At 40.4% G+C, this 144,179-nt stretch overlaps 1 protein-coding gene across 3 annotated transcripts; it reads left to right on the top strand.

The window, feature by feature from the left end:
• The first annotated feature begins 26,341 nt into the window (after positions 1 to 26,341).
• CCDC50 (coiled-coil domain containing 50) lies at positions 26,342 to 98,994 on the top strand. 3 transcript variants are annotated; one of them, XM_010592858.3, is made up of 12 exons: positions 26,342 to 26,804; positions 65,022 to 65,084; positions 66,233 to 66,359; positions 69,565 to 69,655; positions 77,877 to 77,994; positions 82,490 to 83,008; positions 88,688 to 88,803; positions 89,902 to 89,946; positions 90,054 to 90,158; positions 92,083 to 92,162; positions 96,889 to 96,995; positions 98,577 to 98,994. In XM_010592858.3, exons 1-12 carry the CDS (start codon positions 26,756 to 26,758, stop codon positions 98,591 to 98,593), a joined length of 1,437 nt encoding a protein of 478 aa, XP_010591160.2. In that variant the 5' UTR covers positions 26,342 to 26,755; the 3' UTR covers positions 98,594 to 98,994. The 3 variants fall into 3 exon arrangements, with proteins under 3 accessions (XP_010591160.2, XP_064128035.1, XP_064128169.1); XM_064271965.1 differs by lacking the exon at positions 26,342 to 26,804 and adding an exon at positions 26,906 to 34,178; XM_064272099.1 differs by lacking the exons at positions 26,342 to 26,804; positions 82,490 to 83,008 and adding an exon at positions 32,626 to 34,178.
• Positions 98,995 to 144,179: the final 45,185 nt, after the last annotated feature.

The following is a 144,179-nucleotide window of genomic DNA, read 5'->3' as shown; positions in this document are numbered from 1 at the left end:
TTAATTAACTCTTTCTGCCTCTACCATAAATCTTGGAACTTCCAAGCTCTGGGTTTCAGTCTCCCACATGTAAGACAATTATAATTATCAGATAATTATAATCTCAGATAATTTTATCTGAGGTTCTTTGCCCTTCTGTACTGCATTCTATGGCAATACTCTTATGAGCACCTTTTTAGAACATTATGTTGCCTAGTTGTTTCTTTTCTAGTCATTTTTTTTCTTAAAATAAATGGAAATTCAAGATTCTTGTCATACATTTTCACACTTAACACAGTGACTAGCAAAATAGATGCACAGTAGCCTCAAGAAAAACTCATTGATTTAATCACCAAAAAAAAAATCTCTGTGTGTATGTGTACACTCTAGTTTATTTTATTACTTCTTCCTCTTTCATTTATAGAAATGACTTACTCTACTACCCACAATAGGTTACCTTGACTCTTCTTCATTAACTAAACTGTTCTCTTCTTCTTTAGACAGATTTGAGCAGTCTTTCTTCACGGCGTGGACAAATAGATTCAAGGTCTTACATAAGCCTTCCTCAGACCAGAAGGTGAATTTGGTTCATTCTAGCTGGTGGGCTAGAAATTTGAATGGAAGAGGCTAAAGTAGATCAAACATCCTTGGGAATAATTTTCCATTTTACTCAGTCCTAGTTGATTCACAATGCTACCTCACCTTCCACAAATCTCCTTTTTCTTTTCTTCTCATTGCAATGTTTTAAAGCTTTCATTGTGAGAAACTTCCAATGTCTTCAATATACGAGTAAAGATGTAGATCAATACTGAAAAATTTAGATTAGTTTTTTTTTAATTAACTCTTTCTGCCTCTACCATAAATCTTGGAACTTCCAAGCTCTGGGTTTCAGTCTCCCACATGTAAGACAATTATAATTATCAGATAATTATAATCTCAGATAATTTTATCTGAGGTTCTTTGCCCTTCTGATTTGGAATGAAGATGCCGTTATCATAATGAGATTTCCTTCTCTGAACAAAACCATTAGGTGGAGTCAACATTTACGAAGATTTTATCTTGTCTTGTGTGATTTGCCTGGGTGTTTTTTTTTAACACTTTAGCTCCTCGTAAACCCATTAACTACTATAACAGGATTAACTCAGATTTACTGGTACCATTGGGATCTTTGCTAAGTAGTTGAGGCTGTGAAGGAAGGATTCTCTGTTGAGGGTCAGCTTAACTCATAACCTTGGTATGAGACATCTCAATAAGGCTTCTCTTAGATCCCTTGAGCAGACACTCCCTCTGGGAACGAAAATTTAAGGTAAGAATTTGGGTAGTAATACATGGGAGCGCATTCCCTTTTAAAAATTGCATAGTCAATTCGCAAATACTTGTGCAGGGTTGCTATGAGTTGGAATCGACTCAGTGGCAATGGGTTTAGTTTTGGTTGCTTTGTTTTGACTCAACTATGTGATCACTGAAGGAGCCCTGGTAGTGCAATGGATAAGCATCCTGCTGCTAACAGAAAGGTCGGGAATTAGAACCCATCAGCTGCTCCACAGGAGAAAAGACTTGGTGATCTGCTCCCATAAAAATTCCAACCTAGGGAACCTTCTACTCTGTCACATTGAGTCACTATGAGTTGGTATCAATTTGATGGCACACAAGAACATGTGACTATCTGGTGCTATATGATAAGCGCTATGAGGGTAAAAACATTCAAGGAACTGTGAGCTATATTGAAAAAAAAATTCAGTATTAAATTCAATCTGTGCTACACTACTCAAGGATGTTATAATATTTGGTGAGTCCTGATTTCTTTATTTTCTTCCGCCTTGTCCAGTATTCTTCCTAGTATTGTAGGCTCACAGTAAGGTAATTAGTTGTCTATGGAATACCATATACATGCTCTTGACTCAGGCCCATACCGTTCAGGGTTATGGTTTTCTATGTGGCCAGACATAGAATGGGATGTGATACATTTTTTATATCCAGCTTAGAACCAGACCCTTCACTGGAGTACATTATATGAGAGACTAGGCTGATGGCTTTGAAATGAAATCTAGTAGAGCTTCCTGAAGCAGCCTTCAACCAATGACAGACAGGTATTTGGGTAATAAATATGACAGATTCTTTGACCATCATTTGATAACTCTGAAGTGTGTTATTCCTGTCATCCAGAGTTCCCTAGTAGGATTATGCTACAGTTCCCCACGGTGGTAAATTGCTTGGTAACGTACATGATTGGCTTTCTTTCTTTCCTATGCGCACTTGTCCGCTTCTCTTTATTCTCTCCTAGTATTATCTCCCAAATAAACTATTTGCACTTCAATTCTTGTCTGAAGGAGTGCTTCTGCATAACGCAAATTAAGACACCTCTAATACAATGTGAAAAAAATTAACATTGTCAACAATTTCATTCTACCTGAATCAACAATCAACATTCATGGAAGCAGCGTGGATGAAAAAAATCCAGTGATATATTGCATTGGGCAAATCTGCTGCAAAAGACCACTTTAAAGTTTTAAAAAGCAAAGACGTCACTTTGATGACTAAGGTGTACCTGACCCAAGCCATGATCTTTTCAATTGCCTCATATGTGTGGGAAAACTGGATAATAAAAAAGGAAGACAGGAGAATTGATGAGTTTGAATTATGGTGTTGACAAAGAATATTGAATATGCCGTGGGTTGCCAGAAGAATGAACAAGTTGGTCTTAGAAAAAATAGAACCAGAATGTTCCTTAGAAGCAAGAATGGTAAGATTTTGGCTTGCTTACTTTGGAAATGTCATAGGAAGGACCAATAGCTAAAAAAAGGACATCATGTTTGGTAAAGAAAAGGATCAGCAAAAACAAGGGAAATCCTCAAAGAGATGGATTGACACAATAGCCCCATGATGGACTCAAACATACCAACCATCATGAAGATGGCAAAGGATTGGGCAATGTTTTGGTCTGCTATACATAGGACCATCTTGAATCAGAGCTGATGAGACGGCAACTAACAACAATAAATACAATGTGACTATAATAGTCACATCTCTTTTTTAACCTCAACACTCCAGTGTGCAGAAATTTACTAAACACAGATAACTTTATATTGTTATTCTTTTCCTCAACCCTATAGTGTAAATAAAAAACTTCTTTACTGAAAGACATAAAGAGTGCTAATTAACTTCAGAAATACATTTAATTACTCCCTGATTTTATCATCTATAAATTAGGCATAAAGATGATGTAACCCTAGCATATTTTACAATTTGCCAATAATCTACCTATCAAGTATTTTATTGATTTGTGTCTATCTTTGTTTTATTCCCCCAAATTTAACCGGGTTGCAACCAGATTACACGCTAGTTTCAGAAATTACCTAAAGCACCTGTCTTAGTTATCTAGTCCTGCTATAACAGAAATACCACAAGTGGATGTCTTTAACAAAGAGAAGTTTATTTTCTCATAGTAAAGTAGGCTAAAGGTCCAAATTTAGGGCATCAACTCCAGGGGAAGACTTTTCTCGCTGTCGGCCTTCTTATTAAAGTTCCCCCAGTCTAGAAGCTTCTTTGAGCAGGGACCCCGGGTCCAAACCATGTGCTCTGCTCCCAGTATTGCTTTCTTAGTGGTATGAGGTCCCCCTATCTCTCTGCTCACTTCTTTCTTTTATATCTCAAGAGATTGCCTTAAGACACAATCCAATCTTGTAGATTGAGTCCTGCTTCACTAACACAACTGCCACCCATCCTCCCTCATTACCATAATAGAGGCAGGATTTACAACATACAGGAAAATCACAGGATACCGGGAATCATGGCCCAGCCAAACTGATACACACATTTTTGGGAGGACATAATACAATCCATGACAGCACCACAGAGACATTGGTAATGGGACAGAAGACTTGCTTTGGAGCTCTTAACCTGTGTGAGTACTAAACAGTCTTCTCTCGTAAGGAGGGGCAATTTTCATTCCCAAGACACTGTAGCTTTCTCATTAACTAATGCTCTGTAGAAACTTTGGTTCACCTCTGGCAGACCTTTCCTCCCCAGCACATGAAAGATGGGTTACAGGCGACAAGGAGAGTGCAACCCACATAATTATACGAAAGAAAGATTCATAAGAATTAAGTGAAGAGAAAGAATCCACAATCTTTGCTCCCTGCTTTAATTAGCTAATGAATGCCAGGACAGGCACCGAGTCAGTTTATTGATGCAAGGCCCTATTCCTAGCGCTCCATGTGAATACAGAATCATAGACTCTTGGGACCTGAGCTGATTTGAAACTTTAGTTTGACATTGAAGATCCTCCACAATCTAGGCCCTACCGGTCTATATAATCTCCTTGCCTGCCATATTTGCCAGCACACTGTGTCTTAGCCTAAGTCTTTTAGGAAAGAAAGTCTAAGGCAAAATCACATGCTTTATCAGAGAATACAAAGAAGCACAAGTAAGAGAAAAGCGGATAGTAAGGCAAGAAGGAGGGAAAGCAAATACAATGCAATAAGGGTCCCTGCTGACCATCCCTTTCATGAAAACACAGTCAGTTGCTCAGTCCTGCAGGATAAATCTAGACTGTCAACAGGGAACAATGAACCTCAGAACAGTCCATGGTGGATAGGAAAGGGATGAGATACTCTGCTGCGTCCATCTCATCACTTGTATCTTATCAGTCTGCCCCATGAGTGTTAATTCCCTTCCACTTCCCTCCACTTCCAGTCTGTATTATTCCCATCCATGCCCCTAGGCATCCAACTGGGAAGCTAGAACTTAATCAACTTCATTATTCCACCAGTAAGACATTGCGTTGATCTCTACTTGTCCTTGAGTACCTTGTGCAGGGACCCTTTCATTTGTGTTGATGGGACACACAGAGACAGTTGGGCCTTTATCACCATGGAAATGGCAAAAGCTATTGCTAGAACCACTTGGCTTGGAAGCAAGGTTCGTGCCAGGGGCAGGGATAAAGTTACAGCTGAGACACATGGATATGTCCCAAGTGGCAGGACAGCTTGCATAGCAACAGGGGTCTGCTAGAGAAACCTCTCCTGCACAAGCACATATTCAAAACCTGCAGCCCCTAAGTTGCTCAACAAATGGGCCAAGTTGGCATTACAAGTTATTGTAAATATTACCTCAAAAATTCAAAGAGACCCACAATCACTATACCTCTTCTTGTGGCGTAGTACTTGCAAGAGGCAACATCTTTATTATTTTAGTGTAGAGTTTTTCAGTCTTGGCACTACTGACACTCTGGATTGGATAATTATTTTGGAGGGAGGGAGGGATGTCCTGTGCATTAGAGAAATGTTTAGCAGCTTCCATAGCCTTTGCTCTCTTAATGCCACTGGTGCCCACTCCCTGAGAGGTGAGAACCAAAAATATTTCCAGACGTTTCCAAATGTCCTTTGAGGGCAAAATCATCCCTGATGGAGAATCACTGCTTTAGAAAGAATGACTCAGTATGCCATAGATCACTAGACCCCTAAAACCACTATTGATGGATCTTTACAGGGTTTATTTCCACTTTCTGATATATTTGTATCTTACTTACTAGGGTATCAAGAATACTTGACACTTCCTGCTCACCAGACAAAATTAGAATGATTTCATCTACAGAATGGACTAGCACAATAGTCTGCAGAAAGTGAAAATTATCAACATAGTCAAGATACCTCAGGGCTACATTACAAAAGTGAGTAGGGTGGTTATCATGGCAATGTAAAGGTAAACTGCATTTGATTCTTTATACTAAAGGGATCAGTCATTCAATAATAGCATACCAAATGCCAGAGGCTAAGTTCAAGTACAGCTAATATATCTGTTATTGGGGTCAATTTTTAATGGGTATACCACATTTCTGCATATCTTGTAAGCAGGGACACTGACTTACTTCATTCTTGACTATCTTTTCAAGGATGTTTTTATAGCAAACATCCTTGGAAGATAGAGATATTGCTTCCTTTTGGAGCAAATGATAGGTTTATTTGCTGTCCAGTACAGACCTCTAGGAAACCCTCGTGGTGTAGTGGTTAAGAGTTCGGCCACTAACCGAAAGGTTGGCAGTTCAAATCCACCAGGCGCTCCTTGGAAACCATATGGGGCTGCTGTACTCTGTCCTATAGGGTCACTATGAGTCAGATTGACTCAACGCCAATGGGTTTTTTACAGGCCTCTAAGGAGCCTTGGTTGTGCAGTGGTTAAGTGCTCATCTGTTAACCAAAACATTGGCAGTTTGAGCCTACCAGCTGCTCCATGGGAGGAAGATGGCAGTCTGCTTCGATAAAGATGACAGCCATGGAAACCACATGGCCAGTTCTACTCTGTATTATAAGGTCACTATGAGTTGGAATCCACTCGACGGTAATGGGGGTTTGGACAGAGTCTCCATGAGTTGGAATAGACTCAAGGGCACACAGCAACACAGTAAAGATAAGGAGTCCCTGGGTGTTTCAAAAAGTTAAGCACTTGACTTTAGCCAAAAGGTTGGTAGTTATAACCCACTGAAAGGTGCCTTAAAGGACAGTCCTGGTGACCTGCTTTTGAAGAGTCACAGCCTTGAAAACCCACATATGGGGTCACCATAAGTCAGAATTGACTGGACAGCAACTAAAAACAACAACAACTTAGTAAAGTTAATATCTCCTATCAAACGAAAAGTCAAGCAGGCTTACTACACATTCTAGACGTTTCAGGGTCCCTAAGCTTGTGGTTTCTCTCCAATAACACACTCCATTGTATGTGCAGGAATTTCCTGGCTGTCTTTGTGTCACCATATGAATTGGGGCTTCAGGAACTGGTACAAGTGTTGATATTCCGGCTACTACTATTGCTGTGAATAATACACTGTTCTTTCTTTCTGACCCATGGATCTTGTGTTTTCTGCCAGCATCCATGAAACTGCAGTGAGCTAACTTATTAGCTTGCAAGTAGCAGAAAATCTCAGACCCTTCACAGTTTGTGACAGCTGGCATATCAGCAATTATTAACACTACAATTTGGTTAAGTTACAGCAATCTACCATTACTCACCATGGTTCAACTGGCTTTTGCAGAGGTCAGACAGATGGTTTGATCAGGATAATGCTGGTAACTAATTTACCTGCATCTCTTTAAGTCTTTGCTCATGGTTCATATCTCTTCAATTCCTTTGGAATGTGATATTACTCCTTATTTACTATCTTTGGGAGTGAGAGGTACAGTTTCAAGAGCTTCTGGTTGGCACCTTCTTAAGATAATGGATTTTATCCCTAGGTTCAGAGAACGAGTGTGAGCATTCTGTTTGGCTGCCAAGTATATCCATCCTGATTATACAACTATTGACTATGGAAATAGCCATAGAGTAAACCTATAGGCAAGTGGGCCCACTGTGAGACAAACTTGGATCAAAACTCCTTTTAATATCTGGCCTCTATAAGCTCCCACTCTCAATAGAGGTCTCAAATGGTATTTAAGGTCTCTTGATATCAGTCAATTCCTGTTGAGTCGATTCTCGTTCATAATCAGTCAGTTAAGACCTCACATATAATAGTCTTTTAAAAAACACCCAGAGCAAGTTACCTTGTCAAATGCCTGAAGATCTTTGGGGGAGAAAATTTATTGTTTATACTTGCATGGATCCAATCTCCCCTTCAATAGGTCCTAGATCTGTGAACTGACTTAGATATGGAACCTGAAAGAGGGACTGCAATTTTCCTGTGTGGTGTTTGATGTCAGACTTCTGCTTTCCAGCTCTCAGTATATATTTTTTATTACACAGCAATCCGTTTTTTCGCCCCTAGGAAAATCCTGAACTATTAGCAATCGCCATTGTCCCCTGAAGGTCAGTGTTCCTTGATTGTCACTCTAGTTTTTCTACTCATTAACTTGCACTTAGCCTGTGCCATTCCAGATTCCATTTTCTTCATACTTACTAGGCAACTTAGTTCTACAGTAGCATCTCAAATTGATGAAGGCAGCTACCACTGAGCTTCTCAGTTACCAGTACCTTCCACACCTGAACATTTATTATTGCCTTAATAAAGGTAGCATCCTTTGGGCTTTAGGTGATGTTGTTGTATGTCATCGAGTCCATTCTGATTCACAGCGACCCTGTATGACAAAGTAGAACTGCCACATAGGGTTTCCTAGGCCGGAATCTTTATGGGAGCAATAGTGTTCAGGTATTGCATAATAAATCCATTCTAACATTTCCACTTCTCTAAGCCTCTGGCAAATTCCTCAGTAATATACATGGAAGTCCTGGCATCTCCACGTCCTTTACTGTGGGTCATTTCTATTGCCAGGCTTCAAGAAATCACACCACAAATTCTTAAGTGTGTACTTCCTTACTCATGTTGTACTCAAAACTTATTCTGGGTATCAGCCTTTGGAAGCAATGAGAGAAGGTAGGCATGGATCCTGAGGAGAATCAGGGTCATATAGCAAGTCATCTACTTTGGTAAGTTTATTACGTGATCTTTAGGTTTGAACAGGTTGTTTTCCTCTGGCAAGTGGAAAGGCCTGATGCTGCTGGATATGAGAGCTCACAGAATGTAGGAGGTTTGAGATTCTCAAACTCCCAAATATCTTCATCCCAGGTGTCAGTGGCCCATTCTCTTCCTTTGATACAGAAGACTCATTAAGTTTGAACTTATTTACCCTTTGCAGCTCTTCCAACTTTGTAATTAAAAACGTCTCCATAGTGGTGAAGTGTAACAGCCACGCGATCACCTAGTGCCCTTCCTTCTACGTGCACCTCACTCCAGCTAACCAAAGGTGAAAGCTTTGATAATTGTGATTCCCTTATGATGAGGAATTTTTGCCACTCACTTACCGATAGTAATGAAATGAGTCTCCATGGCTTCCAGGTCGTGGATAATCTAACTCCAAAATCCTGTCCTGCCCCTGACACCAAAAGCATAAGCAACAAAAGAAAAAACAGACATATAGGATTTCATCAAAATTAAAACTTCTGTGCATCAAAGGACTTTATCAAGAAACTGAAGAGAATTCACTAATTAGTAGGTAAGAACTACTTTAGGTGAAGGGAAAGACAGCACACAACACAGGGGAGGTCAGCACAGTTGGACTAAACCAAAAGCAAAGAAGTTTCCTGAATAAACTGAATGCTTCAAAGGCCAGTGTAGCAGGGGCAGGGGTGTGGGGACTGTGGTTTCAGGGGACATCTAAGTCAACTGGCATAATAAAAGCTATTAAGAACACATTCTGCATCCCACTTTGAAGACTGGCATCTGGAGTCTTAAACACTAGCAAGCAGCCATCTAAGATGCATCAATTGGTCTCAACCCACCTGGATCAAAGGAGAATGAAGAACACCAAGGACACAAGGCGATTACGAGCCCAAGAGACAGAAAGGGCCACATGAACCAGAGACTACATCATCCTGAAACCAGAAGAACTAGATGGCTACAACTGATGACTGCCATGACAGGGAACACAACAGAGAACCCCTGAGGGAGCAGGAGAGCAGTGTTCTCATAAAACCAGACTTAATCGTCTGAGACTAGAAGGACCCCGGTGGTCATGGTCCCGAGGCCTTCTGTTAGCCCAAGACAGGAACCATTCCCAAAGCCAACTCTTCAGGCATGGATTGAACTGGACAATGAGTTGGAGAAGGATGTTGGTGAGGAGTGAGCTTCTTGGATCAGGTGGACACTTGAGACTATGTTGGCATCTCCTGCCTGGAGGGGAGATGAGAGGGTGGAGGGGGTTAGAAGCTGGCAAAATGGACATGAAAAGAGAGAGTGGAGGGAGAGAGCGGGCTGTCTCATTAGGGGGAGAGTAATTGGTAGTGTGTAGCAAGGTGTATATGGGTTTTTGTGTTAGAGACTGACTTGATATGTAAACTTTCACTTAAAGCACAATAAAAATTATTAAAAAAAAAGAAACTGAAGAGATAATCCACAGAATATGATAAAATATTTGGGAACTGTATATCTGATAACAGTTTCATATCCCAAATATGTACAGCTCAACACCAAAAATACAAGCAGCCCAATAAAAAAGAATGGTCAAAAGGCTTGAATAGACATTTCTCCAAATAAATTATGCAAATGGCCAATAAGCCACAAAAAGATGCTCAACATTACTAGTCATTGTTGAGTCAATGTCAACTAGTCACTGTCAAGTTGGTTCTGACTCCTGGAGACCCTATGTACAACAGAACAGAACATTTCCCAGCCCTGCACCATCCTCAGAGTTGTCGCTATGTTTGAGTCCATGTTTGGGAAATGCAAATCAAACCACAATGAGATACCACCTCACACCAACTAAGATGGCTATCATCAGAAAACCAGAAAAGATCAAGTGTTGGGGAGGAGCGAGGCAATTCAAACCCTCGTTCATTGCTAGTGGGCGTTTATAATGGTACAGCTGCTGTGGAAAACAGTTTGGAAAACTTATCAAGTACAAGAAATTTAACATATAATTACTATATGACCCAGCAGTTCCACTCCTAGGTACATACTCAAAAGACTTAAAAACAGGGACTCAAACAGATATTTGTACACCAATAGCCAAAAAGTGGAAACAACCCATGTGTCCATCAACAGATGAATGGATAAACAGAATGTGATATATCCATAAAATGGAATATTATCCAGTCATGAAGTGAAACGAAGTTCTGATAAATGCTATGACATGGATGAACCTTGAAAACATTATTCTGTATAAAATAAGTCAGGCACGAAAGGAAAAATATTGTATTATTCCACATATAAGAGATATCTAGAATGGGCAAATGCATAGAGACATGTCTACTAGTGGTTAGCAGATGCTGGGAGAAGGATGCTCATGAGGAGTTGCTGCTTAAGGGATGCTCTGTTTCTATTTGGGGTGATGAAAAACATTTGGAGATAGACAGTAGTAATAGTTGTATAACATAGTGAATGTAATTAATTTACTAAATTGTATACTTTAAAATAGTTAAAATGGAAAACTTTTTGTCACATGTATCTTACCACAATAAAAGGAAAAAAACAAAAAACAAAAAACCAGCAATAGAGAAGGGAGGTTGATGTTCCAATTGATAAATGATCTTAAATTATTCTGCGAAGATGCAAGATTAATACTTAAATTATGGAGTTCTGGGGTGATGCAGAGGATTAACTTGCTAACCAAAAGATTGGAGGTTCAACTCCACCCAGTGGCACTTTGGGGAAAAAAAAAAAAAAAAAAGTCCATTGTGGATGAGTCGATTCTGACTCATGGCAACCCTATGTGTTACAGAGTGCATCCGCTCCGTGGGGTTTTCTTGATTATAATCTTTATGGAAGTAGGTCACCAGGCCTTTCTTCCACAGTGCCACAAGGTGGATTCAAACCACCTACCTTTAGGTTAGTAGCTGAGATCAAACCGTTCATGCTATCTAGGGACCTAAAACCTGGTGATTTCAAAGTCAGCCATTGAAAACTCTATGGAGTACATCTCTACTCTGACACACGTGAGATTACCTGAGTTGGCGTCAATGGCAACTGTTTTTTGTTTGTTTGTTTTCTGCTAGTAATTATAAGGAGCCCTGGTGGAGAAATGGTTGAGCACTTGGCTGCTAACCGAAGGGTTGGGAGTTGGAACCCACCCAGAGGCTTAGCAGAAGAAAGACCTGGCAATCTGCTTCTGTAAAGATTACTGCCTAGGAAACCCTGTGAAACAGTTCTACTCTCTCGCATAGGATCACTATGAAATAGAATCGACTTGATGGTGACACCTAACAAGAACAATAGTAGATTATATTGCTCATTTTGTGATTTGAATGAAGCAGTCACGGGGAAATGAAATATGTGAAATTCAAAAACAAAATAAACAAAAAACCAAACCTTTGGCAAAACTTACTACATGCCAGCTCTTTCTTGAGAGGCACAGGGACAGCAGGAGTAAAGAGGAAAGCGATACAAGACAGAAAAGAGTGGACACAAATACATAGTGGGGTGTTCTTTGCTGACCACGTTTTCACAGGAAGTGCAGGATCCCAGGGTAAGTATACATTTAATGTTACAAGCTATCAGTTTTCTAAAATGAAACGGTTTTAACATTTCACACTCCCAGTAGTAATGTGTGAGAGTTTCAGTTGCCTCCAGTTTTTTGTTTTATTATGGTGAAAAAATATATATAACAAAACATATGCCATTCCAACTATGTGTTGCCTTTGTTTTCTGAAAAGACTATCTTTTCCCCCATTGAGTTACTTTGGCATCTTATTGGAAACATCAATTAATTGTGTGTATGTAAGTTTCTTTCTGTATCCCCTATTCTATTTCACTGAACTATTTCCTATGCCAATACTTGTTGTTAGTTGTCTTCAAGTGGATTCCGACTCATGGTGACCTCATGTGTACAGAGTAGAGCTGCTCCGTAGAGTTTTCAGAAGTTGATTGCCAAGCCTGTCTTCCAAGGTGCCTCTGGGTAGGTTCGAACCACCAATCTTTCAGCTAGTAGTCAAATGCTTAACCGTTTTCCCCACCCAGAGACCCCATGCCAATAATGCACTGTCCTTATTACTGTTGGGAAACCTGGTGGAGTAGTGGGTAAGTGCTGCGGCTGATAACCCAAAAGTCGGCAGTTTGAATCCACCAGGCACTTCTGGAAACTTTATGGGGCAGCTCTACTTTGTCCTACAGGGTCGCTGTGAGTCAGAATTGACTCAGTGGCCACAGGTTTGGTTTTGGTTTTTCATTACTGTCACTTTACAGTAGGATTTGACAATATGTAGTGTAAGCCACCAACATTTGTTTTAACTATTCTAGTCATTTGCATTTCTACGTAAGATTTAAAATCAATCTGTCAATTTCTACAAAAAAACCTGCTGTAATTTTAAGTGGAATTGCATTGGATATTCAGATCAATTTTAAGAAAATTGGCCTCTTTAGTCATTCATTATTTTAATCTGTGGACACAGAATAATTCTCCATTTATTCATATTTTCTTCAATTTTTATGAGCAATATTTTGCAGTGTGCAGAGTAGAACTGTTGCATATATTGGTTAAATTTATCCCTAAGAATCTTATATACTTTGATGCTATGGTAAGTAGATTTTAAATTTTTTTATCTCCTAATTCTTGCTAAAGCCCAGTACCTAGTATACAGAAATATAATTAATTTTTATATTGAGCTAGGGAACTCTGTGCTCTAGCTAAATTTATTATTTCTAGGAGTGCTTTGCAGATTCGTTGGGGTTTTTCTACTTAGACAATGATGTCATACAGAAATTAAAGTTTGCTTCTTTTGCAATCTATGTGCACGTGGTTTTTGCTTCTTACCACACTGTTGAATGTTGTATAGTAATATACTGAATGAAAGCGGTGAGAGTTGACATCCTTTCCTAGTTTCCAACCTTAGGAGGAAACTCTTGTGGCACAGCGGTTGAGTGCAATGGCTGCTAACTGAAAGTTGGCAGGTCGAATCTACCAGGCGCTCCTGGGAAACTCTATGGGGCAGTTCTACTTTGTCCTATAGGTTCACTATGAGTCAGAATTGACTCAATGGCAGTGGGTTTGGTTTTTGGTTTATCCAATATGGCTAGGAGGAAATCATCCAGTATTTCACCATTAAGTATGATGATAGCTGGAAGTTGTTTTTTTTTTTTTTTTTTTATCATACTGAGGGTTATTTCCTTGAATTCTTGGTCTGCTGAAAGTTTTTCTTTTCTTGTTTTGTTTTCATCCATGAATTGATGTTGCATTTTGTATATAATTCAACATAAAGTGTTTCTGACAGTATCTACTGAGGTGATTAATAAGTTGAATTACACTGATTTTTAAATGCTAAACTAATTTTGCATTCCTCAGACTAACCCCACTTGGTATTTTATGAATTATTCCATTTATATATTACTGAATTCGATTTGCTAATATACTTTTTATATTGTTTTCTTTTTTCTACATTTTTTATCGTGCTTTAAGTGAAAGTTTACAAATCAAGTCAGTCTCTCAAACAAAAATTTATATACACCTTGCTATATACTCGTAGTTGCTCTCTCCCTAATGACACAGCACACTGTATATATATCGCTTTAAATAATAAATTGTCATTTAGGAAATAAAGAGAAGGGGAAACAGAAATTAGTTTAAAAATTATCCTCACCAGTATTTTACTAGACTTCCAGATGTGTGAAAGAGGTCTCTCCACTCTGAAACTTATTGCCATCAAGTCAATTCTGACTCATAACGATCCTATAGGACAAAGTAGAACTGCCCCATAGGGTTTCCAAAACTGTAACCTTTGCTGAAACAGATTGTCACATCTTCCTCCCCTGGAGCAGTTTGTGGGTTCAATTCACCGACCCTTCAGTGAGCAGCCAAGCACTTAACCACTGCACCACTGGACATCCACATGTAGAAAAATGAAGCAAGATCCATACACCACTCCATACATAAAAACTAATTCAAAATGGATCAAGGACCTAACTGTGAATATAAAACCAAAAAGTTCTTGGAAGAAAATATAGGAGCAAAGCTATGGTATCAAACTTTTTTCAGTGATAGATTATCAAACACAACAACGAATACATGAGCAGCCGAAAACAAAATAGATAACTGGGGCCTCATAAAAGTTAAATACTTATCTTTATCAAAATGCTTTATCAAAAGAGTAAAAAGACAACATACAGGCTGGGAAAAAAATTCAGGAACAATATAACTAATAAGGGTCTAACATCTAAAATATGTATAAAATACCTATAACTTAACAATAAGACAAATAATACAATCAAAAATTAGGCAAAGAACATGAACAGACACCTCATCAAAGAGGATAGTCAAATGGGTAACAATACATGAAAAGATGTTCGATGTCATCAGCCATCAGAGAGATGCAAATCAAAACCACAATGAGATACCATTACACTCCCACTAGGATGGCTAAGACAGAAAACAACGAATGTTGGCAAGGATGTGGAGAAATTGGAACCCTAACTCATTGCTTGTGGGAATGCAAAATGATGCAATTGTTGTGGAAAACAGTATGGTTGTTTATCAAAAATCTAAAAATAGAACTACTATATGGCTCAGCAATTCCACTCCTAGGTATATACCGTAAGGATGTAATAGGAGTCACTCGAACAGACATGCACACCTATGTTCATTGGAGCACTATTCATAATGGCAAAAAGATGGAAACAACCTAAGTGCCCATCAACAGATGCATAGACAAGCAAAATATACATACATATGATGAAATACTACTCAGCCGTAAAGAAAAATGAGTTGCCGCAACATTGTACAATGTGGATGAACCGGAAGGACATCATGCTGAGCGAATAAGTCAATTACAAAAAGACAAATATTGTATGATCTCACTTTTGTGAAATGACATGAATAAGTAAATATACATAGACTAACATTCCTTAGTGCCTACAGGGGTGGGGTGGCAGGGAGAAGGGGAAGCATTCCCTAACTAGTATTCGCTTTATATTTAAGGAGATGGGAAAGGTGGCATCTAACGTGGGTGAAGTTTGCACAGCTTGACGAACGTAATTGATGTCAACAATCTGTACACAAGAAAAATGATGAGTTGACAAATGCTATAGGGACGCTATGAGTAGGAATCGACTTGACGGCAATGGGATTTTTATTTTTTGATTTGGTTATTTTATACATAATTTCGCAACAGTAACAACCAAAAAAGAGAGGGGGAAGGGGACTACAGATGCTGATGCTAATTAGACATAGCCAATCACCTCATGGGATTAGTTCTCTTGGTTTGAGGGCTTACAGCCGTAGTCTTGTGAGACAATCTGTAGATTGGCATAATATAGTTCATAAAGTTTATGTTCTACCTCCCAATATGCCTGAGGTCTTAAAAGCTTATGAGCAGCCATTTAAGATACATCTATTGGTCTCTATTTGTCTGAAACAAAATAGAAAGAAGGAAAGCCAAGAATCAGAGAAGGAAGGACTGATTGACTCCATGAACTGCTGTCTCCTCTACCTTGAAACCAGAAGAACTGGATGGGACCCGGCTACCACCACCAAACATTCTGATGAGGGACACAATAGATGGATCCTGATAAAAAGGGGAAAAACATGGAAAAGAATTTCAAATTCTTAAAGAATCTAGATTTACCTAACCTATTGAGCCTGGAAGAGTCCCAGAGGCTATTACCCCCAAGTTATTCTTTAATCCTTGAATCGAAACTATCCCCTGCAGTCCACCTTTAAACTATGTAATAGTTTAACTCAAAAAGTAAAAACGGTTGCCCTTGAGTATTGTGCTCTTTAAAAAAAATTATCTATATAAGACCAAATGGTCAACAGTGATTCTAAAGCATAGGCAAGAAGGGTGAAGGGCAGAGAGTTTAAGCCAATGGGAGTGAAACAACTAGAACAGAAATAACAAGAATGTTGATACAATGAGAAGAATGTAACCAACGTCATTAATCATCATGTCTAGAAACTGTTGAATGGGAATGGATTTTGCTATGTGTATTTTCACCAAAAATAAAATATTATTAAGGAAAAAATTTTTTAAAAACTCCTTCCATCCATAATTTCTTTAGTAACCTTTGTTTTAAAAATATACACACTAATAAAAAGTACACTAATCTTAATAATACTTGTAACTCATGTATGTTTATCAACACTGCACTTGTGTTCAGTTAAAAATGATAAATGTGCCTTGTGAGAGATAATTCTTGATATACATATGAATCTGTGGAACTTAACCATAATTACTGCAGCATGAAAGGTGTTTGCAGCCCAGAGGTGGGGAAGTTTTTACCATAGCCCACACTCTGCTGAATCTCATTCTAATCTCTGTTAGCTCATGGTCCTTTTCGTGTTACCTCTTTGGTCTAATCAGTCTCTGTGCCAGTATGTTTAACACGCCTGGCTGTGAAAACTGTTGACATCCTGCCCTAGTCACTGTCAAGTCTCTTGGCTGAGACTCCTTTACCCTGGCTCCATGCTTTCGTACCTTCATCATTGTCTTGCCTGCACTCTCATGGATGCATCTCTGATGGCACAGTGGTTGAAGCAATTGAACCATAAGAATTGCCAGTATTTTCAGTCAAAATGGTTCCATATTAACAATTCCATTTCATTAAAACAAACAGATTAAATGAATTCCCTTAAGGAGTAAGAATTGTTATGAAGAAGGAATTGGAGAAATGAAGTGCTGCTTGAGACACCTCAATATTTAAGGTCAGGAAAATGGGGCGGAACCCCTAAAGAAGACTGGGAAAGAGGGTGTGATGTGCTCTGTACTTCCTTCTAATATACTTCAGAATAAACAGTTGCTGTAGAGTTGATTACAACTCAAGGAGACCCCATGTGTATCAGAGTAAAACTGTGTTCCATAGGGTTTTCAATGGCTGATTTTGTGGAAATAAATAACCAGGCCTTTCTTTCAAAGCACCTCAGGGTAGACTCGAGCCTCTAACCTTTCAGTTAGCACTTGAGTGAAATAGGGGCGTGTGTGTGTGTGTGCACTTAGGACACATTCTATGAGTGTTTAGTTGCCTAATTAGGAATATAAACTGCAAGGGTTGTAACCTAGAATTTAATGAATACTAGAAATGGGTTTTGCTAGCCAAAATTGGGGGTATTTAAAATATGTGAATTGGTTGAAATATTTTAAAGCAACTTCTCGCTTTTGTTTGAACATGCTGTAAGAACCAAGAATGCCTTTCAGTTTTTACTTTTTGTAATGGTGCCCAAAGTATGATTTCAAAATAATGTCTGTGTTTGCACAAACGTTTTATATAGCATGTAGTCAGAGTCCATAAAGGAATGAGGCATTGAAACTATCAGATTTTTAGAGCAGGTTTCATGACTGCATTGTACCTATTTGCTAATAAATGTTATATACATATATACTTGCGTGTATATACATATATATTTGTTTTCAGACTTCCTTTCTTTGTAATGTAGTAGATTTTGGAGATATAGTTGCTTGTTTATAACTATCTCTAATATTTTTTTAATAATTAGCAGATATCAACACTTACTGGAGCCCTGGTAACACAGTGATTAAGAACTCGGCTGCCAACCAAAATGTCAGCGGTCCAAACCCGCTAGCAGCTCCCATAGGAGAAAGATGTGGCAGTCTGCTTGCATAAAGATTATCACCTTGGAAGCCCTATGGGGCAGTTCTATTCTGTTCTAGGGGTGCTATGGGCAAGAATCCACTCAGTGGCAATGGGTTTGGTTTTGGCTTAATACGTATTAAAAAAATAAAAAATAAAAGCCCAAAAGTTGAGCGTTCTTCAGTCATTTTTCAACAATGTGGCCAGTGATGGAGAATTATCCCAAGAAATAAAGCAGATAAGAACAAACAACAACAACAAAAAACCCAAAACAAAATAAAAACTAAACAATGCTTCAAAGACAAGGGTAGGATCATTTCTGTCAAAAGTTCCCAGTTAGGAAAATAAGAGAAGGATGGAGAATTCTCTTTTGGATTTGGCAATACGAAGGCCATCATTGACATTAATAAAAGCAGTCTTCTTGGAGTGTTGGGGATAAAAGTATAACCGGAATGGGTTCAAGAAAGAATAGGAGACTAGGAAGTGGCAATTATAGGAAGAGACACATCTTTTAGGAAGGTTTGCTGTAGACAGGAGCAGAAAAATGTGGTAATCACTGAAAGAGGATTTTAGGTAAAGGAAGTTTCTCCGAAGATGGAGGAATTACAGCATGCTTGTACGCTGTCGTAAAGCCTCTAGTAGAAAGGGAAAAAGTATTGGTGCAGCAGAGAGAGAACAGAAACCCTGGTGGCGTAGTGGTTAAGTGCTACAGCTACTAACCAAAAGGCTGGCAGTTTGAATCTACCAGGTGCTCCTTGGAAACTCTATGGGGCAGTTCTACTCTGTCCTAGAGGGTCGCTATGAGCCAGAATCGACTCAATAGCCACAGGTTTTTAGAGAGAGAGCATTTTGGGAGCAACATACTTCAAAATGTGTAAAGATGGGATCTAATTGGTGCTGATATTCATCGGGTAAGCACTATAACAACCACTGGGATTGTTAAAGTATTAATATACTTGAAGGTTGGTTTGTAAATAGCTGCTGTCCTGAACCCCTGAATGCCTCCACCCCCACCTAGACTATTCCTTCTTTTTCTTGCGACTCCCTGGACTTCCTCACCATCCATAAATGAAAGGGTAACACCTGGAACTCAGGAAACTCTGCAATGTACTCTGGTGCCACGTTTGTGCCCCTTCCATTATGGTTATTAAGTGTTTTGAATGTTACCGAAGGATCCAGTGTACAAGTGAAGGTGTTAGTCTTAGAAGAAATAGACAAGTGGGCTGATCGATCTGGGAAAGGGGAGGTTTTCTCAGTAATCTAAGAAGCTAAGACTAAAGGGGGGCAAGGGACTTTAATGGTATGAGAGAAGAAGGTGTGTGATCTGTGTCTCTTGGAATAAGAAAATTAATTAATCAGATTAAGATAGTAGAATTTATGGTAGATTTAACCATGGTTGGATTTTGACAAGCAAGTAGGAAAGAGAAAGACAGAGTCAAGGGAATTGAGAGTATAGAGAAGTGTCTCTGGGTGGTGCAAACAATTTGCCCTTGGCTACTAACCAAAAGGTTAAGGGTTTGAATCTTCCTATTGAAGATCCCATGGAGAGTGACACACATGCATTCACCAGGAGTCAGAATTGACTCATTGGCAATGGACTTGGTTGTTTATGGTTTAGAAAAGAGAGATTGTAAAAATGAGCCATGGACATTAAACCAAGTAAGAAGAAAGTATAAGGTCAAGTGAGAATCGGAGCCAAAGTGGAAGGGCAAGCAGCTTATAGGTTCCGGTGGGGTTGAAGAATTGTTGGAGTAGAAGTACTAGTAGGAGTGAACTGGAGAGATGGAAGTGGTGGTTAGAGAATGGAGTATTTGAGAATGATGAAGAATCACAGTTTTTAATAATGACAAATTGCAGTAAATGACCCTGGAAGTGTTTGGCTGAAATGGGGTGGAATATAAGATCACTAGAAGTAAGGAGGTCAACGAAAGAGAGGTGAGGATACTAGGAGGATTGCCTATATGGACAATAAAATGACCAAGAGTTGTTAGTAGTAGTTATACAAGGGACACAGTGAGAAAGAAGCTATCATTTCTAAGAAATGAGGACTTACCCAGAGATGGGTAGGTAATTGCCATAAGTAGAAGTAATGGTTAGTAGGTTCAAAGAAGCTAGAAATGTAAGAACAAGGGAATAATATACTCTAGAAGAGACAATAAGATAAAAAGATTTCTAGCACCTCCAAGCCCAGGGATGTTAAGATACACAAGAAGATACAGCTATTAATTTAAAGGGCTGCTGGAAAAAGGGCAAAGAAAGGTTCACAAAAGAGAGGGATGACCATGGATTCCACAGTGCAGAGTGAAAGGGCCTGTGCAGCTGAGGAAGATTGAGAACTTAGGTAAGATGGGAACAAACATGGGCTATGAGGGGCCAGGTGATAATGCTTTGAGGCCTGGAGTAAAGAGAGATAAACAGTCTTCAGTTCTAACTACAGCCTCCTGTTAGGTAGATTGTGGTGGTGAAGAAGGGAGCACTGGGTACCAAGAGGGAGGAATTTTTCTAGGAGCCTGGGTTACTGGATGTGTCCTCTTTCTTCTTTTGTCAAGATCTAGTGTTGTTTATTAATTTGACCATTTTACTTTTGTTTAGGTTTCCTTTATTATTCTTAAAATAAAAAAAGATTAAAAAATTTTTTTTTATTATTCTTACTGATCATAAAATTGGATAACAATATCATTTATTTATTCATTTATTCAACAAATATTTATTGAATGCCTATTATGTGCCAAGATCTATTCTAGGTATTAGGGATAAAAGGAAAAACCAAACCCACTGCCACCAAGTCAATTCCAACTCATAGCGATCCTATAGGACAGAGCAGAACTGCCCCCATAAGGTCCCCAAGGCTGTAAATCTTTCCAGAAGCAGACTGCCACATCTTTCTCCCTTGGAGCAGCTGGTGGGTTCAAAGCATTGACCTTTTGGCTAGCAGCTGTGCGCTCTAACGGCTGTAATACCAGGGCTCCTTGTATTCAGGATAGTAGTAAGTAAAACAGATCAAAATTCCTCCCCTCATGGAACTTGCTTTCTAGTAATACTTGAGGTTATCTCTGTGGAATTTTATAGTTTTCCAACTAAAGTTATTTTGACCAGACTCTCCCCTTCCAACCCAGTTTTTCTTTTCTTTTTTTATCCCCAAATTAACCTTCTTAAAGTAGAAAATGTATTATGTAATTCTGTTTTAAAAGTCCATCTGTGGTTCCGTATTGTCTTCTGCGTAAAATCTTTATTACATTCTGTGGCATTCAAGTTGTGATTTAACGCTAAATTACTTGTGTGGGATCTGCCCCAAATTTGGGATTCATACCCTCTCTGAGGTGCCTGCATGGTGCAAATGGTTTGCACACAACTCCTAATGTAAACATTGGAGGTTCGAACCCATTCAGGGGCATCATGAAAGAAAAGCCTGGCGATCTGGTTCCATAAAGATTTCAAGATTATACCCTAGAAAACCTTGTGGAGCAGTTCTACTCTGTAACACCTGGAGTTGCCATGAGTCAGAACTGATTTGATGGCAACCAGTTTGGTTTTTTTTTTTTTGGTTTTGTCCCCTCTTGGAGAATTCTGTCCTTTTTTTTTAATATAAATTGACATTTCAGGACACTGAAAGAAAAAGGGTAGTTGCAGTAATTCACCATGTATTCATTCCCTACTAAATAAATGAAAGTTCCTAAAAAAAAAAAAACACCAAAACCCAGTGCCGTCGAGTCGATTCCGACTCATAGTGACCCCATAGGGCAGAGTAGAACTGCCCCATAGAGTTTCCAAGGAGGGCCTGGTGGATTCAAACTGCCAACCCCTTGGTTAGCAGCCATAGCTCTTAACCACCGCACCACCAGCGTTCCCATGAAAGTCCCTAAGTGGTATAAATGGTTTACTAGCCTAAAAAAGGATGATGATTCAAACTCACCCAGGGTACCATGGAAGAAAAAGGCCTAGTGACCTGCTTCTGTGACGATTACAGCCAAAATGCCCAACGCAGTTAATGTAATTAATATCACAAAGCTATACACCTGAAACAGGTTGAATTGGAAAATGTCATGTTATATATTTTTTTACAAAAAAAAAAAAGCAGCTGCTTGTATGCTGATACTGCCTATATACGACCTCATAGGATTTTTTTTTCTTCCCTTTTGGTTTGGGGGTTTAGGGTCCTGGTTTCATGGAACATTCCAATTAATTGGCCTAATATTGATTTCAATGCTTCTCTTCTACCTCCTAGTTCATTGTGCAGTGCCTGAGGTCTTAAAAGCTTGCGAGCAGTCATTTGCAGTACAACAATTGATCTCTCTTCACCTGGAGCAGCAAGGGAAGAAGGGTCAGGAATTGGTGTAAGAACTGGAATGTGTGTTTAATCACCTCCATGAAAAACTGCCTTCTTTGCCATAAGACCAGAAGAAGTGGGTGGTGCTGGGTTACCATCACTGAACATTTTGATCCAAGATTTGACAGAAAAATCTTGATCAAAAGGGGTGTAAATATAGAACAAAACCAACTAAACTCAGTGCCATTGAGTCGGTCCCGACTCATAGCGTCCCTATAGGGCAGAGTAGAACTGCCCCATCGAGTTTCCAAAGAGTGTCTGGCGGATTTGAACTGCCATCTCTTTGGTTGGCAGCTGTAGCACTTAGCTACTACAGTTTCCCAAATATAGAACACAAGGCTTCCCAAATATAGAACATAATTTCAAAATCTTATGAAATCCAGACTTTCAGGAGCCATTGAGGCCAGATGACCTCCTAGAACCGCTGTCCTTAAACAAGAAGTATCCCCTGAAGTCATCTTTAAACCAAACAATAGTTTAGCTTGATTAGCAAAGAAAGTTTGCCTTGAACATTTTGCTCTTTTAGAGAATTATCTATATGTGATCAGATTGACAACAGGAACTCAGAAGTGTAGGTTAGAAGGTTAGCAGAGCAATGAGTTTGTGTTAATGATGGTGAAATAATTTGGGAAAAAATATTGAGAAATGTGGCACGACTTGAAGAATGCAACCGATGTCAGTGAATTGTAGAGAATATGGAATTGGTATATGTTTTATTGTGAATATTTTCACCAAAAAAAAAAAAAAATTATAGCTAAGAAAGCCCTGTGGAGCAGTGCTAGTCTATATAACACATGCGGTCACCATGAGTTGGAATCAACTTGACTGCAACTAATAACAACACAACAACATTAAATAGTCTAAGATATTTAGCTATTACCTATTATCTTAGTTATCTAGTGCTGCTATAACAGAAATAACACAAGATGATGACTTTAACAAACAGAAATTTATTCTCTCACAGCTTAGGAGGCTAGAAGTCCAAATTCAGGGCACCAGCTAGGCGGAAGTCTTACTCTCTCTGTTGTCTCTGGGGGAAGGTCCTTGTCACCAATCTTCCTCTGGCCCTACAAGTTTCTCAGCATAGGGAACCTGGGTGCAAAGGACGTGCTCTGCTCCTGGCTCTTCATTCTTGGTAGTAGAAGGTCTCTTTCCTCTGCTTGATTTTCTCTTTTATATCCTGTAGATTGCCTCCTGCCTCATTAACATAACTGCCTCTAAACCTGCCTCATTAACATCATAGAGGTTAGGATTTACAACACATAGGAAAATTACATCAGATCACAAAATGGAAGGCACCCACACATTACTGGGAATCACAGCCCAGCCAAGTTGACACACATTTTGGGGGGATACAATTCAATCCATAATACCTATATTGCTTTCAGTCCTCTACTGGAAGGTGCCTGATTCTGTCACCATGAGCTCCAATTGTTTGCTCAGATCGGAGGCAGGTACAAAGGGGCGGTAGAGTTGGAGAAGGCAAGCGTTACTACGCAGGGGATTTCTAGATCATCTGTTCCAGCAACCGAAAGGTGTCTCCTGGTTCCTCCTTATTATCATTTCTGTTGGTGGCATGGATTTGTATATGTCTTTACTCTTCCCCAAGGTAGGAATGTGAATATCTTTAAGGAACACAATGCAGTGATCTTTTGGCATATCTTACTCTATCTGCCAGAGTCTAGGCAGGAAACAGAAGTCAGACTCAAAATGGTTTAACTGAAAATAATGTATTGAAGGGATTATTTACAGAGGTGTGGGCAGGGTGAAAGGAAGTAGCAGCTGCGGGTAGTCATTATCACTCTAGGCCTGAAGGAGCATTGGACGGAAATGGTATTTAGAGACCCGTTTTTTTAAGAGCTGGAGTCATGGGAAAAATCTGCCAGAAAGGGCTTTTAGTCATAGAGGGACAGGACTATGGCTAAAATTCTGGCCTAGCATTGGGGGAACTGTAATATATTCCTCTGATCCTCTGCCAGTTCTTCCCATTGGTTATACCCAACGGGAAGCCAGAGGGCAGAAGGCCCTGGTGATTTGTCCATAGATATCAGCCTTTTAGGGCAGAGTATGGCAGAGAAGTGGAGACAATAGATTTGAGGAGGGAAACAGAAAACACTGCTATTTTTAATATTGTCTAGGACCACAGGAAGTTAAAAAAAATCACTAGGTGTCAGGACAGTTAAAAATCCCCGTAAAACTACTTTTCTAATATTACCTTTTTCTATTCACACATTTAACTCACTGAGTGTTCTTTCTGCCTAAGTATAGGTTAGCAATTTTTTTTTTTTCTGTAATGAGGGAGTAAATATTTTAGGCTAGAGAGGCAAAATTAAAAATACTATTTTTGTTGTACTTATATAGCCATTTAAAATATAACAATTTAAAAAACGTAAAAAGCAATCATTCAGACTCAATGGGCTGGATTTGGCTAGTGGCCTTTAGTGGGTCAGCTCCTGGTCTAGAATGTCTTCTAAATATTTGCTAGCCTGATGTCTACCTATTTTTCAATGTCAAGTGAAAACCTTGTTGATGTGGTTTTAGGGCTCTGAGCTGTGAGGGACAGAAACTTAACTTTTACTAGCTGAAGCAAAATAGAGGGTACATTGAAAGTGCATTAGGAGAGGATCCCAGAATCCAGCAGGAACCACAGCTGCTCCCAGTGTTCTCCTTTGCTATTGTAGCAACATCAGAAAACAAGCTCTTCAGCCCTCTTTCTCTTCGCTTCTCTCTTCAGGTTGCCTTCCTTGTCTACTAATGAGGGCAGGCTTTTCCCACAGGAACTAGAATACTTACTTTCCCTTCTTTGTGTATTAGTCCCAGGAAACTTTTCTGCTTGACCTAACTTGGTCACACACTCACCCCTTAGAGGAATGTGTGTGGGTGGGAGTGGGGAAAGAAAGTAACTGGGATGAGAGAATCTTCTGTGATTGCTCAAGGTTGGGATAGAAGCCCGCCTCTGAGGAGGGGGAAGGGGCAGAATTCCAAAGGGAGGAGAGATACTGTGGCTAGGAGATGAGGACAGGTGAGGGCTGTCTACTGGGAGACAGAAATGTCACAACCACAGTTCAATGTTTGAGAGGAATGATTTGTCTGACATACGTTTTTATCACCCCGTTAGCGTGGAGGAAACCCTGGTGGCATAGTGGGTAAGAGCTACCGCTGCTAACCAAAAGGCCTGCTAGTTCAAATCCACCAAGCCCTACTTGGGAACCCTATGGGGCAGTTCTGTCCTATAGGGTCGCTATGGGTTGGAATCAACTCGAAGGCAACGGGTTTGGGGTTTTTTTTTGGTTTGTTATTACCACGGAGCCCTTGTGGTACAGTGGTTAGAGCTTGGCTGCTAACCAAAAGGTCAGCAGTACCAATCCACCAGTGTTCCTTGGAAACCCTATGGGGCAGTTCTACTCTGTCCTATAGGGTGCTATGAGTTGGAATGGACTCCGCCGCAACGGGTTTGATTTTTAGTAGCCACGGGAGAAAGACCTGAGGATCTGCTTGTATAAAGATTACAGCAAAGAAAACCCTATGATCCAGTTTTCCTCTGTCACATGTGGTCGCTATAAGTTAGAATCTACTTAAAGGCACCTAAAAACAACAGTACCTAACACCACACTGGGTAGACGTCCGTCATTTTTGATGAATGAATAGCTCAGTTTCCTCAGCAATACGTGATCGTTCTCTCTTCTCTAAGCTGGCCAGGAATTTCATCAGTTACTGTACTAGTCTATATGTTATATTAGAGATTTTTCATGCCCCTATGTTCTCTCTCCTGTAATCCTGGGTGCAAAAAGAGGGTCTGAGACAGGGCTAGACACTGTAAGCATCCTGTGGCCATCTCAGTCCCAGAACTGAAGCACAGGATGCTGACAGTAACGAGTATGTTCTGGGTGACCCGTATGGCCTTTTCGTTGAGGCCTTCAGGACACAAAGCCCCCACCTAAAAGCGCGACCCCACGGTGGGGAGGGAGGCAGGGCCCGGGGGCGGGGGCACAGCAGGGCCCCAGCCTCAGGCGCGTCACTGCGCACAAAGGAGACAGCAGGAGGCGGCAGCTGGAGCTGATCTGGGCTCGCCAGCCGCTCTGGCTTGCGGTTACAGACCTGCAGCTCCTCTCTCTTCCCCTCCCTGCCCGGCGGGCCCGCCCACCTTTCTGTCTCCTCTCTCCCGCCGTACCGGACCGCCCGGGCCCATTTCCGGGCTCCGGATATTTGGTATCGGTCCGGGCCGGGGGCGCGGGAGCAGGTGGCTGCGGCGGGGCAGCTGGGGCGCCAGGCTGGTGCGCCGGGGGCTGGCTCCGCCGCCTTTGTCGCCGGCCGGCCCACTCCCTCCTCCGGGCCCGCGCGCGCTGTCGCCTGGACTTTGCGCCGCGGCGGGCGCTGCTGCTGCGCGCGGAGCCCCGGGCGCCGGCGGCTGCGGGGAAGCGGGCGTTGCCGGGCAGCCAGGACCCCGGCCCAACATGGCTGAAGTCAGCATCGACCAGTCCAAGCTGCCCGGAGTCAAGGAAGGTAGGGGCCGGGCGGCGAGGCGCGCGGGGTGTTCGGTGGCCCCGGGCCGGTTCTCTCCGGGCAGGGGCGTCGTCGCGTCAGTCCCCACAGCCCGCGCGCGGTGCCCGCCTTGTGCCGGCCTGGCTGGGGAACTGAATGTCGGCTGTGCGCTGGAACCTTGGGCGAGTCACTTGGGTTCTGAGCCTGGTTCTGCCCGTGTGAAGGAGGGGAGGATAGCACCCCCCTCAGCAAGTGGTTGTGCAAATGCTCCGCTGAGTAAAGGGCAGAGCGCTCAGAGGACGCTGAAGCGATGGGCCGAAGCGGCCGGTTATTGTTCTTTAAATCAAGGCCCAGCCTCGCTGGCTTGAAGGGCTGGGAAGTGCGAAGGGGTTGACGTTCAGTTCCGTGTGGAGCCTTTGTTTTGAAACATGACTCTTTCCCTGCTCTCCTAACGCGGCGGCTGGCTGGCTGACTTCCCCACCATACTCAAGGTTGAAAAGTTTAGTCTTGGCACTGCCCTGAGCGGGGTCAACAGGAGGGCACCGTAAGCATTAAGAAGCACAGAACGAGGGGAGGGGGACACTGGTGACCTTGGTTTTTAATGGTTCCCCGTACTGATGTCCAGGGAAATAAAGATTGATTAGTACTGGCCTGGCTTGGCCAACAGCACGTGGCCCTTTGATTTCCCTTCCCTAGTCTTCATCAGCTGTCCCAGCATCCAGTGTTTTTATTTTTTGAGCCCTTGGGTGCTGGATCGCTGTAAACTTTCCTTATCTTTGGCCCTAGGAAGCGTAGCAGTCCCAGCGCGCTACCTGGACTTGGAAAGGCTGCTGTTGCTGTGGGTGTCATTTCTTTCAACTGAGTAATACGGTCTGAGGTGTCTTGGGAATGTGGAGTTGAAAATAAGAATCGTTGCTTTCTTTGAACTGTGTGCTTCCTTGTCAACTTGATTTGACTCAGACTGCCTTGTGGGGTGCGCTGGCTAATGCAAAAATCCCACAAAAATTAGTGCCTGCTTGACTGTTTTCTTTCCTGGAGTTCCAAACACTAGGAGACCAAGTTAGTGACTTTACTTAGAATCTTTAGCGGAGCTAGGTCTGTCTTCTTGTTCCTGAAGGGTGTTAGAGTTGAAGCCTGTGATCTTAGCTATACTAGTTTTCCAACCTTTCTATTCTTGACCTGGATTTGGTGAAGACTCATGCATCCACATGTAAATATAGTTTTCATAGCACCGTCTAGACTAAGAATTCTGAAAACCAAACCAAAAACCAGACTCATTGCCATTGACTCGGTTTCTTCCCGTAGGAACTTTATAGGACAGAAAGAACTGCCCCGGAGGCTTTCCAAGGCTGTGATCTTTACAGACGCAGACTACCGCATCTTTCTCCTGTGGAGTAACTGGTGGGTTCGAACCACCAACCTTTCAGATAGTAGCCCAGCAAAACAAATCCCCACTTTGAGTGTCCTAGTCTTAGAGATGATCTGTGTGTCCCTTGCCTTTGGGTGTGAGTTTTTTGTGTGTTGTGTGTGTCTATAGAGAATATGTGACACCTGTGTAGTGTGTAGTGCTTTCTTGGAGTGGGTGGTGAGTAGAATGCAAAAGGGGATTCCAATAAAAACTTGTGTGTGAAGTATTTATCACGTAGTGCTGTGATTTTACCCAGTCCCCCATCCATGTCAGTAGCCTGGAACGTCTTAAAACTCGCTTTTTGTGTACATATGCATTTGTATTACCCTTAACTCATCCTTACTAAGACATGGTTTATTCTAGCATATTCTTTCTCCAGGAGTTCTACAAAAACATCCCATCTAAAAATGCAAGATTTTTCCATTCCTGAACTTAGACAAACATTTGAATTGGCTCTCATTCTGCATAATGTGTTTGGCAATCAAGCTTGCATAATCTGGTAAAGTGGTAAGGAGATTTAGTGTGGCTCTTTGATGTACCTTCATTAAGTCAGAATTACATAAATATTCATTGATTTTGAAGGTTGTCAGATATGGCCTAGAATATCATTGTAAGCATTTGACTTTTTTAGTTCCAAGATTGTCAGTGGAAACAATGCCTTGTGCTAGGAACCTACTCATGGTGGTGAAGTTTTTGATCTGGGAAGTATTAACGTCTAACAAACTGCATCTCCTCTAATATAACTCTTAGTTATGGTCCAGTTACTTCCTAACAATCTCTTTGGACCCTACTTAAAAAGAATAAAGGTTGTTGCCCATAACTTGGGTAAAATATGCACAAACATTGAGACTGTCCTTAATTTTGAAAGTTCAACTGAGTTTGAGAAAAAGGTTTAGTAATTCATTTAATATTCTGGCACAGATTTTTAAACTCCATTTAAAAAAATCTCTGTCTTCATCTCTTTTTAATTTATATCTTTGGTAGGTTTATATATAACTTCTGTTTGGGATTATGGGGTAGATTCCAATAGAGATTAAGAACGCAGTGACTGCTCCTTCCCCCTGCCGTTTCTTTAGGAGATGGGGAACTTCATGACCTTTATTGTGAACGTATCAACAAAGGTCATGGGTAGCAGCTGACATCAGGGAAAGGGGATATTTGAAATCTTTCCTAGGTTAAAATCCAATGCTTGCTTACTTAGCTATAAGGAGGTCAAAGACATTCATCATTTGGACAGACTTTGTTTTTTTGGACCATGACCCATTGAGAAATCTGTCTTAAAATGGACAAAGAGAAAGTTTTGTGTCCATATGTAGGTGAAAAGAATTAGGTCAACTAAATGAAATGTCAACCTACATCATTATTTCTGGTTTAAAAGCATATTTGGAACATCTGCATACTTTTTGTCATGGAAAATACTGTTGCCAGTGTTTAGGAAAAACTTCATTCTTCCGAAACTTTTAAGGTCCCATGTAAATCATCGCCAGCCATTTTTATCAATGAGATGCAACATGCAAATCGTGACTGCTAGGCAAAGGAACTGCCGGTTCTAACGATACTCTGGAAGTTCTTAGAGTTGAGAGCTTGGAAGCCACGTTTCTAAAAATGAGCACTTTTAATCAGTTAACCTATCTTAGAATTTTGGTCAATTTTACATTCTTTGCTGAATCTTCTTTCTGACATAGCAGTCAGAATTTCCCACTTTTCTTTTTGCTGTCTCCAGTTTCTGTCCTATAGCAGTACTTCATTTGAAGTAACCCCTTATCACCGTAAGCTTGCCCTGTTTTCCCGTCTAACACAGGTTTCACATGGTTTTGATCACATTTTCACTAAGTTTTGATCTGACAACATTACCCTGTTCATCAAAGTCATTTCTAGCCCATTTTTAACTGTATGAACACCGCTACAGTTTCTTCAGCATTAGGGTTTTCCACTTTCAGCTGTTTAGACTAGTCCAGCCCTCCCATTTTCTCCCAGTACCCACCCCCCTTCTTTCTTTCTTTCGTTATAGCAGCTCCCCAGATCTCGTTTTTCATCATGTTTTCCTAGGGTCCTTCAGACGGTCTACCCTCTCCAAAAAGTTGAGTCGCTTTGTGTGTGTGTTTAATGTCTGAAATCAGTACCCCTAGGTGTGGCTTACTTCTTGAAGTGCAGATAGCTAGCTAATCTGAGAACCATCTTTTTTCTTTAGTGATAGATAAAATTTAGTATGTTTTCAAAAATGTCTACAAGGGGAAATAAACCTAGAAAGCATTGATCCGTTTTTGGTCCGTGACACCCCACCGTTGACTTAATGGTATTCAGAACTTTAAGGGGAAGATAGACATTATGACTGGTGCAGCAATAAATAAGCAGTCTCAGAGAACTAAAACTTCGCACATGCGCATTGAGTATCTGATGTGATTGCCATGTTTGTGAGATGTACAGTATCTGGCTCCAGGGGCAAACCCACTTTCCCTTTTCTTCAGATTCCACAGTAGTTGGTTGTTGTTGTTTTAATAAGATGATGGCTGAATCCTCTCAAACAGGAAGGCTTGTGTCTTATTTATCTTTCTTTACCCTAATCTAGTTTCATGTATTTTACAGCAAATATTCAGTAAATGGAAACCTTGGTGGTGTAGTGGTTAAGTGCTATGGCTGCTAACCAAAGGGTCAGCAGTTCGAATCCACTAGGCGCTCCCTGGAAACTATGTGGCAGTTCTACTTGGTCCTATAAGGTCGCTATGAGTCGGAATCAACTTGACGGCACTGGGTTTTTTGTGTGTGTGTGTTCAGTAAATATTTGAATGCAGGAGTGATGAAGATGTCATTAGATGTTATGTTGGTTTGGAAATCCTGTCTCTGGCGTAATTCATAATCCTTCTCAGAATATGGGAAATGCTGGTAACGCAATGGTTAAGGTTTCAGCTTCTAACCAAAAGGTCAACAGTTCAAATCCAACAGCCACTCCTTGGAAGCCCTATGGGGCAGTTCTACTCTGTTCTGTAAGTTTGTTGTGAGTCGGAATCGACTGGACAGCAACATCATCTTTTTTCCTTCAGAGTATAAACTCTTAAAGGGCTGAGATAATACCTTTTAACTGTGTGTCCCACATATCATAATACCAGCATGAAGTTTATAAAAATTTTTAATCTCTTTGGTTTTTTTCCTAATGTTCACTTTTTCACGGACACCTCTTGTAAATAGAATGCACCCAACATATGTGTGTACAAACATTGAATGTAAAAAAAATAATTCTGTGCCCTCTCTTCTGGCCTTGGAGAGACTCATTATTAAGAATAGAATTTTAGTAAAAACATTTTTTGAAATGCCATTTTGTGGGTGTGACTTTTATTGAGTAATAGGTTTAATTTTTTTATTAAGAGAAAACAAAATCACATAATTTGGGAGCTGGAGGGATTCTTAGATGCAGAGGTAAAGAATTGTTTCTTTGCTGGCTGTCGTGTCTTGCATGAGGGTAGTTCCCTGGTAAAGGCTGTTCTGTAGCGTGTAGAATGGTCTGCACTGTGATGGAGAGGCAGTCATGCGTGGGGCAGATTTACATGTGGTCTATGGCCATGTGGTGTGATTCACACACACACCCAAAATGCCTCTCACATAAGGGAAAAAAAATCTCTCTGTTTTTTGCTGCGTAGAGCTTTACAGTGATTTCTTAAATGAATAGAACTTTTTGTTTCCAAATGGACGTAGCTGTTCTTTGTAAAATAAAAATTCTATTAAAAAATTTCTGAAATCATTCAACTTTTTTTTTTTTTTTAAACTAACAGGTACTTATAGAACAATTTCTCCCATGTAGGAAAGTGGAATTAGTCGATATTTTAAAAAGGGGTCTCATAATAGAAAACACGGATCTAGGTCAACTTCCTCGTTTTCCAGCTGAAAATCTGGGGGCCAGAGAGGAGTGAGTGATACCAAGCTACTGAGGCTAAGTAGTTGGGAGTTGGCACATTGGGGCTTAAAAAAAACCCTATTGCCATTGAGTCAACTCCAACTCAAAGCGACCCTATAGGACAGAGTAGAACTGCCCCGTAGGGTTTCTAAGGAGTAGCTGGTGGATTCCTCTTGGTTAGCAGCTGAGCTCTTAACCACTGTGCCACCAGCGCTCCATATTGGGGCTTAGAAGTAAAAAAAAATTAGAACTTTGAATATTCACACAGTTGAGTCTTCTCTCTTTCCTTCACTCACCTTCCCCTTCTTCCTGTCCCCTCTGCCCCGTTCTCCTCTTTCCTTTAAATGTTTCTGTGGGTGTGTGAGGTCCGTTCCTAGTAAGGCTCCTTAATGCTGCCCTGTGCTTAAAGCAGTAGAATAACAATAATGAATGGCAGAACAGTCTCAGAGGTTTCTGAATTTAGTCGTTCTAGTGATAATGTTTGATGTGGATGCTAGTGATGAACATAGGTTTTATCTTAGTTTTTAAATTAAAAGCAAGTTTTAGCTCTTATTTTTGATCTCATAGATGAATTAATGGATGAGCTATAGGAAGTCACACTCCTGCTTTAGTATCACTGCCTGAAAATCATACAGAAAAAAACCACGTTTCTTCTGTGGTGTACTCAGAGCCTGAAAGGGCTAGTGTTTGAAAGCTTGGACGTTTTAAGCTGAAACGTGTTGGGGAAATACACTCAGAGAAAGCATAGGCCATGGCCTTTCGTCAGCTTCTAGCAAGGATGGAGTCTTTAATTGAGATAAATGAATTTTACCTCACTCGCTCACTCACTTTGTTGTTGTGGCCTGGTGCCAACGCATAGCGACCCTATAGGACAGAGTGGAACTGCCCCGTAGGGTTTCCTAGGTGAACGCTGGTTGCACGATGGTTAAGCACTCGACTACTAACCAAAAGGTCATGGATTCGAACCCACCAGCGGCTCTGCAGGAGAAAAGACCTGGCAATGTGCTCTTGTAAAGAATTACAGCCTAAGAAGCCCGATGAGGCATTTTTACTCTGTCCCACAGAGTCTTTGTGAGTCACAGTCGACTCGGCGGCACACGACAGTAACAATAACGACAATCTTCATGGGAGCAGATCACCATACACTACTTGAAATCCCACTTCTCTTAAGCACAAGAGCCAATTTTAAAATGAACCACCCCGCACCATGGGACTCTTACTACAGCTGTGTTTGCAAATTTCAGAAGTACCCACTGTAAGTGCCATTATTAATGCCTTTGACTGATGACCCATTTAAAGGGGCACTAGACTTCAAGGATGTAAAATTAGGATACCCTAGATCTTGGCTGAGACCTACAAAGGATAATTAATTTTTATATCCAGAAGGACCTTGGGAATTATTTAGACCATTGATTCCCAGATGTTTGAATTTAGAAACCACTGCAGCTTCAAAGGCCCAAAACCACAGGGGGAAGATATGGGTTATTGAATAAAGAGTTCTCAGATATGACTTTAAAAGTAAGGGCATGACAAACACACGGACACAAAGATAAGAACTAATTTCCTTTTGCCATCATTTCATAAAAAAGAGCCCATTAACATTTGCATGCGCAGAGGAGAGCTAGTTCGCCCATCATCTTGTGACAGAAGACAGTGAAAACTTCAATAAGCTAGAAGCTGTTCTACTCCAGCACGCGTGGGGGCGCCATGAGTAGGAGTCCTCTCCGCGGCAACTGGTTTTTGGAGCCCCTGGGTAGTTCATATGGCCAAGCACTTGACTAGTAGCTGAAAGGGTGGTTCAAACCTACCTTAGAGGTGCCTCAAAAGACAGGCCTGGCTATCTGCTGCTGAAAATGCTACGGAGCAGTTTTGCTCTGCACACATGGGGTTGCCATGAGTTGGAATCAACTGGGTGGCAGATCACCAGGCCTGTCTTCTGACGTGCCACTGGGTGGGTTTGAACTGCCAAATCTTTGGACTAGCAGTCAAGCACTTAACCGTCTACGGCACCCAAGGACTCTTTCTTCTAAGATAGGGAACTGTAGACTATGGCCCAGGGGCCAGTGGGGCCCACCCAGCATCTGTTTTTGTACAACAGGTGAGTTAAGAATGGTTTTTAAAATTTTTAAGTGTTGAAAAAAAAAAAAAAACATTTTGTGACACATGAAAATATTATAGTCTGCCCTCCTTATCTGTGGGTTCCCCACCTGCAGATTCAACCAACCGTGGATCAAAAATATTTGGGAGGTGGGGTGGGAATGTTACCTTGTTGCTGATGTGTACTATGTAGTTAGGCCTAGGGTGGTTGCATTTGTACTGAACAGGTACAAACTTTTTTTTCTCATCCTTGTTCCCTCAGCAATACAGTATAACAACTGTTTACATAGTGTTTACATTGTACTAGATATTATAAGTAACCTAGAGATGATTTTTTAGAGATGATTTAAAGTATACAGGAGGGTGTATATCATTTTATTTAAGGGACTTGAGGATCCTTGGGTTTGGTAAGGGGGACGTCTTGGAACCAATCCCCCGAGGATACTAAGGGACAACTGTATATGAAATTCAGATTTCAGTGTCCATAAGTAAAGCTTTATTGGAGCATAGCCGTATTCATTCACTTACATTTTAGCTGTAGCTGCATTTGTGCTATGAAGGCAGAGACAAGTAACCGTGACAGAGACCATATGGCCCGCAAAGCATAAAATTTTACTCTCTGGCTTTTTACAGAACAAGTTTGCTGACTCCCACTCAAAGACCAAAACTATTGGAGCCATTTTGGATAAAACTCTTTTTAAATTAACCCCCCCCTTTTTTTTTTTTTTTTAGTTATTTCAGTCATCAGCATGAACATCAATTATACCTTCGCTTAAATGGTTCCCTCAGAGACTGTTGTTGATTTAACTCTTAATCTAAATGGCAGCATGTTTTATTACTTTTTAATGATTTAAAAATACAGAACTTTTATTCTGAGTTTTTCTTTCTTCCTTTTTTTAATAAGAAGAAACAATTTATACTCCTTATAAATTTCTAGTGATTCAAAATTAGCTATCCGTGGAGGCAGAGAAGGCCTGGTGGTGTGGTGGTGAAGAGCAGTGGCCGCTAACCAAAGGCATCAGCAGTTCACATCCACCAGCTGCACCTTGGAAAGCCTTTGGGGCAGCTCTGCTCTGTCCTGTAGGGTCACTGTGAGGTGGAATCAACTGGATGGCAACAGGTTTGCTTTTTTTTTTTTTTTAATGGAGGTAGAAATTTTCTATAAAGTAAGAGTATGTCATATGCCAGTTCTGAATCTCAGGGACTTTCTTGAGTAAAGTGTGTGGGTATCCAAACAATTCAACTTTGTAAAAAGTTTGCTTTTTTTTTTTTTTAAATTACTGGTTCTTTTCAAAACTTGTTGCTGACAAGTACATGAATGAAGTGTTACTTTGTCTTCTTTGAAGTATCACTTTGTCTCCTTTGAAGTGTCACTTTGTCTTCTTGGAAACTTGTGTCAGAAAAACTTAGGCTAATTTACCAACCTAACTCTCAAGGCTTGCTATGTGATTACCGTTTCCAGTCCTGAAATGTCTCTTCAGTGTCCTAATACCAGGGGAGTCTCCACTGGACTTTTTTGTTTTTCTAATGAGTCATAAAGGCTGAGTCACTTTCCATTAGCTTGACACTCGGACTTTTAACTGCATGTTGTCAAAGTGTAAATAGCTTGTAAGGTTATCTTTTCTGTCTTCACTGCCTCCTTATCACAATAAAATCTGTTTTGTTTGTTGCCTGTAAACCAAAAACCAAACCCACTGCTCTGGAGTCAATTTCCACTCACAGCGACCCTCTATGGGGCTTCCAAGGCTGTAATCTTTACGGAAGCAGATTGCCACATCTTTTTCCTGAGGAGCAGCTGGTGGGTTTGAGCTGCTGACCTTTTGGTTAGCAGCTGAGTGCTTAACCAGTGTGCCACCAGGGCTCCTTTGTTGGTTATAGAGGGATCCATAATTTACATTTATTAAGCATTGCATTCACTAATTTTTGAGTTCCATTTTTTGGCAGTATTTTTTTTTTTTTAATTTTTACTGTGCTTTAAGTGGAAGTTTACAAATCAAGTCTGTCTCTCACACAAAAACCCATATACACCTTGCTACACACTCCCAATTATTCTCCCCCTAATGAGACAGCCTGCTCTCTCCCTCCGTTCTCTCCTTTCGCGTCCTTTTCTTGGCAGTATTTTAAATGCCTCAAAATATTAGCCTTTTCTTTCGACTTATAAGATTCTGTATAACTGTAGAACGATGTTGTTAGCTGCCGGCAGGTAGGCCCCGACTCGTGGTGACCCCGTGCACAATGGAATGAAATCTTGCCTAATCTTATGCCATCCCCATAATCAGTTGGGGATCAGACCCTTGTGATCCATAGGGTTTTTACTCACTGATGTTTGGAGGTAAATTGTTTGGCCTTTCTACCTAGCCTTAGCCTGGAAGCTTTGCTGAAACCTACTGAGCCTCACAGCAACACGCGAGCCTCCACCAACAGACAGGCGGTGGCTGCACGTGAGGTACGTTGGCCAGAAATCCAGCCTGTGCCTCCCGCGTGGAAGGTGAGAGTTCTACCACTGAGCCACCACTGTTGGCAAATACCGTCAAAAACTCCTTGTCTACATGGGAAACCTGAAGGAGAAAGAAAGAAAGACGGGATTCAGTTGAGAACCATATTCCTAGACTGTGTTCTGCCCATCTCGCATCCTGAGTTTGGCCTAACATCTGGGCCAGCAGCTCTTTTGGAAAGTGCTGTTCACACTTGATGTCTGTATTTACTAATCACTTTCTGTTTTTGCCTAGAAGAGTTTTCCTGTCTTGTCCGTGATTGCTGGGTCCCAGCGTGCTGTGTCTGCTTCTGTTCTTTTCCTAGGTTTCCATGGTCAGATGTCATTTTTTCAAGTTGGGCTTTTGTGTATCCACAAACCATGTCTTCTTTTCTTTAGTTTTTATGCTTACCCTCATTAAAGCTCCACAGAGCTAATCTTGAATGATCATTTTGGCTGTATGTGTATGTTGGAGGGGACAGACTGGAGGTGGAGAAAATAATTAGGGCACTATTGACAGACTCCAGTTTACTGTGCCTTTAACCTGCCTGGATGCCAGGAACTTCGTTTCAATGACGCTCAAGCGCCCTGTACTAGAATAACTCCTGGGGCTTAAAGCAGGGTCACCAGTTAATTTACAGGCCAAACTCGGAAACTTCATGAATAAGAAGGGGTGTTACTTACAATTTCACTGGAAAACAGGCATATACTAGTGACCAGCCAACTGAGGAGACATTGCTGAAGTACCTTAGGAAGTTTGAATAGGATGACTGAGCTAAGTCCTCATTACCAAACCCTTTCTGATTATGTAAATGTAAAATTTTCAATGGCATTTAAAACCCGAAGGATAACCGCCTGCCGCAGACTGTCCTGATGTTCTTGAGTCTTGAGTCTCCCAGCCTGTTAAAACAAAAAAAAAACCCAAACCCGTTGCCGTCGAGTTGATTCCGACTCACAGCGACCCTGTAGGACAGAGTAGAACTGCCTCATAGAGTTTCCAAGGAGCGCCTGGTGGATTCAAACTGCCAACCTTTTGTTTAGCAGCTTTAGCACTTAACCGCTATGACACCAGGGTTTCCCCCAGCCTGTTCGGTGAGGTGAAACACTAAAACTAGAACATGGACTTGTTGGATCTATTTTTTAACTTAATTCCTTAAAACTGACCCCTCTCTCTGTTTTTGTTTTGCTTGGTTTTCAAATTCCAACTTAGCCCTTGGCTATCAGTTGGCCTTACAAAGGCATTAGCAGCGGAAGGCTTGGAGCCCCTGTCCCTCCCAAACACAGAAAACGGTTACAAGGCATTCAGGAGGATGGCAAACCCAATGTGGGGTTGAGGGAGAAGCCTTAGTCTGGTTTTTGTAAACTGGCCCTCTCCAGTAGTGACTAAGAGGAGGGGGAGAGGGTGGTAGAGACTAACTTAATTGCATCTAATCCTGAAACTCCCTTTCATTTCCTTCCCTCCCCTCCACTCGCTGTATCCCCAGAGCTGGCTGGCCAAGAGGGTAAGGTGAGTGTTAAGGCCCTCAGATAATTTGTTTTTTATTTCATAATTGTCTACTAAATGAAACCTGAAATCTACTTATAGAATAAAGGAGAAATCATTGAAGTTTCATTTGGTTACTTATATTTGGGTTTATCGAAACTTAGTTTTCTGTTCCAGTTTGTGGGTTCCCCCATGAATTCCCCCAGAGTGTGAGAAACAGATGTTGAGTAGATTCATGCAATTGAAGTGTTTAATAATATAACATTTTCTTCCTGTTAAATAGGACCACCACCACTGACAAATACTTCAGATTAACTCAAGGCCTAATTAGAAGTGTAAGAGGCTACCTTTTTTTTTTTTTTTTCAATTAACTTTTATTGAGCTTCAAGTGAATGTTTACAAATCAAGTCAAACTGTCACATATAAGTTTATATACACCTTACTCCGTACTCCCACTTGCTCTCCCCCTAATGAGTCAGCCCTTCCAGTCTCTCGTGACAGTTTTGCCAGCTTCCAACTCTCTCTATCCTCCCATCCCCGTGCCAGACAGGAGATGCCAACACAGTCTCAAGTGTCCACCTGATACAGATAGCTCACTCTTCATCAGCATCTCTCTCCTACCCCTTGTCCAGTCCCTTTCATGTCTGATGAGTTGTCTTCGGGAATGGTTCCTGTCCTGGACAGACAGAAGGTTTGGGGACCATGACCGCCGGAATTCCTCTAGTCTCAGTCAGACCATTAAGTATGGTCTTTTTATGAGAATTTGGGGTCTGCATCCCACTGATCTCCTGCTCCAAGAGGCTACCTTTTGACCCCATACATTTTTACTATTCATCTTTTCAGTGAGTGGGCTTCTGCTAGAATTAGTTTCCGCAGTATTTGCTGTACTTCAGTGATACATTAAATGTCATCCAAATTGGCATCTAGTTTGAGTTATGTTAATTATGTAAAACTCTGTTAATGTTTATCCATTTTCCAGGAATATAACGTGGTGTCATTTTGTTGTGGTTAATAGAGGATCCAGTTAGTTTCCTAGCTTGGTGTTGGATTCCATTCAGAATTTTTACGTGTCCTATTTTCTCCTTTAGATTTGTTTTTAAATAAAGGGAGGGAGGGACTTATAAAGTTTTAATTGAACAGGTCAAAAAATTTTTTTCTTTAAGCTCTCGGGTATAAGGAGAGATAACTGAAGATTCTGAAAGTTTTGGTTTGGAAACTGAAAGAATGAGCGTAGGGACAGCAAACATGGAATGGTTTATGATGAAAAAGGGGGAAAAATAAGAGCCAGAGAGTCAGCACAAGAGCTTTTGCTTTGGGGTTGGATGGAAATTGTTTCTTAAATAAGAATATAAATTCAGTAGCCATCATTTATAGAACGTTTCTTGTTGGCTATTCAGGGTAAGTTTAGTGTTGGCTGTATACATTACTGTATTTCAGTGCCTAGTACAGCACATTTAAGTGCCCAAACATTTGTGTTGAAAGATCAAATTTATTAGATTCAGTCTTCTTAAGGACTGTATAATTCGCCAAATAAAAATAATTTATTGTTCTCACCCAGTGCAACTTTTTCTTTGGGTTTAATTCCTAGTTATTTTAGAATAACTTTCTAAATTCGGGGACTCGAGTATCTTTCAGTTTCGTGTGATGTATTAACACTGCTTTTAAAGCATGTAATGCTGGTTCGAACCCACCAGCCGTCTGTGAGACAAAGATGTGGCAGTCTGCTTCCATAAAGATTTACAACCTTGAAAACCCTAAGGGACAACCCTACTCTGTCCTGTGGGGCTGCTGTGAGTTGAAATCATCTCAGCGGTGATGAATGTGGGCTTTTGGTTGGTATGTGGATATTATTTTTTTAAATGACTAAAATAATTTTTGGCTCTTTGAAAAGCAACAGATGTTAGTGAATCCTCTAGAGCAGAAAGGTTTGGACAGCCTGTCTTCCTGTGCACAGGTGCAGTTTGCCTCGGATTTTCTTTCACTTCCTCTGCAGGGGAACTGCATGATAATCAAACGTGCTGTAGAGTGTCCTGAAGCCAGTTTCCATAGTAATGCATTGAGAAGGTGGACATTTGGAACACACTCTGGTTGAACCTAAACACTTGGTGATTCTTCAGGGAGCCTTCTGAACATGAGAGGTCTTCTCTTTTCCAGACTGTACTCTGATCCTCTGGCCCCCGGGGAAGCCTTTTAGTAAATGGCACAACCCACAGTTGTATTCATTGAACAGTTAGTAACTGATAATATGGTCTCATTTTACATCGATACTGAGGGTTCTGTGAGAGCTGCTAGTTGAAACAGGAAGAGCCTACGTTTTTATAGGACACCAGATTGAATGAAAGGTTATTTTAAGATTTACTGGTGGTTAAAGCTACTACCCAGATGGATAAAAGCAGATGTTTGCCATTTTGTGTGGTCGAAATAGCGAAACCAGCAGCAACAACAAAGAAAGCAGTATTTGGTGCAGGAAAAAATTAACATATCAGTCATTCCGTATGGATAGGGTTCATTCATACAGCCTGTGGTTGTCACAGTTTTAGATGAGGTGCTGTCTCCAGGAGGCAAACGTATATCACATACACTGAATCAACTACATCTTATACAACTCTTAATGTCTAAATTGGATGGATTCTTAAGGGTAGATTAGACTGTCTCCTCATAGGTCAGGGCATTTAAGCTCTGATTTGGAAAGTAACTTGTCAGAGGTCTCTTGGTGAGCTGCTGGCAGAGCCGGCACTAAAGTGCCGACATGTCTGAACCTCAGAACAGGGCTGTTTGTACCTGAACTTGTTTCACCTTGTATGCAGCAAGAAAGCCTTTATATTAATCTAAGTTGGTCAAGAAATACCTGCATTTCCTACAGTAAAGATGCCAAAATGTCTTTTGGATTTGGCAAAAAAAATTTAATGTAGCAACTCAAAGTACAGAAATTGGAAAATCCATCTAGTTTTAGCCTTATCAAAAAATTACAACTTACATGCTAATATGTTGGTTGAATTTTGACTAGGTCCCTGGGTGGTGCAATTTTACTAACCTAAAGGTTGGTGGTTTGAACCTATCCATTGGCACCTCGGAACTAGGGCCTGGCAATCTGCTTCCATAAAGATTACAGCCAAGAAAGCCCTGTGGAGCTCAGTTCGACCCTGCCACACATGGGGTAACCATGAGTCAAAATTGACGTGACTGCAACAGCTTTGGTTTGGTTTTTGGCATAAGTACTTAACTTTCGCATAGAATTCTACTTTGCTTTCTAACTGGACGTTCAGCTGAAAGAAGTCTGAAGTAGTAGAGCTTATTAAATATCATGTAGATACTGATTTCCGTTTAACTCAGACCCTCAATGTGTGTAGGAAATACCTTCTCCCCCAGTTGGCCATATGAAGTTAGGAAAAAGCAGTATAGAAATGCAATAAACTGTTGATTATGTTGGAATTCCTTGCCAGCAGACCTTGCACATGTTCTTAAGAGGAAGTAGTGCATGCATGCCCCGGTATAGATTCTCTACTGGAAAAGTAACTACCTCTGTGTTAATCAGTGACTTAGTGGGAACTGATTGCGAGAAATGCTTAGGAAAAGATAACGAAGTGTAAGAATTCATTGGCTCTCATGGTGCTGATAATGATGTTGTTAGTTGCAGTTGAGCTGGCGACCTTAGGTATGACAGACTGAAACATTGCCTGGTCCTGAACCATCTTCATGATTGCTGATGATAGTAAGTTCCATTTACTGAGTTCCTTCTTATTGAATGGCAGACTTTTTTTCTTTTTTTTTCTTAGCAGGGGAAGGGGCTCTTCATATACCTTGTATCATTTAGTCCTCGAACATTTATCCTCATTTCATAGATGAGGAACCTAAAACAATAAGAGATTAAATAACTTGCCCAAGGTCTTTTAGGTGCTCCCAAGTTGATGTTTTTCTTCTTCTCTGAAACACTCCTTAAACACTGGGCAGAATCCAAAACAGCCATGTTGCCACTTTACATACTTGGCTTAGTTTTTGTATTTTTAAAGCGTTGTTAAGCAACCTCAGCATTCTTCTTACTGGAGTTTACCACTGTGGTTGTCAGCTTCAGTTTTTGCTTCTCTCTTCCCATAATACTAGTGGATTTCCAGCTTTCTTGGGAAATAAAGAAGGGAATAACCATCAGAAATTCACAGCTAAGGTGACTACAAATTTCTGCCTTAAAAAAAAAAAATCCTCTGATGTATTACCTAGGGGGAGAAGTGATTGACAATCATTTCTTAAAATCTGTGCTTAGTGTTACCTGTGTAGGAATTTTCTGGACCAACTTGGAGACAGAGTTTGGATTCTTCTTCCAGTTTACTGTTGGGCCACCTCCTTATTCAGAAAAGGCTGTGTTCTTAGGAGATGAATCCTGATTTGAATGGAAGCCTACTGGTATTGTAATTAGGAAAGTAAATCTCCGAATCTTCTGGGGACAGGTAGCATTTAAATTATTCTTCCCCCACGTTAGAGTAGAATGCTAAGTTGATTCTAGGAATGATCGCAAAATATCTTTTAGAAAACTGGGTTTCTACTCAGTGAGCATGACCAATTACTGAATACAGCAACACATCAGAGTAGAATTCCAGAAATCTGTTAAGATTTGCCCTTTTGTTTTCTGTCCATACTTTTTGATTTACATAATCCAAGATTACTGAAAATGTGTATAGCGTGGAAACCCTGGTGGCTTAGTGGTTAAGTGCTACGGCTGCTAACCAAAAAGGTCAGCAGTTCAAATCCATTAGGCGCTCCTTGGAAACTCTCTGGGGTAGTTCTACTCTGTCCTGTAGGGTCGCTATGAGTCAGGTTGACTTGACGGCAGCGGGTTTGGTTTTTTTTTTTTTTTTTTTTGGTGTATATAGTGCTGACAAAAGATTTTGGAATGGAATTGTGAGTGTTGTAATTTGCTTTAAGGGCACAAGGTTCCAAGAGGATAGTTCTGCCATGGCTACTTATCCCATGACCTCTATTACTAAAATGAAGTTGTTGGGGAATTTTGGGAATTCTCAAAATTTTTAAAAATTGAAGTGAATTTACTATTCTAATGGGGGGAGAAAAAAAGCACTAGCTTTTTTTTTTTTTTTAAAGTATCCACTTGCAGAAGAGAAGTAGAAAATGGAAATACCTGAGTCAAGGAAAAATAGAACTCCCAGTGGCTAGTACTTAAGGAAACTCTCTTGACATACAAAGCCAATAAACCAAAATGGTTTTTCTTCTGTTGGTGTAAGCTTGTACTTAAGTTGGGCTGGATGTGGTCGTTTGGGTTTTAATGAGCATGACTGGGTTTATCCAACAGTGGTTTAAGCAGATGGGTGGCTTTTCTTTCTAGGCTAAGGCAAACAGAGAACGGGCTGCCAAACCATTTGAGGGCTTGCTTAAATGCCAGGAAAAGTGCCATTCAAATAGTGGAACAACTGAAGGCTGGAGTTTCTTTAGGGATACAAGGAATAAAAATGAAAGAAATACATTGTTATTATCTGGATATTCTTAGTGAAAAATTGCTTTGAAAAAAATTCTCACTATTATGGCTTATGTAATAGTATTCACCCTTTTAAGGATGTCTTGTATGGTTAAGAGCTACGGCTGCTAACCAAAAGATTGGCAGTTTGAATCCACCAGGTGCTCCTTGGAAACCCTATGGAGCAGTTCTCCTCTGTCCTATAGGGTCCTGTAAGTTGGAATCTACTCGATGGCAATGGGTTTGGTTTATTTTGATTTTGTGGTTGTCACGGGTCTATTGTCTATTTTCTGCACGGAAGGGTTTGACCATCTCCATCAGAATTATTTGTGAGCCCTTTAAAAAATAGACTCCTTGCAATGGTCAAATACTTAACATTTATTATTACTCTCATTTTACAGGTGAGCAAACATAAGTGGTACTAAATAGTTGGTTGAAGATCATTTACCTAGTAAGTGGTAGAGCCAGGTTTAGATTCCTACATTTCCCGGACTCCAAAGTAAGAGCACTCTTGCTTATACCGTACTGCTTCCTTGTGTAGTGAGAAGTCACCTGAGTATCCTGGAACCCATGCTCTGTGCAATGTACTATAGAATTAGAGTTTCCTCTTCTTTTAAGCATAATTTTGGTAGCCATCTCTTTAATTATGAAATTTTATAAATCCATTAAAAAAATAAATGGACTCATTTTAAAACAGCAAGAGTGCTTCCGTTTTAATCATTTTTATGGTATTGAGAGAAGTTACTTATTTAACTGCTGTGTAAGTTCATATATTCCTGAATTGCTCTACAGTGGAGCACCCATGTAAAATTTAAGCGTTTTTTAAAAAAGGCACTGAAGACAGTGAATTTAGAATATTCCTAATTGTGATGCGTTTATTTTTGAAGGCCAGTTGAAGTTCACAAATCTACATACACACTCATACACATTACTAATCAGAAAGGTTCTTCAGTACGTGTTTGATTGGTAAAGTATTAGAGATCAGCAGAGTTTATTTAATAGCATTTATATTTCCCAGAATTGAATTCCTTTGCAATGTTGAGCTCCTGGTTCACTATCTTTACGGAGGGGTGTTTGTTCACTTGTCTCTGTAGCTGTTATCTGCATAGTACTTGCTTGATAAATGTAGAACAACTCTTCACCTTTTCACCCTGCTGAGTTCAGCAACACTACCATCACTTTGTTGTTGTTAGTTGCCGTCCAGGTGGGCTCCAACTCACGGTGACCCCATGCACAATGGAACATGGCCTCGTCCTGTACCATCTTCATGATCGTTAGGTTGATAGAGTCCATGGTTGTGGCCACTGTGTATTTTGAGTGTCTTCTAGCCTAGTGAGATCATCTTCCAGCACTATATTGGACAGTATTCTGTTGTGATCCATAGGGATTTCATTGGCTAATTTTCAGAAGTAGATCAGCAGACACATCTTCTAGTCTGTCTTAGTCTGGAAGCTCCTCTGAAACCTGCCTAGCATGGGTGACCCTGCTGGTAGTGAAATACCAGTGGCATAGCATCCAGCATCATAGCAACTCCCAAGCAACCACAGTATGACAAACTAATAGGTGGGTGGTAGACCATCATTTTAAGGCTGAGGAAAAAGAAACATAGGAGGAATGTCTGTATGCAATCACTTTGAAGATAAAACACTGACTAATGTAAAACCAATAATATGTTCAAAATCCTTGGCTGTCCACACTAACAAAGTGAGTTATCTCTGTTGGTTAAAAGGTTAAGTGTGTATGTACGCACACAGATGGTTAAAATGGTTTTAAGTGCTGCTGAGTCTGAGTTCAGGTTTAGTCAGTGGTCCACGTGGTCTAAATTAGCCCTGTCTTACCTATCACGCTGATTATTGTCTAGAGCAGTGCTGTGCAACAGAGCTTCTGTGATGATGGAAATTTTCTGTATTCACACTATCCAAAATGGCAGCCACTAGCCCTATGTGGCAGTTAGGCACTTGAAATGTGGATAGTGAGACTGAGCAACTGAATTTTTAAGTTTTAATTAATTTAAATAGCTACCATTTTGGACAACAAAGATATCTAGTGTTCATTAAGCTGAATTTACTCTTTACTCTTTGTATCAGCCTTCTCCAGAGAAACAGAATACACACACACACACATAATATATATGTCTATATATACACATTATATGTGTTTGTGTATGTGTATGTGTGTGTGTATATGTGCATATATACGTACATACATGCATATCATTAGGTGCCATTGAGTCAGTTTTGACTCGTAGTGACACTGTGTACAACAGAACTAAATACTGCCTGGTCTTGTACCATCCTCACAATCGTTGATATGTTTGAGCCCATTGTTGCAGCCACTATGGCATTTCATCTTGTAGAAGGTCTTCCTCTTTTTCGTTGACCCTCTATCAAGCATGATGTCTTTCTTCAGGGACTGGTCTCTCCTGATAACATGTCCAAAGTACGTGAAATGAAGTCTTGCCATCTTTGCTTCTAATGAGCATTCTGGCTGTACTGCTTCCAAGACAGACTTGTTCATTCTTCTCATAGTCCATGGTATATTCAGTATTCTTTACCAACTCAATAATTCAAATGCGTCAGTTCTTCTTTGGTCTTCCTAATTCATTGTCCAGCTTCTGTATGTGTATGAGGTGATTGAAAAAACCATGGCTTGGGTCAGGCGCACCTTAGTCCTCAGAGTAACATCTTTGCTTTTGAACACTTTAAAGAGGTCTTTTGCAGCAGATTTGCCCAACACAATGCATCCTTTAATTTCTTGGCTGCTGCTTCCATGGGTGTTGATTGTGGATCCAAGTCATAGGAAAGCCTTGACAACTTAATTTCTCCGTTTATCATGATGTTGCTTATTGACGCAGTCATGAGAATTTTTGTTTCCTTTATGTTGAGGGATAATTAAAACTGAAGGCTGTAGTCTTTGATCTTCATCAGTTAAGTGCTGCAAGTCCTCTTTGCTTTTGGCAAATAAGGTTGTATCATCTGCATATTGAAGGTTGTTATTGTGTCTTCCTCCAGTCCTGATGCCCCCGTTATTCATATAGTCCAGCTTCTTAGATCATTTCCTCAGCATACAGATTGAATAAGTATGGTGAAAGGATACAACCCTGACACACACTTCTTATGATTTTAAATCATACAATATCCCCTTTTTCTGTTTGAATGACTGCCTCTTGGTCTATGTACAGGTTCTGCATGAGCACAATTAAGCGTCGTGGGATTCCCATTGTTCGTAATGTTATCCATAATTTGTGACGGTCCACACTGTCAAATGCCTTTGCATAGTCTATAAAACACAGGTAAACATCTTTCTGATATTCTCTGCATTCAGCCAGGGTCCGTCTGACATCAGCAATGATTTCTTTCTTTCTATGACCTCTTCTGAACCTGGCTTGAGTTCCTGGCAGTTTCCTGTTTATGTACTACTGATGCAACTGTTTTTGAATGATCTTCAGCAAAATTTTACTTGTATGTGATATTAATGATATTGTTCACTTATTTTCATGTTCTATTGAATTATCTTTCTTTGAAATAGCTAAAATATGGCTCTCTTCACAGTTGATTGGCCAGGTCGCTATCTTCCGGATTTCTTGGCATAGATGAGTGAGTGCTTCCAGTGCTGCAGCCGTTTGTTGGAACATCTCCTTTGGTATTCTGTCAATTCCTGGAGCCTTGTTTTCCGCCAGTGTCTTCAGTGCAGCTTGAACTCCTTCATTCAGTACCATCAGTTCTTGATCATACGCTACCTCCTAAAATGGCTGAACGTCAGCCGGTTCTTTTTGGTACAGTCACTCTGTGTGTTCCTTCCATCTTCTTTTGATGCTTCCTGTGTCGTTCAATTTTTTGCCCATAGAATCCTTCAAAATTGCAACTCAAGCCTTGAATATTTTCTTCAGTCCTTTTGGCTTGAGAAATGCCAAGCATATTCTTCTCTTTTGGTTTTCTAACTCTAGGTCTTTGCCTGTATCATTATGATATTTTACTTTGTCTTCTCCAGCCCCCACCATGAAGTCTTCTGTTCAGCTCTTTTACTGCATCATTTCTTCCGTTCGCTTTAGCTACTCTACGTTCGAGAGCAAGTTTCAGAGTTTCTTCTGACATCTATTTTGGTCTTTTCATTCTTCTTGTCTTTTTAATGACCTTTTGCTTTCTTTATGTATGATGTCCTTGGTGTTATCCTACAACATGTTTGGTCTTTGGTCATTACTGTTCAGTGCATCAAATGTATTCTTGAGATGGTCTCTAAATTCAAGGTTGTACTTTACCTCTTGTGGACTTGTTTTAATTTTCTTCGGCTTCAGCTTGAACTTGCATATAAGCAATTGATGATCAGTTCCACAGTCGGCCCCAGACGTTGTTGTTCTCACTCGTGATATTGAGCTTCTCTGTGGTCTCCTTCCACAGATGTAGTCAATTTGATGCCTGTGTCCTGTGTATTCCATCTGATGACGAATATGTGTGTGTGTGTATATATATGTGTGTGCATATATATGTGCTGTTTCTCTGGAGACGAATATGTATATATGATGGCAGTGGGTTTGGTTTTAGGATTTTAGTGGAAAATATTTGACTTTTCCTTCTCTGTCAGGTTTCTACCTCACACAAGTTCCAGCTTTTGCAGATTTTACTGTATACACACACACACACACACACACACAAATCAAGCTCAACCCATTGCCATCGATTTGATTCTGACTCATAGTGACCCTATAGGATACAGTAGAACTGCCCCATAGGGTTTCCAAGGAGTGGCTGCTGGATTTGAACTGCTGACCTTTTGGTTAGCAGCTGAGCTCTTAACCACTATGCCACTAGATCTCCACATATTCATACATACATACATATATATGTATTCTTTACGTAAGGTCGATTGATTTAGATGTTAATCACATGTAAATACTTTCAGAGTAACACCTAGGCTAGTGTTTGACCAAACAATTGTACACCATACCTTAGCCAAGTTTACACATTAAATTAACTATCGTAGTCTTCATATATAGTGTGAGTGTGTGGTGGGGAGGTAGAAAAACAAAATTTCTTTGTGACCCTAGAGGATAGAATCATGATGGATTGATAGAACATACAGATTTTGTTGCATTTTAAGGGAAGATGTTCTAATGTCTGTTCCATCCAATAGTGGACCATGTTGGATGCTTAGCAGTTGCATTTCTGAAGAGAACTTTAGTGACCACTTCGTGGGAATGTAAAGACAGAACCCAAGCTTCAATTTGATGGAAACTCAACCTATCTGACCTCCAGGTTGAGCTCATTTTGACATTATGGGATGTTTTGGGGAAGAAAGAAAGCTCAACCTTAGTGATTTGTGTTAATATCTGCATCTGCATTTTCTGAGAATAGACAAGGCCAGAGTTGCAACTTTTCTTAGGCAGCTTTTGTTTTGTTACTGCCAGCATAATGAGGTTTTGGCTTCAAAGAATCAATCCACGGAGTTGATGCCAGCAGCACAGGAAGCTTGTCATGTTGTTTGTGGGTATTTTCTTTGTTTTTTTTTTTTTTGTCATTTGGGATAGCTAGAGTAAGATACTTCCTCATGGAAATTCTTATCTCTGTCTGACAGTTCTACCAGTATGAGTAAAAATTGCTGTTTCCACCTTGCTACCTCCTTCCAGCCCCCCCCACCTCTTTTTTTCACTGTTCCCTCATCCATAATCATTTACCCTGTGAAAATGGAAATTTCTGACTCAGCCATTTTCTCTTTTCCAATAAGTTACCAGTTACTCTGTGGTCTCTGGTAATGATGTAGATGGTTTGTGATATTAAAATAGTACTTCTGATTTGAGAACTTATAATGTCTCAGCATTTTCAAAACCCACTTGCCGGGAATTTGGTGTGTCTGTGGTTAGCTGTACATATCTACTTGCCAAACAAGTGGTTTGGGTCCCTGGGTTTTCATTTAATTTTGAATTTGGTGGATTAGGAAACAAATAAACAAAACTCAGGAATCTACTTTGATAAGTTGCATCAGAGTGAATGTTGGGATTAAAGCAATTGTTTTGCTTTTAAAAATAGATGATGTCTTTACTCAGTTTCAGGTGTTTGTTGGAAGTGTGTGTGAGTGCACATTTAAGATTCATAATTCCCTTTTCTGTAAAACTGTTGATGACATCCGTTATAAAGTTTAATTCTTCCTATTTTAGTTCCAACATGATAGTTGAACTAACTTTAACATCTAGTACCAAAAAAACCCATGGCCATTGAGTAGATTCTGACTCATAGTGACCCCATAGGAGAGAGCAGGGTTTCCAAGAAGCAGCTGGTGGATTCAAACTGCCGACCTCTTTATTTGTGGCTGGGCTCTTAACCACTGTGCCATCGTTCCAGTGAAGAACTGCCATTATTTCTCCTTTCTGATAATGAGAACTGAACAACTTTTCATATTTCCCTTCTTGCTTTGGTTCTCAGGGAGATCTGATTTAAATTTGGGGCCTTGTTTTGTCAGCCTAAGTTTTTCCTTCTTAAAACGACGATTAAAAAAGGACTTTATTCCTGTAACCTTTTGTTACGCTTTCTTCTGTCATAAAGAGCCAGTATAAATAGAGCCAGTAAAGCATTGTATTGTGACCCATGTTTTTCATAGTAAATATTTGCTTCAGTGTTTAGATGATTAGATTAAAAATATATATCTATTTTTTATTATAAAATATTAAGACAAAAATTATAAATAGTAAGATTCCCCTTAATGGTAGATAAATTAGAACACATACAGATGTTTAAAAAGGAAAATAAATTATAATGTAATCCTAGGGCATGCACTCAATATTAGGTTTTTGATCTTTATCCTTTGTAGTATTTTAAAAAATAAATTGAAATTGTAAAGTCAGGTGTTTCGATTACAGACAGTGCACTGTAGACAAGCACGCAGTCAGCCCTGAGCACTGCCCAAATGATGAAGGTAACTTTAGGACATGGCCTGTGCATTAGCCATGAGGATGTACTGCATAGATGAACATTTAAGGGTATGGGAAACAGCTGACTTCAGAGTGCAGTGGTTGATAGAAAACACCCATGTATACTCTAGAGAATGTGAAAAGCCCGAGGCTGGAACTAAGACTAATAGATAGTATAGTTTGCAGGTTTTGTCTTCTGAAAACCATTTTACCTATGTTGTTGTTGTTAGGTGCCGTCAGGTTGGTTCCCACTCATAGTGACCTTATACACAACAGAACGGAATGCTGTCCAGTCCTGCACCATCCTCACAGTCCTTATGTTTGATCCCATTGTTGCAGCCACTGTGTCAGTCCATCTTGTTGAGGGTCTTCCTCTTGTTTTGCTCACCCCCTACTTTACCAAGCATGATGTCCTTCTCTAGGGACTACTCATCTGAACGGGGGGCTGTATTGAAAGGAAGTTGGCCTTTTGGGTTTGAAATATTTAAAAGGAGTCCAGATGATTGCTTGGACAGGATAAGGGCTGGACTAGACAACTACTAAGACCCTTTCTGATAATCAGCATGTATAATTTTAAGAAAGTGATGGATCAGTTAGTATCTTTTGTGATCAGTGACTAAAATTTAGAAATATTTGAAGACACTTGGGAAATCAACCCATCAGCTAGGGCCTTTATTATTCTTGGTGGTATTTCCTTGGGATTAAAGGATTGTGATAGTAGTAGTCCTCGATTCACGGCGTATTTGAGTTCGGTCAGGTTGCTTCGGCGTGTCTTACCGTTAGTTACATGTGCCGCATGCAGCTTTGCAGTACATAATTTACTGATGTTATCATTCTCATGCCAACCCCCAATGACAAAGATTGCATTTATAAAGATACTGATAATAAAAGGCAATAATAATGAAAACTAAAAAAAAAAAAATGAGGTGCTCAATTTACGTCAGAACCCGTTGATGGTGGAGTCGTTGGGACAGAACCCTGTCGTAATTCGGAGACTGCCTGCACTCTAAGACAGTTTGGTCCTCGGAGATGGCGATCTTAGCGGATTTGGAAGGACTTTACAGAGGATGCTGAGTTACGCTATTCTGGTCCTTGTAGAGCTTTTTTTTTGTCAAAAAGGTAGCTTTTTATTTTTCTTCAATGTTTAGGGCAGAATATTTAATCTGAAAAGGCCGGGAGCCCTGGGGGCACAGTGGTTAAAGAGCTTGGTGGCTAACCAAAAGATTGGCAGCTCGAATCCACCAGCTGCTCCTTGGAAATGCTTTGGAGCAGTTTTGTTCTGTCCTGTGGGCTTGCTGTGAGTTGGAACCAACTCAACGGCAGTGGGTTTATTTAATACCAGGATTTCTCAAGATTTTTCTCTTTTCTTTTTTAAATTCTGTAGATCTTGATGTGTTTTTCTGTCCATCTTATACTTAATTTATTAGCATTTTCTAATTTTCAGGACTATTCTTAAGGTAGCCTGCAAGTATGGAGGGCTTGCGAGGACCTGGGCAGTTTCCTCAAACAAATGATTTGGGAGACTAGCTCCAGAGTCTGCGTCCCCGCCGGCACACGTTACATTCTCTGCTTTGAGGTACCACATACAGCTTAAGCACCCTAGGTGGTGGCTTAGCTTAACAAACATGCCTTTATGTGGGCATGGCATTTTTCATAGTCTGGGCTGCACTCTTGGCTGTGCCACTTACTTAGCTATGTGATCCTGGTCAGAGCCATCTACTGTTGTCGTTTGCAGGCACCGTCAATTGACCACCTGTATTCCACCAGGCGCTCCTTGGAAACTCTATGGGGCAGTTCTACTCTGTCCTATAGGGTTGCTATGAGTCGAAATCAACTCGACGGCACTGGGTATACTGTACTTCTAGAAACCCCAGTGGCATAGTGGTTAAGGGCCATGGCCGCTAACCAAAAGGTTGGCAGTTTGAGTCTACCAGGCGCTCCTTGGAAACCCTATGGGGCTGTTCTTCTCTGTCTTGTAGGGTCGCTATGAGTTGGAATTGACTCGATGGCAATGGGTTTGGCCTTTTTTTTGTTTTTTTGGTTTATACTACACTTCGAGGCATTTCAGGATTCTGCCTGGCAATTAACCTGTCTGGTGTAATACATCTGAAATTTAAGTATAAATTAAATTTATAGGGAAGCAGAAACTCTGCCCTTCAGCTGTCGCTTGAGAGTGTTAGTAGACATGCAGCTCTTTCCCTTGCTTCAGGTGAGGTGGAGGGAGTGGATGGCTCATACCTGTGAAACGGGCACTGTTTTATGGCATGCTAGTTACTGGTTTTCAGGATCCCTCCTTTGCATAAATATTTGTTTAAAAACCAGTAGCCCTCATGGCACAGTGGTTAAATGCTCGGCTGCTAACCAGAAGGTCGACAGTTTGAGCCCACCAGCTGCTCTGTGGGAAAAAGATGTGGCAATCTGCTTCTAAAGATTTACAGCCTTGGAATCCCTATGGGGCAGTTCTGCTCTGTCCTGTAGATCTCTCTGAGTCGGAATCGACTTGATGATGACGGGTTTGGTTTTTGGGTATCTCAGGCTGTGATGAATGTTGTAGACAAAATGGTTTGTACAAATTTATGCTGCGAAAACATGAGTAAAATTAATTATAATGTGATTAGTGCTATCATATTTATTACATGCCATGTGATTACTGAGAAGAACAGGTAAATCTGGATGTGGGTGAGTGAGTCAGTTGTGGTGGCTTTGTTGGTATATTGTATAGGATTGGATGTATAGAGAAGGTGACATTTGAATGGGGGTCTTGAAGGTTTATTATGAATTTTCTAGATGGCAGAGGGGGTAGAAGGGGTCCTTCAGGCAGAGAAAACAGCCCAACTTCAATAATGGTGATTACTTATGCTTCCTTTAGACCCCCAAGCCTCTCCCATTCCCTGCCATCCATACCCACACCAGCCAACCAGCTAAAACATAGACTAAAACCAGCAACCATAAAAATCTGGAAATAGTTGAATCAGTGGTAAAAGATATGTGATCTGCAGTTTATCATTATTTAATCATTAATTAATCATTTGCCAAACACTTGTTTGCCTTTCACAAAGGAATTACAGAAACCTGTGTGTACCTTGTGGGGGGTTTAGTAAAGGGGAGTAAGCATACCAAGGGTAATAAGCACCAGAAGGTGGACCTGATTTAATTATATTATAATGGACCTCTACTTAGGAGGTTCATCTATCTCCCAGACAGATGGAGTAACCGTGGTATAGTGGAAAGAACAGAGGATTTGGAGACTTGATCAGAAAATAGCCCTGCCATTGACTGTTTGACGAGGAACCAACTAAATGAGAAGGAAACACCTCTGCTATTTACCTGTTTAGTGTCAGCCAAAATTAGATGCTACTGCTCTTGGATTTTGTTAATTCTAATGAGATGGAAATTTTAGAACACTGAAAGACAGAGAAGGATCATGGTTTTGTTTATCTTCTATTCCCTGGTAAATTAATTGCTCACACGTTGTTGTTAGGTGCCGTCGAGTCGGTTGCGACTCATAGCAACCCTATGCACAACAGAATGAAACACTGCCTGGTCATGAGCCATCCTTACAATTGTTGTTATGCTTGAGCTCATTGTTGCAGCCACTGTGTCAATCCACCTTGTTGAGGGTCTTCCTCTTTTCCACTGACCCTGTACTCTGCCAAGCATGATGTCCTTCCCCAGGGACTGATCCCTCCTGACAACATGTCCAAAGTATGTAAGACGCAGTATCGCCATCCTTGCCTCTAGGGAGCATTCTGGCCACACTTCTTCCAAGACAGATTTGTTCGTTCTTCTGGCAGTCCATGGTATATTCAATATTCTTTACCAACACCACAATTCAAAGGCTTCAGTTCTTCTTCGGTCTTCCTTATTCATTGTCCAGCTTTCACATGCATATGATGCAACTGAAAATACCATGGCTTGGGTCAGGTGCACCTTAGTCTCCAGGGTGACATCTTTGCTCTTCAACCCTTTGAAGAGGTCCTTTGCAGCAGATTTACCCAATGCAATGCGTCTTTTGATTTCCTGACTGCTGCTTCCATGGCTGTTTATTGTGGATCCAAGTAAAATGAAATCCTTGACAACTTCAATCTTTTCTCTGTTTATCATGATGTTGCTCATTGCTCCAGTTGTGAGGATTTTTGTTTTCTTTATGTTGAGGCGCAGTCCATACTGAAGGCTGTGGTCTTTGATCTTCATTAGTAAGTGCTTCAAGTCTTCCTCACTTTCAGCAAGCAAGGTTGTGTCATCTGCATAATGCAGGTTGTTAATGAGTCTTCCTCCAATCCTGATGCCCTGTTCTTCTTCATGTAGTCCAGCTTCTTGTATTATTTGTTCAGCATACAGATTGAATAGGTATGGTGAAAGACTACAACCCTGACGCACACCTTTCCTGACTTTAAACCAATCAGTATCCCCTCGTTCTGCCAGAACAACTGCCTCTTGATCTATGTAAAGGTTCCTCATGAGCGCAATTAAGTGTTCTGGGATTCCCATTCTTCATAATGTTATCCATAGTTTGTTATGATCCACACAGTCGAATGCCTTTGCATACGCAATAAAACACAGGTAAATATCCTCTGGTATTCTCTGTTTTCAGCCAGGATCCACCTGACATCAGTGATGATATCCCTGGTTCCACGTCCTCTTCTGAAACCGGCCTGAATTTCTGGCAGTTCCCTATCGATACACTGCTGCAGCCGTTTTTGAATGATCTTCAGCAAAATCTTGCTTGTGTGTGATATTAATATTGTTCTATAATTTCCACGTTTGGTTGGATCACCTTTCTTGGGAATAGGCATAAATATGGATCTCTTCCAGTCAGTTGGCCAGGAAGCTGTCTTCCATATTTCTTGGCATAGATGAGTGAGCACCTCCAGCACTGCATCTGTTTGCTGAAACATCTCAATTGATATTCCATCAATTCCTGGAGCCTTATTTTTCACCAGTGCCTTCAGAGCAGCTTGGACTTTTCCTTCAGTACCACCGGCTCACACGTTACGTAGTGATTATTCTTGTTTTGAACCTTCTGCCTGAAGGTGGGGAATTTCAACACCTCAGAGCTGGCTGTGTTTGCTTACTTGCGGGCCATGATCAGGGCAGGAGAGTGTCTGCAGTTTATAGCTGAACGTCTCCGAGAAGCTCCTTGGCTGCTGCTCTGTCCACTGGTGGTGGGGTGGGTGGGTGGCTGGGCAAGGGGGCTGGTGTCAGCATCAGCATCACTCTTCTTGGTCCTCATGTATAAACTCGTTGCTGTGCCTGAGAAGGTAGAGGATTTGGTATTAGGGTAAGATCTACTCACATAGAGTTACCCCATTTCTTTTTTACAGAGGCAATTTTATTAGAACTTTAAACAGAGCAAAGGAGCTTTTTAAATAGAGGTGTAGTCTCATTGGGTTGCTACAAGTCGGAATTGACTCAGTGGGAATTGGTTCTTTTGGGCTTTAAGAGAGATATTCCTTCTGTAGGACAGCAGAGGCATGGGGGTTTACATCTGTCACTCGTCCTTAGTTCAGATTATCTTCAGTATCTCAGCCAAGAACACATTATTCTTAAATTTATTAATACCCTCTTGTCCCTAAGGCGGAGTCCTGGTGGCACGGTGGTTAAAGCACACTGCTGCTAACCAAAAAGCCGAGGGTTCGAAGCTACCAGCTGCTCCATGGGAGAAAGTTGTGGTAGTCTGCTTCCACAAAGATTACAGCCTTGGGAACCCAACGGGGAAGTTTTATACTGTCCTATAGGGTTGCTATGAGTCAGAATCAACTTGGCAACGGTGGGTTTGTTTCTTGGTGGGTTGTCCCTAAGGGAGGAAAACTGATTGAATTATGTTGTTGGTGGGAGAGGGGAAGTGGTTAGGTCCTAAGGGGGTATTTTCATTGGAATTTCCCTCAGTACTCACAACCTCATAGGGTTTTCCCCATAGATCAAATGGGATAATGAATATGTATACAGTTTGTCACCTAGGAAAATCATGTAAATAAAGGGAACTTTTTATTGCCCCTGTTTCTCAGGAGTGAACACAGGCTGATTGGGATTACTAGAAGTTTGGGAGATAATGACACAGAATAAACTATGTCCCATCTTTACTGCTCTACTTTTGGACCTGGAACCCACCTTCTGAACACATGTACCATCCTTAGCTAAATTTCTTCCTTGGTTTCAAAGAACCCAGTGCATATTTGTCATATCTTAATTAGTATGTAATGATTCCAGCCTTTTCTGGCGTCCTAGAACACATAATCTCTTTCTTCCAGGAGCTCTTTGAGCAGAAGTATTTGGGACCTGAGGAGCTGGGCTTTGTTTCCAGTTCACTACTTCTTGGAACCTTAGTGTTTCTTTACGAATAAAATGAGGATGTTGATAAAACCTCTGCAGTAACTGTGGAAGGAATACACGTGAAGGTGCTGTGTAAGTGTCAGCTATGGCTACCTGTCATTACCAAACATTCTCAAAACAAAATGTGTCTCTGGGACATCTTCCTTGCTCCTAGAGGGTATTGTTTTCATGTGTATAGAACAAAAGAAAGCCAGCGTAATCCCAGCTCCCAAAGCAATGAACGTGTGTCCCATCTGGTCCTAATAGCATTTACACAAAAACAGAACAATTCACAAAATTCCATCAGTACCTAAATGACAATCAGACACACAGTTGAAGGAAATGGCCTCTAGTGAATGTATGATTAATCCAGGCATGTTTTTGTGGGTGGAAGTTTATAAAGATTGAGTCACAGGAATTGTTTTTTTTTCAGGAAGGGTTGGTCTGTGGATAAAAGAACAGCAGAAGGGGATAAGTTCTTCACTTCTCTTCTAGTTTTTAAACAGTTACCGGGGAAAGATTTGAGAATATGCTGCTGTTTGGATAATGTATGAGAGTGGCATGCTGCAGTATCTTGGGGCTTCAGAAAATTCTGGATTTGGTTGTAATGGGGTTGATTAGATAGGTGATGGATACTCATTGTGCATACTTGGAATGCAGAAAGGAGTTCTCGTTAACAAGTTTGTTGTGTACCGTAGAGTTGACTCATACCCATTGCCATCGAGTTGATTCCCACCCATAGCAACCCTATGGGACAGAGTAGAACTGCCCCAGAGGCTTTCTTAGGCTGTAATCTTTATGAAGCAAATCGCCAGATCTTTTCTCCCTCGGAGCCGCTGGTAGGTTTGAACTGCTGACCTTTTGATTAGCAGACCAACCAGCTAAAACCAAACCCAGTGGCATGGAGTTGATTCCAACTCATAGTAACCCTATAGAACAGAGTAGAACTGCCCCATAGGGTTTCCAAGGCTGTAAATCTTTAAGGAAGAAAACCGCCACATCTTTCTCCCAGCGGCTGGTGGTTCTACTGCCAGCCTTTTTTGGTTAGCAGCCAAACGCTTTAACCACTGCATCACCAGGGCCAAGGACTTAACCACTGCGTCACTAGCAAGAGCACAATTTAATTCTTGTTTGTTCTTGTTAGTTTAGGATTTTAAAACTCTTGAACTGAATTAGTTTAATAAAATTTTCCCCCACTAAGTGTTCTCACCAACCCTGCCAATATAAATACAGGTTAAGTTCTTGATTAGTGGTTAAAATTTGAGAATATGTTCATTTAGTGGAAGAATAAACAAGTCCTGCTGTCCTGAAGGTTTTTTTTTTGTTTTTGTTTTGTGGGGAGGGGGAGCTCTGGGAGAGCACTCAGATTTTTCTGTGAAAGGAAGGGACTAGATCCATGGGTAGTTTCTCACCCCGTTGCTTCCAAGCCTGAATCGCTGCTCAGAAAGGAGTTAAAAAGCATAGATTTAAAGAAGGTGTTTTGATGCTGAGTGAGAAAGACTGGATTTAAAATGAACTTCCTGAAACAATAGTCTTAAACATGTTTTACATAAAATAGTCATTTACTTTTTCTTTTATTTATTGGTGGAAAGCTGACGAGATCTTAATCTAGCTAAGAAAACATTCTTTGAAATACTATTTTAGAACTCCAAATTTGTTACACTGGGCTAGAATTCTAGGGGACATTCAAATGAGTGATGTTCAGTTTTCTCTTTTCCTTTGTTGGTTATGGAGATTTAGCTTCTATTTTCATAGCAGTTGCCAAAGGCAGGGCAGGTGAAGGTGTTATCTCTGAAAAGGCAAGAAATAGTTCTACAACTAAAGTATATGGAAAACCCTAGAGTTACTGTTAGGGAGAAGGGAGGAGTGGGATGTGTCTGGAACTGGAGGAATAAAGTCGGTAAGGAGATGTACTTGAAAAAGAGGTGAATGAGGAGAAATGAGAACGCAGAAAGGAGGGAGATGTGGGGAGCAAAATGCAAGAAGAGGGGGAAGCAGTATGATGGTTCATCCTCCGCTTTTCTGGGCTTTGTGACTATTCTGCTTCTGTGTGCTGATGTTCTGCTGTGGCTGAAGGGGTGGCTCAGATACGGGATTAGCACGCGGGGACTCTCTGGGGACATAGCTGTCACTCTGGTCATCTTGCTTTTTTCTTTTTATTCCTTGACTTTTTCTTGTGTTACTTTACTGAAGGGCTAGGGGGAAATATTTGATTATATATAATAGTAGCTGTAACTCTTTAATTAGCATTTGGCACTGGGGCCGGACCTAGGGGATTTTATTTTAACTTTCCCGGCAGAGGTTACCGTCACATAAGCAAAAGGAATATGAAATCTTTAGGACTTCATTTTATCTATGTCTTAAAGACTAATGGTGGATTCTGATTTAGGAGAAGTAGGTTCCAGCAGTACTAACTGTCCCACTATTTCTCTTAAAGTCTGAGATTGCTTTACAGTAAAATGAGGACCTTAAAACAGACATTCTTTGAGATCCTTCTCAGTTTAATAATGATGATGATAATAATATAAAACTGCTAGTAGCATAATAATTACTATTATTTTGTGAATGTAGACTTTTGAATGTCCTGTTTTGTAGAATAGAGTTTTTCTCATTTACAAGAGGTGGCTTTTGGTCGGCTCGAGGTGGAGCAGGTGGGAATTGCCAGGCCTTTGGTGCATGTCACGTAAGCTGTGCAGCAGGAATGCCTGTGGAGTTTAGAACCAGAGCTCAGTGTGGTGCACAGGACCTTTCCTGTCTTATCTCTTGTTACCATTCCCTCATGGGCTCTGCACTTCCGGCCCACAGAACTCCAGGGCAGTTTATGCAGTCCTTTTGTCTTAATCATTGTGTTTTTTTCCATAATTTTTCCCCCTGTCCAGAATGCTTCCCACCTCTACCCAAAGGAATTTTAACCTTTGCTTTGAGATCTGTTTCATGTTATCTACTCCTAAGGTTTCCTAATACTCTGCCCACAATGTCCCAGTTCATTACCCCTGCCCTCAATTCGTGGGAAACAACCCTCCAAAAAAAATTGGCTTCGAGTCAATTCCAACTCATGACAACACTATGTGTGTCAAGTGTAGAACTCCATAGGGTTTTCTGTGGCTGATTTTTTGGATGTAGACCACCAGAAGTGCCTCTGGGTGGACTTGAACCTCTAACCTCTGCAAAACATTAAATGTCCTCAAGGAACTTTTTGTAGGTCTTTACTGTAACATTTATTAACTTATATATAGCATGCTTATTTATCTTCGTGTCACCTCCACCCCCTTAATGGCTTGGAAATAACTTCTTCATCCTAAAACAGCTCAGTAAATGTTTGTTGAATAAATATTTTCTAGGTGTATACTGGAAACCCTGGTGGTGTAGTGGTTAAGAGCTATGGCTGCTAACCAAAAGGTCGGCAGTTTGAATCCAGCAGGCGCTCCTTGGAGACGCTGTGGGGCAGTTCTACTCTGTCCTTTAGGTTCGCTGTGAGTCACAATTGACATGACGGCAGTGGGTTTGTTGTTATTGGTTTTATTTTAGGTGTATATTATGCCATTTGTTTATTTAGGGATCTGTAGCTGGGTGAGAATCATCCTTCTCTTTAAGGAAAATGGATTAGCAATATAAATCCTCCCTCCCCATTTCTGAGACTGGCTTATTATTAGCAAGTAAACTAATGTATATTTATTCACTGTATACTTACCTGGATAAAAAAATATACATACCTGGATAAAAAAAATCATTCAAATGATGTTTGACAAATTTTACAAGTTGCTGTGATGCTTTCAGAAGGGCAGAGCTTTTATTCATAACAATGTTTTCTTCCTTTGTCTTTGGAACCATTATTGTTCTTTGACTTTGCTGACCAGTTTTTCTCCTTTTTTTTTTTTAATCATATCCTGAATTCTGTGTGCTAGCTACATCCAGGGCTGTTTATGTGGAAGGTGCAGAGTTTAGTCATAAGGTCCTGTCCCGAAGAGTTTATAATTGGATAAAGAGGCACCTGTGTGCACAAGTTGAAGGACAAGTGAGTTGCTTTCTGTTAATGCTCTTCTAAGGAAGGAGGCCAAGTCACGTGGTTATTAGTGCCAAAAGATACTTAGCCACCATGCCCTAACTTTGGAGGAAATGGGACAGAGGGAAGAGGCAACAGGATCATTGAGGTCTGGGTGGGAATGAAGAACGTTTATGCACCTGACTATGGTGAGGCCTTTGAATTGTGGTGTTGGAGAAGAATACTGAGTATACCATGGACTGCCAAAAGAACAAACGAATCTGCCTTGGAACAAGTACAACCAGAATGCTCTTAGAAGCAAGCATGGTGAGACTACGTCTCACATACTTCGGACATGTTACCAGGAGGAATCAGTCCCTGGAGAAGGACATTATGCTTGGTAAAGTGGAGGGTCATTGAAAAAGAGGAAGACCCTCAATGAGATAGATTGTCACAGTGGCTGCAACAGTGGGCTCAAGCATAACAATGATTGTGAGGCTGGTGCAGGACCAGGCAGTGTTTCGTTCTGTTGTACATAGGGTCACTATGGGTCAGAACCAACTTGACGGCACTTAACAAAAACAACAACGTGGTGAGGGAGCTAGTTTTAGTACTGGATCGGGAAGAGTAGAAGGCAGCGGTAGGGTTGACTAAATGGTAAAAAAGAAATCAGCCTGAGATTGGGCTGAGTGAAAACAAACATGGGAGGGAAAAAGTTTGAGAACTGGGAGGATGAAAACCTTGGTCCAATGCTTCATCTTAAATATGCCTGCAGGGGAAGGTGGTGAGATGCATTTATACTGGAGGGGCCATACTCAGTATACTCAGGAGTATACTGGAGAAGGACATCATGCTTCGTAAAGTAGAGGGTCACCAGAAAAAAAAGGAAGACCCTCAACGAGGTTGATTGACATGGTGGGCTACAACAGTGGGCTGAAACATAACGACGATTGTGAAGATGGCTCAGGATCAGGCAGTGTTTCGTTCCATTGTACATAGGGTGAGTTGGAACTGACTTGACGGCACCTAAGGAGAAGAACGACATACTCCGTATACAGTTTATACTGTTTATGTCAAAGTGAAGTGGTTTAGAGAAGGAACAAAGATCCAAGCTCTGCATTTGGCCTGGCCATGCAGTGTTTTCTGGATATTAATTTAAAACTTAATGAATCAGTACCAAAGACATGATTTTGGCTTTACTTTTAAATGGGAAATACAAACTAATGAAGAATGCCAGTATTGGAAAGCCAGTTAGTAACACGTTGTTGCTGTCATGATAATTGCTGAACGTGAACTGTCTTTTCGAGGAAGAAATGAAGTGTTTGGTGTCTTTTTGAGGAAGAAATGAAGTGTTTGGTTCCCACAAAATGGAAATTTTGGGAGTTTACTTGAACTCGTTACTCAGTTTGGTCCATTTTTAGCAGGTCACACCTCAAAATTCGGTAACACAGGAAAGGGCAACACGTTGTGTATGTCTAAAACAGTGAGTGAAGAATTCATAAACATAGTAAGTGATAGAGTTCGATCAACTATTTTCAGTGAAAAAACTATAGTTTGGTGTTTTAGTTTGTGTGCAGATTCCACTCCTGATCTTTCATGTATACATCAGCTAAGTACTGTTCTAAGATGCACATCTCCGACAGGTGGAAAACTTCTCATGGGATTTATCACATATACTAGCTCAAAAAGTCATACTGGTGAGGAAATTGCAAATCAAGTAGTTTGCTATTTAGGTGAAGTTTACAAAATTGTGTTTTCTAACTGCAGAGGCCAGACCTATGACAATGCTGCCACACGTCAGGGGTTACAAAGGCATGCAAAGGAAAATTTTAGAAGTAACGAATATGCCATTTTCTTACCATGTGCTGTGCATTTAATCTTGTAGGACATAGCACAGTAGATTGTTGTCTGGAAGCAGTTGATTTTTGTTTTTATTTTTGCACTGTTTAGTTACTCTACACATTTTTTGCTGCCTCTAGTCACCAATGGGCAGTTCTTTAAACATATTTGGGCAACGGTCAAGTACCACAGTGCCTTTCTAATACATGTTGGGAAGCACATGCTCTAGCAGTGAGTGTAACCCTGGCACCGTACTCTCAGATTCTAGATGCCTTAGAAAATATTGCTGAAGACCAGACACAAAAAGGAGATACCAGAAGAGAAGCTGAAAGCATTGCCAACAATATGCAAAAACTGGAGTATGTGTTTATGCTGGTTGTGTAGAACATATTGCAGCATTTTTATCAGAGGAGTCAAACTCTCCAAGATTTAGAAGGAAACTTAAAGACATGCATGGACCATTACCAGTCATTGTGAGTCCGTATTACATATGAAGGTAGATATTGTTCAGAAGCTAAATTGTGATGAAATCATTGAATTTTTAAGAGCAAAGAATAAAAAGAAGTGTTTTTAATTAAAACATGTTAAGAGATGAAAGTTTTATCTAAAAATATAGTGATTTGTTATAATATTTGTTTTCTGATCATTAATTTTTATAACATCTCATTTGTTCATTTACAATTATAGCATTTATTATGAAAAATATCAAAATTGAAGTATGAGCCATTTATAGCAAAATTGGTAAAATTCAATTTTTCTTCATAGGTCAACAGAATTTTACATTGGTTGTTGAAACAACTAAGTTCGCTGACTCATTTTCTTTATTGTAGGATATTCTTTTTGTAGAAAAAGTGGTGTATAGTAGAAATCTCAGTACCCCCCATCTACTAAAAATTTTATAATCCAGTTCACCTCTTTCCACTAAAATGGCACATGCCACTTTTGTGTTCAATCGCTAATATTATGGTTGCATTTAAAAAGAAGTTACATGATGGATAGCTAAGACACACACACACACACATACATTCAAATTCATGAGCAAGCAGAGGAAGGGGTTTAGGGCCCTCACATGTCTTAATCCAGCTCTGTGTGGAGTCTATTTCAACTCATAACAGCCCCATAGAATAGAGTAGAACTGCCTCCATAGGGTTTCCAAGATTATAATCTTTATGGAAGCAAACTGCCACATCTTTGTCCGGTGCAGTGGCTAGTGGGTTCGAATTGCAGACCTTTCAGTTAGCAGCTGAGCACTTAACCACTGTGCCATCAGGGCTCCTTCTGAGAATGGCAAGGGAATGTTTATTCAGTCACCTTGAATGTCCTCATAAGCAAATTCAAAGCTTCAGAAAGAAATCTGTAACCTCTGATAAGCCCTAAGGGACATTTTTTTTTTTTTTTTTAAATACTACACATCAAAGTAGTCTGAGACTTTTGGGAGTTTTCCTTTTATAATGTGAGTTACCTGTTTGGAAGAGAGGGAGACCATATCCCCTAAACTCCAAGTCCTTAAAACAAATGAATAGACAGTACTTTTTATGATAACAGTCATTCATGTTTTGTTTTGTTTGTATATTTGATTTAAGAAGCAGGGGTTTAAATTGCAGTCTGGGGTAGAATAATCGACCTTGGGGACCATCTCCTCCCATTTTGCTTCCTAGAAAACAGGCCGTAAATGCTCTTGCCCAGGTCTCTGGGTGGAGGCAGAGTTAGGAGCAGATTCTCTGACTTATTTTCAATTCGTAGATTATTTTGAGGGAGGTCTAGATTTAGAGAAAAACCTAGATACCCAGTTCTAACTCAGGTCACAGTGTGGACTCAATAAAGAATGTGGTTATCCTTAACATGGAAATCTCCTACCTGAGGAGCTAAGGAAAGCATGTATGTCCTTAAAGCCCCCAGGATAGATGCAGGTCTCTGGGAAGTGATCCTGTAAACCACAGATGGCTGAGGCATAGACTTGAGTTCCTTTATCTCCTCTGACAAAGCGAGAACCCAGCCATCTCTTAGTAGCAAGATGAAAAGTGCTATTATTGACTCTTGTATTATTTCAGCAGTACTATCCTACCTCGTGGTATAGAAGTGCATTGGAATTTAATTTCTGGAGCTCTGGGTTCTGATTCTGTGGTTAATGTCCCCCTCACAGGTCAGGGACCAGAGCTAATCATTATTTTGCGACCCCTATGTTTTTTATACTTGGCACCGAGTAGGTTCTATGTGGATTATTGTGAATGAAGACTTAGTTCTGACTAGTTACTATTTTGTGTGTTGCGATTTGTAAAGTTGACCATCCTGAAATATTAGAATTGACTTTTGAAGTGAACAAATCGTTTTCTGTTTGTGTTAAAACAGTGCTAATGAGCTGTCCTCTGCCCTTCCTCCCTTGCCCTCTGCAGTCTGCCGAGATTTTGCTGTCTTGGAGGACCACACCCTGGCCCACAGCCTGCAGGAACAGGAGAGTGAGTAATCCGCCCTTTTTATTCATGCACCTTGGGTTTTCCCTTTTTAGTAGTAGCTTGAGGCTGGTTTCTTAGGGTGAGGCAGAAAGAGAACACAGTCAGCAGGCTACAACATCCTTCATCCTTGAGGGATTTGTCCGGGCAAATGACTGCCTGGATGAAGACTGCAGTTCTGAGGGCTTTGAAGTAAGACAGCTGCCAGGGATTAGAAAACTGCTGGGCCTGTAGAATGGAGGAAAAGAGGAAGTTGATCCTTTCCCTAACCTCAGTGTTGTAGGATGGAGACAGTGGTTGTAGATGGATCTCGAGTTTCCAGAAGACGGTCCCAGGGATCTAGTCCTCCTTCCAGAACAGAGGCCCGAACATCTTGTCCAGATGTCTAGCTTAGGTCACCTTGTGGATTTTTTTCAGTATCTTTGTAAACCTAAGTTACATGTGTTATGTAAAAGTACATATTAGCTTATCTACCATTATGAATGGAAGCCTGAGTGGCACAAGGTAGGTTTAAAGGTTGGGAGTTTGAGCCTCCTACCCAGCTGCTCTGTGGAAGAAAAGCCTGGCAATCTGCCTCTGTAAAGATTACAGCCAGGAAAACCCTATGGAGCAAGCAGTTCTACTCTGTAACAAATGGGGTTTCCATGAATTGGGGATCAACTTGATGGCGGCTAACAGCCACCACCACCATTATGACTAATTTTGATTTTTGAATCATTAATTCATGTGTCAGTATAAAAATTGAATATTGAAAAGTGCAGTTAATAAAGAGAGTGGTAACGTGGTAGCAGGAAGAGCACTGTTCTTGGTTTCAGAATATTTGTGTGTAAGTTCTGGCACTGCCTCTTTTTGCCGTGTGATCAAAGTCGAATCATTTACCCTTTCAGATCCACTTTTTACTTAATGCAGAGGTGGGAGTAATTCCTGTATTATTATACAGCAGCGTTGAAAATGTAACATGAAGTGATAGATGTGAAGCTCTTTTTAACGGTAAAAAAAAAAAAAAACCAAACCAAACATGAAAATCATTTTTTTACCATTAAAATAATAAAAAAAAAAGATTTTAATGGTAAAGCTCTCATAAATTTATTACGAAGTTTATTATTAACAAGCCAGAGCACGGTCATTTTTCACATCTCAATCTTTCTGTCCAGTTGAGCATCATTTGGCGTCGAACGTTCAGCGAAACCGTTTGGTCCAGCATGACCTCCAGGTGGCTAAGCAGCTGCAGGAGGAAGATCTGAAAGCCCAGGCTCAGCTCCAGCAGCGCTACAAAGACCTGTGAGGATTTGGGGAGCGGGAGGGGGGGACGACAGGGCCGGCCTTCTCTGTGGATCAAGCGGCCAGGCCGGGGGGTGGGGGGGGAAGGGGAGTGGCTTCCTGTCCTTCCGGTTCTTTTCACTGTTAGACCTCAGATCCTACAATGGCTATTCAGTAGTTTTCTTTGATTTGAAAAATTTTCTTCGTTGTTGGAGCGCTTGACTAGGTTTTGGGACATATGGGTTCTGGTGTGACCTCTGAACACTTTCTAGCTGTGTGACTTTGAGCCAATTGGTCCGCCTTTCTGAGTCTGTTTTCTGGTTTATTATTTATGGAGAGGACTTGACTTACCATTTTGTTTATCTTTCTTATTTTGTAAATAAATACTTTTATTGACTTTTGCTACACCTGGCACCATGGTAGGCCCTGGAGACCACAGATATGAGCAAGATATAGCTTTTTCCTTTAAGGACCTCAGGAACAAAACTCTGGAGTGTTGTATATCTAGAGATATATGCACAAGGCACAGAGAATAGAGTAGTAAGTTTCATGCTACAAAGAGAAGACGACACTGAAAAAGCTTTACAAGACAGGTGATATATTTAGCCTGAACCTTGATTATTGGTTAGGAATTTATAGTGATAATTGGGGAAAACCGTTCCAGCCAGAGGGAGTAGCGCACATAAAGGTAGGAAGTAGCTGCAAAAAATTCAGTATTGCTGGGGCGTGGAGAGTATGGTTAGGGGCACATGTTAGCCATGAGGCCAGAAGAGTAGTCAGGAGCTGGACCAATGATCACATTAGTTATGCTGAGGAATTTAGATTTTCATAGATTCCATAGGATAAGGGATAGAGAATCACTGAAGGAGTTTGAGATTTTCATTCTGGAGCGTACTCTGGGGGCTGGATGGGTAAAGGATTGGAGGAGGCAAGATTGAAGGCAGCTATCGAGCGATGTTCAAATTAAGAGCTGATGAGACCTGAGTTGGGTGAGATGGTGATAGAGATGCAGAGAAGAGGGAGGTGGTAAGTTGAGGGTAAGGGTAGCGGAGATACAGAGAGGAAGAGACAGAGTCCAGATGTACTGAGGCTCATGGCACAGGTGGAGCTTGAGTGAGAACCAGAGTTAGGGTGTTCCAGAGTTCTAAGTTATTGCCCTTTCCATTGCTCACAGTGCTGTCTTAGGAAGGCCAGTTCTGAGGCTGGAGCAAAAATGCCCATTTAAGGTCTAAGATCCTGAGTTAGGGTAATAATAGTCAATACTAGCAAGATAAATATAAACCAGAATTTTGAGATTGATGACTTATGTGTCCCAAATGAGAAAAGAGCAAAGTATTTTGGCTGTAACTTACATATATTTCTCTCTGGAGCTTAAGGGTTATGGAATTGGCTGAAGTGAGCATGTTAGCAAGGAAGTTTTCCAGTTTCGCTCCTCTGGCAATATTGACAGGCGGACGTCACAGGAAGAAGGGAGTGCTGCAGATTTTAGCCGGCTAGACCTTTCACCCAGTCTTGATTCCTGGGGCTTCTGTCTGAAGTCAGGCTTGCTGGTTGCTGTTTACTCCTTTCTCACTTGGCTTTCTCATGATTCTGTATAGCTTGCTGGCTGAACCAGAGGTGGTCCTTCTTGTAAATATGGTTTAGAACCATTAAGCTTAGCTGAAACTTCACATCTTTGTTTTCTGTACCAGGAGATATATGTTCAGTGTCACTTGTGACCTTTAAGACTTCATGTAGATTTGCCTTCTGTGCTCTGCTTCTGTTTGCTTCCCTTATATTGTCACCTTGCATGTAGTTAGTCACTTATTCCTGTACAGATTTTTGTGTTAATTTGGCAGGTCCATGTAATATTGCTTCTTCCTACCCTCCAAACTCTTACAGCTGCAAAAGACTACCTACCATTAAACATGGGATATACAATGAGGGTGGAGGCTCACCGAGTATTTTAAGTTCATTTGGCAGCGAGGGAATAAGAAGATGTATCTGTTAAGTAAATGAAATGCAGAAGTAGATGACAATTATTTTATTCCAGCATCTTTTTAGATAGTAGACTCTAAGGTTGTTTGTGTTCATCTTTGCTAGCTAACAGTTTTGTGTAAAAATGGGCTCTCTAGAACTACCTATCACATTCTAGAGTTTTAAATTGCCCCTTGACTTTTCTGGAAACCTGAAACCAAAAGACTTGAGCAATCGAGGGCAAACTTTGTAGCCATCTCTGAGAGAACTAAACTCTATTTTCTATGCAAAACATTGTTTTAAAGGTGCTATTTTAAAGGACATGTTTGTCACACCAAAACATATTGTGAGTTTCTGAGGGCATGATGAAAGTTTATTCCTTTTTGTATTCTCCTGGAGCTCTGGTGGCGCAGTGCTTACAAGCTAGGGCTGCTAACCGAGAGATCTACAGTTTGAATCCACCAGGTGCTCCTTGGAAGCCCTCTGGGCCAGTCCTACTCTGTCTTATAGGATTGCGATGAGTTGGAATCGACCTGACAGCAACGGGTTTTTTTTTTTTGGATCCATAGCAGGTGTTGTTTGAATCTTTGTTGAATGCACAAATGCCAGAAGAAACTGTGGGAGCAGCAGTGTTACAGTGTTTGGTTTCCTTAGTGGACAGAGTGGTAAGAAAATTGGCATCCACCAGAGAAGCTTCTACTGTGGGAACAAAAGCTGGGGAATACAGTTTTTCTTTTCTTTCTTTTTGGGTATAATTTTTAAGTGTTCATGTTAAACCTTAAAAAATGCAGCTCATTAAGAATATTATAAAAATGATTTTAAAGCCACACACCTCTTGGTGACCACAGTATTACTGACATTCTGGTGAACTTGCTCCCCAACTTTTTCTCTGTACTTAATGTATATCTGACTGTTTGTTGACATGACCTCATAGTCCAGATCTCTTGCAGAATCTCCAGAAAACATGCCTTTCTTTCTGTAGAGTGGCCCCAGTAAAGTCGGGTGATAAGGAAGAGTAGGAAAATCATGGCGCTTTCCATTGTAGCGTCCGGGATTCCAATTCCAGCTCTGCCCCTGATTTTCTCTGTGATCTTGGGGAAATAGTTTAACTTCTCTGGGCCTCAGTTTTCTCATCTGTAAGATGTGACAATGTGAACTTCTTTAAAAAATATGTACTGGCTCACCGGGAATATTCAGTGGTGCTTATTATTTTTAGGAAGAATCATTCCTTATTTTCTTTACTTTTGTTATTTTCACCATTTTTTTTTAGTGAACAACAAGACTGTGAAATTGCTCAGGAAATCCAGGAGAAGCTGGCGATTGAGGCGGAGAGACGACGCATTCAGGAGAAGAAAGATGAGGTACAACTTAGTTAAAATGCTTTCACCGGTGAAGAAAGGGTGCTTAGCCCTAGAGCAAGTACTTTCTCTCCTCATGGGCTCCATGTGGGCTGCTGGGTGGGCTGCAGAACTCAGCGCATTTCAGGTGGGACAGTCTAAACAGTGCTCTCCGTGGATTCCTGTTTATTGCCTCTTGATCAGTTGTGTAAGTGGTGAAGTCTTAAGAGATGATAATAGGTAACTTGACATAAGTGTCTGTCTGCCCATGGCCATTCCTGGCAACTTTAGAGAGAGCTGACCTTGAGCATGGCTTGAACAGGAGTTGGGAATGGTCTTTGTGAGAGGCTGCCCATGGCTGTCTCTTTTCTTAATAGTTCACTCTTCATGATATGCTAGCTCCAAGAACCAAGATGTTTCCTTCTGGATTGTTTTTTTTTAAGTGGCATTGTTTTCAAAGCTGGAAATGACTGAAATTAGCAATAGTGTTTACATTTTTAAGAAGACTTGAATTTGCAGTTAACTGTTGTATTTCCTTTTGTGCTATGTTTTTTGGCACTTCCTACAAACAGTTTCATTTCAGTTTGCATTTATTTTGTTTGCATTCTTTCATACCTACTGTCCTGTTCTTGGAAGCCCTGGTGGCGTAGTGGTTAAGTGCTATGGCTGCTAACCAAGAGGTCAGCAGTACAAATCCACCAAGTGCTCCTTGGAAACTCTTATGGGGCAGTTCTACTCTGTCCTATAGGGTCGGTATGAGTCAGAATTGACTACGGCAGTGGATTTTTTTTTTTGTTTGTTTGTTTGTTTGTCCTGTTCTTGGTCACTGTCTTTCTTTGCAATAGCGAGGAGAATGATCTGTAATTTTTAATAGTAGGGTGGTCATATGATTTATTATTTATATAGACACATTTTTGAGGCTTAAAGGGACACTATTAATAAGCCTGGTCAGGAGGAGCCCTGGTGACAAAGGGTTAAAAGCTCAGGCTGCTAACCAAAAGGTCAGCAGTTTGAATCCACCAGGTGCTCCTTGGAAACCCTATGGGGCAGTTCTGCTCTGTCTTTTAGATCCGCTTTGAGTCAGAATCAACTCAACAGGAGCAGGTTTGGTTGTTTTTGCTTTTGGTTTATTAATAACTGTATAAACTGGGGACTGTCCTGGGCAAACCAGCACACACAATCACCCTGCTAAATAGAGATGATTAGGGCCATCAGAGCCTGTATACCCTGCCGCTCCCACTGAACCCCCTTGTTCCCATAGGGCTTATTTTTTAATGCCAGATGAGTGTAAAACACCTGGTCTGAGTGTACTTAGTTATTTCTTCAAGAATCAAACAGTGGTTCTGTGATAATCAGCACTGAGTGTAAGAATTAGGAATTATACTTGATGCTTCCTGTTATCAACACAGGGGGCTCTTCTTACCACAGGAAGTGTTGCTTTTCTATAGTCAAGTCTGCTTTGAGGATGAAACTGGGAGCTAAAAGAAGGGATTGTATTTTGTAGACAGGAAAGCTTCTGTGTTAAAAACGTCAGAGTAATGAAGTTGGCATCTTCTAAATGCTGCATGTATCCTTTGATTCTTTTTGTCCCCCATTCAGGGAAAAACAGGATAGAAAGAGAAACCAAAATACTTTGTTTTAGGCCAGTATTATGCTTTCATGGAGAATTGAAATAAAAATCACAGTAAGTAATCTTATGGTACTACTCTATAAAGTAAGCAGTGTTAGCGATTAACTCCATTTTTCTGATGAAGGAACTAAGTTGCGAAGAATTAAGTGACTGGTCCCAAGCTATAATAAGATGCCAGGGAAGTGTCAGTGACTGAATAGCACTCTAACGTAAAACGTGTGAACTTTGCAGTTAGGGGCACCTTGCTTTGAATCTCAGGTCCTTTACTTTTATTATAGGGTTTAACAAGATCCCAAATGGGATTAGTCATGAAACTTGTACATACCCTGGAGGGTTGTTGTGAGGTTTAAATGAGATAATGTGTGTAGGTCCTCTGGTATATATTAAGTTAATTGTGCTTTCTTTCCAAGTGTTTTCCCCACCATTCTAACTGCCCCTTAAAACAACCCTAATCTCTTCTTTATAGACAGACACGTGCAAAATTAGAAAGGGAAAAAAATAAACAGGCCAAGTCGTTTCGTATATGGTGTGATTTGAGGGATCTTTTAAGAGTTTGGAAACCCTGGTGGTGTAATGGTTAAGTGCTGTGGCTGCTAACCAAAAGGTTGGCCGTTGAAATCCACCAAGCACTCCTTGGAAACCCTGTGGGGCATTTCTACTCTGTCCTCTAGGGTTGCTAGGAGTTGGAATTGACTCAATGGTAATAAGTTTGGTTTTTTGATTTTTGCGAAGAGTTTACTTGCCTTATAGGCCTCCCGGAGCCTTGGTCTTGCAGTGGTTAAGCGCTCAGGCTGCCAACCAAAAAGTCGGCAGTTTGAATCCACCAGCCAATCCTTGGAAACCCTACGGGGTAGTTCTACTGTGTCCTTTAGGGTCTCTGTGAGTCAGAATTGACTCGATGGCAGTGGGTACAGGCCTCCCACTAGCATGCTGTCCACTTCTGTTTGACCTACGGGAATGTTCTGCCTTCCCTTGTGCACAGGAGAGGTTGAGTGAGAATTCCAGTTATGGAGACTTAGTGAGACTAACAAACCTTTAAAAACTCCTTCAGACGTGTTGCCTTCATTAGAAGATGGCTACTGTGCCAAAATAATCTTTATCGTAGAAAAATGTGACTCTCAGCCGACGAGTGCGTTATTATTAAACGAGCAAAATTTGCATTAATAAAGTTTGTTATTGAAGGATGTGTTGTTTGTTTGCTAAGTGCTTATTTATTTATTTTTGTCCATTGGAAGACAGGGTGCCTCGTAGTCAGAGGAGTCTGAGACCAAGAAAGTAATGCTCATTTTCTTGCCAACTGTTGAAAAACATGGCCTGTAACTCTTGAACTGCCCTAATTCTGTTTTTGTTTTTGTTTTTTTCCTATGTTCTCCTTCCCTTTGGTGTCTGCTCAGTTAATAAATTCTTATTCAGTGTCAGGGCTGTGTAAGATTTCTCTCTGGGTTTTCACCCAAAGCTCGCTAAGAGATTTCTGGGGCACCTCTCCTCAGGGAGTTCAGGGCTGTTGTATACTGTTTGCCTTCCCCATCCAAAACAGCCGCACTGGGGCCCAGAGGCTGAGGCCTCTCTTCTCTGGCATGGAGATTTTTGTGAACAACATGCCTGAGAAGTAGTGAAGTTACACAGCTTTGTGTGGGTGAATTAGCATTTCTGACTTTCTTGTGGTATCATTTTATTGTGTTTTTTAACAGAGCACAGATGTAAGGAAAATAGCATTTTCCATGCATGGAGACAGATGTGGCGAAGTTAAAAAAAAAGAATAAAAATCTTATTCTCTTTTTGTCTTTTACTACCGTTGTAGCTTCTGTCTCTCCTCTTTCTTTGTGTCTCTGTCTCTTTTTTTCTTTTATTTTTTAAACTCTTGTATACAGTGCCTTGAAAATATTAAAAAAAAAAAACCCACTGCCGTCGAGTCGATTCCGACTTACAGCGACCCTATAGGACAGGGTGGAACTGCTCGATAGAATTTCCAAGGAGCGCCTGGTGGGATTTGAACTGCCGACCTCTTGGTCAGCAGCCATAGCACTTAACCACTATGCCACCAGGATTTCCTCTTGAACGTATTAGTTGGATTTTTTGCTAGGTGCCCTGTTGAAGAGGCTTGTATTCCAGCTGTATTGTAGGAGTTTGTAATTAGTAACTGTATAAATTCCACCGGGTTCCTTCTTTCAGTCACAGCATAAACATGTCTCAGTGCTATTTAATAAAGCCAAGGAATGTATGTTTAGCAGACTTAATTTAGTTATTCTCAAATAGAACTCTAATTTTGTATGTGTGTGTGCGTGCGTGAATACCTCTAGATATACATGTCTGTGTGAATTCAAGTCCAAGTATACGTGGATGTGGAAATATTTTATGGGATTTTTTTTTTTCTTAATTAGGCATTAGTATGGCCAATACTAGTATGGTTATGAAAAGCTTGTGGCACTAGTCCAACAATTTGAAGCCATAATGAACTGTTCAAGGCTAGACTTAGTAACTAGTTTACATTAAAAACTATGTAATGTCAACCGTGATACTTTTTCATGCTATACAAGAATATATAAGTTGGTAGTATTTAGAGAATCAGCTCAAATAGCAATGTATCTTAGCTTATTTAAAAAATTCCCAGGTATTTTGATACTTTAAAAATAAGTTTATACATATATAGCCAGAAAGGGAAGTGGGAGAGAGGCTTCTGGTTGAGAAAATTCTTTATTTCTCTAATCCTAGTTATACTGATGTTTTTACATCCATAGGATGGTATCATCCCTTGTTCCTGCTCTTGGAGAGTAGTCCTTTAGGATTTTACCTGCCCTGAGTTCCCTACTGAGATGTTAATTGGTGGTTCATAAAAGAAGCATGGCAATCTAATGGAATGGCTTTCCTTCCCCCCCCCCCCCGCCGCTTCCCCCAATAATTTGACAATCACATTTTCAGATCTCCCTTGGGTTTGTTTTTATACCCAAGATACCCTCTTTTTAGGATAGAGGTAAAAAATTGAAGAGAGAAGTAGGCCTGGTATAAATCACATAAACAATAATAATACCATAAGGAAAGGAACTCAGCTACCCAACTCCGTGTTTAAGTAGTTTGTCAACTACTTAGGAAAGATATGCTGGGCTCACCAGAGTTCCACTGCACCTTGCCTGTCTCAAAATCCCTCTTAGAGGGCTTATCTCTATGTATCTTACATTATGCTAGTTGTTCTGCCTCTAACACTTAATAGATAAGAGCTTGGAGGATATTGACCTTTGAGGATATATACTGTCTTTGCACACTACCCAGAACCCAGTGCCGTCCACACTGGTACCAGCGTAATGCTTGCCCCGTTGAAAGAGGATCACTAAACTCGTGTTTTCATTAAAATGTCTTTTCTCCAGCATTCTGGAGATCTTTACCTGTGCTCTCTTCTAATGTTCAGAGTTTCAGATGGTCCAGAGTTGGGTGAGCTTGGATAACAGAAAAGGGAGAAGTGAAATACAGTGATAACACCCTATTTCAATAAATGTAGTTACAAGGAATTGTTTTATATAGTAGGGCTATTTCTGCATATTAGCCCCACAGTATGTCTACCTGATTAATTTGGTTAATTAAAAAAATAATTGAAAATGACTTTAAAAGACCGTAAGAGTTCTTTTAGATTTCTCTTGCCCCAGGTTGTGTTTTGTAGAACACTAATTCTAGGTAAAGGAGCCGTGGTGGTGCAACAGTTAAGCAGTTTGAATGCACCAAGCAGCTCTGCGGGAGAAAGACCTCGCGATCTGCTTCTGTAAAGATCACAGCCTAGAAAACCCTGTGGGGCAGATGTACTCTGTCACATGAGGTCGCTATGAGTTGAAAATTGACTCGAGGGCACCTAACAACAGCAACAATTCTATGTAAGGCTTGTTTTTTTCATGTGGCAGAAGAGACTTCTGTCATCAAAGAAATTTGGAAAATACTGGGTTAGAGGAAGACAGTGTTTTTTTCTTTCTTTTATCAAAGTTTTTAATATGTCAAAGTACATTTCGAAGAGTTAGATGTGATAAACACACTTTCCCCTGACTGCTTTGTGTTTGGAGAATCTCTTGAGACCAGTGTTGTGGGGGACGCAGCAGCTTGGGAAATGCTGTTCTAGAGTAACCTCCAATCGGAAGGAAGCTGAGGAGTGTGCAAGTTGTTTTTGCCAAGGTGACTAAGCTCGTTAGCCATATCCAAGCTTTGTGACTAGTAGTTGCCATCTTGAGCTTGATTCTGGGGAAATTATATTGAAATCACCTGAGTGAGCTCATTGCATAGTAACATGGAAAGAAGGGAGAGGTACGGACTTGGACTACACCCCAGCGGTAATCCAGCAGCAGTTTTCATTTGGATTTTCTACCGCTTCCCCTCTCTTTAAGCCTAGCAGACTCCTTCTTACCCAGACAGAAGTTTACTCAGAAATGAGCTGAGGGCTTAGAAGAGCTGGGAGGTTTGGATGCTGAGGTGCAGGACCCATTATGATGGTGATGATAGTTCTACTGGATGAAAAGTACTTGGTTTGACTGGCTAAAGCATTACAGAGAGGAGGCGTCCTTGTTTGCTCCTGGTTCCTCACCCTGGGAGTATGGCTTATTACTATGCATGTTCCTTAAAACCAAATTCAGTAGCAGGAGAGCAACTATGAGATTCCTGGACGGTAGTTTAATCATTTCTGCATTTGGACCTAGCCATCTTTCTTATGTTTTTTTCCTTCAGCTATAGCAGGGGAAAATTTTTGTTTTCTATAAAGTAAACCACTTAGCAAAATGTAACATTGGATGCTTAGTAAGCATGACAACTCAGGGAAGCATTTGAATTTTCTTTCTACCTCTGTAAGAAGCATAGAGATTTGGAAAACTTAACTATATGGATGATAGTTTGATGGGAACTGGTTATCGGTCTGTCCCTCATCTCTCTTCCTAATGGATTGATGTATCAGTTTGCATGACATCAAAGATAATGAAGCTGGCACAGGGCCTGGCACCTGGAAGACACTCAGAGATTTCTTAAAATAATGCATAAGGACGGAAAAGACAGTGGAACCAGAAGAGCCCTTTAAGACTGAGTAGTTTAGTTCAAAGTCTTTGTTTGTTGGTATATTCTTTACTTGGACTTACTTAGAAAATTGGAAGAGAAAGCATAGGAATTCATGCTTCAAATTTCTATTGTTAACATCTGAACAGCCCTTGCGTCCTTTATTTATAAATATCAAAAAGTATCATTTTTACCATTTGCACTGGTTAATATTGTTGCTGTATTTGCATGAGCCATTAAGAATCTGGCCGCAGCCACGAACCTTCTCTCTGGAAACATGCATGTGAGCATATAGGTGCCTGTACTGTATCATTGGGCTTTGGCCTCTGTAGAGATAATCTTCAGATTCAGAACACTGAATTGAACTCGTCTGTCTTCAGTTAAGAATCTTTAGTAATTCTTCACCCTCCAGGTAATAGATTCCAGACTTCGTAAGGTTGTTTATAAGGAGCTCTTGTGACCCGGCCTCCAACGGTTTCCAGCCTCACCTTTTCCTCCAGCATATCACACCCTGTGTTCTGATAAGACTATTGGCCGTACCCTACGTTGATGCCTGTTAAGATGTCCACACCCGTGCTGATGTTGTTCTCTCTCCCTGCTTTGTTTACTGGAATTTAGTTCTTTGTTCAAAACCTAATACGGAATAAAAAAAAAAAAAAAACCTAATACAGATGCAAAGCCTTGTACCCATTCCTTTAAGCAACAATATTTCCTCTTCTGTACTCCCATAGATGTTTTAACCCTCTTTGTGGCATTTATAAGTTAATTTTATGATAGTTACTTGTTTTTTACCTTTGTTTTCATGGGGAGTTAACCTTTTGGGGAGCAGAGTCAGCATGTTACTCATCACTCTGTATTCACAGTGCCTTGCACATAAACAACCCATTGGCGTAGAGTCAGCTCCGACTCATAGCGACCCTGTAGGGCAGAGTAGAACTGCCCCATGAGGCTTCCAAGGAGCGGCTGGTAGATTCGAACTGCTGACCTCTTGGTTAGCAGCTGAGTTCTCCACCACTGTGTTACATAGTAACTGCTAAAAACTTGCCCCGGGGTGAAGCAGGCGGGGAGACAGGAGCCTGCTGTCTGACGTCAGTCTGCTGATGACTGTTTTCTCTTTTTCAGTTAAGACAATTATGTTCTAATGAAAAGCTAAATCAGCACTGCTGAAAGAACTGTCTTTAAAAAATTTTTTAATTAAATTATAAATATAATTTAGAAGTTGTTGTAGATTCCTGGGCCCTTCCGCCGCCAAACTTACTGAACTTGGAGATAGGGCCCACCCATACTATTCTGCAGGTGCCCAAGGTGATGACTGTGCATAACCGTATATAGGAAACGCTAAGTTTGAATTTTCTCAGGTTTAGTTTGACTTAAATTTCAATTAAAAAAAAAAAGTCTTTTCACTCATTTGGATCATGTGCCACTCCTGCAGAGCGATCACCTGTGATATTTGGATAGCACGACCTTAATTCCAGAAAGTCTGGTGAGCCATGGCAGAGCCCGTAAGAGTGTGGCAGTGGACCCTTGACCTGTAGGGTCACGGTGTGGGGTTCGTTCATTCTCTCCTGATACTTATTTCCGTTCTCTCTGTATTTGTAGGACATAGCTCGCATTTTGCAAGAAAAAGAGTTACAGGAAGAAAAAAGGCGAAAGAAACACTTTCCAGAGCCCTCTGGACCCAGTGCTTATGGAGATAGTTACTATTATGAAGATAGAGGTAATAATGCCCACATCATAACCTACTTCATCCTTAGACTCAACTGCAAGACGCCCCATTTAAGTTTGTCCATACAGTGGCCTTCTGTACCTGGTTTCTCCTGTCCACAGGCACTGGGTTCATTGAGATTGATGACTAAATTCTGTCTGAATCTAATGAATTCATCTGTTCCTTGGATGCATAGAGCCACTTTTTATGGCTGTTAAAACTTCAGTATAGTTTTGTAACACATGGCATGCACTCTTGTGTGCCGTAGCCACTCCGAATGCTGTGTTACATTCTAAGCACATAGAGAGGGGTGTGCAAAATGGCGGATGGGACTTTGGGCTTGATTTTTCTCAGGGAAATCTGGGCAGTTCTGTTTGAAGCAGCAGAGTGTCATGAATAAAGAAGGTATACCATGCATCAGTTACTGGGTGACAAAGCTTTCTTCCATGCTTCTCTTTTTAATCTATGCCAAACAAAAATGAAATTTAAGATGTCCTGTTCAGTCTTTGCTGTTGATGCTGTTTTGCTATTTGATTACAATGTAGAGTAATTTCTAACTGAGGAGAGCCGTCCTTTTAAAGCTTGGCTTCTCTAGTGCCTGCTTCTGCAGAGTGGTGACGGTGATGGCGTGGTGGCGGCAGGTGTGTTATTTGTGATTCTTTACCTTAAAAGTGTGTTGGGAAAGGAGTATTGTTCAGTCCTTTTCAAAGATCTCGCAAAGGAAACACATTTCTCTAGTTACTAGTGTCAGTATTTACTGAAGAGCAGACTTAGGATAAGTGAGTAAAACCTAAAGGCAACTTCTAGAGAGTAAGTATTTTAAGGTCAGAGATTCCAAAGCCCTTTACAGACCAATTATCAATCACTTCTCTGTAATCTGACCCCCGGTGGCACAGTGGTTAAGAGCTTGGCTGCTAACCGAAAGGTCGGCAGTTGGAACGCACCAGCCACTCCTTGGAGACCCTCTGGGGCAATTCTGCTCTGTCCTGTAGGGTCACTATGAGTCGGAAGCGACTCAGTGGCAGCAGGTTTGGTTTGGATCTTCTCTATAATTCCATTATGAAAAGGTAAGTTAAGTGTCCCTCTCGTGTAAGAAAAATGAAAGATGGTAGAATTATCATCGTTTTTGGCCGGTCATGTTGGACTAAATTTATCTCCTAATCAGTAGAGCTCAGCTATATGACTGAGTTAGTAAGCGGGTTGACTCTCCTTTATTGCTTGATATGTTCTTCCTCCACAAGTAAGATGACCAGCTCTTTTGATAGCTGTCTTCCTTTTGCTGGTTTTCCCAGTGAAATCATGCATTACATTATGTAATAAGATAAATTATTGCCATATTTTGCTGTACTTGAGACCAGAAGATAAAGAGTTACTCTTCAACCTCAGTTAAAGTATTAGAAATGTAGTTTGGTGTTTTTTGTTCATTTTTATTTTTAATTCTGCTCTGGAGGCATATTCACTGCAAATAAAGTAACTTTTAAACCTACTTTTAAAGCACTAGGATGGCAAGTAATTCCATATACTAAATTATTAATTTTAGCCTTCTCTATTAAAAACTATATTAATTTATTGACTGGGACGCAAACCTTGTTATTTTGACCAGTGTGCTGTCTACCTCATTCATTTTTCTAGGGCAGGGACTATGTTAAAAATTCAGTGGTTTTTCAAGGGCTCCTAACAGTTACAAAAAAATCTTTCCAGTGTTCATTTTACTTACTTTTGTAAACTTGTAGAGCGTGGCATGTTTGCTTGGGAAGATTGGGGAACAGGAGGTGTAATGATCTCCCTAAGCGTGTACATGTGAGAACTCCTCTGGCCTCAGGTTTGTTGCTGTTGGGAGATTGTGTATCACTAAACATGCAGTCCTCTTGTAGATGCTTTCGAGGGAGACGGGATTGAATTCCACAGAAACCACAGTACAGCTCGGCTCGTATTACAGAGCCATCCTTAGATTCCTTGCCGTGGTCCTTTCCCAACACATCTGGGATATTCTTTGATTGTGCTTCTCTGTCTTGATGTGTAATATGATTTTGCTTTACTTACGTAATGATGAACGAATTATCATTACAGAAATGGCCTTATTTTAAGCTTTTATTTCACTGAATCGTTCATAATTTAAACTTTAAAAAATGATCATACATAGATTTTCTACAAATTTGGAATGATCTAGACCATCTGTCAAATGTGTATCAACTGTGAAATTCTGTGGCTATTCATTTGTGTGTCCATGTTTTTCTTTCAAAGCCACTTACCTGTATTGCAGATATATAGCTGTATATGTGTGTGTATGTATATATACATGTATGTATATTTTTTAAGTCACGGTCTGTGGAGCCGTGAGACCTAGGTTCACATTTTATCCTGTCCTTAAGACAAGTGTAATTTTAAGACAGCTTTCTACTGTAATCTCTCTAAGCCTATTTTTCCATCTATAAAGTGGAGATTCTAGAGAGATATCCTTTACATAGATGTTGAGGAGATCAAATAATGTGATTTGGGTGAAGGAGAAACTATAAAATACTATTTTTTATACATATATTAATAGGGTGTATGTATATATTTTGTATATCTAAACAAAAAATAATTTCCTTTTGAAAGACAAACATGGAGGCACACATATAAAATATATTTTTTGGTTTTGAGGGGTGTTAATTATATTTGCCAAATAACTTTATCTCAGGAAACATGCGAGTCTCAATTCTCAACTAGAATGGGTAAGTTTTAGAGGATTCTAATAGATTCCCTCCACTCCAGTCCTATTTGTCTTTCACAGGTTTAGAAATACCCCATTAGGAGAACTAGGCAATAAAAGTTTTTTTCTAGTCAGCCCTGAAAATGTGGTGACAGCTCTTCTCTGATTTTTATAACACATTTCCTTAAAGTAAAACTACTCATATTGTTAATTGTTTAGAAGGAATAAAAAAAGAAAACACATAGTGTCACGCATCCATGTTGAAAACAAACCCTTCTTGTTTCTTTTGGGTTTGGAGAAGAGCTGTGCTCACGTAGCTTTCTATGTGCTTGTTGGTATTAACTCTGTAAACCGTTGTTCCCTGGATGTGGCCACTCGTTTAAGTAACCCATCAATATCATATTTATTCACAGCAGTAGTTAGTTGATTCTTTCTCAGCTGTCAAGATACACTTCAAATAATAAAAAAAAAAAAAACCTTCAAATAATAGTTTGGCTAAAAGAGCAGGTACTTATCTCAGAGAGTAATTGTTCTCTTTCACTTTTGCTTTTATGTAAAACCATAAATTATAGTTTACAGACTATTTAGAAGAAAGATTTTAATTTACATCTTATCTTTCTGAAAAACTTCCCTTATGAAGAGCTCAGGAGGAAACAATTTGAGGTTTTGAGTGGAAGCTTTATGGCATCAGTGATGCAGTCAGCCCGTATCTCCCTCTTGCTCTATTTCTTTATCAGATTAAAAATAAAATCCAGAAAACTAAGAAATTGTTTAGACCTCTATCTTCTCTACATATGGTGGCTGTTTCAAATACAAAATGTGGTTCTAGTCTTAAAAAAGACGAAAATAAATATACTCTTGCAAAGTGCGTATTGTTTTGCTTCCTTTGTTCTCACGGTAGGCATGTGTCTAAAGGAGACCTGACAAAAGCACCCATCTATGTGCTGTATTTGAAGTTTCTTTTAAACTTGAGAACTTGTATACTTCTCATATAATACAGCCTGCCTTTTATATAAAGTATTCAGTATCATAAAGTTTTTTGAACTGTATTTAGTAAATGACCCCATCTCCCCTTTTTTTTCCCAATATGTCGTCCCTTTATAATTTTTCTTCTGCCAAGTTGCAATTAAGATTAGGAGCAGAATTACCTAAAGATCATAGGATCATTTGCGCCTTTAAAATCTTCTTCCACTTCATCCCATTCCATATTGAACTGTAATACAGGGCTATCTATTCTTTGAAGTAAGTGGTAGTGTTTGCTTTGGCCACCTAGTGGGGAGGATAGAAGACCCTGTGGGTTATTTTTCTGAACTAAACAGAAATTAGCAACATTCTGAAAAGTATAATAAAGCTTTATTGTCACTTCCAGTAAGAATACTTGGAAAGCTTGTGACTGAAATCATAAAGCTTAATTTTCTTTCATTTGACAAGGCTCCTTCAACCCCCACTTTCCCCCCTTTACCATTTCTAAATTGGTTTTATAGGTAGAATTGAACATTCGGTGGCTATCATTATTGTTACTGGCAAATATTAAAATACTCTGTAACTCTACCTAATCATGGTCATTTCAGATTTACGCTCTTTCACTTAATTTTATTTTGATTTTTTACCTTTTTGGCTTTGCACCCAGATTCCTTCACATGTGCATGGACCATTCCAGTGAATGCCCATCCCCTCTTCTGTTCGTTAACTTGAAAAAGCAGTTTTCTCTGTTTTCAAATATATTAAACATGGGCCCTGTCTCTCCCCTCTGTAGTGAGATCATACTCATTTAACCTGCGTTTCTATTTTTTACATCCCTCCATCTCCACTCAGACCAGCCAAGGTCAAGGAGGGCCAGGGAATTGGGTTCTGAATTCTCAAGGCCTTGTAGACTCAAAAATGATGGAAAGCCTGTGAAGCGGAGGAAGGAGAAACCAAAAGCTCTGCTGGATAACTCGGAAGACCTGGAAGAGCATTGGTCACCAGAGCGATCCTCTCACTGGGGCAAAGTGAGGGACAACCCCCAGATCAACAGTGAGCACCATGAAAGGAAGCAGTGTGGTCGTGAGAGACTCCCGAAACCTCCCCTTCCCAAGATCGGTGGAGAGGTGTTTCTGAGCACTGGATCTGATGACTGGGAGGCTGACAGTAGCCATCGAACTCCGAGCTGGAGGAAACAGTCCCGACACCAAGAGGGACTTTCACCAAAGTCCCCACGGAAAGCCGGGCTTCACTGCAAGGAAGTTGTATATGGGAGGGACCATGGGCAGGGTGAGCACAGAGAAAGGAGATACAGGCCAAGGACTCCTCCATTTTCAGAGAGTGAGGAGCAGCTCCACCTCAGTGACACAGGTAATGAAGGACAGTCTCATTGGAAGCCCTCGTAGAGACCAACGTGTTTAATGAGCATCTTAGGCAACCTGTTGTTCTTCTGTTTATGCTCATGGCTTTGAAATAAATCCTGGAGCCAGATGTTACAAAAGGTATTAACCTCAGGTCTGTAGGAGGAAGGAAAACTTTTGTGTCTTTTCCCTTCTGCCTTCTGAGAGAATACACTGACTCCTTGAAAGGGTTTTCTAACCCCGGGGAGTGCAGTGAAGGTGCCGGTTCTTCATTGTGAAGACCGTGCATCAGAGATTCTGATACCAAATCAAAACACTTGAATTTCTGGTTTTATTTCAGTGAACCCAGAACATCCCGTAGTGTTTGCCTAACTAGAAGGCCAAGCAGGGCTGGAAATACTAGATTTACTTGGCCTCATTTTTCCCATCTGTAAAAGCGCGGGGGGGGGGGGCACTTAGATAGCCAGTCCTTAAAGATAGCTTGTCTTAAATTGTGGGCGTCAGCCTGTTTTCATCAAAGCCAGCTCGGCTGTTTTATGAAAAAGTAGATTTCTGGGTCTTACCCGTATTGAGTGAATTCTCGCCTCTGGAGTGGGGCCTGGATACCTGGGCATATTTCAGATCTGGGGGTGATTCCTAGGTTCTTTAAAGTCTGGAGTTGCCTTAAGTTAATTTTTATGCTCTTTCTCCAACCTGAACTCTACAGTTGGTGCTCTGAAGTGCCAGTACCAGGTAAGTTCTTGGTACCTAGAGAGGAATGAGGCGAATATTAGAGTTAAGCCTCAAATGCCTGGCATCTCAGAGATTTGATTCTGAAGTCTATCATGGACACACTAATGGCGCTCTCTCTTGTCTGACAACTACTATAGTGATGTTTTCTGTGGAGTGATGGTGGCGTAGTGTGGTTAAGAGCTCACCTGCTAACCAAAAAGTCAGCAGTTGGAATCCACAAGCTTCTCCTTGGAAACCCTACGGGGCAGTTCTATTCTGTTCTATAGGGTTGCTACGAGTCAGAATCGACTCGACGATAACTGTTTTTTGTTTTTAATTGTACTAGAAGTCATAGTACAGACTGTGTAGTATTTTAATCAGACCATCCTTCATCTTGTTATAGTTCCATTTTATTCCTGTTGAGATTTTATAGAGGTGGAAGGATTCCTGCTAAAGGAGGACCAAGAAAAAAAGTGGAAGGATTAGTGCTAAAAGAGGACCAAGAGGCACGTTGTTATTTTCTTCCTCACCTTTGCCCAAACTGCTTCTGATCTGGAAACTGGTTTCTAGTTTACAGATTCCGGTTGAATTCACTTGGTTCTTTCTCACTTTTTCTCTTATTAAAGGACTTGGTTATAAAGAAAATGAAAATTCAGCGGAAGAAACCATACCGAGTATCTACTGTAAATATTCTTGCTTCAGGCTTTATGTCTGGATCTGAACCTCAGAGGGTTAATAGTCAAGCCAAACCGACTGCTTTGTAAACAAACAATTGCAAATCAGATACGCTGTTAGTGAGACCTGAACAGAGTGCTATGGAGAATAGAGAAGGGAGTGATAAAATGTGTCTGGAGTGGACTTCCTGAGGAGGTTACACTAGATGCAGGTTTAGAAGGACAAGCTGGAGTTCCACAAGTGTGGGGAAGTGGGGACGGAGTGGTGATCACCTTGAACTCTGCTTTCTTTTCCTGTGGATCTGAACTTACAAGTGTGCTCTGAGGACTGGCTGACCTTTATGGCTCTAGAAGCTTGAAAGTCACACTGATTCACAGGCCCTAGATTAGGGTCACAGGCAAGTACTTTGTCTCTCCTATTTTGCCAGTAGGAGGGCTATGTAGGTAAAACGGCTACATCGTAAATTGCTTAGTGCCTGTCATTTTACACTCAGCTGGCTTTGCAAGTTTCACTTCCCCATATACTGTAGGCATTTGATTTTAAGAGAAGTAAGTTGAATTATAATTCCTGGGTATCAGTATCAATTCTTGCTATTGTGAAAGCACAGTTCTTAAAGTTGCTTATCACAGGCCAACCTTCTGTTTAACTCAGTGATGAAGAAACTAGCAGGACGACGAAGACCTGGTTCCAAGTAAGAGTATTTGTGGAACAGGCTTTGTAGAGTCAGTTGAAAGAGGAATGCAAAACAAAATTCCTAGATTAAATATAAGATTGGTTAACTTTCTACATGGCATCAAAACTACCGCCTTTGAGGGTACTTCTCTGTTGGGCTATAAAATCATAGCAGCTTAACATTTTCTGCAGGTCAACTTCTAACCTCTCAGGGTCATAAAAAACTTGCATTTTTCAGCTGTGAATTGTTAGTAAATATACTGTGATATTTCCCAAGAACGTCAGATTGGCTTATTACAAAATGCTCTTGCATGATATCAAAGAATCTGTCAGTATTATTTTACATTTTGCCTTTTTCCAAGCTTAGGGTAAATATTTCTTGAATGCCAGTATTTTTTAAAAATTTATCTTATTCTGTTAGAAAGTATTTACGGGGGAAAGCTTCATTTGTGTTCATTAGAGAGGTTCTTGTGTTCTCAAACCGAGAATGATGAAGCAGCAGCAGACAAGAAAGATTTAGAATAGGAAATGAATGTGGAACTGTTGAAAATACAGCTCACCTGATTGTTTGAAAACCAATTTCCAGATTTTGTTCAGGCTACCAAGAGGGCAGCCATTCTGTTGACTTCCTTCGGTTAACTTCTTTTTTTTTAAGCATCTTCTGTTTTCTTTAATGACAGCCTTACATTGCTATCTGCAGTTTCTTCTTAAATATTTATAAAAGCTCCTGTCACTTCTGCTACAGAGAAAACTATAATGAGTGGGGAGTCTTACCAGTTTTAGAAGTCCAGTATCCCAGGCTATGGTGATTTTCTTTGATAGAATTTAAGACAGAATATTTTCTCAGATAATTCTGAGGCATAGAGTAGGAGGCCTAATAGTGGAGAAAGTTGGTGTCTTAAAATCTGAGCACATTTCACTCTATATACTGGATAACAAAATGGAAGGAGCTACACGCAAGTGTGGTCTCTGCCGTCGTCATCCTCAGCTAATCTCTGGGCAAATCACTGCAGCGTGATTTTGCTGTAGATAGGACTGTGGTCCAGCAGCCTAAGATACCCACTCGGCTCACCTAACACTGATTTCTTAATTTCATTTATTTTCCCTGAAATCTTCCTTTCTAGTGCTGACCAAGCTAATCATAACTCAGGAAGGCTTATATTCCATTAAACTGTGGTCCACTCTTGGGAGTTCACCGCTGTTGTCAGGATTTCCCCAGACCGCTCAGGAATCTGGGTTGAAACTAGCTCAGCCCAGCATAAACTTCAGTAGCTTTCGAGGTGATTTGAAGTCAGTTCTGTGTTCTGGGCAGTCAGAATATCTGCTTATCTGCATATAGACCTGAAGATAAGCAGGCCGGGTTTAAAACCCTTTTTTGTGGGAAAGACACATGTAAGAGTCTGTGGCTTTTGGATTTGCCATAAAGCTAGGTTGGAAGCTCTGCAAAAATAGGTTTCACAAAACATAACTTGAACTGTCTTTGCCCATTGTTCATTTGTATTTCCCTTTTCTTTCTTCTTTTTTGTTTGTTTTTTTACTAGTGAGTGAACCAAACATGGCAAAGCATCTAGATACAAATATTTTAACCTTGATGGATAAAAATAATACACTAAACTAGTGATTCCAGCCCTAAACCTCCGAATAAGAATCAGCTGGAAAGACTTTAAACAAACAAAACAAAAACTACCAAAGACTGGGGCTTACCCAGGCTCCTTACATTAAAATTTCTGAGTTGGGTCAAATATTTTTATATTTATTTAAAGCACCCCAAGCGATTCTAATATGTAGGCATGGTTAAAAACCACTAGCCTGAAAAACTAGCCAGTAACGAATAGATTTTCTTTGTCCCCTCGGTAATCCATTTACTGAAAGGCACTGCTCTAGATGGCTAATTCTCGTTCACAGCATTGAAAATGTTTATTGTTTCTAGATACACAGTAATACATTCACACTGAAAAATAATTGCACTTTATTAAAGGGTACAAAGAGGGAAATACATTCCACAATTTTGAAATAACCATTAGCATTTCCCACTTAAAAGTACTAAAAGGAATATATGCTGCTTATAAATTTTCAAATTAAAAAGCCTGAATTTCCCACCAATTCTCGGTGCTCCCTCTCCACGGAGGAACAGAAGTATAAGGTCATTGTTTCTTTGCTATTTTCCTTATGTTATTTAAAAAAAAAAAAAAAAACCCACCCATTGCCGTCGAGTCGTTTCTGACTCATGGTGACCCTGTAGGACAGATTATAATTGCCCCATTTGGAAACCCTGGTGGCATAGTGGTTAAAGTGCTACGGCTGCTAACCAAATGGTCAGCAGTTTGAATCCGCCAGGCAATCCTTGGAAACTCTATGGGACAGTTCTACTCTATCCTATAGGGCTGCTATGAGTCGGAATCAACTCAACAGCACTGGGTTTTTTTTTTTTTAAATACGGTTTCCAAGGAGCAGCTGTTGGATTTGAACTGCTAATCTTTTGGTTAGCGGTGAAACTCAACCCAGGACCCCCTAAAATTTAGCAAGGACATGAAACTGATCAAAGCTATATGAGGAAAGATCTAAAGGAAGTGAATTTGTTTGCCCTTAGAGCAGAAGCCGGGGCAGGGTCACTGGCTGGCTAACAGGGACTCGTGTGGGCTCTGCTGGCTAAGGTATTTCAGTCAGATCTGTCTTTCACTTCCTCCTTCCCTTCCTTCCTCTTTCCTCCCATTCTTCCTTATTAATACTGTCCTTTTTTGAGCAAAAAGGTATTAGTTCAGATTGAAAAGAGAGTCTGTTTAGAATGAAAGAAAGAAACCTCCCTATACCCTTTGCATTTACCTACAAATGGAATGACCTGCTGAAGGTACTTAAGATGGTTGACTTAGATTTGAAATATTCATTACAGTACAAATTTGTATCTTCAGTGCACATTTAGAAATACGGGAATCTGTTAGCTCTTACTAGACCATTCCTCTGTGTTTGAAGCACATTTCTTCACCTGTGTCGGGGTCCCATACCTCACAGGGTGGTGCTGCTTCTGTTCCCCTGAAGTGAGGTGGGTAAGACTGAATTGAATAGAAGGGAAGAAGCCTCTCATTGCCTCAAGACTTAACAGCTGAGCTGCTTTAAAACTCAGACTCTGTAGCTTTTCTTGAAGTTCTTTCTACTTCAGTGACTGATCGAGCCCTAGTGGCACAGTGGTTAAGAGCTTGGCCGCTAACGAAAAGGTTGGTAGTTCAAATCCACCAGCCACTCCTTGGAAGCCCCATGGGACAGTCCTGCTCTCTCCTAAAGGGTTGCTATGAGTCAGAATCAACTCAACGGCAGCAGTTTTTTTTGTTTCTTATTTTGCGAAGGCATCTCTTGCAGGTCCTTGTGTGACTTTTGCCTTTGAAGAAGCTGTGTGAGAGAGGAATTTTCACCAGGCAGGTTTGGGTAACTTTACGTAAAGGCGTGGATTATCTGCATTGCCATCTTTGTGACTGGGGCAGAGAAATGTTTCAAGTGCACCCCACACTGAAATCATAATTCTGAAGTGGAGGAAGTATTGCCAGTGTTAGACACTAAAGAAAAATCTATTTATCTCAAATTTTGCAGCTTCCCAGAAAACCACCTCAGTTGCCTCATTACATTGAGTTTTTTCCAGGAATGAAACCAAGAGGGGTGAGAGAAGCCCTCTCCACTCCATCGCGAGTGACCCACAGGGATCAGGAGTGGTATGATGCTGAAATCGCCAGAAAACTGCAAGAAGAAGAACTTTTGGTGAGCACGTTCTCAGACAAAAGTTCAAGTGAATCAGTAGGTTTTTTAATGCATTGAATCAACCTTGAGACTATAGGCATTATGGACGCTATTAGTTGAGAAACTGAGGTGTTTTTTTTTTCTTCTTCTTCTTTTTTTTTTAACTTTGTTGTAGAGAATATACACAGCCAAACATACACCAGTTCAGCAGTTTCTACGTGTACAGTGTAATGATACTGATTATGTTCTTCGAGTTGTGCAACCATTCTCACCCTCTTTTCTGAGTTGTTCCCTCCTCATTAACGTAAACTCACCGCCCCCTCTGGTTCCTGTCTAGTCTTTTGAGTAGCTGTTGTTCAGTTTGATCCCATATAGATGGTACTTAAAAGACCATAATACTCAAGGCAGACCTTTTTTGCTAGTTAAGCTAAACTATTAGTTGGTTTTAAGAAGACTTCAGGGGATATTTTTGGTTTAAGGTTTAAAGATTATCTCCGGGCAGCAGTTTCAAGGGTTCGTCTACCCTCCATGGCTCCAGAAAGTCTGGAGTCCATGAGAATTTGAAATTCTTTTCTGCATTTTCCTCCTTTTGATCCGGACTCTTCTGTGGTATTCTTGATCAAAATGTTCAGTAATGGTAGCCGGGCATCAACCATCCAGTTCTTCTGGTCTCATGGCAAGATGGGTGGAAAAATCAAGACAAAGGGAGTAGAGAGAGTGTTCAGTTTTACTTCCTGAAGAAGAATTAGCCACAAAACTGTAGTTCTCTATCCACTATTTATTCCAGTACTCTGAGAACCTGCAGTAGAGTTTGGTAAAAATGGACCCTGCTGTGGCTGGTGAAAGCACATCAGATTCAGGGTTGAGAGCTGTGGGTGCTAACCAAAGGGCCAGCAGTTCGAATCCACCAGCTGCTCCTTAGAAAACATAAGAGGCAGTTCTACTCTGTCCTGTAGGGTCGCTATGAGTCAGAATCAGTTTGATAGCAGTGGGTTTGGTTTTGGTTTTTTGGAGTCAAAGCTAGTTTCAAGTACCAGTTTATTTTTATATTGGACTTTTTTTTTTTTTTAAATATGGATTCCACTTAAATTTCTCTTGGTTGCCTTTTCTCTGCCCCAGGCTACCCAGGTGGACATGAGAGCAGCTCAGGTGGCCCAGGATGGGGTGAGTTCATGTTCCGCTCAGGCGTTTAACCAGCATTCTTGGTAAATACCTCGATAATTTTCTTGCCACAACTCTGTGATTAATGCTGTTGACTGGATGTCGTTCAGGAAATTGCTCGACTGCTGATGGCTGAAGAGAAGAAAGCTTATAAAAAAGCCAAGGAACGGGAAAAATCATCTTTGGACAAAAGGAAGCATGACACCGAGTGGAAGGTAGGGGGCGTATGTGCATTGTTTTTTCCTTTCACTTAGAAATAAAACCAGAAATGAAACGGAGACCCTGCTTTTAGGGTAAGTTCAGCACGTGCAAATGTATGTAGGCTGTAAAAATAGCTGTAATGCATATGCAAAGCCTGACTTCTATAACGGTTTCATTATGAAAAGTAATACTGAAGTCTTATACCTATAAAAGAAATTACTGCTGAGATCGAAAAAGTCATTCCATTAATTTTAAGACCAACTGAGATACCGAGCCTCTGGTTGTGAGCTGCTTCAGCTTGGCTATACTTACAGTCCAGGCAAATGTAGTATTTTCACATGCCTTCAAATTGCCGGTGGCCTTGTCTCCCTCTTTCTACATTCACTCTGTGTTTACGATGTAACCCACACACCCGCACACCCATTGCTGTCGAGTCGATTCTGCCTCATAATGACCCTATAGGACAGAGTAGAACTGCCCCATAGGGTTTCCAAGGAGCACCTGGTAGATTTGAACTGCTGACCTTTTGGTTAGCCGCCGTAGCTCTTAACCACTACGCCACTAGGGTTTCCATACCACCTGTTTCTTTTTCCTCTGATATAACTTGCTTCGTGGTAGACTGACAGATACACTTATCACCAACCATCATGGCTTACATGAGAGTGCAAGAGCTATCTAGCATGAGCTTTGATTGCTGTCTTCCCCTCCTTTATCAGAAATAGTTGACAAAACAGGCAATGACTGCAATTCATTCTGCTGTAATCTGATTTTGTTTGTGGGGGTTGCAAGTTCAGCTTCACAGACTACTCATCAGTTACTGTGTGTAAGGTACCACTGTAGACTCGAGAAAGACAAAGGTATGTTCTCCTGATGATAGTGTATAATGGACGGAGGAAGACAAGCTGTCTTCAGGGTCAGACAGCTAACAAATACAAGGTCACTCTGGGTGAGCACTGTGGAAGAAGAGCAGAGGAGGAGGAGGGAGAGAAGTCTTACACTAAAGCTTTTTTAGGGAAGAAGTTTGCACTAGGCCCAGAAGGATGCAGCCAGGCGTGTATTCATGATACAGTTGATGTTTAGAACTGTTCCCTCCCTCGGATAATATTCTTCCCTCGGGTTTCTGGCCCTATCTCATGGTCTCTTGCAGTGGTAGTGAGAAAAAAGAAGACACAAACTATGATGATAGTATTTCTGTACTATTTCCTATTGTTTAATTCCACAGTTGTCAGTCTCCAAACTAATTAAAGTATTATTTTGCTGTTAATTATGTGTATTTAGCTACTTATCCTTTACCCTCTTAGAAATTCAGGATTTTTCTGGACATATTTTAGTACAATTCTCAAGTGCTTCCACTGCCTAAATTTATTGCCCAGGAGTCACTCATGTCCTTGTCAGATTCTACTAGAAAAGGTTAGGCATTATAAAGATGACAAATCAGGAAGGTTAGAGTGGTAAGGCCATGCTTCTGGCAAATATCAGGACTTCTGCGTTTTCCAGATTCTAGAACTGGTATTGGTAGTCATCTTCTGCTGGAACAGTTGACTTGAGCCTCAGTTTCCCAGCTTGAGGATCATCACGCCTAAGTCAGGTGTTGAGAAATAAGTTGGAGAGCACAGAGCTAGACTTCATAGTTTGTGGAATCCACCAATTCTTGTCATCTCCCATGCAGCTGTACTGTTAATAATGGGGAGCCACGCACACCCGCACAGCTTCCTTCTCTGGCTGCACTGACAGGCTCTAGCGTGCCTTGGGGGCTGTGTTTTTTACTCTGAGTAGTGGTATTTAAAAATATCTTATATTGCTTCACTGGATGTAAGGTACCTGAAATTACTAAAGGAGAATTTGACATGATTTATGTATTTTCTAAATCTAATCTTACTCTTTGTATGTTTGCTGTTTCAATATGCGTGTGTTTTTATTTGTTGTTTCTGTCCATAGCCCAAAACAGCAAAATCAGCACACCCAAAGTCAAAAGAGAGCAATGAACCCCACCGTTCTAAGAATGACAGGTCCGCACGGTAAGCTGACACCTGGAAAGGAGAGTGAGGAACTTGACTCTGGGATGAGTTGAGATTCTGTTGCCTGAGGAGAGCGTTCATTTTCTGAAGAGGAGATACAGAATCCTGCAATTGTGAGGTGGTATCAAGTCTGGAAAGTTTATTCTGAAACGTTTCCAGCCTTAAATTAGGTGCACAAGTCAAATCAGGACGGTGTGGGGGATTTTACAGAAGCTGGATTTAATAGGGAAGGGTGTGCTTTTTGTTAGGAGGAATCTTTGCCTCTGGGTTCATTGAATTGATGCTCTCAGCTAAGAAGGGATGAAATGAACCATTTTCCTAAGTAAAATGTTAAGTTTTACTTAAATTTCTCCCGGGTTTCATGGTCAAACTTGGGTGTGTCTGGCTTCATGCATGCTCAGGTTCGTTTTGGTCCGAGTCTCAGTGTCTTGGGCAAATACTCCCTTGAGTCATCGCAGACTGTTAAGTCCCGCTGGGTCAAATAGCTGTGCCTATGGTATGTGGACTTCTTGACTTCTCTCAAGCAGTCTTGAATCATAGTTATAGAGCAGTTGCTGTCTTTCTACCTTAGGTTGCCAACATTTAAATACTAGGGAGACAACCTTTTTTTTTTTTTCCAATTGCTTTCTATTGCCTTTCAAGAGAAAATACAATTGGAATAGGAGAGAACACACTAAATAGAAAAAGAGAGAAGTTATGTTGAATCTAACAATTATGAAAACCAAATTATTAAAACCTCGAATTTCAGTCCTGATTATTAATAAAAGATTTATTAATTCTTAAAATGGAAGTTTTATTTCAAATAATACACCCCATCATTGCTACTGATTGTCCACACTGAAGCTACTAGACTTGTTTCCTTAATAGGAATATTTTTAGCATCTTTAAAAACTCATCCTCTCTTAAACTTAGGAGTTTTCAGAAGGCAGAGAAATCCTATTCAGAAAATTACATCAGGTTTGGATTGCTTTGCAGACAACAATATAGTGTTCCTAGTTATAGAAAATTTATCCCTCTTGTAGCTGTTTGTTAAGCACATGGCACATATTTTTAAAAGCAGAACTTAGAACTATATAGTTTGTTACATTCTTATAGTATCCAAATAAAATAAGAAGCAATTAATCTGTCCTCAGTAGGTGAATCAGTGGGTTATTGTGCTTTTTTTTAGGAAATGAATTCAGGTAATCTTTAGGGTTATTTTGTAATCGTCAAAGTTCTTGGGCTCTTTAGACCACTCACAACTTTGACAGCAGATATTATAGGACAGTCTGGGATGGCCATTTAAAAAGACTTCTTAAAGTTGAAAAAAAGTTTCTGAAATGTCGTAAAACCAAACCCACTGCCGTCGAGTCGATTCCGACTCATAGCAACCCTATAGGACAGAGTAGCAGAGTAGAACTGCCACATAGAGTTTCCAAGGAGCGCCTGGCGGATTTGAACTGCCGACCTCTTGGTTAGCAGCTGTAGCACTTAACCACTATGCCACCAGGGTTTCCTGGAATGTCATAGGTGCGGGCATATTGAAAGAATGAATAATCAAATGATCCTGTGTTAAAAATGGCTGTTACAAACGTGACTGACTTACGGCTGGTCAAACTGAAGTTGTTTTTGGCTTGAGAGGAACGCTTGTCTTTAAACAGTATTTACAGAGAAATTGTATATATGATAAAAGTGAATACAATTTTTATGGATCATTTTCACAGTTAAAAATTAAAGCCTATGAACTTATAGATATCCTTAGTAACTGATGTCAGTCAGCAGGTATGCTTTCTGGTTAGAATCTATGATTTCCTTTTTCACAGTTAACCATGGTGTGGAAATTCAGTTAGCCATCTGCAGAGAGATGGTTTTAAGGACTGAGAAATGTGGAGATCAGGATGTTGGTTCACTTTACTTCAGGGTCATGGAGGGGAAACAGATTCTCCTGTAGAGCTTATAGCATTCGTAGTCAGAAATCCAGCTTCTTCATTTATATTTTCTATTTCTTAGGACATAGAGAACTAGTTGGCAATTTGAATTAATTCTAAATGTTTGCAATTGAAAAAGTTTCAGCCTGAGTTCTAAATTCTTGTACCTATAGGATTATATATATATATATACACACACATACATATATATATACTGATACTTTCATTTTTCTTTTAGAAAAATATTTACAAATGTCATTTAGTTCCTACAGCAGTCTTAAGAATATGAAACACATTTTTATCCACTTAGTCTTTCATGAGATACTCACTGAGCACCCTACTAAGCACCCAGAAGTGGGATAAACAGCAGTCAGCAAGAAAGAACTGCCTACTGCTCTCGTAAAGTTTATAATCTAAGCAAATAATTATACGAATAACTATAATGATGGTGTTAAGTGCTGTGGATGAAAAGTACAGGTGCTGTAAGAACGTAAGCTGACGCTTAGCCTAGTCTGGGTGTCTTGGGAAGGCTTTTTGAAGAAGTGACCTTCTAATTGAATTCTGAAGGGTATTTGGCTGTATCATCAACATAAAGATGTGTTTCATTTCACAAGAACAGTAAGGATCAAGTAATTCTAAAACCTCAGAACTATTAAACAACTATTGGTCAGCAAGACTTTTTTCATCTTTGGATATAAATACCCTTATTTTGAAACAACCATCTTCACTGCAACAGAATAATTTGGTGGGACCTGTAGAAGCAATTAAGCCAAGATTTATTCTCTGAATTTTCACGGGAAAGTAAACAGAATAGCACACCAAGAGAACTGAGAGCATTCCAGATTGATAGTTTATCCCTATGTGGAGATACTAGAGAATGTGATGGCACTCCGTGTTCTCTTTTGCACCTTGGACTCCCTTTTCCTTGAGAATGAGTTGGTGGGGAAACAATCCTGGAATTTTTTGAGTCCCGCTCAGCTTTCGTCTTTCTAATTTTTGATGTATTAGAATTATCTGATTCTTACTGTACTTATGAAATGATACCATCTCTATGTTGATCGTGTCACCAGATACTCTTCAGAATTCAATTAGAAAGTAACTTCTTCAAAAAGCCCTCCCCAAACACGCAAATTAGGCCATGTGTCTACCTAATGCTCTTGTAAAGAGCTTTTCTCTGTCTGCGTTTTGATCGCCTGATGAAGCCGGGGAAGAGCAGGGAATAGACACTGCTACCCAGGTTACCAGCCCTGTTTCCTTAGACCCAAGTCAGTTCTTCAGGTGCCTGTTTGTTGAAGGCTAAGGTTCTTAATTATGGAATCAGATGGTTTTGTTTACAACTCTCCTACCAGTCTTTGTTACTTTTTAAGATAAAAGTTAAAAAATGCCAGTTAATAACTAAAGGAAAACACTGTATTTATTTAATTTCTAATAATTTGTAGCAAATGTTCCAAGAGGAAAACAGGAAAAATGCCACACTATTTGTTACGCTCACGTTAATTATGTGTGTATAACGTGGAAATGTAACAATACCTGCCCAAATACCATGTGGAAGTAGCAGCGTATGTAATGTATATGTATATATTTGTATAAATATGTATGTACACATACATACACACAGATATATAGGGTGCAGATTCTGTAGCAGAGCATAGTACAGTAGCAGAGACCATCGGGCTTGCTGTCCAGTGGAGTTCAAGCTCCGACTCTGCCACTTAGCAACTGTGTGATCTTGGATAGATGACTTACCTCATATCACCTAAGCAAACCCTAAGATAAACTTCTGAGAGCAGCTGTGCAGACTTGTCTTAAAAGTTAAATGAGATAATCTGCGTGGAACCCACAGCGCAGTCCTCAAGCTCTGTCTATGTTTACATTCTATTCTGACCGCTCCTAGATGCTGAATACCCAGGGGGGGACTTCACTGTTCTGGGCAAACAAAAGATTGAGAAATTGGAAAACATTTGCCTTTATTCTTTTATGACAGAGCCCGTGTTACCAAGTTGACCATAACTTGCCAGACCTCAGAATACCTACGCCTTCTAGATGGTGTATATAATTACACCGAGTCTTCTACCACAAGCTCATGTATTTGACGAATCTCCTTAACCTCGTCTGCTCCCACACTTCCATGCTAACTTTGAGAACACCTTTGGGAAACAGCAACAGCAAAGAGTGAAGCACTTGAGAGCTTTTGTTTTTCATCTTCATCAAGGCCAAATGTTTACAGAGCTCTGTTTTTAAGTAATTAAAACAACACAAAGTTTGGAGTAGTAAAATTTTTCCATTGTGTTTTACTTTTCCATCTGCTTTTTACATGAAAAATTGCACATGTATCTCTGCTCTTTCTGTCTCTGAAGATCTGCTTTGCCACCTAGTGGCTGAAGCACTTTGCTCACAGAACGCACATGGTGACCAAAGTCCTCTCTCCCTTTCTCCCTCGCTCCCACCCTCCCTCCCTTCCTTCCTTCCTACTTTTGTTTTGGTTACCTTCTTTCTTTTCTTCCTTTTTTTTTTTTTCTGGTAAAACCTACTAAAACAAAGCAAATTTCTGATTGATTTCCTTAATCTTTCTCCATACCTTGGCACAATGCCTGATACATATTAGATATCCAGAAAATTTTTTTTTATTGAATTACATCAAAACAAAAGACTGGAGGGATACAATAATTTATCAAAGGGCACGCAGCTGGCTAGGAAGAAACTCTAAAGCATCCTGGCTTTGTATTTCTGCAGAAAATGTTTTTACCATGTGTCCCAGTGAGAGACAGTTGTAGTCGCGGTCTCTTAGAATATCTCTTGGGATTCTGGCTTTTCTCCAGGCTTCCACCCTCTGCCGTGACCGATGCTCAGGACTTGGATCATGCCCGTTTTACAAACCAGCATCATTCAACACGTCAGTTCACAAAAGCGGAACCCTCTCAGAAAGGTAAGAAGAGCAGCAATAGTCACGTTTCAGGATCTTCATAACCTTCATGCTACTGTGAAGAAGACCAAATGCTTTCTTATAAATCACTAGAGTGGAAAAATAGGTTGTTCTGCCTTTCAGTAGTGGAAACCCTGGTGGCATAGTGGTTAACAGCTACAGCTGCTAACCAAGAGGTCGGCAGTTCAAATCCGCCAGGTGCTCCTTAGAAACTCTAGGGGGCAGTTCTGCTGTGTCCTATAGGGTCGCTATGAGTCGGAATCGACTCGACAGCAGTGGGTTTTGCCTTTCAACACATACTTACTCATTTCCCAAAAAAAAAAAAAAAAATCCAAAAAACAAAATAAAGCAGAACAAAACAGTTTAAACTGAATGCAAGGTTGTCTACGTATTTGCATTCTACTCTGGAGAGAGTTCACAGATTTCATCAGAGTCTTACAGGGAAACCATGACCTACACCCGTACCCCGACCCCCGCAAAATGTTTAGAATCACTGGGTCACTTTCTGTTACTGGCTCCTGTTTCCCATCTGCTCATGACTCTGTTCATTAGATTAAAACACACACGTGTACACACACACTACAGAAAACTTTTATATAAAATATAAACAAGACAAAGAAAATAAGGAAGATATGGAGATCTAATTGGACCCAATCTTTAATATGGAAGAGACAGTCAGTTGGCCAGTAGTTGCTTTTCCAAGGATAGGCCTTCACCCTGTGTGTTTTGTGACGGTCATAAAGTGAGAGAATGAAAAGCTAGCTGCTTACACTAATTTTGCAATATAAGTGGAGATGATGCAAATAATAAGTATCAGGGTTGTTAGGGTTACGTAAGATAAAATATGTGAAAGTGGCTTCCAGATTGCAGTGGACTCACAGGTACTAAACAGATACTAAAAAAAAACAGATACTAGGTTGTATTAATTGACGAAGTTTGTTTGGTCTGGATTTTGAAGATTTCTTAGGTGAAATATTTCATGATCCTTTTCCAAAGCTAATGATAAGCTTTCCCAAACGTCTTTAAATTTCCTTTTCTGCCATTATTAAAAAATTTTAATGCTCAGGTGTCACCCTAAACCAGGTACATCAGAATCTTTGAGTGGGTAGTGCTAGGCATTAGTATTTTCAAAAAAGCTCCCCTCCCACCCTCATGTCTTCCTTCTGTGTTTCTGAAGTTCACCAATGTTAAGAATAAGCACAGACATTATTTAAAACGTGGGATTAATTGGATGTTACTGATGGTGTTGCCACAACAACGCACCCATCACGGTTTCCATCTGTTGGTAGCATTGTCCGCATCTTGATTTAACTGAAAGTAGCTCATGTTTTACTTTCTCAGACTCTGCGTGCATCACTTCATGGTAGGTGCTTGACATATGTTTGAGACATAATATTACTAAAATAAAATGCTGATTCTGTATATACATATCTGACAGTCGAGAACAAGGAAATCAGCAACCGCTTGAAAAGCACAGAAATAAAGAGAAATTACTTAGCCTGCCCAGGGAGAAAACCTGTCTGAGAAACTTGCCAAGATTTTACCTTAATTGTGTTTTCTTGCTTTTTTTCCTTTCTTCCGCAGGTTTCCACAAGCATTAAAAATCTAGGATTCTGCCTTGAAATGGACTCACTGTAGCATGTATTACCGGATGATACAGAATGCATTCTACGTTTATTTTTTCCTCATATATTTGCATTCCTGGGATTTATCCTCAAGTTTTTTCTGGCCATGAATACTTTAATGCATTTCAAATGTTTTGGTTATTCCTGATCACGTGGGCAGTACAAGAAAATCTAGCTTCTGAATATTGGCCACTTGTGTGCCTCACATGCTTCCTGGGATTACAGTAGTGAAGAGCTCTATAAAATGCCATTTTTGTTAGGGTTAGAGTATTGGTATTTAGGGACTAGGCTTTATACAGCAGTTAGAATTTTATGAAGATGATCAAAATAAAGTGTAATGTTTGGATGCAATGCAGAATAAAGAATAAAAGAAATAATTTTTCTTTTTTTGGTGCATTAGTGTATATTGAAAGACAGAACCTTTTGGTTTTTGAACTCTTCAGGAAAAGGAAAAAAAAAAAATCACAACCACGAAGTATTAAAAAACAAAAAACACGTGGAGCAGTTGGACTATGTTATTCTGACTACATGAACTGGAGAGGTTTTACATATCCTTCTAATTGACCTAGATACCATTCTATGCTGTTACTTCCTGAATAGCAGGCGTTCTGATGCCTCTGGGCATTGGGCCTTTTATTTGGCTTATATTGCCAAAAATTTACCTCTGGAATTTTAAATCATGTCTGTATGCAAAATCGGCTGAAGGTGAAAATCGTTTTATTCCTTCTCTTGTTTTACACTCACTTGTAGAGCCAAGGGAAATGGAATTGAAGATGACCATGTAAGTCATGATGGCATCATGCTCACTGGCTGCAGACTGACATTTTCCCCTTGCTTAAAAGAGATGCTGTACTCGTTGGCCACCTTTCAGTGATGTTTCACTCGCCTGTAACTAATTCAACAAGAAGTTACAGTTGATAAAGTGGTTCTTTACCCAAGTGTTCGGTTCCGTACATTTGTTAATGATACATGGGCATTAAATTTCTTTGTATAAGACCTTTAAGACTGCCCTTTTATCAGAAAATTAGGGTCTTTGTTTAGTTGCTGACCTCATGGGAATGCTTATCTTCCCATGCTAATTTAACGTAAGTGGCACTCAAGCTGTGATACAAAATATATCCCTTCAGCTTGATTTCCTTTCAGCTTTCGTTGTACGACTCGGACTTTTTTGGCATTTCAGTAGGGTGTTCTTTTAGGAAGGTGTCGCAGGTGACTAGAGAAAACCCATTCTGTCCCTACTGGAAAGCTATTTAGAATAGTTTCTCTGAGTATATTTGGACCTCTCACTTTGGAGAAAGATCTTTAGTTTCATTGTTTTTTGAATCCTGTGAACTTGGGTAAAAGACATCCAAAAGTTAAATTTTGGAAACATGCTAATCTAGAACCAAGACCCTAAAACTAATAGGACTTTGAAAGGCTCCAGTGAAACTGATGAAGAAAATCTGTGTCTAAATGGGAAAAAAAAAAAAGGGGAGACAAAATGGAGGCTGGAGGCCACAGCATTAAATCACATTCCAGAGGGCGATCTCAGTGCCCAGAGCTTAGGCCACGTTGACTTACAGTAATGCTATATTTTCCTTTGTCTGCCCTGTGATTTTGCTTCATGTTTTTAACAGTTTTTATGGTAGTTATAAAGACAAAAAAAAAAAAGTGTATTTTTATTTGATAATTAGGCAAATGGACATCATTTGCAATATTTTTATTTTGTCAATGTTTATTTTTCTATCTTACAGAGTGATCAGTTTTACTTAAAAACTTCAGCATCCCTCTTGCCTGTCATGTGCTTCGTCCTATCATATTTATTATTGTGAAATGTTACGTGGAGATACTTTATCCCAGAATCATCAGGCCGCTCAGTACTTAACCAGGAAGAAGGTAGCGTTTCCGCTGTCTTAGTGAGTTTCTGACCAAAGGTGGTTATTTCCCTTGCGGCATCCAATTCAACATTTGTGTTGAACATTTGTTGGCTTGTTTTTAGGATTTTAAAAGATAAGTTTTTAATTTTTTTTTTTAAGCAAACACTTTTTTAAAGAGTATCAGAGCAATTCTTTCCCTATGAATAAGGAGTTAAAGAATCAAACTCAGCCAATTAAATCTTCGTATTCTTTTTCATTTATATAATGCTGTCATTATCTTTGAGGCTGTGGAAGTAACTAACACATGTATTTTAATGAACTGCTAAGCAGTCTTCACTGTTCTGTTTACTTCTCAGTTTGTCATGTTTATGTGAATATCAAGGTGTTTGCTTGGTTACCCTCTGCTGGAACACTGCAGTTGATTTTTTAGGCCCACAGTGTTTTTTATGCCTTCTTGTGATGGAAACCAGTGTGCCGGGCTTCTGAAATAATTTCCGTTTCTATACCTCTTTTCTGTGGAGGCCAGGCTTCATTAACACCTTATATTCCTGAATGAGCACAATGTGTTACACTGCCTTAAGGTAAGGCTACTTGACCTGGACACCCGCCCTTCTCCTCCTTAAAACTTGTGTAAGTTACTGCCCGGAAGGAAGGTTAGATAAGGTCAGATGAAATGTTCTCACTTGAAAAAAAAAGCATGATTTTATTGAGTGACTAGACAGTTGCTACACTTGCTTTAAAGAACATGGAGATTTTTAGAAAATAACTTTGTGTACCATCGAGTTACAACCAGCAGCATGCTAATGAACTGCGGGGGTGGGGGTGGGGACAATCTATATGGTTTTTGATCATAAAAGAAGCATCTAAATTAGAAAATATATACAGTAATGTGACGCTTAACGTCCACAATACTTTCTGTGAAATAGAACTTTATGTGATTTGTACGTTGTGTGAGTATCATATAAGGCAGTCCCCGGTCTGACGTACAGCCTGTAGTTAGGAACCAACCCCATAAAGCCTGTTATATTAAAAATTTGAGATACATACAGTGGTTCCCAATAACCAACAGGCACTACCTTGCAGTGCACATCAAAACAGTATTGTTATTACAGTATTATTATGTTAAAGATGTTTTACCGTATCTATGGCCCATTCTCCTATCAAGATTTCTGGACTTAAGGGACCACAGACATAGATGCGGCTGGACATTGTCCAAATGGAGTCGATGTGGCGCATGACTGGGTGTATAAGAATAAATGTTTCCAGGAGGAATACCCTTTTCAGAATGGCAGTGACCACTTGGATTTAGATTAACATACTCTAAAATGCATGACCTTGGGCCTTGTGTTCCACTGAACTCACTCTAGAAAATTCTAACCGTGACCTACTTCCCTTGCTGTGGCCTGCAGCCGAGCTGTGTGATGAGTAAATTCATTGCAGGCAGTTGGCTGTCCCTTTCCCTCAATGTAAGAGTAACTTAATGTAAATAGTTAGTTTTTAACTGAGAATTATGTGTCCTTTAATACTGTCAGAATCTTCTCTGAATTTTGTCTTGTGTCGAATTGTTCTTTAGAAACACCTGCTGTAATATGGTGCATTCAGTTTACCACGTAAGTGGCTGACTTTTTAAGGCCTTGATATTTAATGAGTATTGCCTTCATATAAAAATCTCTTTGGGAAATACCAAGAATATTCATTTATTCAGTGATATTTTTCTTGAAAGATGTCTGGTGATTTGCTGTAAGATCTTGAGTGTAATCATAGAGCGAGATCCCTGTGTAAACAACTTTCTGAAGGACAGAGAACAGAGTTTTTTTTCCCCTTCTGGGAAAACAGTGTTTGTGTAGGGAACATTAATATCAAAAAGGAATGGTCTTCAAAGAGATTTCACTGTACATACGGTGCCATATTCTGATAACCTAGACTTTCTAGAAATAATCATAAAAAATTAAAACCTGATGTTCCAGCAAAAAGGAAAAAAAAAATTTTTTTTAAAGTACTTTTTTCCTAACTTATTGGTCATAGTCAGAAAAGTGATGGTATAAAATGGTCCCATTTTCTTCTCGTATCTGGTGGTGCCTGCGAGTCTTAAAGCCATATCTGCTTATGTTACTATTGATATATATATATTTTTTTCCTCTTAGCCCAAAATAGGCAATATGGGCAAACTGGAGACTGTCCTGATAATGCTGCAAGGGACACAATGTCATCCAGATTCTTGGTAGAGGAGTCTCTTATCCCTGATGATACATGAGACTAAAACGTCAGAAGCTGTTGTTGCTCCTGGCGTTTAATAACGGCCGTTAGAAATGCTGAAATTTAACTCTAGAGAAGTCAAGACGGAAAGGGTAAACTGGGAAGATGTCACATCTTAGAGTCATTTTCTGACAAGCCCTGCACTTTATGTTGGCAGTGTCTTGGAGTAGCAGTATTGCCTTAAGTTAGTCTGACTCCAACCAAGGTCAGTGTACTGTACTTTCTGTATGTGAATGCCAGCCAACTCTCCATTGAGACACAGAATTCACAGATGACCCCTAAGCATCCTTGTCATCAGGAGCCTTGGACCTCCTCTCCTACTGAGTGATGACTAACCTATAACATCGATAGATGTATTATTTCAAGTTGCCTGATCAACGCATCAAGGAGCCCTGGTGCGTGCAGTGGTTAAGTACTCAGCTGCTAACCAGAAGGAGGGCACTTTGAACCCGCCAGTCGCTTCATGGAGGAAAGATGTGGCAGTCTGCTCCTATAAAGACTTACAGCCTTGCACAGCCTGTGGGGCAGTTCTACTCTTCTGCAGGATCACTGTGGGTCAGAATCGACTTGATGGCGTTGGGTTTGGGATCAGCCCGTAAGTGAGCAGTGGCATGACTACAAAGGCAGATAGAAGGAGAGGGAGAATTAGCTTCACAATAAGTGATCATTTCCCGAATCGTTGTGAGGTGACTGTCCTCCTTGTCTATGGTGACTATGTAGAAAATATTTCCAAAGTTTGTGTTGTGCAGTGAAGACACTCAGATTCGTTGTTTTGTAAGTTTCACCAACACCCTTGTGTATTGAAATGCTTAATATTAACAAGAAAGAAAAGAAAACCAAACGAAACAGAGATATTTACTTGAAATGGAAGAATTGTTGATGTGAAGAGTGTTTCTATTTTATTACTTTGGCTGTGGGTAGGGAAGACACCACACTGGTTTCTTAAGGTTCTATTTGGTGCCACATTCGAATGCAATCATGTTAGCCTTCAAGTTGACTTGTGGAAATATCTGTCCCTAAAAACCACTCTTCCCTTGTATATGTGTGAACACTGCTTAGTTCCACGTTCCTGATAGATTTAATATGCTTTTGTTTACTCTGTTAGCAATCTAGAAAATGTTTTTATCTTTTTGAATGAATCTTCATAGCATAGGGAGCCAAGCTGTATGCTGGTTTCACCATTTCAGATGAAGGCAAAATTAATTGTATAACTTAGTGCCCCCTTATTCATTGCTGAGGGTCATATATAAAATACAGAAGAGTTGAAAGACAGGGTTTGAATGGCATTCCCTCCATAAAAGAACAGGTATTAAGAACAGCAGAAAGAAGACTGTTGAGAGAGTGTGACTCTATTATAACACAACTTCTGCTTAGGTTTTTGTTGCACTGAATTTCAGACCATCGTTAGTAAGTAGTTCCCAGTTGTTAAATGGAATGAGAGGGGTTTTGATGTCAAGATTTTTGTATTTTTGATTGAATTATAGCCTTTGAAAACCCTCTAGGCTATAACTTCAGCTCTTGTTGTCAACTGAAAGCCAATACCTGTTCTCAGAAATAGCTAGATTTTTCACTTGCCTCCCAAAGGTGACCCAATGTTCATTTCATGTAGTAAATAATGAGGAGCCCTGGTGGTGCAAGGGTTAAGCACTTGGCTGCTAGCCTCACAAGTTTGGTGGTTCAAACCCATCCAGGGGCTCCACAGGAGAAAGACCTGGTGCCATAAAGATTACAGCTTAGGAAACCCTATGGGGTAGTTCTACTCTGTCACATGGGATCGCCATGAGTTGGAATCAACTCGACGGTGCCTAACAACAACATATTGTGCATATAGCCTTTAAAATGATGTTCCAAATTGGGAATTGCCTCTAATAGGGTTTCTTCTAAAAGGAATTCACCCCAGCACAATATTATATTTTGAAAAGGTGCCAAATTAAAAAGTACAGGAGTATGCTACTGTCAGTCCAGTTGCTCAGGAAATTTAAGGTGGTGCTCTCATTTGTCTTATAATTGGGAGAAGTGCTCTATTAAGAGATAATAAATAGGCAGTGCTCAGGCACTTTCAGATTCTTTGATAAGAGTCCTTTGACATTTGGAATGTGGGTATGTTTTAAGAACTGGTGAGATGTTATCCCAAGTGCTCATCAATTTATAGCCAAGTGAGAAAGGCAGCCTCGAAATAGCTAATGGGACTGAACAGAACCTTGATGGGATACATCTGCCTATCTGAGGACAGAAGCAAAGAGGCTTCCTCAGACCACATGCCTATCTAGAGATTCAGTGAAACTGTGAGGGACACGTGAATGCCTTAAAGGTGACCATTGTTGGGTACTGGTGGGTCTGTTATGTACCTATCTGGACCAGGCTGATGGGAACAGTCTTTTTCACCTCCACACAGCACAAGTTGTTCCTGCTCATGACCTCCCTCACTGAGGAGACTGAGAAACATGGTGCTGGTGACTTTGTTGCAACGTGGGAGCTTGAGGTGGACACATCCTTAGGCACCCTTCAGTGCTCAAGCCGCTCTTAAATACCAATTACATGTCTACATTAATTCATCTATGCAAGCTTGTGTTTTGTTTTGTTTTTACACCTTATGCCCCATTTGGTTCTTTAAACATCAGGTTTAACACTGACAGTATGAATAATTTTTAAACCAAAGTATTGTGCAAGTCTGTTTGTTTCTCTGGATGGTTTGAGGCAAACGCCAATCTTGTCCTCCTCTCAATAAAGTCATGTATTTGTTAAGTCAATTCTCTCTGTCTCATGTTTGCTTCACTGCCTTCACGGACTGGAATTATTGAGTATTATTAGTGTTTGCCTTTTTTTTTTTTTTCCTTCTTTACAAATTAAGCCTAGTATGTCATTGTTTAATAACAGTAAAATTTTCTCTTGTTTAACGTCCGTTCACTTTCTGTAAATGTGTATAAGGTGGTACTGACTGATGCCTGTACACTGAAATTCTCAACAAAGACCCCCGTGTTTAAATTGGTTAGAGAAGTCGCTTCGATGCGTGTGTGGCGGTTGGTGTGTTGGTTGCTGTATTTGGGAGAACAGCAGGTCAGTGGATGTATTCACACAGTAATTCTGATGACTGGAGACTCCATGAGTGCCACAACCCAGGCTGCACTGTATGCCTGACACTTTGTAGAGACATGTATTTTGAAGAAATGGATATAAATAATAACCACCATTTAGGTAACATTTTACCTTTATAAGACTTGTTCCTTTATCTTGTTTGGGGGCTTATTTTGCTCTTTTTCTAGGTCCTCAAGGTAAGAACTTAGATGATCGATTTAAGGCTTTTCCTCTTTTGTATTAGAAGCATTCGCTGCCCTATATTTTCCTCTTTTCACTTCTTGAGCTGTACCCCCCAAATATTGATAATGGTGTATTTTTATTTTCATTCAGTTCTTTTTTCTTTTTTTTAATTTTAACTCAAGACTTTCCCTTTGACCCATGGATTATTTAGAATTATTTTGTTTAGTTTCCAAGTGTTTGGAGATTTTTCTGACATCTTTCTGTTATTGATTTCTAGAACGATTTCCTTGTCAATGCACACACTCGATATTATTTTAATTGTGTTAAATTTTTTGACGTTTCTTTTATGGCCCAGAATATAGTATATCTTGGTATATATGTTCCTTGAGCGCTTGAAAAGAATGTGTATTTTGCTATTTGTTGGGTAGAGTGTTCTGTAAGTGTTGATTAGATCCTATTGGTTGATGGTGTTCTTTACTGATAATATAGTTGTTCTATCAGTTGTTGAAAGAGGAGTGTTAATGTTTCCAACTGTAGTTGTGGATTTGTTTATTTCTCCTTTCAATTCTATCATTTTTTGCTTCACATATTTTGCAGTTCTGTTGCGTACACATTTAGGATTGCTGTATCTTGTTGTATTGACTCTTTTCACATTATGTAATGCCCCTTTCTGTCTTGACTTTTGAAGTGTTCTTTGATATTACTGTAGCCTCCTGCTTTCTACTACTATTTGCATGATATAACTTTTTCTATCTTTTAATTTCATCTGTGTGTATCATTGTATTTGAACTGAATTTTATATAGAACACACACAGTCGAATCATATTTCTAAATCTACCTTGCCATCTCTACTTTTAGTTGGTGTATGTAGACTATTTGCATTTAATGTAATTATCGATCTGATAGGGTTTAAGTCTGCCGTTTTTTTCCTATTTTCTGTTTTTCTTGTGTTCCAGAAGATTACTCAAAAAATGTTTAGAATTCCACTTTGATTTATTTATAGTGATTTTAAGTGTATCTTTTTGTGTAGATTTTTTTAATGGTTGCATTAGGTATTACATTATATATACATAACTTATCATAGCTTACTGGTCTCGTTGTTTTACCAGTTCAAGTGAAGTATAGGAACCTTACCATCCTTATGCCCTGTTCCTCATTTATAATTGTTTTAAATATTTACATACATTTAGAACCACATCAACTGTTTTATATATATGTATATATATACCAACGGTTATATATATATATTATTATTTTTTTTCTTTTTTAACTTCAACCATCAAATAATTTGGGAAACTCAGGAGAAGGGAAATATATTGTATTTACTCATATTTTTACTCATTCCATTGCTCTTTCTTCCTTCAGGGTATTACAAGACACTTTTATCACTTTCTCTGATTCTGGGCTGACGTTTCCTTAGTAATTGCGAAATGTTATGCCCCTTACTTTTGATCTCAGTAATTGGTGATGAGAGTTCTGCTGATCCTTAAATCCCCCTCCCTCCATGAAGATGTCATTTGTCTGTTGTTTGTCTTTAGTTTTCAGAAGTTGGTCCATGGCAGATTACTTTGGGTTTATCGTGTTTGAAGTTTGCTTAGCTTCTTGAATTTGTAGGTTTATGTCTTTTATCAAATTTGGGAAATTTTCAGTAGTATTTATTTCAGTATTTTTTTCAGCCCTACTCTCTCATCCTCTTTCTCTGTTCTTTCTGGGACTCCAGTGACACAAGTGTTAGATCATAAGGCTGTGTTTTTTGGCTGTTTTTTTTTTTTTTTTTTGGTCTATCATCTCTCTGTTGTTTAGGTAATTTCTGTTATCTGTCTTCAAGATCACGGAGTCTTCTGTCCGCTCCATTCTGCTGTTGAGCCAATCCATTGAGTTTTCTATTTCAGTTATTGAATTTTTCAATTCTGCAATTTCTTTTTGGTTCTTTATGTCTTGTGTCTTTCCTGAGATTGTTTTTTCATTTGTTTCACGTGTGTACATTATTTGTTGAAGCATTTATTTGATCATTGCTTTAAAATATTAGGTAATTCTACAACCTCTCATCTTAGTGTTGGTTGCCTTTTTTCATTCAGTTTATGATTTCCTGGACTCTTACTGTGGCATGTGATTTTCTGTTCTCACTTTACTCTTCTTCTTTTTCTGGCTTCCTCTGACTGCTTCAGCAGGTAAGGATGGAGAGGGGGAATCATTACTGTCAGCTGGTAGTATAAGTCTGGGTTTGTCACTCTAAGCCTCCATTGACTTTTCCCAAGATAGGGAATCTTCATTATGTTGGGGGAGGGTATTGGGTTTCTGGTTCTCTACTAGGTCTCCACTGATGCCTCCTTAGCTGGGAGGAGTATGACTGCTTCATTATGGCTCTCCGTGTGGCTCCAGTGACTTCATGGGGGATAAAGAGGTGGGAGTAGGGTAGTGGCCTTCTCAGCATTGTATGATGAAAATCGTGACTCTCTTCCACTAAGCCTCTCTTACATGGTTCCAGGTGGGAAAGGGAAAGATGCCTCATTACTTCTGGGTTGAGATGGAGATCCAGTCACCTCATATAGTCTCCACTGAAAGTGAGGGGGTGAACGGTGCCTTATTACTGCAGTGGACTGTCCTAGGTCCTTACTCTGGCTTCTCTGACACTGCTGTGATGGGGTAGGTGGGGTCGGGCTCCTCGTTTCAGTCCACAGAGGTGGAATTCTAGGCTCCTTATATGACCTTTACTGGCATTGGAGGGTATGGGACCATAGTTTTGTTTGCTTGTTTTTTCCCCGTGGTGTTTTGCTGGAGTAGAGCAGTTACTGTCTAAAATTTTTGTCACACTAGACCGCCCCTTTCCCAGTCCTTTGGCTTGCATGCAGCCTTTGTTGGGACTCTTTTTTTTTTTTCTTTCTGCACCTATCGATATTTTTAGGTTGTCAGCTTCCTCCTCTTGATTCCCAAGTAGTATATATATGAAGCAAAAAGAAAATCCATGTTTTTCCTTGGATCCAAAAGTCCTTCACTGGTCTACCTTCTCTCCATTTTTCATAATTATCTTGTGTTTTATACACAATGTCCAGGGTTTTTAGTTACATTTAGTGGCAGGTTAGGAAAAATTATGTCTACTCCATTTTCCCAAAAGTGTAAATCCCCAAAATTCACTTATATTTTTATCTAGCACTTTATTATTTTTTAGGTTTTGATTTTTGTCCACCTGTAATTAATTTTGATCTAATTATATTTTCTTAGTTTATTGATCATTTGTCTCTAAGCTGTTTATTAAATAATCTACTAATTTTGTATAGGTTAGAAATGCTAGCCCTAATTCTGTACTTTCTCTTTTTTCTCATTTCCTAGTCTAGTACCACATTTTAAGTTATTGACGTAATATCTAGTAAGATATGCTCCTTTTATTACTCTTTCAAAAAATACTCTTTCATGTATATTCGTTCAGGGGAAACTTAAAAGTCATTTTGGCAGTTTTTTAAAAAAGGGCAATAAGTCATCTTTATAATTGCTAGAAAAAATTGATCTTATATTTTTCGTAAATTGTGGGAGTGCTAAACTATGGAGTACTATTTAGTGGTCAGAAAGAATGAGGATGAACGCAGCCATGGAGCGATCTACAGGATGTATTTCTAGATGAGAAAAGCAAGGTATACATTTTTGCTTATACGAAGTTGAAAAAAAAAAATGGCATAAAAATTTTAATGAGTTAGCTATAGGAAGGGAGGGAATAAGTGTGTGGGGAGAGATAATAGAAACTAAATTTATCCAAATTGACCTTATTTTATAGATTTGATGCTAGAGCCAGCACTTGCTTTAAATAAGTATAAAACAAAATTTTATAAATAAAAACCTTAAAAGCCAAACTAAAATGAACTTAACTGCATCAACTTGGTGCACAATCACAAACAAGGGAACTGTTTCAAGTGACTATCTTTCTACATACATGCACATTTTCAAAAAAAATTTTTTTTTTTTTTTTTCTGTAGCGCTGTCCACTGAAAAGGCCTGGAAACATCGAGCAACCCAATAGCAATGAACAGCCTTAATGCTCGGATTGTGGTTCTGAAATACTAATCTCCGTAGAGAAAATGGCAACTTTCAGGTCTAAGGCTTAAATGTACAAGATGAATCTGGAATATTTTCTATGACCGGATAGCGAAGAAGCTATCAAACACTACTAGGGTCATGTCAAATGCCTTAGGATTCAGTTTGAAGGGGCTTCTGTCAATCAAAGACTGGACAATTTGTGCATCAGTAGGATAATAACTGCAATGAAGAGAAACAGCTAATGTTTAAACCCATGAGTTTATAATGATCCTTGTACCCCAGTATAATCCTTACTCTGCTCTCCTATGGAAGATGCTATGGGCCAATTCCTTATTTTGAAAACAGGTAAATAGGGAATGATGGAGTAATAGCCTGCTGATTATTTTATATATTTTTAATAATACCTTATAGTAACCAAAGAAATAGTTACTTTGGAGGAACTAATAAGACAAAAGTGATAGAACACGATTTTGGTCATTTTGCAACCCTCCAATTAATGGATCAAGGCAATGATCATCAGTGGTTGATATTATTGAAGGAGAGACATTATATGGCTCCTAATGTCAGCTAAAGAACCCCTGGTAGCAGAGTGGTTAAGTGCCTGGCTGCTAACCAGAAGGGTGGTGGTTCAAACCCACCAGCCGCTCCATGGGAGAAAGATGTGGCAGTTAGCTTGCTTAAAGAGGACAGCCTAGGGCAGTTCTACTCTGTCCAATAGGGTCGCTGTGAGTCAGAATTGACTCGACGGCAACAGATGTCAGCTGAGACTGATCAAGTCTCTACATTTACCTACCAATTTATAGGAAGTGCCCACCAAACCCACTGCTGTCAAGTCGATTCTGACTATTAGTGACCCACGGAGCAGCTGGTAGGTTCAAACTGCTGACCTTTCCGTTAACAGCCAAGTGCTTAACCACTGTACTACCAGGGCTGGTATAGGAAGTACGGGAACTGTAAAGATGGTGTGGTGCGGATGTCTGACCTCTTCTGCCTTTACAAAAGGGAGAGAGAATCACCGTCAGCATGAGCCAAAGGCTAATCCCTATGAGAAGGAGGTCAGACATACCTCTCGCCAACCATCTTACCAATTCTGACACCAGCCATCCTCCTGTGGCACTCTGTACTTCTTTGCTGGGTTCGATAATTCATCACAAAAATGGCCACACAGAATTCACAGACCACGCTCACAGTTATGGCATTTACAGGGAAGTAACAGTTTAAAATTCAACATCAGGCACGGTTCAGGTTACAGTTCTTAGGACAGCTTCTCAGCCATGCCTGCAGGCAGGCCTCTTTCTGGCCATCAGCCTCTTGGCCTTGGACTCTTGGCCTCTATGGTCAGCCAGACCTCTGCCCTGCTGGGGCAAATGCTACGAATCTCTTTGGCTCCACCAATAAGTGCCCAGAGCTCCCACTCTGCCAGTAAGCCTCAGGCCAGAAGGTACTCAGATCTTTTGCTCTGTGGGTGGGTCAGCATGCCCACTGTAGCCGTCTTGTTCCATGGGCTGGGAAGCCCATCATGCCATATTGTGCAGGTCTCCTGTTTTGGCTGCTGTTCTTACTCTGCTGCCACTTCTCACTGTCTTGCACCATCTATGGTGCTATAGCTCTGTCCTTCTGTCCCCTGGGTCTGGAAGTTTCTCAGTGCAGGGCCTGTGGTCCAAAGGACACGCTCCACTCCCGGATCTACTTTTGGGCAAATCTGCCGCAAAAGAACTGTTTAAAGTGTTAAAAAGCAAAGATGTCACATTGAAAACTAGGGTATGCCTGACCCAAGCCATGGTACTTTGAATTGCCTCATATGCATGCGAAAGCTGGACAATGAATAAGGAAGATGGAAGAATTGGTGCCTTTGAATTATGGTATTGAAGAAGAATATTGAACATATCATGGATTGCCACAAAAACCAACAAATCTGTCTTGGAAGAAGTACAGCCAAAATTCTTAGAAGCGAGGATGGCGAGACATCATCTCATGTACTTTGGGCATGTTATCAGGAGGGACTGGTCCCTGGAGAAGGACGTCACGCTTGGTAAATTAGAGGGTCAGTGAGAAAGAGGAAGACCCTCAAGGAGATGGATTGACACCGTGGCTGCAACAGTGGGCTTAGGCATAACAACAATTGTGAGGATGGCCCAGAACAAGGCAGTATTTCGTTCTGTTGTATATAGGGTCGCCATTAGAACTATACAGCACCTAACAACAATACAGGGTACTAAGGAACATTTTAAATAGCAACATAACATTGCAGTCTGCAAAATCCAGACTATGGTTGACTATAAACGACTATATTTCCTCAGTGGCAAGAGAGACTTGTGAGAAAAAAAGAGAATGAAATGGAGAAACAAAAGGTGTGAATGGTGCTTCAACTAATTGCAAACAAACTGAAACAATACAACAAAGCTAAATCCATAAGGTGATTGGGAAGATGTGAGCACTGACTGGGTATTTGATGACTCTAAGGGATTGTTGATTTTTTTAGTTGTGAGTATAGTACTGGGATTAGGTTGCAAACAAAAAGTTCTTATATTTCAGAGATAAATACTGAAATAGTCACATATGAAATGATAGGATATCAGGGGAAGGAGAATGAATGAGGTATAGAAAAGATTGGCTATATATCAATAATTGGTGATAGGTAAATCATTCATTATATTATTCTATTGTATATGTTTGAAAATTTCCATAATAAAAATTTTTAAATGGCAGGGAAATAAATTTGCAGACAAAACGATGCAAAGCCACACTAAATATGTGTATATGTTCTTCAGGCAGAAAGAAAACGATTTTGGATGGGAGGTCAGAAATACAGAAAGGTGTAGTGGTTAAGAGCTACAGCTGCTAACCAAAAGGTCATCAGTTCGAATCCACCAGGCACTCCTTGGAAACCCTATGGGGCAGTTCTACTCTGTACTATAGGGTCACTATGAGTCGGAATCGACTCTATGGCAATGGGATAAATACAAATGAAAAAGTTTATATCTGTTGGTAAATTGAAATGAATGTTGTCTGTCAAATGATAGAAGATCTTGTGGGTTTGATTATAAAATACATGAAAATGGTATATAAATTATGAAAGTAAATGGAATTGATATATTCTAATGCAGTTTTTTTTTTTTTTTTTAATTAATGCAGTGTTTCTCCAACTTCTTTTTATATCAAATCATCTGAGGATCTTGTTAAGGTGTAGATTCTGATCAGAATGTCTGGGGTGGGCCTGGAGAGTTTACATTTTTAACAAAATCCCAGATTGTTTTTATGCTGCTGGTCTAAGGAGTGCAAGCTGAGTAGCAGAGTTCCTTGAATAGCTTCCAAAAGCCAAAAAATACGAAACCCATTGGTGGCCAGTCAATTGTGACTCATTGCAACCCTATAGAACAGCGTAGAACTGCCCCATAGGGTTTCCAAGGAGCAGCAGTTGGGTTTGAACTGCTGATCTTTTGGTTAGCAGCTGAGTTCTTAACCATTGTGCCACCAGAGCTCCTTCAACAGCTTAGAAGAGGTAAAAATACTAACTTTTATTAGACTTTGAGATGTGAAGTATGCTTGTTGTTATCTTCAATTACAAAGAGATTAATAAAGGAGTAGTAAAATGTGAAACTACCAGGTTAATAACGGGGAACATGGAATAATCAACCTGAAATGAACATAGAAAAAGTGGAATAGAAAGCCAATGATAATATGGTAGATGAAGACCCAAATATATCAATAATTATGTTCAGTGTTAGTTGACTTAGTGCTCCAATTGGAAGATAAAAGATTGTCATATTAATAAATAACAGACCCAACTATATGTTGCTTATAGGACAAATATTTAAAATATATGATACAATAAAATTGAAAGTAAAAGGATGATAAAAGATGTTTTGTGCAAACACTGACCAAAAGAAAGTTTTGATTAAAAAAAAAAAATTACTAGAGCAAAAGACGGACATTTTGTAAAATGAAAGCTTCACCTCACCAGGACGGTTTTGACAAAGTGGACAAATGAATGTTTCTAACAGCCAAAGCTGTTGAGATTGGGCTACCTCAGGAAGTAGCAAATCACTCACTCCATATTATGATCCAACCATTCTGAACTCACTTTCTCGCAACACATGGGCTGTGTTATAATCTCTGAGTAGATAATAAAGAAAATCTTTCTAATATGAGGATTATCTCAAACTGGGGTGTCCTACACTGGAAGATGGGATCTTTCTCCAAAAACAGCTTTGGCCAAGACTACATCTTACCCTTTTATCCCTGTTGTCTAGCACGGTGCCTGACACATAGAAGGAGCTCATAACTTTGATGTTCTTGGAATTCCCACTAATTGTATTGAGCTGAGTCTTACTCAAGACCTGATGAATGAATTATTAGGAAGGGGGAAGGGATTAGCATAAGGATCAGAGAAGTTCACCTGGCAATAGCTAGTTGATTTAACCTATCAGTTGTTTATATCTGCAGGAATGAGCATTTCAAGTGCGTGCCATGCATCTCAAGCTCAGAGATTTGTGAATAAGGTCTCTTTATTTTCCTTTGTACTTTTTGCCAAGGCAGGAACTGAAGAAGAGCTGACCAACTCATAAATGATGTGAGTGTCACATGGCAGAGAGTGACATTCCCTCCTTGCCCTTGCTGGGTTCAGAGAAGGGCAGCAAGACCAGTGAGAGAATGGACATTGGACAGGGAGTTAGAGGTGTGCAACCCACGTGTGACTCCATGGGACACTGGGAAGTTCACCTGCTGTTTTTGGGCATCAGCTCTTAGAAGACTTTAAACTACATACTATCAAAATTTTCTTCAGCTTTTAAATAATCCTCTATCTTAATATCATTGCTCATCAGTTTTCTCATAATGGGGACAGTGACACGTCCATCATGGCATTGCACAATGTGGTGAGGATAAAGCAGTAGGTACATGGCCCTGGGTAGTCATAGGAATCTAGAGATAACCCTAGATCCACCTAGCATTTTATTCTTGAGAACTTAACCTTTTCAAATCTAAGTTTCCTTATCTGTAAGGTGGAAATAATAATAGTACCTACTCATAAATTTGCCATAAGAATAAAATGAGATTGTGCCTATCAAGTGATTAGCACAGTTTTGGACATCTAGTAAAACCACCAATAAATATTGGTGTGATCATCACATTGAACGGCATGATAAACAAGATGTAATCATAAAACGATTTTATTTTGTCTACTGCTATCACTTCATTTGCTGATGTTGCATGACTCAAGATGAGAAGAAAACAGCTGTAAACATCCATTAATATTTGGAACATGGAATGTGCAAAATATGAATCTAGGAAAATTAGAAGTCATCAGAAATCAAATGGAACACATAAAGATCCATATCCTAGGCATTAGTGAGCTGAAATGGACTGATATTGGCCATTTTGAATTGAACTATCATATGGTCTACTATGCTGGGAATGATAAAGGGGAATGACATTGCATTCATGGTCAAAAAGAACATTTCAAGTTTTATCCTGAAGTACAACACTGTCAGTGATAAGTTATACCCATACATCTCCAAGGAACACCAGTTAATTAAAAAAAAAAATTTTTTTTTTTTTAAAAAAAGTTAATACAACTATTCAAATTTACTCACCAACTACTAAGGCCAAAGATGAAGAAGTTAAAGATTTTTACAAACTTCTGCAGTCTAATTGTTCAAACAGGCAATCAAGATGCATTGATAATTACTGGCGATTGGAATGGGAAAGTTGGAAACAAGAAGGATCAAGAGTTGAAAAATGTGGACTTCGTGGTAGAAACACAGGAAGTATCAAAAGAAGATGGAAGGAATCCAGACAGTCACTGTACCAAAAAGAATTGGTTGACGTTCAGCCATTTCAGGAAGTAGCGTATGATTAAGAACCAATGGTACTGAAGGAAGAAGTCCAAGCTGTACTGAAGACATTGATGGAAAACAAGGCCCCAGGAATTGATGGAATACCAGTTGAGATGTTTCAACAAATGGATGCAGCTCTGCAAGTGCTCACTCATCTGTGCCAAGAAATTTGGAAGACAGCTACCTGGCCAACTGACTGGAAGAGAGCTATATTTGTGCCCATTCCAAAGAAAGGTGATCCAACTGAATGTGGAAATTATCAAACAATATCATTAATATCACATGCAAGTAAAATTTCGCTGAAGATCACTCAAAAGTGGCTGCAGCAGTACATCAACAGAAATTCAAGCCGGATTCAGAAGAGGACGTGGAAGGAGGGATATCATTGCTGATGTCAAATGGATCTTGGCTGAAAGCAGAGAATACCAGCAACATGTTTACCTGTGTTTTATTGACTATGCAAAGATATTTGACTGTGTGGATCATTACAAATTATGGAAAATATTGCAAAGAATGGTAATTCCAGAACACTTAATTGTGCTCATGAGGAACCCGTACATAGACCAAGAGGCAGTCACTTAAACAGAACGAGGGGATACCACGTGGTTTAAAATCAGGAAAGGCGTGCATCAAGGTTGTATCCTTTTGAAACAGGCTTCTCAGCCATATCTTGAACAGAACTTGTGCCATTTTTCCATTCCCTAGCCTGCCTCTGCCTCCAAGTATGATTTTGCTGTTTACTCCCCTAAAAGTTAAATGTTAACTAATGTTTCCCCTAGGCCTGTGGAAAACAAGTGATATCAATCTAAGTCTGTCAAACAGGACGAAGGATGGCGCCAGCCATCCCCTGGGCTATGGAATAATGGCAAGAAAGTATCAACATGCTTGAAATACAACCACTGAAACCAAACAGAAAGAGAACGCACATTCCGTAAGTTCCTAAAACCTATGGCCCCTTTTCCCTTTAAAACTCTAGCAGGCCTGCAGTTCCTGGAGACAGACAGCTTTAAGAGGAGATCATTCCCCTCTGTCTCCGTATACCGGTATATATAATAAAGCTCTTGCTACCCACCTCACCCATCTCAAGAATTGGCTGTGGCAGGCGGCTCTAACTTGCGTAATTGCGGTAACAGTTTCTCCGTACTTATTCAATCTGTATGGTAAGCAAATAATCCAAGAAGCTAGACTATGTGAAGAATGTGGCATCAGGATTGGTGGAAGACTCAATAGCAACCTGCAATATTCACATAACACAACATTGATGAAAGTGAAGAGGACTTGAAGCACTTACTGATGAAGATCAAATACTACAGCCTTCAGTGTGGATTACACCTCAACATAAAACAAAAATACTCACAACTGGACCAATGAGCAACATCCTGATAAGCAGAGAAAATATTTGAAGTGGTCACGGCTTTCATTTTACTTGGATCCACAATCAACATCCGTGGAAGCAGCAGTCAAGAAATCAAATGACGTATTGCATTGGGCAAATCTGCCACAAAAGACCCCTTTAAAGTGTTAAAAAGCAAAGATGTCGCTCTGAGGACTAAGGTGCATCTGACCCAAGCCATGATATTTTCAAAAGCCTCACATGCATGTGAAAACTGGACAATGAATAAGGAAGACCAAAGAATAATAAATGCCTTTGAATTATGGTGTTGGCGAAGGATACCATGGACTGCCAGAAGAATGAACAAGCCTGTCTTGGAAGAAGTACAGCCAGAATGCTCCTTAGAAGCAAGGATGGCAACACTTTTTCTCATATACTTTGGACATGTTATTAGGAGAGACCAGTCCCTAGAGAAGGACATCAAGCTTGGTAAGGTAGAGGGTCAGCAAAGAAGAGGAAGACTCTCGATGAGATGGATTGGCACAGTGGCTGTAACAATGGGCTGAAATATAGCAATGATTGTGAGGATGGTGCAGGACCCGGCAGTGTTTTGTTCTGTTGTACATAGGGTCCCTATGAGTTGGAACTGACTCGAAGGCACCTAACAACAACCACTGTCACCTTTAATTATTTAATGGGGGACCAGTTCTTTCTCTACCCCTTGCTAAAGACCTGGTCAGACTCCATGACTGCTTTAGACACTTTTAGATATGTTGTAAAGCATTAGTTCAATAATGAGAATGTTCTCTACTGTAAAATAATCAAAACTATTGATTTAAAACTGATATTTCTCCCTCTTCCTCCACTCAAATCTGTTGCAGGCTGGAAACTGAAGTTGGGGAAGGAGATGTGAGCAGCTTCTTATTTTTTTTTTTTTCCTCTATCTTGCCCTCTACTCTTCTTCCCTCAACTCCTCTAGGGTTGGAGCAAAGGGATCGGGGTGGCGGGGGAGGGGGGGGGATGTGGGGCATAGAGGGCCTGTTTAATTGATCTTGTTGGAAAATGACTTTGTGTCCTGTGGACTTAGTAGATGCTTAAGTTAAGTCTTGTACAAGTGATGTTATGGGTTCTTCTAAGTCCACCTGCTCCCTCCTCCCCTCCACCTCCATCACTGGAGATTGTTCATCTTGAATTCTCATCAATCTTTGGCATTCTCAGGCAATTTTCTTCTACTGTTATCCCATCACCCTTCAGATGGTCCCCTTGGAGAGGCTCTAAAACCGTACCAGGCTGGCTCTCACACGTGTAGCCTACACCTAGTTTAGGGGAGAAAGGCATTCTTTCATCCTTCACCCTGACAAAGGTTACCTCTCTAATCACATCTTTCTAATTCTGCTTCCACGGGCCTCCTGGCAAGCTCTCTGTGTGGTCCCATGGATGCCTGTCTCAATGGGCTTGCAGTGAGGCACAGGTACTTCCCACCCTCTGCCAGTGTGAGGAGGGAAGGTGGTGGTTCTTGGTATTTGGCACATCAAGGACTCTCTCCAAAACCAATCAAATCCTTCTCCAGTGTTTACTTCATCAGTCTTTTTATATCTTTAATATAGGTGAGGGTTTTAAGAGTCACCTAGCCATTTTTTAACCCTCCGCTTTGACACTTCTGCATGGTGGTATCACTTTAGAATGTAGCCTCTACAGCATGTTGTTATGGATTGAATTGTTTCTCCCCAAAATATGTATTGCAAATCCTGACCTCTATGCTTGTAGTTACAATCCCATTTGGGAGTGGGTTGTTTTCGTTGTGTTAATGAGGTAGGATTAGTGTGAAAAAAAAAAAATTGCCTTTGAGGATTAGTGTAGGTGTGTCTTAAATCAATCTCTTTTGGAATATAAAAGGATTAAACAAGCAAGTGAGATAAGCGGGGTGGGGGGCGGGGGGGCCGGGGTGGGGAGATACCAAGCCATGTGAAGATCACCCAGGAGCAGAAGCTTAATGAGACAATGACCTTCCTCTGAGCCGACAGAGAAAGAAAGCCTTCCCCTGGAGCCAGTACCCTGAATTCAGACTTCCAGCCTCCTAAATTGTGGGAAAATAAATTTGTTTGTTAAAGCCACCCACTTGTGGTATTTCTGTTATAACAGCACTAGATAACTAAGACACATGTGCAAAGTAGAAATAGAAGTATAAGCCACATGTGTAATTTTAAGTGCTCTCATTGTTGCTGATTGCCATTGATGTTGCTAATTGCCATTGAGTCATCTTATGGCAACCTTATGTATAACAGAGCAAAAGGTTGCCTGGTCCTGTGCCATCCATGATCTTTGATATGTTTGAGCCCAATTGACCTTATTGAGGTTTTTCTCATTTTCACTGACCCTCTACCAAACAAGATGGCCTTTTTTCAGCAGTTGGTCTTTCCTGACAACATGTCCAAATTAAGGATGACAAAGTTATGCCATCCTTGTTTGTAAAGAACGTTCTAATTGGAGTTCTTCTGTTGTAGGGAAAAAACATCACAAAGCTTAGCGAAAAAAGTTTTATTCGGTATATATTCAAAAAAGGCAAAAGTGGAAAGAGGACAAGCCTGCTGCCAGAGCCACGTCTACTTGAGTTCAGAGAATATTACAGAAGAGACAAAGTGGGAAATGGACAAGCATGCTGCCACAGCCATGTCTGCCTGAGTCTAAGGAACATTATGGAGTCATCAGTATATATTAATATTACAGAATAGGTAGGATCGTTGAAAGCTTCACCTTTTCACAGATTGGGTAGAAATTGTGATCTTACATTTTGAATCATCTTAACAATCACTGGTACAGGTTTCAGTAAGGACGGTCAAGAGGGTCTTCATTGGTCCAACAAACCCTATTCACTAAATGCTAATAGAAGAGTGGAAAGTCTTCTGTGTTCTGTTTGATTGGCTTTATGTGAAAAAAAGTTCCCTAAAAATTATTTTTCTTCCCTAAAAGATAATTTCCAAGATTGTTTCATCTATTGTCTTTATCTCAGGGCCCAGTTAATGTGTCCTTGTGAGTCCTTGTGAGCCGTTGTGAGCACAGCTCTAGCTGGGTCACATTCTCTGTGCTCAAGGACAGGGAATAATGATTCCAATATTATTTTCTAAATCACTCCTAAGATGTCTTTATTCTAGTACCAAAATCAAACCAAATCCACTGCCATGGAGTCTGTTTCCACTCATAGTGACCCTGTAGGACAGAGTAGAACTGCCCCCATAGGGTTTCCAAGGCTGTAAATCTTCTGTGGAAGCAGACTGCCACATCTTTCTTCTGGGGAGCAGCTAGTGGATTTGAACCTCTGGCCTTTCAGTTAGCAGCCAAGGGCTCCTTTTGTTCTAAACCAAACCCTTTGTGGTCCAGTGGATTCCGACTCATAGCGACCCTTTTGTTCCAGTAAACCAAAAAACCAAATCTTGCTCTCAAGTCAGTTCTGACTCAGAGACCCTGTAGGACAGAGAATAACTGCCCCATAGGCTTTCTGAGAAGCGGCTGGTGGTTTCCAACTGCCAACCTTTTGGTTAGCAGCCGAGCTGTTCACCACTGTGCCACCAGGGCACCTTTGTTCTAGTAGCCATGTTAAAAACGGTAAAAGAGAAAAAGGTCAATTAATTTTAATAAGATATTTTATGTAACCCGATACATCCAAAATATTATCACCTCAGCATGTCATCAGTGTAGACATTTTGAACTGCATACGTTTTTCATGCTAACTCTTGAAATCCGGTGAGTAGACTATACTGGCAGCCCTCTAAGTTAGAGCTAGAGACATTTTAAGTGCTCAGTAGTGGCTACCGTGTTGGGCAGCACAGATCTGTTATCTCCGCCAGGTGAAATGGCGACATGGGGGGCCCTTTTTAACGTATTCACTAGCTGTTATGCAATAATGAAAGCGAAAACTTTTTATAAACTATAAAGTGATTGATAAATACAAAGTGGTGTTTTTTCAGCTCCGCCAGGCTGTCACCCTCCGGAGTGCAGGGACCATGTTTTGATGACTCTCCAGTACTGCGCACAGTGCTGGCGCATAAGAAACGCTCTTTTTTTGACTGAATGACTAAGTGTAGGAGATGTAAATGAGGTTTTTAAAGGTAGAATTCGCTATCAAACAAACAAACCCATGGCTGTGGAGTTGATTCCAAGTCATTATCACTCACCAGTAATGCCATAAGAAAGCCTGGTGGTGCAACTGTTCAGCGCTCAGCTGCTAACCAAAAGGTTGTCGGTTCAAACCCTCCCAAGCAGCTCCTCGGGAGAAAGACCTGGTGATCTGCGCCCATAAATATCACAGCTTGGAAAACCCTATGAGGCAGTTCCACTCTGTCACACCGGGGCTCTGTGGGTGCCCCCAGCAGCAGCAACAGGAATATACGGAGAAATACAGTTTCTTAATTCTGCTTTTAAAAAATGCTCAGAATTAAAGACTTCCTCTTTTTGTAGAAAATAAACAGTGTTATGTGCTTTGTATAATAACATGTTTAAGGCTGGACTAAAGAATTCTGCCCCTGTGTTTAATTCCAATTCAACAAAGACAGAATTCAGCATTTTTAACAATTTTAATCATCCACCCGTTTCTTTGCATGTTGTACCGCATGACGCCAGCAGAGGGCGCCCGGGGCTGACGAAACAGCGTCAATCTCAGCGATGGGGCACTCTCAACTGGGGTGGCTGGATGAAAAAACCTGCAGATCACTTTTATAGCAATACACTGGTTTAGTTAAGAGTAAATGAATAACTCAAAGCACACGCATTTATCGAAACAATACCTTTTTCTACAAAAGTAGCATATGTGAATTATAGAACATTTGAGAATATTGACAAGCAGAATTTAATCAATACGTGGCCCACAGTTCCACCCAAATACAATCACACCTTTTACTATATTTTGTCCCAGGGTCTTTTCTGTGTACAGGATTTAATTCCATGTAGTTGTAATCACACAAAGAAAAAAGTGTGGTTGGGGATACACGAGCTTATTCAAAAGCTGATGGGGATGATTAACTAGGAAGAGGAAGCATGAAGAAAAAAGTGCATTATTAATAGAATAAAGTTCCTGAGAAAGAGGATCCGGGGACTCATGGCCATGTACATTATATTTGTATAATATAGACATCCGTAGATGGAGACAGATGTGTATAGGCTAGGTCATATATAATATCAAAGCAGGGGGAAAGAAGACTGCAGGGACACAGATTTGGAGGTAGGAAGTAGAAGGACTTCCTAATTTCTTTTTTCTGTTTCCTACGTAGTATAAGAGATTGTTGTGTGCTGAGAAGGAAGGGGCAAGGTGGAACGTTTGAGGGGTGGGAATAAGAAGCAAAATTATATTTTAAAACAGAAAAGTGGAGCTCAGAAGCTTGAGGAGAATCGTGACAGTTTGGAAAAATGGCTGAGGGACATGACAGAGGGGACTACCCAGGAATTGCTGAGCACTGTAGATTGAGGGGAAACCCTGGTGGTGTAGTGGTTAAGTGCTACTGCTGCTAACCAAAAGTTCGGCAGTTCAAATCCACCAGGTGCTTATTGGAAACTCTATAGGGCAGTTCTACTCTGTCCTGTAGGGTTGCTATGAGTCAGACAGACTTGACGCAATGGGTTTGGTTTGGTTTTTTTTGGTAGATTGAGGGAGCGCTGAGATTGGGTTCTATATTATTATGACATGTGCAAAGAGCTGGAGATGGAAAACCAAAAGGGAAGAACACACTCGGCGTTTCTTAAGCTGAAAGAACTGAAGAAAAAATTCAAGCCTTGAGTTGCAATAGTGAAGGATTTATGGGGGAAAATATTAAATGACTCAGGAAGCACCAAAACAAGATGCAAGGAATACACAGAGTCATAATACCAAAAAGAATTAGTCGATGTTCAATCACTTCAAGAGATAGCATATGATCAGGAACCGATGGTACTGAGGGAAGAAGCCCAAGCTGCTCTGTAGGCATTGGAGAAAAACAAGGCTCCAGGAATTGACAGAATATCAATTGAGATGTTTCAACTAACAGATGCAGCACTGGAGGTGCTCACTTGTCTATGCCAAGAAATATAGAAGACAGCTTCCTGGCCAGCCGACTGGAAGAGATCCATATTTATGCCTATTCCCAAGAAAGGTGATCCAACTGAATGTGGAAATTATAGAACAATATCATTAATATCACACGCAAGCAAAATTTTGCTGAAGATCATTCAAAAACGGCTGCAGCAGTATATGGACAGGGAACTGCCAGAAATTCAGGCTGGTTTCAGAAGAGGATGTGGAACCAGGGATATCATTGCTGATGTCAGATGGATCCTGGCTGAAAGCAGAGAATACCAGAAGGATGTTTACCTGTGTTTTATTGACTATTCGAAGGCATTCGACTGTGTGGATCATAACAAATTATGGATAACATTGTGAAGAATGGGAATTCCAGAACGCTTAACTGTGCTCATAAGGAACCTTATGTAGATCAAGAGGCAGTTGTTCAGACAGAACAAGGGGATACTGATTGGTTTAAAGTCAGGAAAGGTGTGTGTCAGGGTTGTATTCTTTCACCATACCTATTCAATCTGTATGCTGAGCAAATAATCCAAGAAGTTGGACTGTATGAAGAAGAACAGGGCATCAGGATTGGAGGAAGACTGATTAACAACCTGCGTTATGCAGATGACACAACCTTGTTTGCTGAAAGTGAAGAGGACTTGAAGCACTTACTAATGAAGATCAAAGACCACAGCCTTCAGTGTGGATTGCACCTCAGCGTAAAGAAAACAAAAATCCTCACAACTGGACCAATGAGCAACATCATGATAAATGGAGAAAAGATCGAAGTTGTCAAGGATTTCATTTTACTTGGATCCACAATCAACAGCCATGGAAGCAGCAGTCAAGAAATCAGAAGACGCATTACATTGGGTAAATCTGCTGCAAAGGACTTCTTGAAAGTGTTGAAGAGCAAAGATGTCACCTTGAAGACTAAGATGCGCCTGACCCAAGCCGTGGTATTTTCAATCTCATTATATGCATGTGAAAGCTGGACAATGAATAAGGAAGACGGAAGAAGAGTTGACACCTTTGAATTGTGGTGTTGGCAAAGAATATTGAATATACCATGGACTGCCAAAAGAACGAACAAGTCTGTCTTGGAAGAAGTATAACCAGAATGCTCCTTAGAAGCAAGGATAGTGAGACTGTGTCTTACATACTTTGGACTTGTTGTCAGGAGGGATCAGTCCCTGGAAAAGGACAGCATGCTTGGCAGGGTACAGGATCAGCAGAAAAGAGGAAGACATTCAACGAGGTGGATTGACACAGTGGCTGCAACAATGAGCTCAAGCATAACAACGGTTGTAGGGATGGCTCAGGACCAGGCAGTGTTTCGTTCTGTTGTACATAGGGTTGCTATGAGTCAGAACTGACTCGACGGCACCTAACAACAACAACAACATCAATCTTCATGGCTGCTTGGTTTTCAGAAACCCATACGTAGAAGCAGAAGACATGAATGTTGAGGTTTAGACAGGAATGTATAGCAGGGAGTCCAGGGGACCAGAAAGAAAGAGGTTGAGGGTGAGGTTTTGTGTGACCATGGGATGAGGCCAAGCTGGGAGGGAGGTAACAATCTTGCAGAACAGGGAATAGCTCTCCAGAGACCACAGTCAGATCAGAGTGCAGTTGTCACAAAACAAGGGAGTGAGGGTTAAGGAGGAAATGTTACAGTGAGTAGGAAATACTGTAGATATGGAATGGGTCCTGAGTCCAAAGAGTAATTGACTGAACCAAAAAGCAAACTCATTGCCTTGGAGTCAATTCCAACTCATAGCATCCTATAGGACAGTAGAACTGGCCCATAGGATTTCCAAGGCTGTAATCTTCACGGAAGCAGACTGTCACAACTTTCTCCCCCACAGCTGCTTTTGGGTTCGAACTGATGACCTTTCGACTAGCAGCTGAGTGCTTAACCACTGTGCCACCAGGGCTCCCAAATGACTGAAGTGGAGTGCAAATAAAGACGACTGTAGCTAAGGGGTCAAGGAAATGTAACCTTGAGATGTCTAAAGCACCAATTACGTCAGCATAGGGTCCCCTGACGTGAAAGGAGACGTTACTGTGGAGGCCTGCATTAATATCAAGAAATCAGACCTGGGAAGGGCAGCAAGTTCAGATGCTGATTTCAAAGCAATCTTTGGGCAAAATTTCTAGGCCTAGGCCTTGGCAGTGAAACAGATGGTGTAGAAGTGTATCAGGCAGATTTGGGGTAGAATTAAGTCTTTGACTCTTGCTAGCTGTGTGGCTAAGGAGCCCTGGTGGTGCAGTGGTTAAGTGCTTGGCTGCTAAACAAAAGATTGGTGGTTCAAATCCACCAGCTGCCCCACGGGAGAAAGATGTACTGATCTGCTCCAGTAAAGATGACAGCCCTTGGAAGCCCTATGGGGGTAGTTCTACTCTGTCCTGTAGGGTCGCTACGAGTCAGAATCAACTCTATGGCAATGAGATGGGAACTGTGTGGCTTGGGCAAACTGCATACCAACTCTAAACTCAGTTTTCCTCTTTGTAAAATGGGGATAATAATATAACCTCCTTCAAACATTTACAGTACATTTTTCATAGAAAATACTCAATAATGATACCTGCCATAATCGAAGCTAATGTAAAAAAAAGGAAAAAAGGCCCAGGCCTGTTTATTGATAGAAGTCAGAGCAATCTGGAACATGAGTTCATTGAATGCAGTAGCTTCAACTATGGGCAAAACAAAAGTGAGAAAGAAGCCAGGAGATGGTCAAGGTTATACCAGTAGGAATAGTAGCATCTCTAGCACCTATTGAGCTTCTACAGCACAAGTTCTTTGTGTTAGACTATTTGGCCTAGCTCCTTCAGAGTGTGGGCATTCCTTACAAAAGAACCTTTATCTGGCTTCTCTTTGAACACACCCCAGTGCAGGCAGCTCACCACTGCTCAGGACAGCTCCTTTTTTTTTTTTGGTAGCTGTAGAAGTTGAGAGTTTTTCCCTTATGCAGCATGAATCTGTCTTCCAAGCATTTGACCTTCTTGTGCCCCCTGGCAGTTTTATTTTCTCTTCCACTTGACAGCTCTTCAGACACTGGAAGACAGGGACTGTGTCTCTCCTGACTTCCGCCTTCTCTGAGACAAACTTCCCTGCGGTTGTCAGTATCTTTTATGACATAGCCCAGGCCCTTTGCACCTCTGATTGCCTTCTTTGATCTGTTTCAGTCTGTCTCTGTCTCTAGTGGAACCCCATCTCAGGCAGGCTCCGAATTCCTCAAGACTGAATCAGGCCATCACTGTACTGAGTCTGGACACAATTCTTGTAGCTGAAGCCCACGCTGATCTTTTGTTAAGCTTTCCCTTTGTTTTCTTATACACTTCCCTGATGGGCTTCCCCAGAAGTACAGGTGGCTTTTGCAAAACAAAGGGCAGGGCTTGCTCTTTTTCCAGGTTATCTTTCATTTTGTTAGATTTTGTTTATGGCTCCAACTTTGATGAATTGTTTTTGGATCCTGATTGTGGCAAATTGAATTTATGTGCAGATTTGAGGAACGCTGGCTAAGGCTCCAGTGATTGGCAGCTTCTTCATTTAGATCCCTGAAACTTGTCTCCTCAGTCAAAGCCCCTAAGCCCTGCCTCTCTCTCCTTGGCACATGTGGGAAAGTGGGAGGAAAAAGGGTCTCCTACTTTTTTTTTTTTTTACACGCTCTGGCAGTACCCTTCCAGGTTGAGGGAGATGAGATAGAGACCAGTGACTTTTAAACTCCAATGTTTATACTGATACTAGTTGCTGAAAATGAAAAGGACTTGAAGCACTTACTGATGAAGATCAAAGACCACAGCCTTCAGTATGGATTACACCTCAACATAAAGAAAACAAAAATCCTCACAACTGAACCAATAAGCAACATCATGATAAACAGAAAGATTGAAGTTGTCAAGGATTTCATTTTACTTGGATCCACAATCAATGTCCATGGAAGCAGCAGTCAAATCGAACAATGTATTGCATTGGGCAAATCTGCTGCAAAAGACCTCTTTAAAGTGTTGAAACGCAAAGATGTCACTTTGAGGACTAAGATAAGCCTGACCCAAGCCATGGTATTTTCAATCTCCTCATACGCATGTGAAAGCTGGACAATGAATAAGGAAGATGGAAGAAGAATTGATGCCTTTGAATTGTGGTGTTGGCAAAGAATATTGAATATACCGTGGACTGCCAAAAGAATGAACAAGTCTGTCTTGGAAGAAATACAATCAGAATGCTCCTTAGAAGCAAGGATGGCGAGACTATGTCTCACATACTTTCGACATGTTATCAGGAGGGATCCATCGCTGGAGAAGGACATCATGCTTGGCAGAGTACAGGGTCAGTGGAAAAGAGGGAGACCCTAAGTGAGGTGGATCGACACAGTGGCTGCAACAATGAGCTCAAGCATAACAACGATTATAAGGATGGCGCAGGACCGGGCAGTGTTTCATTCTGTTGTGCATAGGGTTACTATGACTCAGAACCGACTCAATGGCACCTAACAACAACAATAATATTTTGAATTGAGGTATTCTTTTGTTTATAAAATAGATCTGCTAGTAAATGGAATTTTAGTTTTTTATTAGCTTACTTGCAAAAATAAAGTTTGGCAAACTATCAATATACCAAATTAAAATAAACAACTAATTAAAATCCCAAAGTTTTATAGACCACTGGTGTCTAACTTCATTTATTTAAACATATTAAATAAATTGAGTGACCTATAAATGTTCTAATTCCTCTGAATATAAGTTTCCACTAAAGTAATAAAAAATCAAGCCAAATCCCTTGCCGTCGAGTTGATTCCAATTCATAGTGACCCCATAGGACAGAGTAGAACTGCCCCATAGGGTTCCCAAGGAGCAGCTGATGGATTCTAGCTGCTGACCTTTTGGTTAGCAGCTGAACTCTTAACCACTGCACCACAAGGGCTCCAAAGGAATAGCTGATAGTAATTTTACAGAATTTACTGGGTGCCAGGACTAGAGAGCTTTACCAATACTAATAACCTTACTGCTCACAGCAACTCCATGGGGCAGATTCTGCCATGAATTCCCACTTTAGAAAGGAGGAAGACAGTGGCAGGGCCAGTGTTGGCATAGTAGGTTTGGTTTTTAACCACCATATGTAATTGCCCCTCTAGGTCTTAGGTCAGGTTCTTGAATTCCCCCAGCATAGTGCACATGCAGTGCAATGGATGGACACATCAAACAGAAAGCATGGTAGCAAGTACAGCTTCTGTCTACCCTTGCATGAGGCAGTTCAATCTTCTGGGCCTCAGCCTACTCATCTGTGAGAGTCTATTTAGTGAATCTGACTTCTAGGTTTAAACATTAGTTTTTAGCTGTGCAAAAAGAACACAGAAATAATAGGAATAATGCCATTATTTTGCTAGTTGCTTACCAGTAGGTTCCTACTCATGGTGACCTTATGTATAACAGAACAAAATGTTACCCAGTCCTGTGTGGTCTTTATAATCATTGGTATATTTGAGTCCATTGTTGTGACTATTAATAGGAATAATAGATGAATAAAAAGATATGAGGTTGCATGCTCCTATGCGTGTATGGGATAAGGGTTTGGGGGGCTTCATCTCTAATGGAACTATGAGGTAGCCAGGTAGACTTTTGCTAAAGAAGGGAGTGTATTACAGGGAAAAGTCAGTAAGAGTAAGGGCAAATAGAATGGACACTGGAATTGGCTGCTGTGTTCATGGTGTTGGTTGGGAATATACCAGTTGTTGCTGAGTCTATTCTAACCTGTGACGACCCCATGTGTGTCGGAGTAAACTGTACCCCATAGGGTTTTCATGGCCATGACCTTTCAGAAGCAGATCATGAAGCCTTATCTACCAAGGTGCCTCTGTATGGACTTCAGCCTCTCACTTTTTGGTTAGTAGCCCAGCACTTAACCCTTTATGCCACCCAGGAACTCCAATGGGGAAACTAACTTGTTGCCATGAGTTGATTCTGACTCAACAGCGACCCTGTAGGACAGAGTAGAACTGCTCCATAGAGTTTCCAAGGAGCAGCTGGTGGATCTGAACTGCTGACCTTTTGGTTAGCAGCCTGAGCTCTTTAACCACTGCACCACCAGAGCTCCTTGGAGGAAACTACTGGCCCATTAATCAGGTAGGTCCATGAAGTCTAAAGAAAGCCATCAGCGCAGAAGGAAATGGGTTATCTCGGTAAATCCCAGCTCTTTCCTATCTTCTTTGCCCTCTCCCACTCTATTTTAATTGACACGTTCAGCACTTTTTGATCTACAGCAATTAAGAGGCAGCTTCTGCTGATGGAGGCTGGTAGGGCCTTTGAATCTGACATCGTGACCAGAGGGAGAGCTACATCTGCAGTGGGAGCCTGAGCTGTCAGGAGATGACAGCAGGCCTGCCCTTCCGAGAGAAGATCGCCCTTAAGTAAGTGCTTTCACCCAGAGGCAGCCCTGCAAGTTAGAAGAGAGCAGTTGTGCACCAAGCTAGCAGACTTGCAGAGGAGCGAGCTGGCAAAAAGAATCCCATCACATCTGCCAGATAAAGTGATCAAAAGCAACAGCACTCAGGCAGATGGCCAAAGGTGACCCCTGGATACCCGGCTGCTTCAAACACACCGCTGATCCCGAAGATTGTGAGAAAGCGAGTGGCTGTGTTCACGATAAGGTTCTGCCACGTTAAATCCTCTCTCTCTCTTGCATTAACGTTCTTAAAAATTCATCCTTCCTAGCTTATCATTACAGATTATTAAGAAATCATTTTTATACAATTATACAGCTCTTTCCTATCCTGCTTTGCCCTCTCCCACTCTATTTTGATCAACACGTTTAGCACTTTTTGCTCTATGGCAATTAGGAGGAATTGGGATGTTCCAAATGGACTCCGTTTATTTCTTGAGTGAATCTGCAACTACTAGTCCCAGAGCTTCTTCAGGCAAGAGACCACACACCCATTCGTTCAGAGCCAGATGTTGAAATGAAATGAAAAGAACTGCTTTATTCCAGATTCCAAAAAACTATACTAAAAAGAGCCAGGCTTGAGGCAGAAAGTAGTGCCATCATTTCTGTGCGAGAAGGGAGAGTTTTTACCCCCTGATTCACGCTTCTTTGGCCACATTCTTTGTTTACTGTTTCGCTCAGCCTAGAACTTGATAAAGAGAAGTCACATTCTCCTGGAGCTAATTCAGTTTTCCATTTTCTTTGCAATCAGATGGTAACTATTTAGAATGCACTCTCAGCAGGAATGCTAGAGGTATAGTGGTTAAGAGCTATGGCTGCTAACTATAAGGTCAGCAGTTCGAATCCACCAGGTTCTCCTTGGAAACTATATGGGGCAGTGCTACTCTGCCTTATAGGGTCACTGTGAGTTGAAATGGACTTGACAGCAACGGGCTTTTTTCGGCTCAGCAGAAAAACGTGAACATAATATCCATTCTCTAGAAAGAGAATACTGTAGGCTCGATATTGTCAAGACATTGCCCAAGTTGGGGTCAAGTCCCAAGCAGAGAATCCAACAAAAATCATGGATTAGAGAACAGCCCTTATTTATGGATACTCAGCAGTCTGGGCTGGAGATATAGGTTTGGGAGCCATCAGTGTAGAGATGGCTTTTAATGCCACAGAACTGGAATGAGATTACTAGAAAGTGGTTGTTCATAGAGAAAACAAAAGACGTAAGGTTGAACTCTGGAACGCCCCAAAGTTCGAAGCTTGGGGATACGAGAAGGAACCAGAAACAAGACTGAGCTTGAGCGACCCTTGATAAAGGAAGAACATCAGGAGAGTACAACGTCCTGGCAGCCAAGTGAAGAAAGTGTTTCAAAGAGGAGAGTCTGATTTGTTACGTTTACTGATATCAGTACGTAAGGTGAGAACTGGGATTTGACTATTGAATTAAGCAATGACTTCAGCAAGAGCAGTTTCCGTGGAGCGGTGAGGGCAGAGCCTTTTGGAGATGATGAAAGAATGAAGGTTAGGAGACAGGGATTATAGCTAACACTTTTGAATAATTTTGCCATAAAGAAGATCACAGAAATGGGGCGATAGCGGAATGGGAATAGGAGAATCAAGATGTTTTCTTTCTGTCTTTTTTTATTTTTAAAGATCAAATAAATAATAATGTATTTGTATGAAGATAGAATTAATATTTATAGAAGGAAACTGATTATGCAAAAGATAGGAGGAGTAGACAAGAAGGATGGGATTCAGCATCAAGAGGAGGTTTTAGCCTTATAGAAGAGTATAGAGCTTTCTTTTTGTCCTTAGTAACCAGAGAGAAAGCAGAGTACACAGACATAGGTGCTGGTAGGAGGGTTGTGGGGAAGTCTTCCATGATTGCTCAAGTCCTTAATGAAAAAGAAAACAAAGTTATTAGCTGAGAACTAGGGTGGAAAAGAGAAGTTGGACATTATATGCCCAGGAATGATTACTGCAGCATTGATTTTAAAAGAGAAAAACAAACAAAAAACTGAAAACACCCTGAATATTCCAAAATAAAGAGGTAATAATAAAACATGGGGTGGCTATCTACCCTCTAAAATATGCAGCTATTAAAATAATATTTAGAATGCAATTAATAAAAATATATGTGTGTATGCATGTAAACATATACACACACACTTATTTGTAGTGGCTTAGAAAGTTGGCCACTATATATTTTACATGGTAAAAGCACATTGAAGATTTGTGTGTGTGTGTGTGTGTGTATGTATACACATAAAACATGGCATCATTTGTGTAAAAATCTTAAAATCCTATATATGAGTTATATTTATATAACTATATATGGAAACCCTGGTGCTATAGTGGTTAAGAGTTCAGCTGTTAACCAAAAGGTCAGCAGTTCAAATCCACCAGGGACGTTCCTTGAAATCCCTGCGGGGCAGTTCTACTCTGTCCTATAGGGTCACTATAAGTCAGAATTAACTCAACAGCAATGGTATTTTTTTTAAATATATATAAAATAATAATATAAAATATATAATTTTTAAGGTTTGTTGTTGTTAGGCGCCATCGAGTCGATTTTGACTCACAGCAACCATATATAATAGAGTAGAACTGCCCCATAGGCTTTCCTTGGCTGTAATCTTTATGGAAGCAGATTGCCAGATCTTTCTCCCATGGGGTGGCTGGGTGGGTCCGAACTGCCAACCATTCAGTTAGCAGCTGAGTGCTTAACCGTATATGGCACCAGGGCTATATAGAGAGAGAGAGAGGGAGGGAGGGAGGGAGAGAGCCTGAATAAGTATGTACCAGATCACCCAGAGAAAGGTGAGAGGTGGGAATGAAGGAATACTGTTTTACTTTATGAAGTACTGTATTATTATTTGATTGCTATAACAAACATGTGTTAGTGTGAGTTTCATAATAAAGAAACAAGAATTGCCTTGGGGAACTTTGTTAAGGAACTGTGTCAGCTAATGCTGACTTTGACCCAAAAATAATAATCTGTGTAAAACTGACCACATTATGGTTCAGCAGACTCCCAGGTTCTTAAGGATATTTGGGTCTTACTAAATGAAGGCCCTTGGGACTGTTGAAGCGTTGCTGTCCCTTACAGAACGCCTTTTTCTATGGATGGCCCACTACAGGGAGAATGGAGCTTTCCAGTAACTCAGACTACCCCAGGGAGCTAGGCACCTGAATACTTGGATTAGTTTTTTTGTTTTTGGTAGTAAAATGCTCTAACACCAGGCTCTTGGGGCTGAGACAGATAATCAGTTATATCATGTCTCTTCATATAAAGTCGACATTCCCGAGGAATGTGATCAAAGTTCACTTAGAAGGCTTTCTTGGTCCAGTGTTAACTACCTGACCAATCCTTGAAGTTGGTATACCAAAACAAAAACAAAACAAACCCATTGAGTTGATTCCAACTCATAGTTACCCTATAGGACAGAGTAGAACTATCCCTTGGGGCTCCAAGGAGTGGCTGCTAAATTTGAACTGTGGATCTTTGGTTAGCAGCAGGGCTCTCGGGGTTGGTACGTACAGGGCTCTTTTCTCTATAGCTAGGAAAGTCCTTACTAGAACGAGTTTCCAGAGGTCTCAGAATTGCATCCCTCTGGATGTGGCCGGAACAGGATTCCTAATGGCAGGTTTAGGGATCTTTCTTGACAGCATCAGCCTCCTCAGAGTTGATCTGTGGCTCCTTGGGTGGACCTTGAGATCCTCCCAGTCAGCTCTGAAGGGGTTATCAACAGTCTCTGTCTAGAAGCTCAGTAGGGATACTGTCTAATGACTGCTGGGTTTGCTCTAAGCTGAGGCCAAGTGGCAGACCCTACTTGTTCCCAAATAGCTAGGGGAGACTATGGGATGTCTATCTTGGATTCCAGTGCTCTCATTGGCCTTTAGGACCATTCTCTACCTGGGCAGGGGAAGGGGGTTTCTTATGAGAGAATCAAGAAAAGATTCCTGTGGGTAACCAGGACACAAACAGCCTGGAGATCGTCACTGGACCTGTAGGTTGCTCAGGTGCTAAGGCACTGCTTCTCAAGAAGCAATGTGAATCTGTGGGATATGGGGTGGAATTCAGAGGGTTCCTGGCTAACCTGGCCACCACAGAAAGACCTAGGGGTAATCACTGGGTGTTCTCACACCTACTGTGAGCTATAGAAACAACGATGGGCTCCTTTAGGGTTCACAAATAATCTGGAATTCCCTGACTTTGGAGCCTTTCAGAGATGGCCCGGTGGACTGCTAAGCAGATTTCCAGATTACAGGGCCTTTGGGGACACCATGGCTAGATTCTGTAGCTGGAAGTCCTCTTTAGGTCAAGACGTATAATCTGAAGACTTGGGGATTCCTAATGAAAGGTGTGTTTATAATTGAGAAAACCACTGAATTTTCTTATAAGAGGAGAAGGCTCCTTCTATCAGCCACCATCGAACCTGGATGTTCTCAGTCTAAGAATATAAGGCTCTGGGCCCTTCACATTCAACGGGAAGAGCATGAGAAAATCCCTAATCCACTGGGATAAGATTAATCCTGGAATTCCTACCATTTCATTGCTGGCCAGGGCCCTCACCAAAAGACAGCTTGTGCTGCTGGGCAAGGCTGTCTTTCTTTGGCAAAATTTCGAAGGTTTTGGCCTATTTAAAAGGACAGCCCTAATGCATAGAAGATCCGTGGGTGTTTAGGTGAATTATTTATGTACTGAAAACTTGTACATTAATTCTCCACAAGAGTAATGCAATATGGATGAAGCCTGAGTTTTGCCTCAATGTATAAGCCATGCTCAGCATTCTGAGAGAATGGTCTTCTCTGTGTGGAATCCTTTGGCAGTCTCTGTGGTTTTTAAAGTTTTATGGCCCAAGCATTGCTCAAGGTGAAGTAGGTGTCTATGGGATATCATTTGAGTAGTAATTTCCTTGTGGAATGGTTGATTCTTTTCTCTAAGATGGGCCCTCATGGCCTAAGTTTTTTCACCATGAGATAATTAGCTATTATGGTCATTTTAAACTCTAAAAATAATCCAGCAAGGATGTGCTATTTTCACTTTGCTGGAGAGAAATTTAGGCTTTGATAAATTAAGTAATTAGCGAAGATGACACATGGGTACCTGGGTCTGTTTACAAGTCCAAATTTGACCTTAAGTTTAATTCTTTCATTAGTCTGGAGGTTCTGAAACTTAAGTCATGCATCCAAGTTCCCTGCAGGCCTTTGTAAAATGGAGATTGCTGGGTTCCACCCCCAGAGTTTATGATTCATCGAGTCTGAAATTGGGCCCAAGAATCCACTTATCTAACAAGTTCCCAGATCATGCTGATGCTGCTGGTCCAGGGACCATATTTTCAGAACTACTTCTCAAGACCATGCTGATATAGTGGAAGTTCTAATCTACTATAGTTATGCTTTGGAAACCCTGGTGGCACAGTGGTTAAGTGCTACAGCTGCTAACCAAAAGGTTGGCAGTTCGAATACACCAGGCACTCCTTGGAAACTCTCTGGGGCAGTTCTACTCTGTCCTATAGGGTTGCTATGAGTTAGAATCGACTCGATGGTAATGGGTCTAGTTTTTCATAGTTATGCTTTAGAAGCTTCTTTTTCTTTATGGCTTGTAGGGGGCCATCAATATCTTTTATATTTTTATGCACATGTTGAGTTATCCAAGGATAGTTGTAGGTCATGTTAGACAGGAGTTTCCATTCTTTTGGATTTTCTCCTTTGAAAGAAAGACTTTGGCTCCAAAGGAATGTATGTAACTCAGTAATTTGGCTTTATTTCCCTGTGCATACAGGATCCAACCTTACTTGGGATGGGCTGAAATAATTTATCTTCTGACATTTCTGGAACAGGTCTGAAGTAAAACAGTATTTTTCCCTTTGAAAAACTAAAAAATCTACTCCTGAGTACACCCTCTATGCTTAGAAAAACTGATGACCACATCTCCAGGCTTTCTGATGATACTACTTCAAGTTGGCTCCCTGTTCAAGATCTCTATGATCACACTGAAGACCCCACCCCCATGAACATCCATTTTCTCATTTGTCGAATCAGAGTGTAGTTTCTGCATGGGTCAGATTAGATAGGAGGTGTGAAAAGATTTGTGCATTCTTCTATAGATGTGAAATGGTATCATTGTATCTTAAGAAAGACTGAAATGGCCAAAGGTCAAACTATCTGGCTAGCATACCCATTGCTGTTGAGTCGATTTCAACTCATAGCAACCCTAAAGAACAGAGTAGAACTGCCCCATAGGGTTTCCAAGGAGCCTCTGGTGGACTTGAACTGCTGACCTTTTGGTTAGCAGTTGTAGCACTTAACCACTATGCCACCAGGTTTTCCCTGGTTAGGGTAATCTCCCTCGAAAAATATCAGTATAATGAACTAATATTTCTGCCCAAACTCTTGCAAATGAGCAGAAAAGCTCAACTTGTTTTTCCGATCTCTGTACTATATGTATCTTCTCTTTTCTAGAGATCTTGCTGGTCCTTGGCCACTTTAAAGAAATTATATGTTACTTCTGCTGGCAGCTTCAGGGGGTTTCAATATGATAGAACTTATTGGAATCTTTAGAAGAACTCTATTATGTTTTGCATATCTAAGTATTAAATTGGATGTAGTCATAAAATTGTCTTAAGTATACCTTAATAGGTGGCCTATTAGTGCAATTTATTGCCTTCATTCTCCAAGACATTCAAGCGCCATGCTGTTTTCAGGAACTACAATATTTAACATTTAAAATAGCATTGCCTTTATCCCCAAGGATACCTTAAAATGATGGTGCTCATTTTTCGTTTCATTCTTCACTAAATGACAGTGTGAGTCGCTGAAAGTTGCCATAATTTCTGGGTTGCCTTTTCGAGAAGTATCAGAAATTGGTTGCTAATGGAGAAAATCCCTCAACTCAGAAACGCACTGTGCATTCCATATTTCTGCAGAAAACACCTAAATTACCCATAAAACTTTTATGAACAAGGCACTTATTGAAGATGAAAAGCATAAAATAACACCGAAGCTTTCCAAGTGAAGATAAAATCATTCCTCACCCCCATCCCCTTTTTGGCCTAGTTTCTAGTGGAAAGCTCTCTTATAAAATTGCTATCCTTTCCCTTCCTCTTTCCGAGTGACTGGTGTCTAGGGAGTTTTGTTTTGTGTTAAGTAACTTCAGAAAATAAATCTTTCATTCACTGGATTCACCACCAGTTTGTGTTTGTGGTATTTTGTGGCTCCAAAGGGCAGGACACTGTCTCTGGCTTTTTTTTGAATCTTCTCATCTTACTCATTCTATGATGATTTTAGAAGATGGGTGAATATATACTGACTGCCTTTCATCTGAAATTCCTTCATTGTATTGATTAGAATCTCCTCAGGAAAGTGGAAACCACATTAGTTATTTAAAATAGAGTCCATTTGACTCGGGCTCTTACACAGACATTGAAGAACTGAAAAAGCAAAAAGAGAGCCCCATGGTGACCTAACAGGACAGCTACAGGAAGAGTCTGGAGTACAGAGAAAACAGTGAAGGTAAGAGATGCAGTGTGGCTGGTTTAGGGAATGCCTAAAGAAGCTGCAGGCTTGACCACCTATGTTATGGATTGAACTGTGTCCCCTCAAAATGTGTGTCAACTTGGCTAGGCCATGATTCCCAGTATTATGTGGTTGTGCTCCATTTTGTGATCTGATGTAATTTTCCTGTATGTTGTAAATCCTAATCTCTGTCTGTGGTTAATGAGGCAAGATTAGATTATGTTAAAGAGGGTTACAGTGCAATGCAACATGCTTACTCAGGTCACAGCCCTGGTCTGATGTAAGGGGAGTTTTTGTGGGGTATAGCTTACATCACTTTTTATCTTACAAGACATAAAAGGAAAGAGAAGCAAGCAGAGAAATATCTCACCAAGTGAGAAGAGTCAGGAGTGGGGCACATCCTTTGGACTCAGGGTCCCTGTGCTGAGAAGCTCCTAGACCAGGGAAAGATTCATGATAAGGATTGTCCCCCAGAGCCGACAGAAAGAGAAAGCCTTCCCTGGAGCTGGTGCCCAAAATTCAGGCTGTGAAAGAGTAAATTTCTGTTTGTTAAAGCCATCCACTTGTGGTATTTCTGTTATAGCTGTACTAGATAACTAAGACAAGCTGTCAGCAGTTACTAATGGGGTAGGGGTGGGGGGTCAGGAAGAAAGTCCATTCTCCCTTTCTTCTACCTTCCAATATCCTTCTGGTCTTGTTTCCTGTTTTCCAGTTGGCTTAAACTCATGACAACCCCATGCACAACTGAATGAAATGGCTGCCCTATATTGCACCATCCCCATGATCAGTTGTAGCTTGGACTCCTGGGATCCATAGGGTTTTTACTGCTGATTTTCAGAAGTAGATCACCTCTTCTTCTTAGTCTGGAAGCTTGGCTAAAATCTGTTCAGCATCATAGCCACATCCATGCCTCCAGTGACAGATGGGTGGGGGCTGCTCATGAGCTGCATTGGGCAGAAATTGAACCTGGTTTCCTGCACTGAAGGTGAGAATTCCATCACTGAACCACACTCCCTCTAATGCCCTTCTAGCGCTGCCTACTGGCAGAAATTCACAGTTATCCAGTTGGCAGGGGAGTCTGGGAAATACATTTGGCAGTGTTTGAGGCCCCAGCATCACAGAGTATAGAATGAATTTGAAGGTGAGAGGCCATGTAGAACTCATCAGTACAATCACAATAATTGTTAATACAAGGAGAATAGTTTCTCAGTTAATTTTTTTCCTGTTAATATACTAACATCATTATAGAGTCACGTTAACTATATCACGGGGTTTCATCAAATTGCAATTTAAAGTACTAATTTTCAACTCTATATATGTTTTTCTTTCTGTAATTCATAAGTTAGTATCTATCTCTATTTTAAATTAGCATAGTATATTTTAAATTAGAATAGTATAATTGAATAGAGATTCGTAGTGTGAATACACACACACGCACACATAGCATAATTTTGAATATGAGATTTTCACATTATATGCCTATTTTGGATCTTAATCCCTACATAGGGTACAACTGCACAGTATCAAATCATCTAGGAAATAATTTCAAACATATTAAAGGAATTAAAAAAAAAACAAAGTGTACAACAAATTATTTTCCTCTAAAGAAGAATTTGAGAATATAAAATAGTAGAACTTTTACAGCAGAAAGAGACTTTTGTTGTTGTTGGTTGCCATCAAGTCAATTCTGTCTCATGGCGACCGCATGTGTGCAGAGCAGAACTGCCCTGTAGAGCTTTCAAGACTGTGACCTTTCAGAAGCAGGTCACCAAGCCTGTCTTCCAAGGCATCTCTGAGTGCCTTCGAACTGCTAACCTTTCAGCTAATAGTCAAGCACGTAACCATCTGCACACCCAGGGACATTGGAGCTCACTTTTCAATAAACTTTACGGGGTAGTTCTACTCTGTCCTTTAGAGTTGTTAGGAGCGGAATCGACTCGACGGCAGCGGGTTTAGTTTTTTGGCTTTTAAGTCTCTAAAGTTATTTCCACGCAATAGTTAATTCTTTCCTTAAAGATTTTAGTGGTGGTCTGAGACAATAATGAAAAAGGTAAGTTTACTCTTGACACATGTGACTTCATTATCTCAAGTTTTCTTGAATTGTATGAATTGGAAATGTTTCAGGTGGATGAGTGAATAAAAGGCCTTTAAAGAGGAATGAGAATGAGCTAGATTAGGATGTTAACTGAGCTCGTTGAAAAGACTCATAATTAGAATCTACACTAACTAAGAGGCAAACATGTGGATTCAAAGTGCTGACCTTTTGCTTAGCAGCCAAATGCTTAACCACTGCGCCACCAGGACTCCTACATTTATCTATATGTCTATAAAAAGTTTAAATAGACCACATGTTTTGATATATGACTAACCGTGGGGGAGTATTTGTAGTGCTTGGCTTCATTCATTCAGCATTGATGCAGGACACAGCACATGTCAGCCATGGCAAAGGACAATGGGGATACAGAACAGAAAACCCATGCCCTCAAGAACCATGCTATCTACCAGCCTAGAGAGCACTCAGGTAACTACACTGGCTATCATAAAACAGTCTGACAATCTTGTAAATGGGATTAGTTCAATGAGCTTTGATAATACACACCTCGGTCCCTTGGGAGAGAACAAGCAAAGCTTTTGGGGGAAGGGGTGCTCAAGCAGAGCCACGTAAGGAAGATGGGAAGAGGTGCAAATGTTTGAAAGAGCATACTTTTTTAGGGATTCATTCAGAGTTTTCATTTCAGTATGATTGAAATGTCAGTATCTGGCATATACATTCCACTGTGACTAAAACGTAGACTGCCAGGCAAATGTGGTAAGAGAAGAGGCTACAGAGAACAGCGGTGTCAGACTGTGGAGGGCCATGCTCAGGAGCTGTTATTTTATCTTGAAGGTTGTAGGACACCAATGAACTGTTTTAAGTGTGACAGGAGGTGAGAAATAGCTTGGTCAGCTCTGCATTTTAGAAAGATCATCCTGGTAATCTTCCGGTAGAAATATCGTAGGTGAGGAAACTGGAGGCAAGAAGAGCTAAAAGAAATGACACAGTTCTTTCTGAAGCATCAGGAACTGTGCGGTGAAGTGCATCTCACAGACCAGAGAGAACTTTCGTGAGTAGACTCAACGGGACTTGACCACCAATTATTTGTTATGTGAGGGTTAGAGGAGAGTGAAATGTCAAGCGTAATTCCTTGATTAGGAAATCTTGTGGCCACCTTGATGAAAATGAAAGGAAATTTTGAAAAATGATGAAAGATTTTGAGTGACCCCATGGGGCCTAAGGTAGTCATGAAATTAGTAGATGGGAAAATGCAAAAGGCGTTTGGTTAGAAGAGAAAATGTCATGTGAGGCTGTAGAGAAAAGGGTAAGAATGAGTGAGGCTACAGCTATGTTTGTGGATAGACAGGGTTGTGGTAAAAGCAGGAAATTGAGCGATACCTGTAGCTTGTGAAGAAATTCACTGCCTTTGTGAATTAAAAACAAAATGCTGCAATGTCAATATGTTGAAGGGTTTTCAAATTATAGTTTAGGTCTTAAATCTGGGAAAAAAAAGAAAAAAGTTACTGTCGAGTTGATTCAGACTCATAGCAACCGTACAGGACAGAACAAGGAGTGGCTGGTGGATTTTTGACCTGCCAGCATAGCAATAGCTATTTTTTTTATGTGAGACTGGCAGGACTTAAGAGACTGGAAGGTGAAGGACGATTGAGAGTCCAGGGCCTCTCATAGTATTAGACTTCATATTTTTGGTGTTATCTCCAAGAGAGGTCACATATACAACAACTATATTTTCTAGAACTTTAAAGATAATTCATTTGTTAAATGTAAACTCAATGCACTGATTGTTTTTTAACATATATCCAGCTTGTAACCATATTTTGACATTTCTTGATTTTTACAAATGGGAGCCTCAAAAAGTACCAATGGCCTTGACCTCACTCGCCCACTGAGAAGTCCTTGGGCTTTGGCAGTGATGGTGGCTCTTAGAATAATAACCTACAAAGCTTCCGCCCCAAGATCACAAATGCAGATTTTTTTTTTTTTTTAGTTTTTGGGGATACCAGGAACAGAAGAAAAGGGCATGCTCGTTGATAGTTTGTCCATTTATCTAATAACATACTAGCTGAATGGAAACCAAGGCTAATCCATTGTGAAAGCTAGTTAACATAAATACATCTACATGATCATCTGGTAGAGGTATTATGCTAAACCAATAGTTAGGTATCACTCTACTTTGCAAATTTCGGAGTTTATTACTTACTATCAGCTGCCTAGGGAATCATTTTTATAAGCAGTGAAACCCTGCTCATCCAGAATGCCACTGATCTAGATATGATTCTTACGGAAAGTCTACAGAGAACTAAAAGCCAACAAAAACATTCCTTCTGAAAAACTTAAAATAGAAATATACAACTCACTGTTAACATTAGAAAAAAAAAAAAAACATTAGAGGTGCCAGGCAATTTCAATAAAAAATTCAAGCACACTTGATAGAAAATGATTAGCTAAAATGCACATAATTTGGTGTTTGATAATCTCCATTGTACTTATGTTAGGTATTCAATCCATCCCCCCACCCCACAATTTCATTTTTTTGCTTCTATGTAAATGAAAAGTGTAATAAAAAAGATGTAGTATTTGCCCCTTACTATTTGGAACATTCAGTCTGTTTTGTTCCTTAGTCCATACACTCCTCACACATCTCTACATTATTTTCACACTAGCACTCAGCTCTTTTATACAATAATGGAACAGCAGGTTCTTTATTGAAAGGAAATGTTTGTATTCATCAAGAAATGTGCTTTTCAGAGCCGTGAAAATCATGTTCAAAGCACCAATTCCTATCTAAAAGAAATTTGGAGGAAGATTTTTTCAAAGTGACAATATGAAAGTTTGAATGAATATTTCATCAAAATAAGGAGGTTACACACAGTTAGGCAAAGGCAAAAATTCAAGGGACATTATACTGAACTTCTCCAAATATTTGAGATTTCTGATATACGTATTTATTGCTCCAGAGAGCAATTTATTTAGTGTATTGCTAACAACCTGTGGTTAAAACATTGGCTGCTAACCAAAAGGTTGGTGGTTTGAGTCTATACAGAGGCTCCTTGGAAGAAACACCTGATGATCTACTTCCAAAAACTGAGTCACTGAAAACCCTGTGGAGCCCAGTTCTACTGGGGATACACGTGGGGACGCCATTAGTCAGAACAGACTCCATGACAACGGGTTTGGTTTGTTTCTTTTTTTTCCAGTTCTGATACAATTCCAAAGTTAATTTTGGAAATGACCTTTTATTTGTCTTTTCATGGGAAAGATTAAGAAATTAAATTAAAAAAAATAATAATACAGATTCCGGGTGGGTAGGCTTTTGGTAAGGCTGAGAAGTATTTTTTTTGAGAAGTATTGCTTACCTTAAAAAAGTTCCATAACATAGAGACGGGATGAAAATGAAATAAACAACATTGCTGCAAAAGATGGGGATGGGAGGGTTAAAATATAAATTTGTCCCTATTGAGTAGTTGGTGCATAGTGCTAATAATAACAAAAATAATAATATTTACAATTACTGGTTTCCCCTGCTATCCGAACATAGAGCTCTCCTATGAAATCTTTCGTAAACTGAAATGGCTTAAAGTGAAGAAACAATTACCAATAACTTATATGGGAAAGATTTTGGAGTGTTCACAGACCCCAAAAATGTACCAAATCGTGCCAAATAACAAAACCCTTAAAAGCTTTCTTAGGCTTTCCTGATACCTTAGGACACATCGTGCTAACGGATGCAGAAAATAAATCAAGACAAAGCACAGATGCCCACAGACACAGTTAAAGGCTATGACGGCTTGATGCCCAGATGCTGACTGTAGTTCACCGGGAAGGAGCTTGGCGACGCCACTCTGGCTGCTCAGGGGTGCATGCTGCCTCTTTAATGTTGGCTGGGTCCAAAACAAATGCTAAACGCTATTTCCTCTTTCCCCCCCTTTTCCGTAAAAGCCAAAATCCTCTTCAGTTTTCTTTCAGTTAGCGAAACAGGTACTAATATAGGTCTTTCATAAAAGCGAAGTGGCATAAAGTGAGCTTTCAAAAAGGAGTGGCGCGGGGGTGGGGGGGGGTTGAGATACCTGTATAGCCAAATGCAAAGCATGAAACTTGATTAGATGATGGGTGGGGGTGGGGGGGACACCTATAAAAGGCGTTTTTGAATAATTGGAGAAATTTGAATATGGACAGGATATTAAATGGCATTATGGAAGTATCAGATACCCTGGTGGCATAGTGGTTAAGTGCTATGGCTGCTAACCAAAAGGTCGGCAGTTCAAGTCAGCCAGGAGCACCTTGGAAACTCTATGGGGCGGTTCTACTCTGTCCTGTAGGGTCTCTATGAGTTAGAATCGACTTGACGGCAACAGGTTTGTTTTTATGGAAGTGTTGTTAATTTTCTGAGCTGTGATAATGGCTCCAGAAGTTCATGGGAGTGCTGGGAAGGTGGTCTGCCTTTAAAATTCCCATCCAGGCTTCCTAAGCTGAGGCCTTGGGCTCACAGCTCTGATAAAGGGGCTGGAAATTGGGTCTCTCTCCCCCGTCCCAGTAGCTTTTCCTTGTCAGAGTGCCTTCCTCCCTGTTCCTACCCACAGTAACACTTTCTGTCTCTATGACTACCCATGACTACGTCATTGTACAGGAATGATTAACCTTGTAGCTAGTGGGGAAGAAGTGTTCTTTCTGCTCATGCAGCCATGGTCACAGGGCTGCCATGTTGTTTGCATTTAAACAAAGCTTGGCCACAGCGTGGTCAGGCCAGGTGCAGCTGAACAAAGCCCTCTTTCTGTTATTCCTTTCCCCGTTCCCATGCATTCTGTCATGAGTTGAATTATGTCACCCCAAAAATGTGTATACCAATTTGGCTGGGCCATGATTAGCAGTATTGTGTGGTTGTCCTCCATTTTGTGATTGTAGTTTTATGTTAAGAGGATTAGGGTGGGATTGTAACAAGACTCTCACTCAGC

Source organism: Loxodonta africana, chromosome 1 (genome assembly GCF_030014295.1).
Source record: "Loxodonta africana isolate mLoxAfr1 chromosome 1, mLoxAfr1.hap2, whole genome shotgun sequence".
Classification (NCBI taxonomy): Eukaryota; Metazoa; Chordata; class Mammalia; order Proboscidea; family Elephantidae; genus Loxodonta; species Loxodonta africana.
This window is presented reverse-complemented; position numbering and strand designations above follow the sequence as displayed.

Coding starts and splice junctions, on each gene's coding strand:
- CCDC50 (XM_064271965.1), top strand. CDS start 33,974: ATGAGTTGGAATCAACTGGGTGGCAGATCACCAGGCCTGTCTTCTGAC. Junction 83,009..88,687: donor GCTCCACCTCAGTGACACAG/GTAATGAAGGAC, acceptor AGTTTTTTCCAG/GAATGAAACCAAGAGGGGTG. Junction 89,947..90,053: donor CTCAGGTGGCCCAGGATGGG/GTGAGTTCATGT, acceptor GATGTCGTTCAG/GAAATTGCTCGACTGCTGAT.